This window comes from Sorex fumeus, unplaced genomic scaffold, assembly GCF_029834395.1.
Source record: "Sorex fumeus unplaced genomic scaffold, SorFum_2.1 ptg000044l, whole genome shotgun sequence".
Classification (NCBI taxonomy): domain Eukaryota; kingdom Metazoa; phylum Chordata; class Mammalia; order Eulipotyphla; family Soricidae; genus Sorex; species Sorex fumeus.
The window spans coordinates 51,859,301-52,003,479 of record NW_026606101.1 but is presented as its reverse complement, the minus strand read 5'-3'; the positions used below and the strand labels follow the sequence as shown (position 1 = coordinate 52,003,479).

The 144,179-nt window shown below is 45.1% G+C and overlaps 1 protein-coding gene across 1 annotated transcript; it reads left to right on the top strand.

Annotated features, from left to right (window-relative positions):
- The first annotated feature begins 32,975 nt into the window (after nucleotides 1-32,975).
- On the top strand, nucleotides 32,976-105,354 carry ETV5 (ETS variant transcription factor 5). The gene is made up of 13 exons (XM_056121453.1): nucleotides 32,976-33,159; nucleotides 36,301-36,419; nucleotides 36,527-36,614; nucleotides 36,728-36,775; nucleotides 36,874-36,924; nucleotides 67,582-67,711; nucleotides 68,629-68,916; nucleotides 82,677-82,936; nucleotides 84,870-84,929; nucleotides 90,352-90,420; nucleotides 90,607-90,776; nucleotides 96,709-96,810; nucleotides 102,774-105,354. Exons 2-13 carry the CDS (start codon nucleotides 36,375-36,377, stop codon nucleotides 102,993-102,995), a joined length of 1,533 nt encoding a protein of 510 aa, XP_055977428.1. The 5' UTR covers nucleotides 32,976-33,159; nucleotides 36,301-36,374; the 3' UTR covers nucleotides 102,996-105,354.
- The last annotated feature ends 38,825 nt before the right edge of the window (nucleotides 105,355-144,179 follow it).

The window sequence follows — 144,179 nt, the reverse complement described above, 5'->3', positions numbered from 1 at the left end:
ACTGGGACCCAATGGCAATAACTCAGTGGTCAGAGGGTTCATACTTTACTGACTTTAAACCCACACCCACACCCATACCAGTGTAGCCCCAGTGGTCCTGGCAGAGACCCAGCATCCCACCTCCTCAGTGCCTTACATTGGCATGCCCTGTCTTATTGAGCAAGTATCATCAGGTGTGGCTCCCAGACCCTCATAAGCACTGCTTTGGAACCCCCATTCACAACATTTTTTTAATGGTCTTTTTCTCTCCTTTTTTTTTTCTTTTTGGGTCACACCCAGCGATGCTCAGGGATTACACCTGACTCTGCGCTCAAGAATTACTCCTGGCAGTGCTTGGGGGACCATATGGGGATTGAACCCGGGGGTCAGCCACATGTAAGGCAAACATCCTACCCGCTGTACTATCGCTCCAGCCCCCCAACAATTTTTTTAACCTGAACAAGAATAATATGTCCTTATATTTGAAATAAGAATTGTGTGAAGCTTTGGTGACTACAAAAAGGTTGAGCACAATTTAGTTTTGGACAGGTAAAACATTGCAGGGTCATCCATCCATACAAAAACAGACTATTGACCCACCTCATGAAGTCCAGGAAGCTCACAGTGGGAGGGATCATCTGCAGAGACCTAAGGCAGATCCTGCCCACCCCCACCCTTCCCTGAACTGAAAGTGCTTCAGCCCCTGAGAGTGTGTGCAGGAAGCTTGGTGGGAAGGCAGCATCTTACTTGAGTGGGGTATGATGGCGAATTCTGCAGGCGAAGAGTATTAGAAAGCGGCAATGGTGCCACTTGCTCTGTGTGGAGCTGGGGTCTGCTGGGCAGACTGCAGAGGCTCTGGACAAGCCGGTGGGTCTGCCGGTGGGTTGGTTGGCTTGTGAAAGCCTGCCAGGGTTTTGTTTTGTGTTTTTTGGGTTTTTTTTTTTTTTTTTTTTTGGTTTTTGGGTCACACCCGGCGATGCTCAGGGGTTACTCCTGGCTTTGCATTCAGGAATTACTCCTGGCGGTGCTCAGGGGACCATATGGGATGCTGGGAATCGAACCCGGGTCGGCCACATGCAAGGCAAACGCCCTACCCGCTCTGCTATCACTCCAGCCCCAGCCTGCCAGCTTTGATGCTCCCAAACAGAAGAGAAGCAGATGTGAAGTGAGTGGCAGCAGGTACCAGAATATTCAGCCTGACTATTCGGTTCATAAATGAATCAAGTTTCCTATTTAAGAACAGCCTCAGTTGGCAGCAAGCACCGAAGGAGAAGGTCTCATTCCCTGTGGGTGACTTGGGGACCTAACTTAGCACCCACACTGCCTTCCCCACATCATGGGACAAGCTTTATCCTCTGGGTTCCCAGTGTACCTCTAAGTGCCTTTGACTTGTGGAAGGCCTTTCCCATCCCTTCTCCCTTCCCCTCCATACTAGGCTCATCAAATCAGCATCACTTTCTCCTTTCCTGGCGTGGCCTCCACAAGACCTGCCAGTTGATGGTGCCTGTCTGGGAGATGGAAGTTGTTTTCATCATCGCCGAGAGCAGGAACATGTTTTCTTTCCAGAGCACCCCCTCCTTGGAAGAACACAATATCTTCTGAGCTCCCTCCTCCAGCCTCACCCCTGGCCCTGAAGCCCAGGAGCTGCTGCTGATCGCATGAAAACACATGAGCTCACTGGAGCTTATATAAGAGCTCTTGGCAGGCCTTCCTGGGAGACGGATGGCGGCCCGGGTCTCTGCACACTCACACTGGTGATGTCTAAGCAACGTGATGTTTCTTTTCTCTATCTCCTCTGAACACAGGGGCCTATTCCTCCTGCTGTTCGTGGCTCGTTTCGTAGCAGAGAGACAGTGACCCAATGTTCCCTGCTAAAACCCAGTGATTAAACCTGGCACAGTTCCCTAAAGTGGGAGAACAAATATTCAGAAGACCAGGCGCTCTTGTGTGTGGTAAACACCTTTCAGGGGCACTGCGCCTTTTCTCGGCTCTTTTCCATGAGAAGGCGTGTGTCCTGGACCCCTGTAAAGGACCGAAGGCAAGTAAAAAGCAGCCTTGGCATCTCAGAGGACCCCAGCTCGTGCCTTCAGTGATGTTTGTAAGCATTTTTGAAGGAGGGATAGAGAAAAAAAATAGATGGAATTTCCCATTTCCCCCCCTTAAAGGAAATTAAGGACATTTAGGGAGATCCATCAGAGGTCCCCAAAATCAGGTGACAGGCTGGAAATTAATCCTGTCTTCAATGGGTGAGAAGTCATCTTCCAGACTCTAGTTGAGGGAGAAAGGAACTTTTGGGGAATTGCATTCAGGAAGCTCAAACAGAAGCAGGGGAGGGCGTGAGGTCAGCCCCAAAAGGCCAGACAGAGCTCAACGGACTGAGCTCATGCTTTGCATGCAAGAAGCCTGGGTTCTATTTCCAGTACCCCGTGGTTCTCCAAGCACCACCAGGAGAGACCCCCCCCCCCCCAAGCATAAAGCCAGGAGTCACCCTGGGTACCATGTGGTATGGCCACCAAACCAAACAAGAACAAAAAAAGCAACCCAAAATTTCTGTGGATATTTTACATAGCTTCCAAAAAGAGAAGGAGGGATATCGGTTGGGATGTTCTCATCTTTCCTTTGAGGAAAGGAAAGAGAAAAGGAGTGTTTGGGAAGCTCTTGCAGCAAAGTGTCCCTTTTCATTCTGGGTCTTCAGATCCCAAACCTATGCATGTACATTTCTTCTCCACAAGAGCATTGGGGTGGGGGAGGGTTCGGGGACATAGTCACCTCCGCTGCTTGGCACTCAGAGATCTATCTCTACCTTCCACCTTCTATCCTGACACCAATGAACCACAAGGATGTGTGCAAGTCACACTGTGTTTTGTTTCCCCACTTCAAATGGGACTGGAGAGCATGAATTTTTTTATTTAATTAATTTATTTTTTACTGAATCACCATGAGATATAGTTTCATGATTGAAACTTTCATGATTGAGTTTCTGTCATAAAATGATCGAACACCCATCTTTCCACCAGTGTACATTTTCCACCACCAATGTCCCCAGTATCCTTCCTACCACCCCCACCCAACTCCACTCCTGCCTCTGGCAGACAATTTCCTTTTTAATCTCTCTCTACTTATGGGCATTATGGTCTGCAGTACAGATACTGAGAGGCCATTATGTCTGGTCCTTAGTCTACTTTCAGCACACACCTCCCATCCTCAGTGATCCCTCCAGCCCTCATTGACTTAGTGATCCCTTCTCTATCCCAGCTGCCTTCTCCTCCAACTAATGAGGCAAGCTTCCAACCATGGAGCAATCTTCCTGGCCCTTGGCTCTGTTGTCCTTGGGTGTTAATCTCACATTATGTTATTTTATATTACTCAAATCAGTGCAGTCATTCTATGTCTGTTCCTTTCTTTCTGACTCATTTCACTTAGCATGATACTCTCCATGTCCATCCACTTGTAAGCAAATTTCATGACTTCATCTTTCTATCAGCTGCATAGTATTCCATTATGTAGATGTACCAGCATTTCTTTAACCAGTTGTCTATTCTCAGGCACTTCGGTGGTTTCCAGAATCTGGCTATTGCGAACAGTGCTGCAATGAACATACAGGTGCAGATGTCATTTTCACAGTTGGAGAACATGTTTGAGGCATATCTTCATTTATTTATCGCCAAATATTTTTCCATTTGATCATTTTCCCAGCCTCAGACCTCTTTTAAACTTTTATGTAGTTTTCTTGCTTTTTCTTATCACCTTCTGCTTTTCTTAACCCCCCTCCCGACCTTGTGTCTGATTCTCCTACTTTTTCTTCTTTTCTCCTCCCGTGATTCTAGTTTTAGATAGAGCTCATCCATAAATCAGAGGATCAGAGGGTCTACAGAAGATATCTGCACACTTTATCTTCAAGCAAATCTGTGCTTAACAGGTCCAGGAAAGATCAAAGAACATACCTCAGAGCCTAATTTCAGGATGCCTCTGAAAATCTTACAACTTCTCTCCTCAATAAAAATTATTCTCAGTGTCTAACTAAAATCTCTCTCTTTACTACTACTCTCCCTTTTCCACTTTCCCTTTTGAATCACATGTCAAAGAGAAAGAGTGCCTTTCCAGGTATCAAACTATCAGGAAGCTTAATCCAAAATAATGTTGAACATCCCAGGCCAAAACGATATTAGCTGCAGTATGAGAACAGCTCCATCAAGAATAATGCAGGGGACTAGAAGCCACGTCAGTTAAAAGGACTTGGCTTTGTCAAACTAACAAAACAGAACAAAGCAAAAACCCACCAGCATAAGTAGACTGGAGTTAAGATTTCCCATACACTATTTCGATCAGCAAGAAAACCCGTTCCATAGGAGTGCTGGGATCAGCCTCTTATTCCAAAAGCCTTTCTTTAGTCTCTATGGATCTAATCTTGGATGCTGAATTGTTAACCAGCCCAGCATAATATTTGTACTCTGGTCATTATCGTTGAATTATGAATGGTGTCCATTCAACTTGGTGCATTTGCCACTATAGACAGAATTCCTCCCCTAAACCATTGTCCCTAAGCAAGAGGCATGCGGGGTCTCACCTGAACGGGAACTGACACTCCCAGCATTGTCCCCATTGAGTGGTATGAACCTGTCTAGGTGTCTTGGGGTGTTAGCAGAGACAGCGCTGGCCCTGTGTAGTTCTCCCAACCAGAAGGCAGAGTCTAAAACCTGCTGCCTTTTCGTTCTTTCTTTCTTCTCCAGCTGGCAAGAGGCAGGAAGCCCAAATCAAAGGAAGAGGGGCCGATGGCCGGTTGCTGATTCAGCTTAGGGTTCAGCTGCCCTGTTTCTAGAATGAGAAGATGAACCCATCTGTGCCTCTCTGTACATCATCATCCTCAACACTAGGTGGGTAGCTCAGAGAGAGGGCTATTGATAGCAGGTCACTATTTTCCCAGGCTGTTCCTGTGGAAGAGATTCTTATGGCTGCTCTCCGCTCTCTGCAGAAAACCAGTAAGACTTTCCATCCTGGTGACACCTGGCAGGAGTTTCCCCAGAGGCTGCCGTGCAAGGGAGCCGTTCCATGCCCTGTAATGGTAGGAGGGCTGAAAGCTGCCTAGAAAACAAGAGCAACGTGGGGAGTGAGCCACAGTCCTGCTCAGCCTCACGGCCTTTGACCTCTCTTTCCCGTCTCTCAAACAAGGGGGCTTGAAGGGGGACTTTCCTCTGCAACAATCTGGCTTTCCCTGGGCCAATGCTTGGCCATAGGAGCAAGGCCAGGATACTGTTGCCATGGGTCTTCCTTCGGGATCCCCCAGGCTTTCCTCAGTCCCACTATCCCAGAGGCTACCTCTAGTCCCTCCGCAAAGAATATACCTTCTTTCCCTCATAAGGATTACTCTTGCTCAGAAATCAACTGGGCTGGGGGTGGGGGGGAAGAGGAGGGCCACTGGAAGGGAGAACAATGAAAAAATTAAATTACAGAAACTCATTGATATGCCCACCACCTTGGTACACACTCATGCACACACAGACGCACAAACTCCATCCCCAACATGTAAGTATTTCTCTTCTTGTATTAAACCTATTCCCCTCTTTCCAACTGCCAGTGGGCTGAGGAGAGACTTGAACCCCATCATGGGACTTAGCTAAACCTCAGTGTTGGTGGGGGTGAAGCTGAGAGGACCCTGAGCATAGGTTGAAGGTTAAAGCTCTTAAACACGTGCAGTCCATGAAGTCAGACACTCCCAGTCAAGATTAATGTGGGATCTACTCAGCACAATGCGGGGGTCCAGACGCCGTTCCCATCATGCTCCTCCTCCAGAGTTGTGTGTGGGTTTGTGACAGCAGTTGTCTGCGCCCGCCTGCCTGTCTGCCTGCATCATGCACTGTGACCTCGTTCCGTGATGTCCTGTGTCTGTGTACCTCCTGACACTGTGGTTTGCTGCAAATAAAAATGGCAATTACATGGCGGATCTCTGACTCCTGGTGGTTTCTTTCCCTGCCATTGTTTGAAAAATGAGAATTGTTGGGGCTGGAGCAATAGCACAGTGGGTAAGGTGTTTGCCTTGCACACTGCCGACCCAGGTTAAATTCCTAGCATTCTATATGGTCCCTTTGAACACTGCCAGGAGTAATTCCTGAGTGCAGAGCCAGGAGTAACACCTGTGCAACACCAGGTGTGACCCAAAAAGCAAAATAACAAAAAGAATTGTCTGAGCTGCCTCAAAACACAATGATGGGAACCCAGGGCCTCAGACTCTCTACCACATAGCCCCTTTTACATTATTTGCTTGACTTTCCACTAGTGTGTTCTGACAGGGAGTATGACTGAGACATCCAGGAAAAACTAAAACTGCCTGCTGCCACTTGCCTGGTGTGGTGAGAAGAGGCAAGAAAGCCCTAAAACCGTTGGGAAGAAGCCCTTGAAGAAGCACCTGATTGAAATCTGGAAACTCCCCTGTGAAGTGATTAGCATTTTATTGATAAAGAAATGGAGGTAATTAGCTGACTTAGGAACCACAGTTCTGTCTCTCTCATGTCTCAAATTCAAGCCTCTTCCTTTCAAGTTGTGTTTCTCCCCATGTGGCTTGTGCACCGCTGACCTCAGAAACTATCAGAGAGTCCTGACTCTTGTCCCTCGTCTCCGGCCCCCTGCCCAGACCTCCTGATTCATGTTCTCTTAAGAATAGGGCCCTGAATTCTGATCTTTCATAAGCGAGGGCTACAGATAGTCTTGTGCCAAGGGACTTACCATCCCACGCGCTGCTGAGAGGCGGGGACCCTTGGGATGAGAGTCACAGAGCAGCTCACTGCTGGAGGACACTCCAGAAACTGGAGCCTTAGGAACCGCTCGGACGAAGGGGCCCACATTAGTCAGCCTGGGATGGGGAACAAGGCCACAAACGGATTTCAGCGTGAAGTTGGCCGCCCGCCTCCTTATCGCTTGTACCTCAAGAACAAGCCTGCCTGCTCGCTGGTCTCTTGGCTGAAGCTGTCCGGAGTGGAGGGCTCAAGATCACAGCCAGCCATCCGGGAAGTCAGGGTTCAGCCTTAAGGCTGAGGCCTGCAAGGTGACATGAGCCTTTAAGAAGAGGCTTTGAACTTGAGCTATTTGAGGACTCCTGACTCTGTGTTGGTTCCCCACCTTGCTGGCCAGGCTCGGGTGCCTGGACAGTGCCTGGGATTTGGACAGTGCCTGGGATTTGACAAGGCCTCTTCAGGCTCTCCCTGTCACAACAGGGTTTCCAAAACTCATGAACTCACACCCTAAAAGTCTTCTCCGAGTCCTTGTCACCCTCAGGGCGGGGACATGACTACAGCCTCCAGGAGCCTCATGAAAACGTTAGTCACTCCTAACCGTTCTTCTCCTCCACCTGGGATCTGCCAAGTGCTATTTATGCCTCGAGTCTAGATGGCGGCTTCTAGAGTGATGATGGGTGGGTGTGTTTGAGGTGGGGCCCTGTGGGACAGATACATAATTGCTACTTAAGAAGAAAATGCTAGAAATAGCTCACTGCCCATTGACTGGGGAGGTTCAGCTCTCCTCCCCCTTTACCAGCTGTGACAACACTAAGTGTGCGTGAAAAATATTTTCCTCAAGAAAATGGCTTTTATGGAGTCAGGAAGTCAAGAAACAGCCTCCTGTGCAGAATCTGATAGAACCGAATCAGCAAAACACTTTGAGGAAAGTAGTTTACGATACAGTCCCTTATGCTGCAACAGGAGAATTTTCTTGAGTCTCTATTGGAAACTGAAGCTTTGGGTAAACAGGGCAAGTGCTGGTCCATCCCAGAACAAAGACCTTTGCCATTGTGTTTGCATTTTAAACAACGGTGAAAAATATGTCTCTTACTATAGCATTTACAAACTCTTCTAATAGGGAGGCCTGTGTTGCTTCCTGCTTAGCAGGTAACTGTGTGCCCTGAGTAGTAACAAAACGGCCTTTGTTTATAAATGTTCTTCCCACCTACTTCTCCTTAAACCTGACTATCAAAACTTATGAAATATTTCTGAATGGAAAATACTAAAGCCACTTACAAAGGAATCAGTTGAAGACACCCAAAATGACGAGGGAAGTAGGGAAGTAGGAAAGAAAGAAAGAAAGAAAGAAAGAAAGAAAGAAAGAAAGAAAGAAAGAAAGAAAGAAAGATCAGAGAGGGGCCGGAGTGATAGCACAGCAGGTAGGGTGTTTGTTTTGCATGCGACTGATCCGAGTTCGATTTCCAGCATGCCATCTGGTCCCCCCGAGCACCTCCAGAAGTAATTCCTGAATGCAGAGCCAGGAGTAACCCCTGAGCATAGCTGGGTATGAGCCAAAAAGAAAAAAGAAAGAAAGGAAGGAAGGAAGGAAGGAAGGAAGGAAGGAAGGAAGGAAGGAAGGGAAGGGAAGGAAGGAAGGAAGGAAGGAAGGAAGGAAGGAAGGAAGGAAGGAAGGAAGGAAAGTAGGAAAGAAAGAAGAAAAAAAGGAAGATCAGAGAGATAATTGCGGTCCCAAGATGGGAGCCTTGGGTGGTGGAAAGTTCTTGGCCTGAACTCCAACTAGAGCAAAATGCTCCCAACACAATACCTGCCCCCATCAGAGCCATCCCTGTCTGCTATGGGCTGCCCACCAGCATCCGGGGAAGTCTGCTGGGAGCAGTTCTCGGAGTTTTGTCTTGGATCCTATTGCTCCCAATAAATCCCATCATTCCATCCTGCCTTGGTCCATAGCGAATGCAAAATAAATCTCACCTCTCTCCTGCAGGGAAGCTTTCAGATATTTGGAAACTGCTACCTTGCCCTAGCTAAGTTGTGTTGGTTTTTTTTTCCCCCGTCCAGACTAAACATCCTCTAAATCCTTAAATCATCCCTTACATGTCACAGCTCTGAGAGCCTTAGCTATTCTTGCAACTTTCTCTGGAACAACAACAGTTTGCCAAGGGCCCTCTTCAATTGCAATTCGCAAAACTGAACACAGCACAGTGCCCCAGAAGCAGACAAGTGCCCCGCCACCTCCCTCACTCTGGGTTGTCTTTCTTTGGCAATGGTCTCTCCCTGCTAACACACCCTGGTTTCACAGCTGACAAAGTCTTCTCACCTCTAGTGAAAGCTAGTAACTGCCTAATAATCACTAGTATGGTGTTTCACCAATCACAAAGCCCTCCCAGAAACATGGTCTATTTACTCCTCAACACAACTCAACGAGTTGATGAAAGATGAGGAAACCAAGGGTCAGAACAGTAGTACAGCAGTCGGGCATTTTCCTTGCACACAGCCAACCCAGGTTCAATTCCCATACCTCAGTTGGTCCCCTAAGTACTTCCAGGAGTGATCCCTGAGCTCAGAGCCAGGAATTAAGTCCTAAGCACCTCCAGGTGTGGCCTAAAAACTGAAAAGATAATAATGGGATGTTGAGACATGGATTTTTCCAAAGCCTCCTGCCTTGGCCTCCAACCTGAGTCTATGATTCCTAACTCAAGCTCCTTCACACCTACCCATGTTGTCTTTTCCCTTGAACCTCTATCAAAGTCAGAACGTCCCAGGGGCTATAGCGATAGCACAGGGGGTAGGGTGTTTGCCTTCACTCGGCCAACCCGGGTTCAATTCCCAGCATCCCATATGGTCCCCTGAGGACCACCAGAAGTAATTCCTGAGTGCAGAACCAGGATTAACCCCTGTGCACTGCCGGGTGTGAGTCCCCACCAAAAAAAAAAAAAAAGACAAAAAAACAAAAAGGAAGTCAGAACATTCCACAGCTTCATCCCTTTATATCTGTTCAAAATCTTTTTTTCTGTTCTGTTTTATCTTGCTAACTTCTATCCATCATCTAGTTTGTGTCATCTGTTTTTGATTTCCATTTCTGCTGCCTGTCAATAAAAAGAAAGACACTGGGTCCAAGGGAGAAGGCAGCAGAAGAGAATTAGGCCCCACATGGGAGCAACCTTTCAGAGGGGGATGCGAGGAAAAGCAGACCTCAGAATAGAAAGGGCACTGTGGAGGGACATGAGTGTGGAAAGGGGACTGGGAGACAGGCTCTCACGACTCATCCCCTAGGCGGACCCCCAAAGTCTCACTCTGTCACAGTGGGACTTCAGTTCCCAAGACCTCCCTGAGTTTCATGGCTCTAGTCAAGTGAAAATGACCTTCCTGGTGCTGCAAGGGCTCCTCTTCATTTTGAACCCAGGGAAGAGGCTAAATATCATTTAGCCTGACTTCCTCTTGCTAAGATCAAGAACAGCCCAGAGCACCAACATTTACTTTATCTGATTACCAGGCCTGGGCTTGTGTTTTTTTCTGATCATGGGGGTGGGGGAAGTTGGGGAGGGGGTCACACCAGATAATGCTTGGATGACTGAATGGTTGGGGCCTTGAGGAATGCAGTATTGCTGGGGCCCTGTGGTGCTCCTAGGAGCACCATGGGCCTAGGCTGTAGGGGATGAAGCGGGAGCTTCCAGGGACTCTGATGACAGCAGGAGGCCTGGGGACCATGTGGTAGTCAACTCAGATTGGGTGCATGGAAGTATGTACCTCTTCACCTCTGTGCTATCTCTCTGTGCTCCTCACCATATGGATGCCAGGAATCAAACCCAGGTTGACCACATGCAAGGCAAGCTCCCTACCTGCTGTACTATCTCTCCAGCCCCAGAGAAGGTCCACTTGTTAAAAATCTCTTGCATGACATCCTCGAGAGGTGACAGGCTATGATTTTGTGGCTCTTTGTGTTATAATAAGAATTATCAACCTATGCTTTCATTGTTCTCAAGCAGAGCTATTCAATAGAAATATAATGTGAGTCAGTTATGTGAGTTTAAGTTTTCTAGTTGCTACATGGAAAGGAATAAGAAGAACAGGAGAAACTGATTTTAATAAAATGCTTCATTTAAGGGTCCAAGAGACAGGTCCAGATTAGACTCTTATCTTGCATGCAATCAACCCAGGTTCCAATCCTTAGCACTGCATTTGGTCCCCCAAGCACCACCAGGGGTTATCCCTGACGAAGAGTTCCTGAGAACTGCCAAGACACAAAACAAAACACCTATACTCAACATTTCCTAAATGCTGTCATTTCTGCACGTAAACATTAGAAAAATTACGACGGAGATACTTAACATCGTGTTTTTGAGCTAACCCTGTAGAGTGTAGAATTGGTCTCCATGACTGCCCTCACCTGGGGTTAGGTGCTCCTATCTGATGCTCCCCACCTCACAGAGCTTCTCAACCCTCATCAGAATAGTTCACTTCATGCCAGCATTTTCACATTAGACTGCTTCTCTGGGAGGGCTGGGGCTGTAGCTTTAACATGTTCCCAGTGCCGAGTTTGACAAGAATATAATAGGCCCTTGATAGACGTTTGACAAGGAAACAGGAATAGAGAAATACCTAACTAGTACAGGAAAGAACTTGGGTTTCAATTTGTCTGACAAGAAAGTGTATCATATTCCACTGTCTCATGTTGCCTTTTATATTTCACAAAAAGAACCTCTAGTGCCAAGAGAGTTGGGTTCAATTTTCACCTAGGTGACCAGTGACGGACAACTCAACACAGAGGATTTCGGAGTTTGCCCCACAACTTACCTTCTGCTCTCAGCCTTGACTTCCTCATCCATAACACAGGCTTGATAACATTTACCTCTCAGGTAACAATGAAGATGATATGCATTTGCAAACATTCATTTCTGTAAAAGGTTAGTTTCCTTTCCTTGTCTAATAAAATAAAACTAAATCATGCTTATCTGGCCCCGTTTCAGTCATGCAACACCTTTGACCCTATACCTTCAGGGGGAAGGGAGCCAACTCTTACCATCTGTCTCCCTATTTGTTCTTGAAAAAACTCCACACAGATTGGAGAGACAGTACAAAGGGTAAGGTGTTTGGCTTGCATGCGACTGTGTCCACCACAAGCCAGGTTCGAAGCCCAGTATCATGTATGGTCCTCTGAGTGCTGCTAGGAGTGATCCATGAGCACACAGCCAGGCATGGCCCTTGACCACCACTGGATGTGGCCCCCTTAAAAAATAAACAAACAAACAAATAAATAAATAAATAAATAAACAAACCACAGCCTTCCCAAAGTGCAGATCTGGCCAACGCAGCCCAGAAGTGGCAAGGAAGAAAGTGCTTCCAATGTTTGGCCAGCAGGCAGCTGTTGTTCCATTTGCTCGAGTGGGCACCAGTAATGTCTCCATTGTGAGACTTATTATTGTTTTTGGCATATAGAATGCAGCATGGGGAGCTTGCCACGCTCTGCTGGGTGGGCGGAATACTCTTTGTAGCTTGCCGGGCTCTCCGAGAGGGATCTCTCTCACATTAGCTTCAGAAATTCTAATGTGTAAGCCTTCACCTCATATTCAAGCACAATGGAATCTTTTGCTATTCTGAGAGCAGAGAAGGTTATTTCCTCAGGGACCAGAGAGATGGTTCAGTGGAGAGGGCTTCTGCCCTGCACATTACTGACCCAGGTTTGATCCCCATGTATGTTCCCTTGGACCCCACCAGGAGTGCCCTCTGACCTCAGAGCCCAGAATAAACCATGAACAGTCAGATGTGACCCCCAAACCAAACCAAACAAAAATCATTTCTGGTGCAGTAACCCAGGTGGGTATTAGGACTGAATTGTGGGGGTTAAGGACCAGTCCTAATACCCAATATCTCACAGATTTAAACATCAAAGAAGGAAATCTTCCTTCCTTCCTTCTTTCTTTTCTTACTCGCTTTCTTTCTTTCGTTTTTGGCCCACATCCAGGGATGCTCAGGGCTTACTCCTGTCTCTGCACTCAGGCATTATTCCTGATGGGCTCAGGGGACCATATGGGATGCCAGGAATTGAACCAGGGTTGGCCAGGCAAATGTCCTACCCCTAGGTACTATCGCTTCAGCCCCCCAAAAGGAAATATTTCTTTTAACCCAAGATCTTGCAAGATTCTAGAAGTACCTTAGGGAGTACCACTGTGTTTCTCTTCATCGGAAAGTATTTTATCAAAATTAAGCTCTACCTCCTCGTTTACTTCCTACCTCACCATCTCCCTTAGAGATTTCTAATTTCCTTGGCTTTGCCAGCCACAGGGCCCTCCTCCACATCTGTCTCCTCCCCATCTTCTTGCCATAGACCTTCCCTTTCAATTCTTTCACCACCTTGACTAAAATATACACATATGGTACATGTAAAACCACATATAGATAACACATACAAACACATGCGTATGGACACACCATCAAACATACGTATCCCACCAATACTATTCTGAACCATCTTTTTTTGTTTTCCTTTTTGAGTCACACTCTGCAATGCACAGGGGTTACTCCTGGCTTTTGCGCTCAGGAACTACTTCTGGAGGTGCTCGGGGGACCGTATGGGATACTGGGAATTGAACCCGGGTTGACCGCGTGCAAGGCAAACGCCCTACCCTCTGTACTACCACTCCAGACCCCTGAACCATCTTTCTTTGCATGTCATTCCTACCTCCTATCAGCACCATGCTTGATACACACATCATGTACTCACAATACACAAACACAACACTACTCCAGCAAGTTTAAGCACATCATCACTCACTTCATACATGTATGCTGGCTTCATTCACAGACACAACACACCCCACACTACATAACCCTTGCACACAAACCACTTACACGTGCCGTACCCACAAATATTTCTGACCATCCCCTACATCCTCCGTAGAACCATCCACCCTTTTATACACACACCCAACACAATCAAAATAATTACCCACTTCAGAACATTTGATCTCCCTGAGTACTATGGACTTATCTTTTTCACTTGGATCAGCGTCATTCCTATACAAACATTCCTTATCTCCCTACTTGATTCTGAGCCCCTGAAGGATAGAATCTCTTTCTCTTTTTATTTCTATCAGCTGCACAGTGCTTGGGACCAGGTTAAAAATTCAAAAACACTTTCTGAAGGAAAAAATAAAAGGCTCCACTGGGCCCATCCATATGGGCCTAGAGGGCTCAAATGAGGCGACAGGGTGAGCCCTTCCGAGGGCCTGAGCCAGCCTGACCTTGGAGGGTCAAGGGGGGACCGTCGCTGGTGGCTGCTCCGGCCTGATCCTGCTCCACTGCCTCGGTCTCGTTCCAAGGGAAATATTTGTTCTGTGAGCAAATAAAATGTGAATATGTTCTAATCTGTTGCAAAGATACACAGTGCTGCCTTCCATGCTTAGATCTGAGGGCACTTCAAAGAAGCCACGGGGAGAAAATGTCCACTCCATGGTGGGGGCGGGAAAAGGGTTAACTCTTTGCCTCCCAGGGAGCAGGGCAAGTGGAGACAGACAGCAAATCTCCTGAGGATGTTTCTAAAGTAAATTGCCTGTGGGGCTGGCAGGGGCTATGAAGGTGGGGTATCCCCCTCTCCCGGCCCCCTCTGTCCTGTCCTTCTGCAGATTCACAAGTGACACCATGATGGTGTCACCCAGGAAGCCTTTCCTTGATGCCCAGGGTCAGCAAATGGCCAAGTCTCCCTCCTCGGAGGGGGGAGGGGAGTGGCCTCCTGCCAGGCTGGCTGCCCACTCCACTCATCCCCTGGTCTTGAAACTGTGTAGCCTCCACTTCAACAAACATGCGGTGCAGCTGGACAAGTCAGGGAGAAAAACAATTCCTGGTGGCAAAGAGCTAGGAAGAGATCTTCGTATTTTTGTTTGTTTCCTACCAAGGAATTCTTAGAAGTTCAGGACCTTCCCTAACGAGCTGTCATCGGATACAGTTGTTTCCGAATACAGCCTGGAGTTTGATTGCAGGGTTTTTCAGGCGTCTGACTGAGGAATGCAATGTTTGAGCTTTCTTGCCCTCGGCCCAGCCCTGGCCCTCCTCACAGGCCAAGGGAAAAACAAAACAAAACAGAGCATGGGCCCAGGGATGATAAAGCTTCAGTGTGTGCAGATGGTGCAGGGAGATGGTTGAAGATCCCTGCAAAAGATTCGGGAACCCCAGCCTGGGTCTCCCTTGCAGTTCCCTGTTCTGCAGGCCAGTCTTCTGGCTTGAGCCATTTGGAGATAAGACACACTTGGTGGGAACTGGAATCAAAACGAAGGTTCCAACACTTGGTGTCTTTGCCTCCATTTACCGGAGCACAGCTGTTAGGGCGTTTGCCGTGCACTCAGTCGATGCGGGTTTGCTTCCTTCATCCCTCTTGGAGAGCCCAGCAAGCTACCAAGAGTATCCCTCCCGCAAGGGAGAGCCTAGCAAACACCCGGTGGTGGATTCCATATGCCAAAAATAGTAACAACAAGTCTCACAATGGAGACATTACTGCTGCCCGCTCAAGCAAATCGATGAACAACGGGAGGACAGTCCTACAGTGCTATCTGGTGTCTGAATTCTCCCAACAAACTGTAAGTTACAACATAACAGCATCATCCTCGGCCTCATTTTGTAAGTGTGACAACTGAGGATCAGAGAGGCCAAACAATTTGTACACAATAGCGCAGCTAGAGGCGAGGTTCTGATTTGATGATCCAAGTTTTCCCACCTCTGCAAAGCCTGGGTAAGGATATCAACCTACTGAGAAACCAAAGTCTGCTCATTCTTACCACTTTATTATTCAAAGTAACTACTCTCTGCACCTTTAGGTATCCTTTTGAGGGGGGAGGAGGGAGTCTTGAGTTGAACCAGGTGGTATTTACTTCCGGCTCCGCACTCAGGGATCATACATGGTGGTTCTCAGGGAAATGCAAGAGGTGCCTGGGATCGAACTAGGGTTGACCACGTGCAAGGCAAGTGCCCTACCTGTGCTACTATCACTCCTGTCTGAGCCTCTAATTTTCCCACACATGTAATTTAACTTAAAAGCCACACCGGGGGCTAGAGCAATAGCACAGCAGCTAGGGCGTTTGCCTTGCATGCAGTGGAACTGGATTCGATTCCCAGTATCCCATATGATCCCCTGAGCACCGCCAGGAGTATTCCTGAGTGCAGAGCCAGGAGTAATCCCTGTGCATCACCGGGTGTGACCCAAAAAGAAAAAAAAAGCCATACCATGCTAAAAAGTCAACCGATTCAAGAGACCTTCTGGACACTTCTGTATTTCTTTGGAAAATGAATTTTCTTTTTAATGTTTCCCTCAGTTGCAAAGAGAAATTGCAAGACTTCTCTGTTGGGAAAATTCCTCTGCACTCTTAGGGTCTTCCCTCACCGAAGCCAAATAAATGGATGATTCCTTTGGGTGCAGCTCTTCCTTTGCTGGGCCACACTAGACAGTGCTCAGGATTTACTCTTGGCTCTGCACTCAGGGATCACTCCTGGCAGGCTCGAAGGATGCAGGGATCAAACCGGGTCAGCCGCATGCAAAGCACCAGCCCTCCAGCCCCAGGTGCAGCTCTTCCTCTGACGGATCTTTGTCATTCGCAAAGCTGAAAAGGACAGCCAAGCAGGTTCTGGAACAGGCCACAAACCCAGACTAAATCCCCAACAGTTGTCCTATACCAAAACACACACATGCGCGCATACTTACACATACGCACACCAAGATGCTCATGTGAAGCGCTGCTTTTATTTACTTTTTATTTATTTATTTATTTATTTTGCTTTTTGGTCACACCTGGCAATGCACAGGGGTTACTCCTGGCTCTGCACTCAGGAATTATCCCTGGTGGTGCTCAGGGGATCATATGGGATGCTGGGAATCGAACCTGGGTCGGCCGTGTGCAAGGCAAACGCCCTACCCGCTGTGCTATTGCTCCAGCCCCGAAGCACTGCTTTTAACCTCTCCCCAAAATTTAGCAATAATCTAATATCCAACAGAAGGAAAACAATTAAGAAAATGATATTTAGGCCTAAGAAGGCATATTAGACATTAAACTCAGGATAGAGTTTATCAAGAATACCCAGTGCCCTGGGAACAGGCCTATGATATAATGCAAGGCAAAATGCAAAGATACATTAAAAAAAAAACACATCTCCATTATGTAAAACAGCAAAGAAAAAAGACAGGCAAAAATGTGTTTAAATGTTAACAGTATTCATTTCTGGAATTGTGGGTGCCTGTTAGCTTACTTTCAATCTTTTTATATATATTTCCTAATTATACACAATGGATATATAATGATTTTGTCATTTGAAATGTTTTTAAATTTTTTTCGAAGACCAAATTCCAAGGTTTGGTGATTTAAGAAGACAGATTTTTAAAAATTGGATAAAATACAAATAATTTTTAGGGAAACTATATTTTAAAGATGACTATTAAATATCTGGGATTGAAATTAGGACATAATATTTTTTAAGTCATAATAGATATGTGTGCCTGCCAGTTGAAAGAACAATTTCTACTTCCCACCCTACTCCCTTAGTAAGAATGAACCAAGTCTTAGCAAATAACAAATGTAACAGCCCACAGGATTCTGTTACTTGTCCGAGCTGGACTTGGGCTCAGCATGGTTTGGATTGACCGCCACCATTCTTGGTCAGGCTCTTGGAAGAGAGCCCTGGTGAGGTTTGGGAAGGGAGACAGAGAGAGGAGGATGAGCAAATATGAACCTCCTCCCAAGCGAGGCGGGTGTGAGCTTAGTCACTCACTAGAGGAATGTAGAACCCTGTTCTTGAGCCTCAGTGCAGACTAGTAGCAGCAACCGCAGCAGTGGAAGGCCAGGCTGGGCTGACTCCAACTCTTCTGGGACATTCGGAATCCCAGTGGTCCATCGGACGGCTCTCCGTTCCCGCTCAGTCCTGTTCATTTGGTACCCTGGGATATTACGGGCCAGGAGGGGGAGGTATCTTAGAAATGCTTTTAGTGATCTCTCCCTCACTTCATCCAGAATCAGCACTACTTTTTTTTTTTCCTCTTCCCTTTCATGTCGGAGCCATCCTTCACACCCATGAGGTTGTCTTTCCCAAACTTCCCCTTCGCCCTTGACTCTCCCTCACACCAGAGCTTCCCTTGGATACTATTGCTCAGGGCATTTGATGCAGACTCCTCCAAAACACAGTCCCTACCCTCTTCCCTCTGCCCTCCAGCCCTCACACTCCCCCACCACACCCCGAGCCCAGCATCCAGCCCAGCTCTCTAGCCTGCACACGATTTCAGTGGCCCTCTGAATTACCATCTGTTGGAAGGAAATGATCCTCCACCAAAGTAGAATAATGGAGTCCTGTCCAAATTATGCTCAAAGATACAATTTTGTCGATGTGAAGTTTTCTCCCATCAACTTTCTTTAAACCTTTGGCACCAGCAACTCTGCCTATCTCAACTGAGAGCCCACAGATGGCAAAGCAGAAAAAAAACAAGTCCCTGGTGAAAAATCATGGAGAAGCCTCAGGAACAGCCCATCACGTGTCTTTGACAGCTTGTTTATTTCACAGACATGTGCTCCTGGTAATCTTATATCAGACACATAAAATAAATCCATTTTTTACTAATAAAATTGTTCTGTATAGAATGATATGCCATATGCTTTTCTGACAGTCTTTTTAAAAATTGGGGATCTACTGAGAGAATTGAGACTGCTCTGAAATCTCGGTGACTTTGCAAACCTTTGCTTCAGACACATGACTCGCCTCTCCCACACGCATGTCACAGGAGTCCTGAACATTCATCTTGCTGACCTGCCTATGATCACCATTGCCCCCTTTGGCAATGAATAGCCTGGTATTTAGCAAGTTTCCATTCAAATAGCATATTCTCCGTGAAAGCTTTCTGCCCTCAGTCCTTCGATCCAACAGAAAACCTGGAGTTTCTTCAGAAGTCAGTGGTGGAGCGGCTGAAATGATAGTACAATGGGAAAGATGTTTGTCTTGCATGCAGCTGACCTGGGTTCGATCCTCAACATCTCATATGGTGCCTCCTCCTCCCCCAAAACCCCATCTGGTGCCAAGAGCCTACCAGGTGTGATTCCTGAGCTCAGAGCCAGGAATAAACCCTGACCACCACCAGCTGTGGCCTGAAAACAAGTAAACAAAATGTTTTTTAAAAGAAGTCAACTGAGAGGATAAAGATAAACACCAAGACAACAGAGAAAAAGAATTAAGCAGCTCAATGAAATTGGTAAGAGAGGAGAAGCAAGACACTCAGGACTCTTTAATTTAACCCAGATAAGCAGAAAAAAGTGAACAGAAGTCAGAAAGGGAGTTACACAATGAGGGGAAGGAGGAGGGAGTATTATGTTCCTGCTCTAGGCTATAGACTTGCTAGCTGTTTCTTTCTGTTTACTCTTTCTTAGAAATGTAAAGAGTATCATTATCTCTATTTTACAAACATAGAGTTTAAATTTACTCAAATTCAGCCAGTTAACAAGGGGCAGAGCCCTGATAAAGACCTAGTTCCACTTCTCTCACTGTTGTCAAAGGACCCATTTCACAGCTAGGAGACTGAAGTGCAGAGTTGGTGGCCTCTCTCCCTGTCCACACAGTAGGGTGGAGCTCTCCAGTCGTCTTTCTTTTACCACACTGGAGGAGAGAGGGTGTAACCATAACTCAATCCTTTGGAGAGAAGGCACCGCAGGGCGGGAGAGATAGTACCGTGGGTATTGTTGGCCCTCCCCCCCATATGATCCCCTAACCCGCCCCAGGAGTAATCCCTGAGTTCTGAGCCAGGGGTAAACCCTGAGTGTGCTGGATAAAAAGAAGGCAGTGAGTCTGGGAATGCAGGGAAGGAAGTAGTGTAACCCACTGAAGAGCTCTGATAAATAAAAAACTTCTTCCAGGCCTGAGTCTGTCGAGCTATTACCATATTTCATATGGATTACCTTGCTACCATTTCCATTTGCAAGGCATACACAGAGTTGTAAATGAGCCTTACCTCTTGACCACTTCCGCTTGCAAAGCATACACAGAGTTGTAAATGAACCTACCTGCATTCCAGACAGGAGCGTGTGGGTTGGGAAGGGCAAAATGTAGACCCTGTAGTGAAAAAATTACATCGAGTCTTTGAGGGATGTTTAACACAGAGAGAGGAAGAGGAAGACCATATTTAGCTTGCTGATTCTCTCTAAGCTTAGACGACCCTGTCAGAACAGGCTCTGAGGTCAGTTTTTAATGTTCAAGATGAACATTCCTGAGGGGAAAGGTCCAGATGAAACCCAGATAAGGCACAAAACAATTAGGTGATGGAGAAATGAGCACCAAGAGTGAGGAAAGATTTCACAGGGCATGTGAAATTCTACCAAGAGGCTACGTGTGTGTGTGTGTGTGTGTGTGTGTGTGTGTGTGTGTGTGTGTGTGGTGTGTGTGTGGAGGGGGCAGGGTGGAGACATCTTGGGGAGATGTGGGTAATTCTCAGTGGTCAGGCAGAAAGGAAAGCTTTAAAATGCTGAGCTTGGGCTGGAGCTATAACACAGCGGGTAGGGCGTTTGCCTTTCACGTGACCAACCCGGTTTGATTCCCAGCATCCCTTATGGTCCCCTGAGCACAACCAGAAGTAATTCCTGAGTGCAAAGCCAGGAATAACCCCTCTGCATCGCCGGGTGTGACCCAAAAAGCAAAAACAAATAAATAAATAAATAAATAAATAAAATGCAGAGCTTTCTCAGCTGCCTGACTCTCAGGTGTCCTGGAGTACTGGGGCCTATCCCAGAAATATGGCCATTAATTTTGCTGGGGGGGCAAGCACGCTCTGAGAAGAAATGGAAATTGGTTCTTCCAGCCTCTGATGACCTAGCCCCAGAGGATAAAGAACCTCTGAAAAGAGGCTGAAAGAAAAGTTGGCTAAAAGAGCCAGTGAGGAGGACAAGTTCCTCTTTGGGGAGTTTTATTTTTCTGTTTTGTTTTGTTTTGTTTTTTGATCATGCCTGGTGGTAGTCAAGGGTTATTCCTGGCTCTGCACTCAGGAATTACTCCTGGTAGTGCTGGGGGGACCATATGGGATGCCGGGGATGGAACCCAGGTTGGCCGCGTATAAGGCCCTCCCTGCTGTGCTATCTCTCAGACTCAGAGTCCCTCTTTTTGAACAAGGCCAGGATTTCAAAGGTGGAAAGGGAGGATGTGCCCACAAAGTGAATTCCACTGGTTGCAAAGGGCTCAGATGAAGTGATAGGTTCCCGCCAAGGTCTATGGCATCCAAAATCCTGTTTAAGTGAAGACTTGGTGATCCAGGATTCAGGTACTGCTACTGTGAAGTGAACACATCCATCAGCCTTCCCTCAGCATGCACGTAGTCCGAGCTACACAAAGACCCGGTTGCCAGCCCCTCATTCCTCTCCCACCATGTGGGCAGACAGGGCTACTGGATGTGCAGAAACATAATTCCACCAAGAGAAGCTCTCCTGACATTTCCTTTTAAAGCACAGTGCTGCACTGGTCAGTAAAAATCACTTGTTTATTCATATTCATTCATTCTTTAGGGACCACCTGCAGTGTGCGAGGGGAGGTGTTTGAGGGTCTGGGCAATTGGAAGAGATTGTCTCACGGACAACACAGTTACCTAAACAATATACTTTCACCAAGGGCACCATAGAGGATATGGTATGAAAAAATGTTCTTTTGTTGATGAGTTTAAGCATATCATCACTATATGCACTGTAGCACTGCACTGTCCTCCCGTTGTTCATCGATTTGCTCGAGCGGGCCCACTAACATCTCCATCATGAGACTTGTTGTTACTGTGTTTGGCATATCGAATACATCACGGGGAGCTTGCCAGGCTCTGCCGTGCGGGCGAGATACTCTCGGTAGCTTGCTGGGCTCTCCGAAAGAGGCGGAGGAATAGAACCCGGCTCAGCCAGGCTGGCTGTGCGCAAGGCAAATGCCCTACTGCTGTGCTATCGCTCCACCCCGCTATATGCAATAATTCTAAATATGGTGAATGGGGGCCAGGAGAGATAGTACAGGGGTTAAGGCACTTGCCTTGCACACAGCCAAACCAGAATGGATACCTGACACCCCATAGGTCCCCTGAGCCCAGCCAAGAGTTATCTCTGAGCTCAGAGCCAGGAGTAAGTCCTGAACACTGCCAGGTGTGGTTCAAAAACAACTCCTCCATTCCCCAAAAGTGAAGGATTACTCTTCTACTTATTCTCGAAAGCCCCTGGCTGTGTATCCCCCAACGACACCTTCTAGCACCTTCTCCATTCTGTCTCTTCCTGGCCTTACTGTCCTCTGTTTTAGATGCAAGTGAGCCCACCATGTGTGCGCTGATCCCTCTGCCTGGAAGCTCCTTCCCCTTTTGTCTGCCCAGCAAAGCACTAGCGACTCATTTCAGGGCTGGCCCAAACGTCACCTCTTTCTGGTGCCTGCCTTGACCCTAACAGGAAGTACTCTCTGCTCCTTCACTTGTACTCCCAGAACCCATTTACAGGCTCTATTACAACACCTGTAAACACTGTAGAAGAACTCTTTGTTCCTGTGCTTTTCCGCCCACCTCTCACCAACCTGGGAGCTCTTCTGAACCAGCCCCGAATGCAGGACATCAGCCACTAATCGAAGCTTATGGAAGTAGAGCTGGGATTTACTGCTCTGTAAACTCCCGCATGTCTTATTTAAATCAGGGCCTATGAAAGGTGACAGCCCAGCCTCATCTGATGAGAGGGAAGGGTCATTCACCTTCCTGAGCCTCTCATTCACTTTCTGCTGGGACTCTACAGGGTGCGAGGTGGGGTATAAAATACACAGTATTATCAAATCTAAAGGCTTAAAAATACACTTGAGGGGCTGGGACAATAGCACAGTGGGTAGGGCGTTTGCCTTGTATGCGGCCAACCCGAGTTCGATTCCCAGCATCCCATATGGTCCCCTGAGCACCGCCAGGGGTAATTCCTGAGCACAGAGCCAGGAGTATCCCTGTACATCGCCGGGTGTGACCCAAAAAGAAAAAAAATACAGTTGAATAAAATCTGATTTGTGGTTTTCTTTTTTGGGGGGGGTCACACCTGGCAATGCACAGGGGTTACTCCTGGCTCATGCACTCAGAAATTACTCCTGGTGGTGCTCGGGGGACCATATGGGATGCTGGGAATCGAACCTGGGTTGGCCACTTGCAAGGCAAACGCCCTACCCGCTGTGCTATCACTCCAGCCCATGATTTATGGTTTTCTTAAAAGCTATCATATATATATTTAAATTCTAGCTTCTAGACAATAGAGACTATAATGATTCACAAATTTACTGGTCAAGATTCTGTAGAATGGGTACAGGATAGTAAGTGATGCAGGAGCTTTTATTTTCCATTCTGCACCTTTCTGTCAGGTTTGTGAGGTTGAGATTTTTGTCACGAGTCTCCTTCATTTTACAAAGGAATAGAACATTAAAATTCATCCTGTGACTCCCATTTTGAATGAATCAATTAAAATTAGATTGATGTTTACCAAAAGGCATATACTGGAGTCTCCCTGGAATGTTCAGAACTGACTAATTAGGAATAACAGACACTGGAAACTGCCCAAATAGCCACTAACAGCAGAATGGATTCATCCCTATAATAAGCTTATACACTGACACCCTATACAGAGAGCAAAGAGAAGCAAAAAATGCAATGGCACAGGGCAGGAGATATAGTACAGTGCTTACCTTGTATATGGCCTCTCGAAGTTCAATCCCCAGCATTCCCTATGGCCTCCTGAGCACCACCAGAAATGATCCCTATGCAGAGTCAGGAGTAAACCCTGATCACAGCCAGATATCACCCCAAAACAATGAAAAAGAAAGAAATGCAATTACACAGGGCAACGGGAAGGAGTTTTCCAAACATCTCATTGAAGAGGTCAGATGTGGCAGAAGATGGACCATAGATTCTATTGCACAAAGCAGAGAAAGCATCCATGATGCTTGGGGCCAGGAGGGCAGCAGCCCTTGCAGGGGACGTGATGGGAGTGAGTGACAAGTGCCGAGAGGAGGTCATGGGGCTGCACCCAACAGGGCTCTGATCCTAGGCTCGCTTTGTGAAAGTTCAGGTTAACCCTGGGAACTTGGGTACTTCCCTTGATGAATGTTGCCCTCCAATGAAACTAGACGAAGAAGCCACAGCCGAAATGCTGGACTTTTGCTCCCTCAGACCCTCTTTGGAGGCTGATGCTGACATTGGAGGCTCTGAGAGGGCCAGAGAGGGACAGTGAGCTGGACGCTGATCTGTGGTCCCCAGTGCTTTTCTGGGTCCCCGTGTGTGTTGGGTTCAAGCCCAGGGCTCACTGCAGGAAGGAACAAAGAGCAAAGGATAAAGAACTGCGCTTCCTCCCGATGTAGCCAATTCGGGGAAGAGATGCAGGGCTCATTCTTGGCCATTTCATACCTGGGGTTTGATGGCTCAGTGGGAGGGACACTAAGAATGAGGAGAGATTTTTCTCATGGGCCTTGAGAGTGTATTCTCAATGCATACACTCTACCTGGTTTAAATGGCAGCTGCTTTAGACCCCAAAAGTAACAGAAGCAGCAAAGGACTTTGAGCAAGAATCATAGTGTGTGTGCGTGCGTGCGTGCGTGCGAGCGTGCGTGCGTGCGTGCGTGCGTGCGTGTGTGTGTGTGTGTGTGTGTGTGTACAGGGGTGGAGGATAGGGGACAGAAGGGGATATCATTGTAATTATTTCCTTAGTTTTGATGGGTTTTTTGGTTTGTTTTGAGGCAGAGCTCAGGGCTTACCGTGTGCAGGGATCCTGCCTCTGTTCTCAGAGATCACTCCTGGGAGTGCTCAGGAGAACCTATGCCAACCAGGATTGAACCAGGGTGAGCTGAGTATAAGGCCGTCCAACACCGCCCCTTCCATATTATTTCTTTGATCCATTTGCTTTTTGATTGGGTGGTGGGGTAGTAGGGACAGTGGAGGTGGTGGGGTGGTGGGGATTAAACCTGGATTCCACACATGCAAGGGATACACTCTACCACTGAACTCTAGGCCCCTTCTACATGTGTTTAAACAACTCTGTCTTCAAGTGCTTCAAGGTGAAAAGATAGACGCAGGCTGGACGCTCCCTTTGAAGCCAAATGATGGACTACCCTGACGGGGCATTTCCAGGGGAGACTCTGTTCCCAACTTTGTTCATGGTTGATTTCCCCTTCGTCCAACTCAAAATAAAGACAGACTCCCTCCATCACTGACAGACATGAGCACTACAGAGCAAGCCAAGGGTTGAAAGAACACCCCACTGCCCACCTCTCTCCAGCTGCTGTGAAGTAGGCATGGGAACGAATCCTCATTTTAGCCCTTCTAACCCTTTCGCCTCTTCCTCCAGAGAGGCTGTGGGGAGAAGCTAAGGCGAGGGCTTTTAACTGGATCCGGCCAGCTGGGGGGATCCTTCTCCTCAGACTCTGAGGACTAGATTCTGGGATGTCACATTACGCTGGTTCTCTGAAACTTTCCACTAAGAGCATAAAAGGAAGCAAAAAGAGAACTTTACTTGGTCAAAATAGATTTTTGCCAAGTCTACACATTCAAATTCACCCACTTCCTCATGGAAGGGGACCCTTTAGGGCTCCCTCAGAATCCAGATTTCTCTACGCCCATGACAAAGTCACTTGATTTGCTGCTTTCTAAGGCTATGGTGAATCAGAAGGAGAAAACTGAATTGGACATCACGGGCTGCTGGAGAAGCATGCACCTCTTTATGTATGTACTTAACCTGGGCCAGATCTAAAAGTGCCAAGGGCCTGAGGACCCTCTAGGCAAAGTTCAGGGACACCGGAGCTATCCCAGTGGAACCTGAGGAACCATGTGGTCCCAGGAATTGGGCCAGGCATGTGCTCTAACACAGGAGCTCTCTGCCTAGCCCAAGAAGCTCATCTTAATGCCTTGAGTCCGGATTAAAACCCTAGCATGAAAAGGAGACAGGGAATCTCCCAAGATCAGACCAAATATTTTGACCAAGTGAAGTTCTCTTTTTGCTTCCTTTTATGCTCTCTCTCTCTCTCTCTCTCTCTCTCTCTCTCACACACACACACACACACACACACACACACACACACACACACACAGTCCTCCCGTTGTTCATCGATTTGTTCCAGCGGGCCCAGTAATGTCTCCATTGTGAGACTTGTTGTTACTGTGTTTGGCATATCGAATATGTCACAGGGAGCTTGCCAGGCTTTGCCTTGCGGGCAGAATACTCTCGGTAGCTTGCCGGGCTCTCTGAGAGGGACTGAGGAATCGAACCCAGGTCGGCCGGACCGGCAGTGCACAAGGCAAACACCCTACCGCTGTGCTATTGCTCCTTGGGTCTTCAAATTATCTAGTCATTGGAGGCTTTTTCAGAGGGATCAGGAAACTTCCATGGGCCCTAGAGGTGGAACAGTGTGCTTGCTTGAGACGGAGCTGGTGAACGGGCAGTTCTGTGTGGCATGAGTTGCCTGAAGAACTCAGAAGGCTTCAGGGAGAAACTGGGGCTCTAGGCCCAGGAACAGTCCCACTGTGATTAGGACCTCTCAACGCAATGGAAGCCATGAAGAGTTCTTAAAGTTTCTTATTCCTATTGATAATACAAAGCTTTTGGAACCAAGGAAGAAATAAGGAATCTGACTTTGACATATTTATTAGGATAGTGGTGTTTGTAGAAGGAGACAGGGGCTGGAGAGACAATACACATGGTTGAACACAGGCTTTACTATTAGGAGGCCCGGAGTTCCAACCCCCACACCATGTGGTACCCAAGCATGGCTGGGAGCAACTTCTGAGCACAGAGCTGGGGTATAGATTCCAGCACAGCTGGATGTGGGACCCCAAAAAGCAAAAAGAAGAGTGTCTTCAAGCTCAAGAAATGAGGCAGGGGGGCTGGAGCAATAGCACAGCGGGTAGGGCATTTGCCTTGCATGTGGCTGACCCAGGTTTGATTCCCAGCATCCGATATGGTCCCCTTAGCACCGCCAGGAGTAATTCCTGAGTGCATGAGCCAGGAATAATCCTTGTGTATCACTCAAAAAGCCCCCCCCCCAAAAAAAAAGAAAAACAAATGAGGCAGGAACAGAACTTACTCTGCTCCCCACTAGGTCAATTGGTAAGAAGGTCGGGAACATGCATTTGAGGATCAGGGAGGTAGCTCAACAGGCGAAGACCAGGAGGTATGCCATATGCACAAGAAGACTCCAAATTCAAGGATCCACATGGTGTCCTAAGCACCTCTGGGGGCCCTCCTTTTCCTCCTGAGTAGTACCAAATCTAGTCAGAGCACTAGACCATCAGCCCATAGCAAAAGTGCTGCTGGGTATGGTACCTAGGCTAATTGTGAAGCCTCAGATGTGGTTTTGTGTTATTGTTATTGTTTGTTTGGGATATGCTAAAGATGGACCGTGGCCTCATCTAAGTGAGGCATGTGCCCTACCTCTAAATAACATCTCTGGACCCTCGGACGTGATTTCTTGATCCGTCATTTCCACCCTTAGTTTTCACATCTGTAGACTGAATTGTTGCTACTTCTGAGAAAGTTTGGAGGTGTCACATAAGACAACGCATGTGACAGGTTGAGAATGTGGTTGAGTGGTGAAGCACAAGGCCAAGCATTGTGCTTTGCATAGTGACCTGGGAGCAATCCCCAGCACTGAGGGGTTGAAGGGGGAAGGAAGATAAAATATGTGAGTGAAGTGACTAATCCAGACCTGGCATATCAGATGTGATCAGCAAATACAGTTTCCATTCTCTTTCTAAAGTGTTTTTAATGAAGACTGATGTAATGCTGGCCCAGGATAATAATTCAGAATTCTGGCTGGAGCTTCCAGAATAATTCCCCAGAAAGCACAGCGCCTCTCCTTGGGAATAGCAAGTAGACAACCAGAGCCCCAAAGGCAAGACGAGCGGAGTGGAGGGGATGGGGGCCGTGGTGTTTCTGAACAAGCTCTGCTCATTCAGCCCCAACTCCAACTCTCACAAGCTCCGTGATTCTGACAAATTACTTAACCTTCCTGGGCCTCAGTTTCCTCATCTGTCAAAGAGAGCCTGTGTTGTTGCCATCACAGGCTTGTTGGGACCACGGAGAGGGTTGACTTCAGCAAATTCTCTGAGCTTCTGGAAAGTCAAGTGCTCTGTGTGGCAACTGTCATTAAACACACGTGCCTTCCCCGGGGCTGAAGGAGGCCAGCCCAGTAGATGTGAGCAGGAGAGCACCCCCACTGGATACTCTCTCCCTATTCCCATGTGGTGGCCATTTGACCCGGAGCAAACAATTTATGTAACCTTTCTGTACCTAAGTCCTCAACTGTGAAAAGTGGAGACGATAATAATAGTACCTCCCCCGGAGAGCTGTTGTTGGGACTGAATGTGCTAATACATGTGAAGTGTTTGGGCAAGTGTCTGGCTCATAGTAAGCAGGCAGTAAATGTCAGCTATTATTATTCCTGCCTATAAGGGATTCAGAAGACAATATGGCCCCTATTTGTTTAAAGAGACATGGAATCGAAAAGATTTTTCTTTTTCTCTCTTCAGGCTTCACAGTATTTATGGTTGAATTTTAGCAAGGGTGTCAGCCAAATCAAATTCTTTTTTTCTCCCTTGAAGATGAAGAAAACATTTTAGAATCTTTTTTCTTTTTGCTTTTTGGGTCACACCTGGCGATGCACAGAGGTTATTCCTGGCTCACGCACTCAGGAGTCACTCCTGGCGCTGCTTGGGGGATCATATGGGATGCTGGGGATCGAACCCGGGTTAGCCATGTGCAAGGCAAATGCCCTACCCCCTATGCTATTGCTCCAGCCCCATGTAGAATATTTTTGACACTGTACTCAAGCTTCTTCTTCCAGCTCTATCAGACTGGGAAGAGTCCTCAAGGGCACTGGAACTCGCACTCCAGCCTTCAGAGAAGGCCCACCCTTGTCTCCCTCTGAAAATTTTGTTTCTTTGTTTTTTGACTGTATCCACTTGTGCTCAGGAATCACTCCTAGCTATGCTCCAGGGACCATATGTGGCACTGGGGATTGAACCTTGGTCAGCTGTGTGTAAGGCAAGCATCTTACCTACTTTACTAGCTCTCAAATCCTCCCCTCAAGAATTTCTAATCAGGGAGGGGGCCAGAGTGATAGAGCAGGTAGGGCATTTGCCTTGCACGCGGCCGACCCCCGGGTTCAATCCCCAGCATTCTATCCCCAAGCACCGCCAGGAGTAATTCCTGAGTGCAGAGCCAGGAGTAACCCCTGAGCATTGCTGGGTGTGACCCAAAAAGCAAAAGCGAAAAAAAAAAAAAAAAGAATTTCTAATCAGGGAAAAAGAGGCATGAGATGGTGAGGCTGCCCCATCTCATACCATCTTGGCAGTCTGCTCTAGCAAGATGATCTGCCTTACACTTTAACTTGTTTTGGATATTTAGTGAAGAGATTTTAAAAGTGGTCCTCTAAAGCTGTGTTTCTCAGCCTTTTCCTGACTGTATCCCCTATGAACTTGTACCTTCCTATGGCCCTCTTGTTCTACCAAATGGCCCCCTAATATTGTGCCATGGTTCTCCATTACATAATTTTCACCTGAGACCCCCTTGGAATATCCTGTAATCCTGGAAGGATGTCATATTCTACCCAGTTGAGAAGTGCTGCTTGAGAGGAAAACAATGTTTCAGGCTAAGGCAGGGAACTCATTTTTCTGTCCTTCAGAATTGTTTGCTGAAGACACGCTGCAAGTCTCAAAATGATGATGGGCTCTTTATGTATTGTGACAAAGTGAGTTTTGCTACCACCAGCAAACAAAGGCTAGGTGGGCACTAGATGAATCTTCCAGAGGGCTGGTCTCTGATTTTGTCACCTTTTCTCTCTCTTTTGGAAGAGAAAAAAAGTTACACTACAATACAAGCGGAACCAGATCTCTGACATAGAAGATGCAGAGTACTGGTTACAGATCTTTAACTCTTTTTTTGTTTATTCTATTATGTTTTATGGAGAGGCTTACTCCTGGCTCTGTGCTCAGGGATCACTTCCTGGTGGGGCTCAGGGGTTGGACGGGGTTGACCACATATAGGGTAAGTCCTTTACCATCTCTCTGGGCCCATGACCCCTAACTCTTCTGCCAGTTCTGTCCTTGACCTGAGTCCTGTGCTCAAACAATATCTCCTGACAGGCTGTGGAGGTTGCCAGAGGGGCACAGGCTTAACCTCCTACAGATGAGCTCAGGAACGTGCTTTCATTTCATCCAAGTTCAACAACCTATTAGCTCTTTGAGCATTGGTAAGTCACTTCAGCACACTGAGCAGCCGCTCCCCTTGCTATAAAGTACAGATAGTACAGCGGATAAGGCTCTTAGCTTGCATGCAGACCATGCCGGTTTGAGCTTCAGCACCATGTATGATTCCCGCTGAACACAGAGTCAGGGGTGGCCCTTGAGTACCACAGGGTGTGGCCTGATGCCCCCATAGAAAGTAAACATAAAATGCATATATAAATCTCAGTGCTATGAAGACCAAATAAGTTAATGCTGTATATGGCATAAACATATATGCACAGCCAACTTCACTGGCTGAAATTATCGAACAGTCTGAGGACTCCTCTAAGACAAAGACTAGATCTTATTTATCTATACATTTTTTTTTTTTTTTGCCTTGCACAGGATCTGGTTCCAAAAAAAAAAAAAAAGTTTAGAGAATGACTACATAATTCATTGACTATAACTGTCTGTTGGCATGAATTCCTATCCAGGATCAAGTATTTGGGGGGCCAGAGTGATAGTACAGTGGGTAGGGCATTTGCTTTGCATGCCGCTGATCTGAACTTGATCTCAGACACCCCACATGGTCCCCTGACCCCTCAGGAGTGCTCCCTCAGCACACAGCTCAAAGTAAACCCTGTGCACCATCTAGTGTACCTCCCAAATAAACAATAAAAATAAAAAACATTTGTGACAACTTTCTTAGAGAAATCCATCCCCAACTCCTTCCGTGTCTCTAATTTAACAGTTATTTAACCCAGAAGCTTCTCTTTCAAAGTGGAAATGGGTCACTTGAGGCATGGGTCACTGGAGTCACACTAGAGGTATGGCTTCCCACCCTGCAGGGGTGGTCACTGTCACAGGAGCATTCTACATTGTTTTTCTAGCCAGGTGAAAAAAAAAAGTATGAGGGAATCACTCCTAGCTAGGTTAGCTGGGGAAGGGGAGAAAAACTGATGTATGTCTGATATACTCCGACTTATCCATGAGGAACCTATCCTGTGGGCTACAGGCATTTCTAAATGCTGGAGCCTGAGGCAGTCGCAAGGAAGGAGGAGTAAGAAAGCATCTCTGGAGAAACTAGAGAACAAGATGAGATGGGATGAAAGGAAGCTAAGTGGGGATCCACCAGAGGAAGATGGAGACGGGATGGATATAGGACCCTACCCATGGTGGGGAGTAACTGTGCTAGGGCAAAGCCTCTAGACACGAAATAGAAAGGGCGCTACCTGGGAAATGAAGAGTGGATCTGATCTATTTCACTTAATCACTTAACTTCCCGTTAGTCGTCGATTTGCTCGAGCGGGCGCCAGTAACGTCTCCATTTGTCCCTGTCGCGTGCTAGTGTAGCCCAATGGCATCTCTTCGCTCCGGGAACATGGAGGGCCTCAAACCGATCGTTCATGATCTATTTAATATTGCATTAAATGAAAACGGGGGTTGGGTGAGGGAATGAGGTTACATTTTAGCTGGAGATGTTTTCTCTAAAAAATCCACATTGTGGGGCTGGAGTGATAGCACAGCTGGTAGGGCGTTTGCCTTGCACGCGGCCAACCTGGGTTCGATTCCCAGTATCTCATAGGGTCCCCTGAGCACCGCCAGGAGTAATTTCTGAGTGCAGAGCCAGGAGTAACCCCTGTGCATTGCCGGGTGTGACCCAAAAAGCAAAATAAATAAATAAATAAATAAAAATCCACATTGCATGCCATACGGTGAGGGTGGGGTGCAACCCTAGAGTGAACTGTCTTGAACCCCCTTAACTCAGGGGTTCTCTCCACATTGGGCTGCTTAAGGAAAGCACCCACCGCTGGCCACACAGCATGAGAGGTAGAGCCAGCTTGCTTCTTGCAAGTCCAGGGCTTGCAGAGGGAGGGTGGAGAGTCGCCTCAAGGCCTTCACAAGACCTCGGGAGCCCCCCCTCTGCCCTCCGGGGCAGATAGCTGATTTATTTGCTTCCGGGAACGTCCTGAGACGAAGCTCAGCAATTGCAGTGAGTGCCCGATCTCTTGGCAAGCGGAGCAGCTCCTCCGCGTTCCCAGCTGCACGGTATCTAATTCACAAACGCACCATCTTGCATGGAAACACTTCTACGGAAAACAAGCCGCTCGGGGAGCGAGGCAGGCGAGCTAAACACCATTCCAAGGGATTTGTTTCTAGGTCGCTGGGTTGGCGTCTTTCCCCCTGCCCGCCCCCTTCCCACAGGGATTTCTTTGGGAGCCCACGGCCCGTCTCCCATCTCCAGAACCCACTCTGAAAAGAGGTGAGAAACGGCAAGTCAAGCAACGGGCACAAAACGGGATTTGGCTGGACGCTGGCCTCTGCCAGGACAAAGTAGTCACTACAGTCCGTTTCTGGGCTCAGATTTTAGAGGGATCCTGCCTCCCCCCTGGAAACCTGGTTAAAGGAAATTAAGGCCTCTCTGAAAGGTAGCTAAGATTAGAGGCCTGGGTTTCCGTTTTCTGTGTTGCTGTGGGCCGAACGCCCAGGTCGGTCAGCGAGTTTCTCTCTGGGTGGAATGACGAATTCTTCTCTCCTGGATTCTAAAATGATAACTTTGCTTGGTGCTGCAGCTGCGAACGTCTGGCGCCCAGCGGCCCACTCCTGGAGGTGGCACGACGGGGGTGGGGAGAGACGGGGGTTGGGTAGGGAAGGGGAAAGAGCCGTGCCTCAATTGAAAAAAAAGAGAAAAGTTGAGCGCGGCGACAAGTAACGGCGGCTTCTCGAGGCTTCGGCCCCTTTAAGTGCTTCACTGACTCAGCTAAGCTTCCCCCTCAGGTCGCGTTTTTTATGAATGAAAAACGTCCTTACATTCATTATATAAACAAGCTCGTGCTGATTGGCCGCCGGCCCCCGGTGCATAAATTATGTAAAACAGACCCCTGAGAAGGCGGGGCGGGACACGCCGCGGACCAATGACGGCCGGAGTTGACGGGGCGGCTTGGCTGGATTTGCACGCAGACAGGGTAAACAAGAGGTGATCGACAGCCGCGGGAGCGGTCTCGGGCCAATAGGAGCCAGACGGGGCCAGGGCCGTGGGCCAATAGCAGCGGGCGGAGCTGCAGGCCGCTGGGGGCCGGGCCAGCGCTCCAGCCTGGTTGGCAGCTGCGGCGCAGAGTCCAGCCGCTGGTGCGCGGAGCGGTTCAGCGTCCTCGGAGCGGTTCGGTCCAGCCATTCGCTCAGGCTCCCGGGCCCGGTGCGCGCGTGCGTGAGCGCGCCTGCGCCTCGGGGCTGCTGCAGGGAGAGGAGAGCGGCCAGGTGAGGGGGCGTCGAGGGCCTGGGGCCGAGCGGGGGAGACGGGGGAGCTGTTCGAGGGACCGATCGGGAGGGCCCAGGTAGCGGGGAGTTCACGGGCGGATTCAGGATCTGCATAGTTGGGGTGCACTTTCTGTCTAAACTGCGCCCCCGCCCCCGCCCCGGGGGGTGGGGGCTGAGTGTCGTCTCCGACCGCGGCCCGGCCCGGTCCGGTTCGGTTCTTGCGAGACGTCGGGCGGGGGCGGCTAACGGTTCCGGAGCGCGCGGAGAGCGGGTTTCCGTACGGCTCGAGGGAGGCGCGCGGGAGCGCGAGGTGCGGGGGCTCCCGGCTGCGAAGGGGTGGGGGGTGCGGAGTTGAGGGCTTTCCGGGCCCCGGAGACCCGAGACCCACGAGAGGGGCTTGGGGGTGGCCGAGAAGAGAGCGGCGCTTTGCAGTTCCCTCCGGGAGAGGGAGGAGAAGCAGCTTGGGGGGGGGGGGAATGCAGGGGAGGGGGCACCTTACTTCCCCCCCCCTCCCCGCCCAACCCGAGCCTGCAGGGGTGAAGTGACAGAGGCATGTGCAGCCAGTGGGCTTGGGGGTCGTTTAAGAACTTTGGGAGGCCTTGCAAGTTTAAGGTCGTGGAAAGTGGACACCCAAGCCCCCCAAGCAGCCCCTCCCCCGACGCCCCGGGAGAGTGAGGCTTCAAGGCTGCATAGCGATGCTCGAAAAATCTGGGAGTATCTGGATGGCGGCGCGGGGGTGGGGTGGGGGGCAGGGAAGAAAGAAGGTACCGAGTGCGGGCGGGGGGGGGGGGAATGGAAAGATGCTGGAGCTTCGCGCTGGATTCGGGGTCTGACCGCATTTTCGGAGGGGAACGGACCTCGGAGGGGAATCGAACTCCTGGTTGCTGAGGGCTGCCAAGGAGCGATCTGGGGGTGTGGGATGGGGGGAAGGAGAGCGAGCGAGCGAGGGAGCAGAAACTGGGAGCAGTTGGTAGCGCCGGGCGCCTCAGCTCCTTTTTTATGAATGTGGGTGACTTTATGAATGAAGCGGGTTTCTTTCGTTGGCTCGCTGCTCTCTCTGCGGCTTTTTTTTTTCCTCCCCCTGTGCTTTTTTTTTTTTTTGTGAATGAAGCTTTGAGCTTCCTTCCAAAAACGCCGGGGTGAGGGGGCCTGCGTCGGAGGCTGGGCGTGCACTGGGAGTGGGGGCGGGGGCGCATCTGAAGGAGTTTTCATGAATGGGGAAGGCTGGGAATCGGGTGGAAGTGTGTCTTGTTTTGTGAATGGGGCCCAGCGCGAGGGATCCAGTTACAGCCTGTACCTGATGGGGCGGCCGCGGCTCGCTCTCCCATTCATAAAACCAGGCCCGCTGCGCGCCGCGGGGGAGGGGCCTGGATCGCGCCGCCGCGCCGCGTTAAAGTTTTCCTGGGGGCACGGGGAAAAGGGGCGGGGGGGTGCACAAAGGAAGTGGTTTAAACTCCTGGATGAACTCGAGCTTTCCCCTGCAGGCTTAAAAAAAATTATACTCTGAACTGGGTTTTTCTAGCCCTTGAACTCCGAGGGCTGCATTAAAGATCCTCAATTTTTTTTGTTCGTGTTTTTTTTTTAATTAAAAAAAATCTTTCTCCCTCTTCTTGGCGATCTCTTTTGCAGCGTATTAACTCGCGAGACTGGAGATAGATCTCTCCGATCTTTCTCCCTCTTGTTCCTTTCCTCCAGTAGATACTTACATGATTTCTAAGGTCACGATTTAATCCGATTTTTGAAGGCGTCAGAGAACTCGTTTTTATTTCCCCGCTCCCAGCTCTCTGCTGAGACTCTTGTATGTGGTTTGAGAAAGACTCTTTACTGTGAACTTTTTTGGCGCTGCCAGTCTAGTCCGGGGATTTTTCTAGGAAGCTCTGAACTGTGCATTTTTGCTCTTCTCCCCTTTTTTTCTCTTTGACTTTGAAACTGTTTCTTTGGGCCAGCGTGCTGAGAGAAGCCTGGCCTTTAGGCGTTTCCTTGTATCTTGTTGACTTCGAAAACTTGGTTTGTTCCACACAGCGTGAAAAACAAATTGGATGGAACTGCCCACTAAGGAGAATTCCCCTATTTTAACAAAAGAATTGTCCTTGAGCATTTTGCATTGTTTGGAGCTGGGTTTAGTGTAACTGTTTTCTCCATTTTTCCGACTTAAGTGCGGTTTCATTTCTAGAATAAAAATATGTACTGGAAGATGGTAGCAAACTAAAATTGGCACTTGTTTTTTTTGCCCCAAGTCAGAAAATGTTCCCTCCTATTCACTTTGACGCTACCCCCCCCCACCCCCAGCCCCTATCTCTCATCCGAGAACCGATTGTGCTGAAACAAGTTTTGTTATTACTGCCTGTTGGAGAGAAATTGACTTCACTATAAGAAATACTTTTCTTTGCATGGGTTTTTGCTTTTAAATACTTGTATTTTTCTAAGCTACTCCGCAGGCATCCATTTAAAATAGGTGCAGTGAAATTTAATCTCTTTCATCCATTACTCTTAATAGCTATTTTATTTTCTTAGAAATGAGTGAGATCATAGATAATCTGTTAAGTTGCCATAGAGATATGTATGACATTCTAGGTACTCCACCTTACTGAATAGGTTTAGATTTTAATTTTAATAAAGGGCTTTTTTTTATAAGACAAGTACACCTCTGATCTGTTATTCCTGAAACTATATATAGCATTTTAACACTGACCTACAAATACTTTTAGAAACATTATGTATGTCAGATTCTTAATTGCCAGTAATTTGGGATGCAAAAACCCAGTTTCTCTACTAACTTACTTTTTACCCAAAATTAAGTTATCTAAAAAAAAAAAACCCAAAAAACCTCCAATGCTACAAGTTCCCCTGAGAATCTTTTATTGGAGAGTATCTTGAAGTCACCCTTTTGTAATGACAGTAATGTCTTGAAAAGAACACTAAGATGACTGAGTAAGTGGCTGTGTCCCTAAGTACATCACAAAGTGTTGATTCCCTGAGTCAATTCTGGTGTCCTGAGTCAGTGAAGCCCACATGCCCGTGGCCTTAAAAAATGTCAGAGAAAGTAAATTTGTACAGGCCCAAGAGAAAGAACAGTGTAAAATTACTTCATTTCTCTTTTTCCCCTCCCGTTGGTTAAAAACTCCCAAATTCCTGTTACAGGAGGACCCCTATCCCCCCAGAAATTACTCAATGCTGAAACCTTTCAAAGTGATCTTAGAGACGTTGGAAGCACCATGGATGGGTTTTATGATCAGCAAGTTCCTTTCATGGTCCCAGGGGTAAGTTTGTGCGGCTTTTGATTTGTTCTATCTCCCAGTCCTGCCACCAGCCCCTCCCAGCCTCCATTCCTACTCTTAGGTCTTCACACTTTTTTGGCCTCTTGCAGAAATCCCGATCAGAGGAATGCAGAGGGCGGCCTGTGATTGATAGAAAGAGGAAGTTTTTGGACACAGATCTGGCTCATGATTCGGAAGGTAGTGAAGGGCTCTGCCTGGTTCTTCAGATGGCGCCCAGGGAAGGGAGCATGTGGGCACTGGCCCCCTGGCAGAGGAATTCTTACCCTGCTGTCTTCTGTTTTTAATTCCAGAGTTGTTTCAGGATCTCAGTCAACTTCAAGAGGCTTGGTTAGCTGAAGGCAAGTTTCTTGGCCGCCCTATTTTCCATATAAAACATTTTACTTTGCTTTTTAATAAAACTTCAAGTTCTAAATTCTATTCTTAATCTCTTTTCCAGCACAAGTTCCTGATGATGAACAGTTTGTCCCAGATTTTCAGTCTGATAACTGTAAGTACCTTTCTCGTGTTGGCCTGAAATTGTTTGCTCTTTGATCATCGGTGTCTAGAAGACTCTTTCCAGCTGTAGCCAGTATATGTAGACAGTGGAATCCATTTTGTTGCTTTTTAATTCAAAACCCTTTTGATTTTATGGTCATGAGAACGTGTTTCATTCCTAATTGAAATTATTTCTTGAGTGTTCTTATTCTGTTACAGGTAAAATTTACTGAAGACTTAATTCCATCTTTTTTTTTTTTTTTGGCTTTAGAGTATTGTAAGACTTCAAACTCAAAATTATAAATTCAGTGACATTAAATGCAAGAGGTTGGTTGGATCCCAGACTTCCCTGATCTTACACTGTTTTTTGGTTTGCTTTTACAAATTGAGTATTTGAGGGAATCTGAATCTGACACTTCCTTTCTTTTAAAGGTGCAGAATATAGATCATGGAAGCTTCCTATTACTGGTGGTTTCATCATGTCCATTCTGTCTCTGTTATAAACTCACATGGGTTGGTCACCCAGCCACCCTGTTTGTACTGTATTTTTCATGTCATTAAGGGCTTTTGATAATAAGTGCAGCGTGGAACTCACAAGATGGCTTTCAGTGCTATCAGGGGCCTGGTGCGCTTTGCACTGATATTTGGGGGCTGTTCTCAGCAGGTTCGGGAGCTTTTATGGTCCAGGCAGAGCTATCAAGGACAAAGCTGGCTGATGAAATTTGAGCAGCACAGGGCAGCTCTAGAGAGCATTAGTCACTGGCGAATGAGCAGGTTTAAGAGAGGCCTGGAGAAAATACTGCCTCTCTTGAGAGTTGCATCATAGAGAAATTCATGTCTTAGTCATAGTTTATAATAGCAAGCACCTGAGCCAGGCAGGGATTTGATTTCGTGTTTTGCACCAACAAAATCTTCAGCTTTGTTGGAGCTTTCCTATTCTGTGTGTGTGTGTGTGTGTGTGTGTGTGTGTGCGCGTTTGTGTACGCGTGTGCGCGCGTGTGCATGTGTGCATGCATGCATGTGTGTGCATGCAAGCCCCATTGGGTGCGAGGGTATCGTTAGTTCCCAGGTAAAGCTGGGTGTTCTAAATTATTAAACGGAAGAACAGAGGTTCCAGCTAACCATTCTGTAATGATAGGCCTTAAACCCAAGGCACAATGCCATGAAACTTTAAAAGGGTCTAAGCTCTAACTCACAGATGCATCAGTTACCTTAGCTTTGTTGCAGCTTGCTGTGGATGTTTTCTATAGGAGAGTAAATGCATGTTAATTATTTCCCTTTGATTGCTTTCAAGTGATTGGGAAACTTGCCACCGAAAGGCTAAAGATAACCCAAATTCGGGGGAGGGGGTGGGGTGGGGGGGAGAGAGAGAGAGCGCGCGCACACACACACACACACACACATACACACGTTTGTGCGCCCACTCGCATGATAAAAGACAGGATTTGTAATCCCACTTTATTGTGTGTTGACAATTTGGCCAGGCCTTTCCAGTTCTTGCTCAGAGCAGCATAAATTGCAGGCGGTTTGGGAGGTGGCTTTCTTGGCAGAAGTTCTTTGAAATGCTTTTATGACACTTTTGTTTGTTTCTCTGTAACCCAAAAAAGAGATAAAGGGGAGGTGAGATCAGTGTATTCAAATAGATTTCATGTGCTAAAGCAAAGGTATGTTCTCTAAAGAAAGATGAAGGGGATTTATAGTGAGAGAGCTGTTTATCTGCAGGAATAGACTAAAGTGAAGAAATCAATAAGTGTGTTTTGGCTCCTTAGAAGTAATCCTGCCCAGCGACTAGAATGTGCTATGGTCTTTCATTAAAATGCCATCCCCAGCACGGAGGTGCTTTGGGAAATGCTCCTGCTACTCAGTGTCACATGTTTCATTTGCCTTTTGCTCTGCCTGTCTTTTGAGGATCAAACAGATGGTTGTGTAGTCCAAGTCCTTTACTAATTCTCCCCTTAACCTCCCCTTCCCCCTCTGATTCTTACTTCTGAATTTGGAGTTTCAAGAAGGATAGATTCAAATATATAAACTGGCCTTGGTGGTTAGAGAGAAATGCAAATGTGACATAGAGTGTCCTGAAGCCATGCTTTCTTTTCATTTTATTGTTTTTGGTTTTTGGGTCACACCTGGCGTCACTCAGGGGTTACTCCTGGCTCTGCACTCAGAAATTACTGAAGGGGGGTGCTCGGGGGACTATACGGGATGCCGGGGATTGAACCTGGGTTGGCCATGTACAAGGCAGACACCCTCCCCACTGTATTATTATCACTCCAGCCCAAACCCTGTGTTCTTCCTGTGTATGAGATGGGTTCGCTGACATTGTAGGGCAGGAGCCGGGCAGGCTTCTTGCTCTTTAGGTACGCCTCATAGCCTTGAGGAGTCCAGCTCCTCTTTGGTACCTTTCTGTAAGAGCCCATTATCAATGGTGGGGAGTGGGGAATGAAAAAAATTCATGCCAATTTAATTAAATCTTAAATTGTTTGTTTGAATTACCCAGTCAGTGATCTATAAATGAAACTTGTACTCGCTCAGGGAAGCAATGGTTTCCCTATACTAGCAGGAACATTTATCACTTGTTCTTCTCTGGCCTGCCACGGGCGGTAATCTGCTGCTAATGATTTGATTAATTTTGCACATTAATTTTCTGTGATTTATGCATGTGAGAAAAGAGTGGAAAAATACTAATGTGGTTAATTGTTTTTATTTTAGAATGTCTGTTTTGAAGATTATGGCTCGCTGTTTTTTTTTTTGGTAAAGTCTAATAAGCTAAACTTCTAAAAAAGATTATTTTATAAAATTTCCGGAAGTGAGTTATAGTCAGCCAGCCATAGGTATGATTTAAAGACAACAACAAAAATATAGTTTTTATAAGATTTAAGAGATACGTGAAGTTAACCTCTGACTGTGCGGTTTTCACCTTACCTCACAAAAAGACATTAGTCAAGAATCTCAAGTCTGGAAACTCTTAAAGGTCAAATCCAGGGGAGTAGAAATTGTAGATCTTGGAGGTTATGCCAGTTCAGTTCATTTCCCCTTTGGTCCTGAAAAGTAGCCAGGATGATACCAGATTGTTTGGGCCAGAAATCCCTCTTAGAGTCTTTTCCAACCATTCATTTCCCTGCGGGGATGATAGAAGGTTTAGATACCTGGAGACTTTCGTGGTTTAGGGTAAATGAGAGGGGTTAGGTGGAAAAAAAGAAGGGAAAAAATTATAAAACAATATTGTTAAGGAAAATTCTCATAAAGTTGCAAAGTCAGAGGATACTGCTGTGTTTAAGGGTGCCCAGGGCCTTCCCTTATTTATTTCAAATAACTAGACAGCCTCAGCAGTCTGCCGCCAGCACGCCTAGTGTTGGAGTCTTCCTCACTCTCGGATTTGAGAAACTTACTAAGGATCTTGGTGCTTGGAGTTTATTTCATCCAGGATTTGGGGAGAGAGAAATTCCAAATTTACAAAACAGAAAAATTGCAAAACTACGTCTGAGTACAGATACAACTGCTTTTATAGATATACATGGCATATTTTAAATAAATGCATGAAAACGGCTTTATCTCTGTAAGGGTGTGTGTGTGTGTGTGTGGTCAAATACATATCTTTAACACATACAGCTATCAAGGCAAGGAACTGGGACGAAGAGAAAGATTTGTATGTCTCTTTACTAGGTATTTTCAAGAATGAACCACAAATCAAAACCTTTGAGAAAAATTGGAAGTTCTGCACTGACTGGGTGCTAAAGATTGTTACTAGATTTAGTGTATCTAAGGAGTGGTTTTTAAACACATTTCAATTCTGAGTTTTTTCAATCTCTTTCATTGCAGTTATGATACTATAAATAATTACCTGTCAGCATCTTGAATAACCAGAGCCTTTTTATGGTCGTGGGAGAGGCATGATAAAATCTCGTTTTAAGCCCTGACCCCCATACCAGATATAATTTAGGCAATTGTTCTAAAATCCACATGACCTTATGTTCCCCTTGAAGTGTTCCTTTTAGATCTGTGGTTCAAAAAGAATAGACCAACGGGGGGAAGTAAGAGTAATTTCCTAAGGACTGGCTAATTAACTGATAAAATCGACTTTTTCATAACTACAGTGCAATACAAGGACTGCGGAAATAGGATTAACTGTTAGGACAACCCTTAAGCCTAAAGCACATCGATCTTAATTCTGTATCAATATGGGATTATTCAACTGGCCTCTTTTTTTCTCTTTTTTTTTTTAACTTTACAGATGAGGTTGGTATCAGACAGCACACTCCTTTCAGGGGAGGGCCCGTCCTTTCAGAGCTTGGTGGCGCCTGTTTCTATTTGAAAAAGTTGTCAGAGAAAGTAAAAAAGAAGAAGAGTAGGGATTTTGAAAAGAAGAGGCTTGAGGGAATCAAGGCTAGCAGTTTCTGCTTTCCAGAGCCAGTTGGAAGGAAGGAGGTGCAGAGCTGAGAGGTTCGAAGGCAGATTTTATAGGGAAACTTGGGAGTCTTCAGTAGGCAGCTAGCTTTCCTCGGCCAGAGTGCTCAGTGACTTGAAATCCCTTTCTGATTTGGTGGCCTCTGATCCTTAGACTTACTGACCCAGCTCCTGGATTCCCCATTCATCGAAAAGCTTGACACCAGCTCTGCTCTCATCTAACTTGGATTCATTCAGCTCTGTCTAGTTGAGAAACAGGATTGTGTTCTTCCTTGTCTGTCATTTGGCACATGGACCCCCAGGAGAACCCAGTAGCTTTTCCTGCCCTTTGTATTTGCTGAGAGAGACTTGGGCTCAGGAATCACATCTGGGCCATACCGGGCAGATCGACTTTGGAGCTTGCAGGCGTAAGATGCTGGCACCCACCAAGCAAAAATTGCTGCATCTCCCCACTTTCAGACATTCTTTGCTGTGAGAAGATTATGACATAGGTAGCTGGAGAAAGCTGTGAACTTGCATTATCTGCCATTTCTAGATAGTGTTGTTTTAATTTCAGTCCAACTGAAGTTGTTCTTCAGTCAAGAACAACTTGACTGGTCATAGGTTGGGTGGGATGTGTAATCCCCTACCAGGAGACAGTTTCCCCCAAACATGTTTTCTCGGGTTTGAGTAGTGGTAGCGGCTGACAGCGCCCCCTGGGGTGGATGGAGGCCCCGGAGGCAGCTTGTTCCCCATCTGTGCCCTGGCACAATGCACTCCTCCACTTGGAATCCAAGGAGCTCAGGGTCTTGTCATGCTGCAGCTCTGAGCTCTTGGACTAGTGCCAGGCACGCTGATGCCAGTCCCGGATTAGGTTGCTTTTTTAAAAATTCATTTTGTGAACTCATCAAGCTCATTTCACATCAGCGTTGGTCTTCAGTTTCTCTCATTGTCCCACCCCTCAAAGAGGTCTGGCTTGCAGGAGGGGCAGGATGCTTGTCCCTAGTTATTATGTGTTGGTGCTTGTGGCAGTGTGTGGGTATAAGGACACTCTTGCACTTGGCAGGTGCTGTCGACTAGCAACTCGCATCGCTTTAGATTTCAGGGCTACACCTGACGGGACTTAGGGGCTGAGGGACTGGGCAGTCTCCAGGCTCAAACTTGGCAGTTTGAGCTCCTCCTGCTTGTGACCTTGAATACCAAGCACATCTTTAAGGGACATCTGTGGACGGACCCTGCAGAGCAAATCAAAGAGATGCTTCTGCTTAGAAGCATTGAAAGGAGTAAAATAAGATCAGGAAGTCATTTTTAAAATAACCAAACACTTGATGAAAGGGGCAGGAGAGACAGTACTCTCAGAGTAGGGTGCTTGCCAGGGATGCAGCCCACCCAGGTTCTATCCTTGGCATCCTGGGCCACCCTGAGCACGACCCAGGAGTAATGCAGAGCCAGGAGTTACCCCTGAGCACTGCACGGTGTGGCCCCAAAGCAAACATAATGAGAAACTGATCAAAGAAACTTTATTCTTCTGGATGTAATTTTTATAAAGGGGTTATGCTTTAGAAACGACAAAACAGGAGTAGAGCAATAGAACAGGTAGGGGCTTGCGTTGCAGGTGGTGGCCGACCAGGGTTCGATCCCTGGCATCACATAAGGTCTCCCGCAGACCACTAGGAGTAAATGCAGGAGTAACCCCTGAGCATCGCGGGGGGTGTGGCCTCAAAACAAAACCCTACTGGTCTCCCCAAAACAAACACAAGGCACTGGACCCAAGAAATCTGAGAAGTCTGGACTGTGACTATTGCCGGGTGGGGGAGTCGCTGTTAAACCATAGCAGTTTTTAGCCCTGCATGTTGTAATTGTCAAGGGCCTAGATTTCACCTTTGCAAACCTGAGTGGCCACTCTCTTCCCCTTTGAAATTTCATAGGTATGGGAGTTGGGTGGGGGGTGGGGGGGTTGCCTATTGACCTCTCAGGCCGGAAGAGGAGTTGAAACCAGGAAAAGCTGTTCCTAATGGGTAGCCTGCCCCCTTCCCTCAGCAGCCAGTCAGTCTAGTGGGTGTCTCCGGAGACCCGCTCCCTTGGGCGGGCAGCCAGTGGCTCCCAATATAGCTGTTGGAATGAATGGGAAGGTGAAGCGCCTGGAAGGGCCCCTTCTAGGGAGAGCTGTCCCATAATGCAGACCAGCTCCTTGCCCCCACCCCCGCCCCCACTCCCACCCCCACCCCCACCCCCAGCCCTCTTAGCTGCAGATTCTGAGCTGGATTGCACCAGAGTTTGCCTTTAGCCTGAGGGAACTTGCCAGCCAGCCTCCCCAGGGGCTGACTTGCACCCCCTTGCCCATTGCAGCCCGGGGGGGGGGGGGGGGGGGTGTGTCTCGGCCATCTGAGCCGCGGGGAGGGGGAGGGGCGGCCAGGCGCCTGCCTGGGCTGAGTTTCTTACATAAACGCGGCTCGCGTCCCTTGCAGCGACAGCTGCCCCCCCCCCCACCCGCGAGTCCCCCTCTGCCCGAATGGAGCATTCCAAATTGGTTGTGAATGGAGGGCGGGGCTCCCTTGCAGACTTTTTCAATGAATAACCAGACCCCATTGTGCAGCCGGTGGAAAAACAACCAACTCGAACAACACGGGGACTGTTAGAAATATGCTGCTGATTGGCAGCTTGGAGCACCTCCAAAATTAGTTTCCTTTGGCTTCCCTGCTGTTCCCTGTTCTCCGAGGCTGGGCTTTAATGGGGTTCTGAGTTCTCAAGTGCTGGCTTTAACCCTTCCGTTGCCGTTGCCGGGCCGGGGTTCACGGGGTGAAGGGCCACCCCTGACCGCCGAGGGGGTGCATCTCTCTCCCCATCCCCCCTTATTCTTTGTCTCCCCTTTCAAACTGTAGCTGTCCAGAGAGTGATAATAGGGGAGCGCGGTTCCGTTTCCCTTGCAGAGAGAGCTGTTGAGACTTGATCTGAGGCTATTACCCTTTTATCTATCTCCTGCTTCCCATGGGCTGTGGCTTTCGCTCCCCATTGAAGATTCCTGCGTGCGCTCCTCTGCCAAGCCCCGATCCTTACTTCAGCTTTGCAAGAACAGTGCCTGCACCAGGAGGATCTTTCTTGTTGAGGCTGACATGGGAACCTGGAGTGGGGGGTGTGTGTGGGGGGCAAAGCTGTCATTTCTCCACTCCTCTGCTTTCCCCTTAAATTGCCCAGTGTGGGGGTTGGAGTGATAGCACAGCAGGTAGGGCGTTTGCCTTGCACGTGGCCGACCCAGGTTCAATTCCCAGCATCCCATATGGTCCCCTGAGCACCGCCCGGAGTAATTCCTGAGTGCAGAGCCAGGAGGAACCCCTGTGCATCGCCGGGCATGATCCCTCCCTCCCCAGAAAAAAATGTGCCCAGTGGGTTGGATCTGTGTCAATGTCAGGACCACCTTCCCAGAGGGACTTCTCTGGGGGGGGTGGGGCTTACCCAGCCGGCAGGCTGCCCTTCCTCCCGACCTGGTGTGGATGCTTTGCCCTCTTCTTCCACCCCCATCCCAGGAAATGCCAGAAAGGAGTCAGAAAGCAGAACCAGAGTGACCTCCTCACCCCAGAACCAGCCAGGTTCCTAGGGCTTCATTTGCCTCGCCCCAAATAGCCACCAGCCTCTTAGCTCACAGCTCACCGACAACCCCCGCAGGGCTGCTTGAACTCCACCCGGCTGCTGGGTGAGCATAAAAAGGACAACGGGTTAGAAAGCAAAACAACACTTAGCAGTAATCCGGTGCAATTTCCTAGCATTTCAAAGCGCTCTTGCTCCTCATCCTCACTGCTGTAATGGGCTTGTGTGTATTTGTGTTGTGCCGGGAGGGTCCCCCTCCCCCCCAAAAAAAACATTTCCCTTGCTGTAAATTGGTCTTGCAGGAACATTTTCAAGGCTTTCCTAGATTGTCACTTCTGTGAGGGCTTAGAAGCCACAGCTCAGAGGTCACCCTGGTTATCAGCTGTGAGGGAGGACTCCGGGATTCGCGCTCTCTCAGCTGGGAAGGATTTGGGCTTACATAAATGCTTTTCTGCCAAGTGCCTGGGGATGCTTTGTGATCGCCTTAAAAGAGCACTTAATGAGGGGCTTTTCCTCCTCTCCTTCCTCTCCCCCCCCCATAAGCGGAGGGAATATGTCTCTTCCATGGTCGCCCTTGGTGCAGACCAGACCCTAGAATGCCGCTCCCTGACTTCCCAGTTGGATTTTTCATGAGGAGTACCTCAGCAGTGCTCGCTGCTCAGGGACCCACTCCAGCCCCCCCCTAACTCCCTTTTGACATATTTCCCATTTTATTCCTCCCGTGGAATTTTCTCTCCAGAAATCTCAGAAGACCACAGCATACGGGTCCGAATGTAGTCTCTATTTCGAAGACCATTTAGCATAGTCACTGCTTCCCCCGTTGCCTTGCCTGTTAAGAACAGGAAACAGTTCCTCGTTGCTACTAAGATTGATACTAAGAAGTCTTTCAGGGAGCTGAGAAGACCCTCTTCCTACTTTGTTTGGGCTTCACCGCCCCCAACCCCCACAACCTGGCTATGCGCAGGGCTCACTCCTGACTTGGTTCTGCACCCAGGGATCACTCCCGCTGGGGGTGGGGGTTTCTGCAGTGCCAGGGATGGAACCAGGGTCTGCCTCATGCAAAGGCAGCTCCTTACCAATTGTATTATCTCTCCTCCTCCTCCTCATGCTGCTTTATACCTGCCTTGGCACCAACATCTGCTCTGCACACACTCAGTGCCTGGGAACATTTGCACAGCACCACACCTTTTGGAACGTTCTCTGCCCACCCTGTCTTTCAGCAGCCTCCAATATCAGCCTCTGGGGGGCAGCAGACGAGTTGGGGGGGACGTCCTCAGGGAGGGGTTTCAAAGGCTGAATCCTTGAGTCCTTGGAGTGACCTAAGAGATAACTAGAGATAAAGGAGTTACGGTGCGATTTGCATCTTCTGAGTGTGCCTTTGGGGGGGCTGGGCTGGGTCTTCTGAGGTTGTGCTGAGACTTTGCAGCTGACACTGGGTGGTCTGTGCAGACACTGTCCCATTTGAGGCCCTCCTGACGCACTTGCTGTGTTTCTGCTTTTAGGAGGAGCCGGCTATAGATAGAAGAGAAGGCTTCTGGGGTGGGGGGGAGGGCAGAGCTGATTTCCCTCGGGTTTGGATTCCTGTCAGATTTTAAGGGTGAATTTTAAACTTGAAGTCGAAGATAAAATTTTCCACAGCGCTCGAATCCTACTTCAAGTCTGGTTAACACTTCTCCTTGATGCCAGTTTAGATGAGGATTATATAAATTGGAAATCGATTCTGGAAGGGCTGTTTAAAAAAGAAACATTTTGGGGCCAGAGCGATAGTACAGAGGGTAGGGCACTTGTCTTGCATGTGACCAACCTGGGTTCGATTCCTGGCACCCTATATGGTCTCCCGAGCATCTCAAGGATTGATCCCTGAGCCAGGAGTCTGCCCTGAACACTGTCAGGTGTGGCCCCCAAATAGAGAACAACAGCCATTTTGTTTTGCATTTTTTCTTCCCCATTCAAGAAAAAAGCCCCATTTCCCCTTTCCTAGTGGTGTTTTCACTGGAAGCAGCACTTTCTGGTCACTTCGCCCAGCTGGTTGACGTAAGGAGCTTTCCTGTCATTGCTCGCAAAACTCCGAGGGGGACTGCAAGACTCTTAAATTTTTTCCTTAGTCACAAAAATGAAATAGTGTTTGTCCTGTGAACAGTTGCCCTAGGATAACAGTTGGTGGCACAATCCTCAGATCTGTCCCCTGCTGTCTTTGTACCTCTTGGTCACTCTTCTCTCCACTGCTCAGGTAGGAGCGAGCGCTGAACTGTAGGTTGACAAAGGCCCACTAAGGTGATCGAAGGGAGGGTTGAGACTTTGTGTGTGTGTATGTTTGTGTGTTTGGGTCACACCAAGCACAGGGGTTGGTTAATTGTGGCTTTTCACTCAGGAATTACTCCTGGCGGTGCTCAGGGGACCATTTGGGATGCTGGAAATCAAACTCGGGTCGGCTGCATGCAAGGCAAACGCCCGACACACTGTACTATCGCTCCAGCCCTGGAATGATACTGTGGAAGCCAGAGGAGCACCTTACTTTATTCTGACACTCTTTGGAGTTCCCTCTGTGTCCCCCCTGCTTTGGGTTTTGGGGTCACACCTGGTGATGCTCAGGTCTTACTCCTGACTCTGCAGTCAGGAATTACTCCTGGCAGTGCTCAACTGGATTTGGGCACATTCTTTCCTGAGTGCCTGCTTCTCCCTTAAGTTTGAGACTTCCGAAATCAAAGCTTCTGGGTTTTCATTTCAGAATCCTCCTTTATCTTATTTTATTTTACTTTGTTTTTTTCTTTTGGGCCATGCCCAGCTGCCAGGGATCACTCCTGGTGGTGCTCAGGGGACCATATGCAGTTCTGGTTACCAATGTTACCCCGGTTACCAATGTGCAAGGCAAGTGCCTTACCCACTCACTGCTGCCCACCCCGTTTCAGAATTCTAAGTGAATAATCCTAAATTGTTCGAATGAGTGAGCCCCTTGATGACAAGGAACTGCACAAATTGAAACTATCTGAAGAATAATTCTGAGCTGTGAACTTAAAGTATTCTGAAACTAGTATATCTGGGTCAAAAAACAACAAACAGCCCTTATCTCGCTAATAACTGAAGTTTCTGTTTGGAAATGATGGTTTGAAAGATGGAGTTTAGCACCAAGTATGAGTCATGTGTCTCCCCTCCCCCAACAATTGTTGTCTTATATTTTACTTCTATTTATTTATTTTTGGTTTGAGGTGTTATACTCAGATGTGCTCAAGGCTTACTCCTGGCTCTGGGCTCAAGAGATCATTCCTGGTGGGGTTTGGGATACCATGGCGGGGGGGGGGGGGCAGGACTCAAATCTGGGGTGGCTGCATATCAGGCAAGCCCCCAACCCACTGTCCTATCACTCTAGCCTGAGCACCCCCCACCCCCAGTCTTGACTCAGCGCTTATACCTGAGGTGGGTCCCTGTCTTTGAGGTGACCCCCTCTTAGGGGTGGAAAGGAGAAGGAACAATTACGTAAATTATCCTTTTCCTTCCATTTTGGCCAAACTTAGAGTAGAAACCTTAAAAATTACCTCTGTCATTATTGGTAGACTGAGGTGAAGAAAAGACAAGACCAGTCTCCCAAATTCCTTTTTTTTTTTTTTTTTTTGCTTTTTGGGTCACACCTGGCAATGCACAGGGGTTACTCCTGGCTCTGCACTCAGGAGTTAGCCCCGGCGGTGCTCAGGGGACCATATGGGATGCTGGGAATCGAACCTGGGTTGGCTGCATGCAAGGCAAACACCCTACCCACTGTGCTATTGCTCCAGCCCCCAGTCTCCCAAATTCCATTTCCCGACTTATTCTACTCGTTGATTTCCCAGGCCATGACATTCTGTTTTCGTCTCTTTGAATCGTAGCCACTGTGATTTATAATACTGTCTATGATGTCAAATGAAGGTTTCGTGTGTAGAACATTCCAAGACCCCGCACCGGGTCCCTCCTTTACCCCCCCCCCCCTCCGCCCCCCATCTCCTCAGCATGGTAAGCCCAGTTCTACAGGCCAGTTCTATTACTTTGGGCTTTGCTCTTCTCTTGCTATCAAGCCAGCATCTTTAAGTCATCATCCTTGTCCCCTGAACGATAGACTGCCCCAAGTGCTCTCCTCCCTTCTCATCTCTATCCGCCCCCCCATATTTTTAGGACACACCCATAAGCAGTGCTCAGGGCTATTTCTTGCTCTACGCTCAGAGACCACTTACGGCGATGCTCAGGTGACCATCTGGGGACCCAATCCAAGTTGGCCATGTGCAAGGCACCCTACCTGCTGTACTGTTGTTTCAGTCCCATGTCCCTGAGCGTTCTTTCATTGCTGAGGTTTCTGTCACACCTGCTTTGTCATTACTCTGAGCTTTCCCTTGTCCTTGCAGCTCTAGAGAGCAGGAGGCGCTCTGGGCCCTTGTCACTGGGGAGCAAATGACCTTGGGCACTTTGTGCTGTCCTAGCCAGAGCCTGCCTCCCTCCATCTGTCTCACTACCTGTCTAGCACCCGGTGTCCTTCTTGCTTTAGATACTGTTGAAAGAGCTAAGGACATCTTGAACATCCCCCAACCCCACACTTTGACTGACTGATACTAATCTCTTCTTTTGACTTGCAGTTACTCATCTTGCAGAAACAGCCCAAATTCACACCAGGGTCAAAGTGTAGTTTTTTGTGTTCTGACCAGTTATGTTTCTTTTGGTTCATGATTTCATTTTGACCATGTGCTGGTGTCTCTGTTTCTGGAAGAAACAATGGAATAGGAAGGAGGAGAGGAAAGAAAAATTGTGTGGATATTTTCACCATTGAGCTGGCTTAGCACCCCTCTGGCCTGTCCTAGGAAGCTCTAGATAATTTAAGCGTTTTGTTCAACTGTGAATTCTCCCAGTAAAACCCCTCCCTCTCGGATATGCCCGGGGGTCATGTAATTCTCTCTTTCCCACCAGAACATTTCTTTCTTTTTTTTTCTTTTGGGTCACACCTGTCAATGTACAGGGGTTACTCCTGACTTTGCACTCAGGAATTACTCCTGGCGGTCCTCAGGGAACCATGTGGGATGCTGGGGATCAAATCCGGGTAGGCAGGGCAGCGTGCAAGGCAAATGCCCGCAAGATGCTGTAGTATCACTCCAGCCCCACCCACAGCAAATTTTAAAAAAATCCCTTTATGAGTATAAAACCATCATTTTTGTCTTGGGATTTTTTTTTTTTTTTGGTAACTTGGGCTACACCCAGCCATACTCAATGGTTAGTCATCATGGTTCTCAGGGGACAGGATAGAACCTGGGTGGGATGTGTGCAAGGCAAGTGCCTTACACTCTATACTGTCTGGTTCTTCATCTCTGTATCTGTTTGCTGTCTGTCTCTTTCTTCAACATGATCGCCTTTTAAGCTAGGACTGCTGATGTACTTTGACATCTTTCTTTTCTTTTCTTTTCTTTTCTTTTCTTTTCTTTTCTTTTCTTTTCTTTTCTCTTCTTTCTGCTTTTTGTGTCATACCCAGCCGATGCTCAGGGGTTACTCCTGGCTCTGCACTCAGGAGTTACTCCTGGCGGTGCTTGGGGGACCACGTGGGATGCTGGGAATCGAACCCGGGTCGGCCGTGTGCAAGGCAAACGCCCTACCCTCTGCTATTGCTCCAGCCCCACGTTGGCTCTTTAAAAGTTGATTTTTCTGTTGACACTTTGTGTATGTGTTTGTGTGTGGGGGGGGGGGGGGATTGGGGAGGTGAATGGAGGATGTGTAGGAAATGGGGTCCCCCAACCTGGGTTCCCTGAACCTGGGCCACTCCCAGCCATACATTGACCAGTTGCTCAGGGCTGAGCAGACCAGGCAATACTGGGAGCCACCCGGTCCTCTCTTGTATTTGGGGGCAGCCAGAGCCATACACGGTGGTGCTCGGTGAGCATCAGGTACTGGGGGTTTAACTAGAGACCCAGTGCCTGCAGGCCCTTTGAGCGAGGGTCCCAGCTCTCCGTTGGTTTTTTCTTTGTTTTTGGTTTTGGGTCACATCCAGCAATGCACAGAGGTTACTCCTGGCTCTGCACTCAGCAATTATTCCTGGCAGTGCTCAGGGGACCATGGGATGGCGGGGATCAAACCCGGGTCAAATACATGCGAGCAGGCACCTTACCCACTGTATTATCTTTTCAGTTCCATTTTTATTTTTAATTCAAATTTTATTTACTTTCCATTTGGTTCACAGTACTCTAGAATTTCAGCGACACACCTTTATACGTATAAGCCTCTGTTACCCACCGTTGAAGTTATCGTTATTCCACTAGCAAAATGATCCTTCTCTCCATTCCTTCCTCTCACCCCATCCTTCCCCTTTCCCATCGAAAAGTTAAGTTTCGTTTTTGTCATTTGAAAATGAACAAAATGAACAGTTGTGTGAGTTCATTTTCTTTTTTTTTTCTTTTTTTTTTTTTTTGCTTTTTGGGTCATACCTTGCAATGCACAGGGGTTATTCCTGGCTCTGCACTCAGGAGTTACTCCTGGCGGTGCTCAGGGGACCATATGGGATGCTGGGAATCAAACCCAGGTCAGCCGTGTGCAAGGCAAACGCCCTACCTGCTGTGCTATCTCTCCAGCCCCCGAGTTCATTTTCTTTGACTGTTTTTATTCCACACGTGAGTGAAATGATTGGTAAATCTTAGACTTCCTAATGTATTTCACTTAGCACCATCTCCTAGCTATCTTGTCTTGAAAGGCATCATTTTATTTGTCCAGCTGAGTAGTCCAGCGAGTATTCTGTATACCACCCAGGGGTTGTGGGGGCCACACTACATCTTGCAGTGCTGGGGCCAGTCCAGTTCAATACCGAGAGGACCACGTGGTTCAGGAATTGAACTTGGGCGCAGCCTATTGAGTTATCTCTCTGGCCCCATCATTTTTCCTTTCACTCAACTTTTTAACTGAGGTATCATGGTTTACAGTTGTATTATTGTTCTGTGCTTCCAGTACTGCTATGCCACGCCTATCACCGGTGCTGTGTTCTTTCAGCCACTGTACCTAGATCCTTGCATGATCTCCCCTCCCTCCGCACACACACCTTTGTCATACTTGGTTCTCAGTTCTTTTGTCCCCCAAACTTCTTTGTGCTGTCTATCTACCAGTGGATAAATAGGTTGGTGCCATGAGTTCATGTCTTAGCTATTGTGAGTAATGCTGGAGTGAACATAGAGGTGCAAATATATTTCCTTTTGAAGTCATGCTTTGAATTGATTTTTGATAGTTGGTAAATAAATATTAATGCTTAATCAAGCATAGGTAGGATTAACGTATCATGCGGTTTTTGATTTTTTTAAGGAATCTGTACCATTTTCTGTAGTGTACAAAGATTTCTGTATGTCATTGCTCTCACCACTGTTACCGCCTGTCTTTTTATGTGGTTATACTCACTGGTGTTAGATGATATCTCAATTGTAGTTCTGATCTGCATTTCCTAATTATGAGATGTTGAGCATTTTTCATGTGTCTGTGGATCATTTTTTTTTACACATTTTGGCTGTGTAAAGTTTGATTTCATATAGTATCATTTGTTTATTTTGTCTTTGTTTCCCTTGCCTTTGGAGTTATGTCTCCAAAAAACATCACTGATATCACAGTCCAAGATTGTATCACCTACAATTTCTTCTATGTATCTTACAGTTTTTAATCTTAACAACATCTTCCATTCATTTTTTGTGTGTAGTGTTACATGATTCTCTGTTTTATGTTTTTGCATGTGACTGTTCGATTTTCCCAGCACCATTTGTTGAAGAAGTGACTTTTTCTTCTCTATTAGGTGGGCTTGTGTCCTTTGTTCTAGATTAAGTAGCCATATATGTGTAGCTTCTTTCTGGGCTCCATACTATTTTATTGGTATGAGTGCCTGGTTTTTTTTAATTTTTTTTTATTTTCCAGTAACATTTTGATTACTACTGCTTGGCATATAGTTTCAAGCCTGAATGTGATGCCAATTTTTCTTTTTTCTCAAGATGACTTTCACTATTTGGGACCTTTGGTGATTCTATACAAATTTTAGAATTGTTTGTTCTGTTTCCTTGGAAAATGATGTTGGGATTCATCATCATGAAAGCTGTCCTCATGTATTCCACATTCCAGGGAGCAGTAAGGAATGAAATACCCTGACACCAATCCTGTACAGACAGTTTCACAATGTTGCCTCCATAATAATACAATTATTTTAAATGTGAAATGATTAGACTAAAACGGGAAAATGTTCTTAAAGCCAGCCTGAACTCTTCTTCTATGAAGCCTGCATTTTCCCAGAAAGCAGTGCTCTGTAAATCCAATACATTCTCTGTGGCACAACCTTGGTGCATGGTGCTTTCAGTCCATGGCAGAGATTCAGGATTATCAGAGGTAAACAGAAAATGGAATGGAAACTTACAGAGCAGAGTGGTTTAAAGCTATTATGGGGTTATACCTCTTGTCTAATTTAAACCTAGATGGGAGAAACTCTATTAGTAACCTTAATGCTTATAACCTGAAGAAATTCTACTGCCTTTGCTGGTCATAGAGATGCTTCAAATACCACTCTCTACCAGTAATCTTTATATTAGAATATATATTTTCAAAACTGTGCCAGTTATTTTCTAAGCTGCTTTTCCTTTCTTTAACTTCTAACTCTTGTATTAAAGTCACTGTATTTCCACTTTCAGCATAGTAAAGTAATTGAAAAGTGATGTCTTTACATGGAAATGATTTTTCTGCCTACCTAATTGTAAATTGGGAGCAGGATTTTTGGAGACTTAGATTCCAGTCTTTCAAGTAAATTCCCGTTGTTGTTTTTCTTTTTGTTTTTGGTGGGGGGAGAATGAGGGGCACACCTGGTGGCATTATGACTCCATCCTGGATCTGCGTTCAGGGATTACTCCTGAGCCTGTTCAAAGGACTATATGCAGTACCTGAGATTGAATGAGTCAGCTGTGTGCAAGGCAGGGCAAAGACCCTACTTACTGTACTATGTCTGACCCCTTATGTCTATCTTTTTTTGGGGGGAGGGGGGTTTGGGTCACACCTGGCGATGCCCAGAGGTTACTCCTGGCTCATGCACTCAGGACTTATTCCTGGCAGTGCTCAGGGGACCATATGGGATGCTAGGAGTTGAACCCAGGTGGGTCACGTGCAAGGCAAACGCCCTACCCCCTGGGCTATCACTCCAGCCCCATGTCTAGGATTTTCAATAGATGTTTACCATTAGTATTCCTGGCCTTGGATCCACAAAAGGACTCATTTCTTCATTTTCATATTTGATATGACCTGTTACCGTTTGAAAGGTTATCTATCCACACTGTACCAAAACTTGACTCATTTTATGGGTATAATTTCACTCTAGTGTTCCCCATTTTCTTTCTTTTTTTTTTCTTTTTTGGGTCACACCCAGCGATGCACAGGGGTTACTCCTGGCTCTGAACTCAGGAGCCACTCCTGGAGGTGTTCAGGGGACCACATGGAATGCTGGGAATCGAACCTGGGTCAGCCACGTGCAAGGCAAATGCCCTACCCTCTGTGCTATCTCTCTAGCCTGTATTCCCCATTTTCATACAGGATCATCAAGACTTGAATCTTGGGACAAGGAATGGTATAGTGGGTAGGGTGCTTGCATACTGTTTTATGAGCATTGCCAGGAATGATCTCAGAGTGTAGAGCCAGGAGTTAGCTATGAGCACTGCAGGAGGTGTTCCCTACCCATCCCCAAAAGACTTTCAGTCCTTGGATGGTCTATTTCCTATATCAGTGTAACCCAAAACCCTATTTGTAAGGCTCTATCTTTTCCATACTCATGGCTTGATGATCAATTCAAATACTATACCATGAGCTGATTATGTTGCTCCAGGCTTTAAATCATGAAAATAGATTTTTTTTTTCTATACACACCAATTTGTGAAGCTGCTTTACTGCTGACTGTAAGTTTTTTCCTACTGCATAGGAGAAATCTGATTCCTGGAGCCAGATGTTCCAGGAACTAGCTCTCTCAGTTCCTATTTTGGTTCCCGTGTTCTTTATTGTTCAGATTGTATTAGCCACATAGGAAGGGCTTCTGTAATTGTCAGTTGATGAATTGTCCTACTTCACAGTCAATCTACACCCTGGGGAACTCAAATTTACCACCAGGGTGATACTCAGTTCTTTGGGTAGAGCTAACTTTTTCATATTGAGAATGAGTGCTTTTGAAGTTCTTAGCACATCTACCTTTGACCCCTTCATCAATCCTAAAGTAAAGGAATTTGTTTTCTCTAAGTATCTTTGAGGAATGGGATATTGTGTCTCTTTTATTAATTTATCTTTAAAATGCTCTTTTTTTTTTTTTTTTGCTTTTTTTAACCCCGCGATGCACAGGGGTTACTCCTGGCTCATGCACTCAGGAATTAACTCCTGGCAGTGCTTGAGGGACCATATGGGATGCTGGGAATCGAACCCGGGTCGGCCATGTGCAAAGCAAATGCCTTACCCATTGTACTATCGCTCCAGCTCCAATCTATCTTTAAAATGTATTGCTACTTTTGCTTCATTTCTCTGTGTATACATGTTTTCCCTCTCTGACTCATTCAAAAGCAGGCTGTATATTTTATGACGTTTTACCCCTCTCAACACTTTGGTATTCCTCTCCAAAGGTTAAGGACATGCATCTACATAACCTTTGTCTGGTTTGGGGCCAGACCTGGCAGCGCTCAGGGGCTATTCTTGGCTATGTGCTCATGGATCTCCTAGGGGAATGATCTGTGGTGCTGGGCATTGAACTGGGCTTGGCTGCATGCAAGGCAAGTACCTTAGCCTGTATGCTGTCTCTCTGGCCCAGCAAATGAACTGGTCCTCAGTAATATTCAGGATTAGTCCCCTGTATTCACTCAGTTGTCTTTCATAACTGATACAGGTAGCATTTTCTTCTATATTTTTAAAATCCAATCACCAGGAGATAAAGAGTTACAAAGTTGTTCATGATTAAGTTTTAGTCATACAGTGTTCCAATACCCTTCCCTTCACCAGTGCACATCCCCCCTTCCCCGTCCCTACCCCCCCCCCCCCCACATTTCCCACCACCAATGCCTGCAGTTTCCTTTCCACTCAGCCACCCTGCCTCCACCCCTCCAGCCTGCCTCTGTGGCGCTTTCTTTCTTTCTCTCTCTTTTCTTTTTTTCTTTTTAGGTACTATGGCTTGCAGTACTGTTTCTGAAGGGTATTGTGCATATCCCCTAATCCTTTTTCAGCACTCTGTTTTTGTCCAGAGTGATCATTTCCAGCTGTTTGTTATAACTTCTCTGTCCTAACTGCACTTCCCCTCCCCTTTGAGGCAGCTGTCTAACCTGGACCTTGTTTCTACGGTCTGTGTGTATAATTCAATATTATGTGGATTTTTTTAATATCCCACCAATGAGTGGTATCATTTGATCTTTATCCCTCTCCCTCTGACTGATTTCACTAAGCATGGTACTGTCCCTGTAGAAGCAAATGTCATTACCTTATTTTTCCTAACAACTGCGTAGTGTTCCATTGTTTAAATGTGCCATAGTTGCTTTATCCACTCACTTGTTCTTGGGTACTTGAGTTGTTTCTAGATCCTGGCTATTGTGAATAGTGGTGCAACGAACACACAAGTGTAGATAGCTTTTTTGCATTGTGTTTTTGGGTCACTGGAGCATATTCCCAGGGATGGCATCGTTGGATTATATGGAAGCTCAGTTTCTAGTTTTTTGAGGAATCTCGATATTGTTCTCCAGAAAGGCTGAACCAGTCAGCATTCCCGCCAGCAGTGAAGGAGAGTCCCTTTTCTCTCTGCATCCATGCAAGCACTACTTTTTCTTTTTGATGTGATAGATACCATTTTTGATTTTGAATTCAGCCAAGACACTTGGCATTTATTTATGTTTTTTTTAATTAATTTTTGAAATAAATAGATTTTACTTGGAGGATTTTTAAGGTGTGGAGGGCGAGAGAGTGAGAGAGTACTCGGGAGAACAGGGGTGCTTCTCCAAGGGCGGAGAGAGCCCCTTCACACATCCTAGCATTAGACACAAAAGAAATGAAAGTACACATCTCAAGAGGGAGATGCGGTGACACATGTGCTCAGCCCACATGTGCTCGGCCACGCGGGGCGCAAGTAGCACATGAGCTCAGGCAGCATATGTGCCTATTATGTTTATTTTTAAAGTTGTATTCAGTTTACAACAGTATGCCTATCTGTCCCCTAAGTCCTCCATTACATTGGCTTTTTTTAAGAAAAAATTTCTTCTGGCCAATTTATTCTGTAGCAGCTTATTTATTTTGAGTGGAGGTTTATTGGCTTAGGGCCAACTCCACGCTACTCAGGGCTTACTCCTGGCTTTGTGCTCAGGGATTACTCCTGGCGAGGCTTGGAGGACCATATAGGTGCTTCAATATATAGAGTGCTGGAAATCAAACCTGGGTGGGTCATGTGCAAGGGAAGTGCCCTACCTGCTGGACTGTCTCTCTGGCTCCGAGGGACTCTCTTGTGGGGATTTGTATGAGTATAAAACGGGCTAGAGAAATGCTGACTTTGGACCCCAAATTTGTTCGGTCTGTTCTCTCACTCCTCATCCACTTTACTGTGTTGACCTTGGTGGTAAAAGAGTTTGATAGAGGGCTGTGAGTCAGCCACTGTAGGTGCAGTTTGAAGAAAAAACTCTGGAGGGCACATTATAATTTCTTAGCACTGCTTACTAAATTGTTGATTTTATTATTGATGGGTGATTTTTCTACCATATTCAATTTTCCCCAGTATTCAACTTTTGCTTACAAATGTTAATTTATGTCAGGCATTAAAGAATGTTGGTGCATTCCCCTAGATTTCTCCAATTTGGTCTTAAATACTGGTGCCCCACCCTCAAATAAATTTGATAGCATTTCAATTTTTTATTTTTGGAAACTGTTGCCAGGCAGAATTCCTGCTAACCCTTTGAACAAGTTTGATCATGTCTTCTTTCTTGGTTTGTAAATCCAGAAGGCACCTTCTTTTCCAGATACTCATTTCTGGGTGCCAGAACCTCTCCACTTACTTTATCTCCCGGAGCCTCATGAGGCCCCAGAACAGGGTATATTATCTCTTGTCCTTGTCATTCACTAGTGCTGCCAGAGCAATTACGGAGAACACTGAGATACTAGGAATGTGGTTTGTGCTTAAAGAGAATGTCTCATCCTCTCAGCCTAAAATGAAGAAATATTTCTGACCCCTTTAGTAATATGATAAAATTTTAAAGGTGAACATTGTTTCTGCCACTCGCTTCTTTCCTACCTTTGAGTGGTGTCTCATACTTTGCCCCACCCCCGAATAAAAAAACCAAAAAACCAAACCAAAAACAGAGCTTAAAAAAAAGTGGGCAGAATTATGTTGGAAAGTAAAACTTTGGGTTCAGTGGTGGATCTCAAGCGTGGCAAGTCCTCTGGTCTCGGCCAGTGGGGTCATCTGGAAAGGTACAGTAATTCGGGGGGCGGTTTCTGGGGAAGATGTGCCTTCTCTTCCCTTCCGTTCTCTTTTGTCAGAGCCATGTTAATATTAACGTGTCTTCCTGTTTGTTAGTCTTTACTCATGCTCCACTCACTGGGAGGGATGGGAGGGGGCACATGGTTCCGGCTGAGACCCTGATGTCCCCATTGTTGAACTAGATCCCATACCTAATCTTTCCACTGGAGCGAAATGAAAGGGAATGGTGGTGGTGTAAGAGCTAGTTTTAAAAACTGTGGGTCAGAACAGTTAAGAGTGTGTGTGTGTGTGTGTGTGTGTGTGTGTGTGTGTGTGTGTGTGTGAGAGAGAGAGAGAGAGAGAGAGGGTCACCAAAAAATGGTGACAGTAAAAAGTATCAGAATAAACATTGACTGAAACTCAGTTCAAATTTAACTACAGAATAAGACTCAAATATTTCTGGCACCATTCGACCTGTTTCATTTCTCGGGTGAAAAAACTTCCCGGTCTGAAACATAGGATGATCTCACTTATTAGGTTATGTAGAAGAACTTGGCTGAGGGAGTGCTGTGTTTCAAGGGGAGATGTCTTGATGACCTTTGACCCCAGAGTATAGGGCGAAGTAGGGCAGAGATGGAAAAATAATAAGGGGGGAAGAAGAGATAGATGGGAAGCGACAGGGAGCAGGGGCCATGGGGATCCGAGGACATTGCAGGTACAAAGAAGAGGTACAGCTGAATATCCAGACCACAGGGACCACATAAGAGATCCACACTTCAACAACCAGATTTTAAAAGGTGCCTGTGAAGGTGGCAGGGGGCGGTGAGTGGAGGGTGGAACCAGGTAGCCCTGTTGGAGAGAAGAAGAAAGACACGGTGGTAGGATCAGTGCTGGAACATAATATGGTGGGTTTTTTTTTTAACTTCTTTTTGGGTCACACCCAGCGATGCACAGGGGATACTCCTGGTTCTGCATTTAGGAATCACTCCTAGCTGTGCTCGGGGGACCATATGGGATGCTGGGAATTGAACCCGGATTGGCCACGTGCAAGGCAAACGCCCTACCTATTGTACCATTACTCCAACCCCATAATATGTTTAAAACCCAAATATTAGTAACTTTGTGAATTGTTGTGCCTTAATTTAAAAAATGCAAAAAATAAAAATAAAAAAGCAGCCCTGGCCTAGGAGATGTGTGGTACCTGAGGTTGGTGGGGGGGGAAGTAGTAAGCTGAGGAATTAGAACGTCACTTTAATTTTTTTTTTCTTTTTTTGGGTCATGCCCAGCGATGCACAGGGGTTACTCCTGGCTTTGCACTCAGGAGTTACTCCTGGCGGTGCTCAGGGGACCACATGGGATACTGGGGATCGAACCCGGGTCAGCCGTGTGCAAAGCAAACGCCCTACCCGCTGTGCTATCTCTCCAGCCCCACATCACTTTAATTTTTAAATTTTATTTTTATAAAGTTGTTCACACTAATTTATTACATTGACTATCCAACACCAATCCCATAACCATTATACATTCCTACCACCATAGTTTGAATTTTTCACCACAACCCGCAAAGTGTACCCCAAAGCAGGACCTAATAATTTTATTTTGTATTGCTTATTATGAGTAATCTGTTCAAATCGATCCAAAATAATTTTCTTAGAGAAAAGTCTGAAGATTGTTGTATTTCATCCTGGAGCCATTAAGCCCTGGTATAAGAGATTACTAACATGTTGTTAAAGGTTGAGCTTTGCATGCTTTTTATACATATATTTAATTAAATTTATTTTTTTGAGATTGGCTGCCTTTTACTTTACACCCCATAGGATGTGGTGTGCTACTCCTTGAGGCTGTCACTGTTAAAATTGCAGATCCAGAATCCTGAATCTCTGGCCCCATGTGCATGTGTTAGCGTCACACATCTAGAAGGTGTGAGGGCCCTGGAGGTGAAGGCTGGCCTGGCAGACCTGAGACATAGCCTCAGGGACATGTCATTTAGTGGCAAGTATTGGTGTGTCAGTCAGCTTCTATCATGAGACACATCTTCTTGTGTCAAGTAAGATCATAGCTATTGTGTGTAACGAAACAAGGCTCTCCCCAGAGTACGTTACAAAAGGGAAGAATGTCCCTAAATAAGGTGATGGAACTGAAGGAAGGAGGAGAAAAATCCCCATACACAGCTGCCCAGTGGTCACTGGTGGGTGGCAGCAGAAACTCTGTGTGGAGTGGAAGAAAGATGGACGAGTTTAGATTTCCCTCACTCAGATCAGTATACCGGGTAATCAGTCACTTTAACATGCTGCACCTACGTACATATCAGCAAAAGTCTGGCAAGTTGAAACCTTGATGGTTCTAAAACCCAAAAGGAAAAGCTTATTAATAAAACCAGGTAATTTTTGTCCTTTGAAGAAATCCTTTTGAATCAAGCTGCCATTCATCATAACGTTCAACAAAAATGTTTTTCTTTGTTTTCCTTCTTAGTGCCGTAATAGTGAAGTTTGCTGCCAGCGCTGGCACCGGGTAGCCGCCTTGGAAAGGGTTCACAGGCCTCTACTTGTGGGCAGGAAACAGATTTTGTCAGCAGCAGAGGGAATTCTTATCTTGAATGGGCTAATATGTCTTTTTTTTTTTTAATCCTTAAAACAGTTTGGTTATTTCTTTGGAAGATTATTTCCACACCAGTCGTAGAAGAAGGATTTTCCAAAATTTGGAAATCTTAGTGTAAGTCGAGTGGTTGGAGAGGTAGATCAGTGGGTAGTGCATTTGCCTTGCACAAGACCAGCCTGGGTTTGATTCCGGCACCTCATATAGTCCCTGGAGTCCAGCCATGAGTGATCCCTGAGCTCAGAACCAAAAAAAATGGGGGTGGGAGGGGCCCTGGCTTGGTATGACAGCAAGTGTTTGTATGATGCTATTTAACCAGTATAGGGCTGCTTTTTTTGAAAACAAACTAAGACCAGAAACTAAACTAGAAAATTGAAACACAAGGAGGTTCCTTTGACCCCAAAAGGGATTTATCTTTGGATTCAAGAGGAGTTTCCATCTTGACTTTAAAAGACCTTTGATTAATTTTGTCTTTTCCAACATTGCAGAAGTAAACTCGTATGATGGTGCCTTTTTTTTAATCTGTCAGCTTTTGTTCAACATATTTGTGAGATCCACACAATCTCAAAGTGTAGTTTAAATTTCTTAATTGTCTCTTTTTGTACAGTGCTATATAGTGTGGAATAGCATAGATATTTCAATTAGAACTTTGGGGGAAAATTGATATCTTTCTAATATCACAGACATGATATAATTCTCCATTTATGGAGAGTTCTTTGTGCTTCATGATTTTTCAGTTTGAGCATCTTAAATATCTTTTATTTGATGTATTGCTAGGTATTTGATTTTGTTACTTATTGGAATTGGACTTTTGTTGTTGCCATTGGGAATTTTTAAATTTTGTGTTAAAACATAATACCTGTTACTGTGTATGGAATTGGTTATTTTACACATTGTTTTTTGTGTTTCTTTTCATGTTCTCTCTTGAAAGTAAATTTTACCCCCTCACACTTCTTGAGTAAGCATCTTTCAATAAAAACTATTTTGCTGGGGCTGGAGGAATAGCCTTGCACGCAGCCATCCCGGGTTTGATTCCCAGCATCCCATATGTTCCCCTGAGCACCGCCAGGAGTAATTCCTGAGTGCAGGGTGCTTCACCCCCAAATTTCCATGTACCCAATCAAAGCATCTATAAATAATCATTGTTTCCTTTTTGCCTTTTATTTTTTTCATGACTTTCTTCATTGACTAGGATTTTTTGTTTTTTTTTTTTAATTTTTTTTTTCTTTTTGAGTCATACCTGGCAATCCACAGAGGTTACTCCTGGCTCATGTACTCAGGAATTACTTCTGGCGGTGCTTGGGGGACTGTATGGGATGCTTGGAATCAAACCTGGGTTGGCTGCGTGCAAGGCAAGAGCCCTACCTGCTGTGCTATCACTCCAGACCCTGTTCTGAATTTTTTAGAGGCACTGGTTAGATAGAAAACTTCAGGATTCCTAGTAAGAAGAGCAACTTATAATTAAATTGGATGACTTGTGAACATCATATACCAACATTATGGTGTTCTGGTGGTCTACAAACAATGCAGTATGTATTTGTAGTACATACCCACAAATATGGGCTGAATTAAATATTGTCAGCCGCCACCCTTATTTTCTCCACTCTTGACAAACAAAAACATATTTATGTTTGTGCACCCATCCGTGTAGGGTTTTAAGTCACATAGGCCTCCAGACAGCTTACTCAAAAAGTTCTTACAATAGAAGAAGTATTAAGAGAAAAATATCTAGCTTCAGTATCAGAAAAAGCAGAACATTTAGGGAGAAAGATGGTATCCATGGCGACAGTGTGGTTTCTGGCTAGTGAGTATGAGATTCACCCACACTGGAAGATGCCACGTCTTCCCAAGTGCTTGCAGCCTCCTCCTTGAGCACATGATTTTGGTAAGCTGGAGTATGTAAGAGTGAGTTCTTTTGGTTGACATTTGTTGTTGATGGTGTCGTTTTTGCTTTCTTTCGTTTTGGAGCCATACCCTGGGTTACTTAGGGGTTACTCCTGGCTCTGCACTTGGGGATCATTCTTGATGGTGTTTGGTAGCCCATATGGGATGCTGGGAATATGACCCAGGTTGACGGTGTGCAGGGCAAGTGCCCTACCCATTGTACTATCTCTCCAGGCTCAAGAGTGAATTCTTTTGGGCGGAGCACTAGAATGGGAAGCAGATATTACAAGTAAAGGGTATTGGAGTCAGATATTGTTGCCCATAGTGTGGGAAGACTTTTGGAAAAGTATTTTGGTGGTCCAGGGATAAGGAAGGTGGAAGTCTTGGAGTGGATTTGGCTATCTGTGTTTTCTTGGTCGAGTTGCCCTTTTTTCTCAAAGTATACGTTTTTATCATCCATTTTCCTTTTGTTATAGAGCACTTCCTCTTAACCAGTTTAAAGTGTATTTCTGTTCTATTAAATTGAGAAAATGTTTATATCTTCTACCTTTAAGATACAAAATGAGTAAAATGTCCGCATTTCTCTGTGTGATTAATTACCAAGTGATGATAAAGAGCTCTTCCTTTCTCTAACAATCGCTATACTAAGACCTTGAGCGTTTTCTTAACTCCTTTTGATGTCAAGGTCCTTAGCCATAAAAGTAAGGACCTGAGTTAAGTGGACTTGGGCACTAACTTTGTCTGGAAGAGTATGCTAAAAGTCAAATCCCTTACCCAAGATGCATGCCTTGATAAAAGGGACCGTTTCTATTACGCTTTTACCGTCTGATCCTCAGCACCTCCAAGCCCATAGAAAATGCTCAGGGAAGGAACGAGTGAAAGAGTGACATCTTTGGAACAAGTGGCCCATACTAACCATAGTTTGTGTCAGGCTCATTGGCTTTGTGCACCCATAAATTCTATAAATCTATGCTTAAACTCAGAGTTTCTAAATATGGGAGATGTTTATCAAATAGTCTTTTCTTCGTTTCCTTTTTGGCATTACTCTTCAGACATCCTCAGGAGTTCATGATCCTTTTTCAATTTTGTTTCATTGCCACATTTTGTAGTTCTAGGTCTCTGTCATCATTTAGTAAGTCGACTGTGTGAAGGTAAATACTCTATTTTTGAAAGCTCGGTGTATAATTACACAGCAGCATAGCACCATCTGCGAGGTGCTGTGCCATTTTCCTCATTTCTTAAGACAGCGTCACATATCTCATTTTACAAATGAGAGAATTGGCTGAAAGAAAGGAGCCTTTCTCGAGCTTCTGAGTTTCTGTCTTGAGCGCATCACGACCTCTGACTCACGCACGCGCTCATGCTTCTCACGTACCCCTCTGACCCGGCAGTAGCGTTGGGTGGAGGGCTGTGCCTTCTTCCCCTAATTGCTTCGGCAGCTTTTGGTTCTCCTTACTGCTACGATCCTTTCTCTTTCTCTCTCCTTCATAGTTTCTGAGGGGGGGAAAATACTGATGTGGTCCCTGCCTTCACAGTGAAGAATACATTGGAAATAAAATCCATCCAATTCCTCATTGTCTTAGCTCCTTTTGGGATTGCTGTAACAGAGTACCACAGACCGGTGTGCTTAGAAACAACAAAAATTTATTTCTCACCTTTCTGGTGGTCCTGGAACATGGTACTGGCATGATACCTAACGTCTCTCTTCAGGGTCACAGACTTCTTCCTATGTCTTCACCTGGTAGAACAGATGGAGGAAGCATTAGTCTGGTTTATAAAGTCTGACCTCATGACCTAATCATATTCCAAAGGCCATCGCATTGAGCATAAAGATTTTAATATATTGATTTGGGGTGGGAACAGAACACAAATATTCAGACCACAGTACTAACCAATTTTTTTTCAAAGTCCTTTTTTTAAAATTTTTAAAAATTTTTTGCCTTTTGGGTCACACACATCGATGCTCAGGGGTCACTCCTGGCTCTGCACTCAGCAATCACTCCTGGCGGCACTAGGGGGACCATGTGGGATGCTGGGGATCGAACCCGGGTCCGCCGCGTGCAAGGCAAATGTCCTACCCGCTATGCTATCGCTCCGGCCCCTCAAAGTCTTCCTTTAAGAAAGCCATAGGGAATAAAAAATGCCAGATAAACAGATACAGGTGGGAGGGAGGGGCCAATGAGTAGTAAAATTTATAATAGATGGTCAGCACAGTGTAGTATGTTAAAAGTGCTCTGTAGATTTGAAAAAATCAAGACATCAGAGTTAGCTGGAAGTTTAGGTTTTGTTTCAAAATGAGTATGTGATTCCTGAGGCCGTGATAAGTCTTTCCTCTGTGAGCAACTTTGTTTTTAACCTGTGATGGTAGTCTTGTCATCAGAACTATTAACTTCAATTACAATATTGTGAAAATGTCAAAACATTTCTAAAACCTGAAATAAGAAAATGGAATAATGTTATATCTGCTTACATTCAAACTTAGATATAACAGTGAACAAATAAAGGAAGAAAAGCAGACTTTGCAAGGATGTGTAACTTCTCTTTCAATTGACGTCGTCCTTTTTCTCCATAATTTTCCAAGACTTTCATTTTAGAAGATGGTAAGATGCAGGGCCATGAACGAAAACAGGGCTGAGCCACTCTTTCGTGGTGGAAAAATTGCTTTCCAGTTCCCATGTGAGTTGGCTGACCTGCCTTCTTTCACATTTAACTAACAATGGTGTAGCAACAGGCTTGACTGTTACTTGGGCCTGAATGCCTGAAAACATTTGATAACAATAGAGGGTTGCTTGCCATGATGTCATCATCAAAAAATCACAAGAGAGACTCTAATGGCTTCTAAATATAATCTGCTGGTTCTGAACTTAGTTCATGTGTTCAGAAAAAGCAGTTGGCATTGTGTAGGAAAGCAGTTAAGAAAAACTGTCCTTTCTAGTCATCACTGGTAGAACTTTGCTTTATACATTTGTCATCTCTAATGTAGTCATCGTCTGCAATTTGTAGACTCAGAAATAGACCTTGGAGGAGGCCTCTGGGAAACCAGTTGGCCAGATTATTGTTCAGACTTATTAGACAGAAATGGGATGCTCAGTTAGCTACTTTGACCTGGTATAATCCCAAAGAGTTAACCAAACTTCTTAAAGTGTTTTAGGAGTAATTACTGAGTCAAACAAAATTGTAGTGGGTTGCCAGCGCACTGACTGTGGTTAGCTTTTTAACGAGACCTTTGATACGTAGAAAGTGACTGCCTCTGAAGCTTCACTCAACTCTTCCCCGCCCTCTAAGATAGCTGGCGGAAAATAGCAGTTCTAACTGGAAGACAGTCCTGAAATGCCTTCTCTAAAATGAATTTACTTCTAGGTAAAACAGGAGCGGCAAAGCCTTGTCTGGCTTGATGTGGCTTCTGTATGGAAGTAAATGATTTGGAAAAACTCATTGCTTAGCCCTCTCTGAATCATGTAGGGAATATTTGGGGGCGGGGGTCCGAGCAATTGTACAGTGGGTGGGGTATTTGCCTTGCATGTTGAGGTCCTGGGTTTGATCCCTGGCATCCCATATGGTCCCTCGAACACCACCAGGAGTAATTCCTGAGTGTAAAGCCAGGAGTAACCCCTGAGCATTGCTGGGTCTGACATCACTCTCCCCCTCCCCATTGGAAAAAAAAAGAGGACTGTTCAGTTGGCTTTGAAATATACAGGAAAAGCAATAGCTCTGCATACTGTCTCATGAATTCATGAATGGGTGTTATCTAAGAGGATGATTTCTGAAAACTACTCTTCCTGATGGGTCATTGGGTATAGTAGATGTGATAAGTACAAAGATTGCTAGCATTTTGACTGAGATCAGCCTTTCCTCATTTGTGGTTTAGTCTGTTAATATTCCTTTGCTTTAAAATTCTTTTAAATACCCAGAAATTGAATATTTCTTTTTCATTTTTTAAATTTTTTTCTTTTTGGGTCACACCCAGCGATGCACAGGGGTTACTCCTGACTCTGCACTCAGGAATTACTCCTGGCAGTGCTCAGGGGACCATATGGGATGCTGGGAATCGAATTCGGGCCAGCTGCGTGCAAGGCAAACACTCTACCTGCTGTGCTATTTGCTCCAGCTCCAAAATTGAATATTTCTAACCCAGAACTGAAAGACCAGAGCTGCTGGAAGCAGAACTTTAAAAAGTCACATTTATTTTGTAAGCATGCCTCTGGCTGCTCTATTTGCTGCAACGGTTTTGAGTTTTTGGGTAACCCAATGTCAATCGATATGTTTTTGAGTCCCTTGTGTCCTTTTTGGAAGAAAAATTCTTCATATCTGCATCCCTTGGCATGCCGTCATCACATCTGTCTCAAAGTGCCATCACTTGGCCTGATCTTCTTTTTATTGGGGCCTCACCTGGCGATGCTCAGGGGTTACTCCTGACTCTGTACTCAGGAATTACTCCTGATGGTACTCAGGGGACCATATGGGATGCCGTGGATCGAACCCGAGTCAGCCTTGTGCAAGACAAACACCCTCCCCGCTGTGCTATTGCTTTGGCCCCTTTCCTGATTTTCAAGCGTCTCAGAACCATTGGGATACAGCCCCTACACCAAAGAAATTGAGGACGGGTAGGAAGAGACTTGACTAAAGTGTCTGGGGATGATTTCTGACTTGGTAGAACTTTTCATTCGTTTCAGATGGAAGGCTTGAAAGGTTTGACTCACTGGCGTGATTTGCCATGTGTTCCCTCATCAGTGGGTGAGCTGGGGGTGCAGGAAGACCCATGGAGCTCTTTGTTGACTTTGCTCTCTCTGTTCCTCCCTTCTCCCTCTTTTCCAGTGGTGCTTCATGCCCCACCGCCAACCAAGATCAAACGGGAGCTGCATAGCCCCTCCTCCGAGCTGTCGTCCTGCAGCCACGAGCAAGCTCTTGGTGCTAACTATGGAGAAAAGTGCCTCTACAACTATTGGTAAGTGGGACCCCGGAAAGACTGGCCCAAGAGTAGCCATCCGGTCTATTTCAGGTACATGCCGCTGCCCACCCTGGCAATGTGATCCTGGCAATGTGTCTGGGTCCGTGCCTTGCGTGCACACATAAAACCAGGAAAACAGCTCAGCAGGAACTGATTCCCCGGGGCTGGACCCTTCCTCAGGGGAAGGACCTTGAATACTGACTGTTTGATCTTCGGCTTCGAGGGAGGGAATATATACCTCTTCATGTCTATCATATGTTAATGTGAACTTTAAGCACCAAAGAAGTAATCTTCAAATCAGAATATATGAAAAAGTCCCAATGCCTGTTGCCCTTTACTTAAGACTAGATCCAAGCCCCGGGCTTGAAGCTTTAATTTTAAATCATTCTTTGCTCTAGAAGATAAACATAGCACTGCCCAAAAAGCGGGGAGGAGAAGAGTTGTTAATTCAAGCAATGTTACCAGCAGAAATTTATCTGCAACAAAGATTCTGGCTGATTCCTAGCAACCCTGGGATACTTGGGTGAGAAGGCCCCCATTTCCACCCCACCAGAGCTTTTACACACACACACACACACACACACACACACACACACACACACACTCGCTCACACACGTATGTGGAGAATTCTTTTAGAAAGGGGAGTTGGGGGGGAGGGGGAAGAAACCGGAAGCAGTGGCTAAAATTATCTTTGAGAAGAATCACTCGAAGTGTTAAACAAGTCCCTGTGACGCAGTGTGTTTGTCACTTCTCAGAGGTACAAATATTCCCTCAGGGCTGCCAGCACTTTAACTATGTTAATGCTGTCATTTCCTGGCAACCTGGGCTGCAGCCTGGAGTGCCACAGGCCCCTGGTGCCCAGGCTAATGGCTTCCTTGCAGCTTAATGGTTCCTTCTCTTTTTCTGTTTGCAGTGCCTACGATAGGAAGCCTCCCTCTGGGTTCAAGCCATTAACCCCACCCACCACCCCCCTGTCCCCCACCCACCAGAACTCCCTGTTTCCCCCACCTCAGGCCACTCTGCCCACCTCAGCACATGCCCCTGCAGCTGGCCCAGGCCAAGGTGTGGGCCCCGCCCCTACCCCTCATTCACTTCCAGAACCTGGACCACAGCAGCAAACCTTCGCGGTCCCTCGGCCACCACATCAGCCCCTGCAGATGCCAAAGATGATGCCTGAAAACCAGTATCCAACAGAACAGAGGTGGGTACTGCTCAGGGCTGCCCAGGTCACCTTCTGCCTGCGACTTTGTGCCCCATTAGTCATGTTCAGTGTGCACCTAAGTTTCCATTCCACTGAGGTCTCTTGGAAGGTAAGACTAGATAACAAAAATGTACGAGACCTGTTTCTACATCATCCTGGTACTGAGGTGCTCAGAGTCACTTGTAACTGTCCTGATAACCTTCTGAAGTAGGGAACGTGCTGTTCCCTTCCTTCCATAACTAGAGGAAGAGCGACTTGCCTAGGATGCACTCAGTGCCTACTGGCCCCAGAAGATGGGCAGGTTGTCTGCCTCCTCACTGGGTACTGCCTACTGAAAATGAAACTTGATTCGCATTCCTCCTCCATCACTTTATTATCTTCTTACTTAAGAACTAGGAAGATAGCTGAGCTACAGTTAGTATTATTACTCATCTGATTTTAACACAGCGTAACTGTAGGAGATTAGCTCCCAACCTGATTTCTAGATCTTCCCTTTTGAGATCAAAGTTGGTTGGCTCTACGTTCCCAATAAGAAAATTCAGGCTGCAGGAATAACTTGTCTAGAGCCATGCATTCATCAGACAAACTGAGGCATAAAGGGAACTTCTATGGCAAATACCAAACTTAACTTCTTAGTTCCTGCACTCAGAGTCCACAAACTGCGAAGTTAGGTTGCTGCAGTGATTTTCGGCCTGCCTCTCTATAGAATGTGCTGGGTACTGTCCTGCTTATTTCTAGGGGTTGAGGAGGTAACTCAGGGTTAGTACCAGAGACTGCAAGGTGGTTGGTTGGTGACTGTTGTATTTTTTTACTGTTGGTCGTGCTCTACACACCAGGTGAGTGGGGATTGAGGGCAGTAGAAACGGGAAGTTGTAAGTAATATGACTATACCTTCCTCACGCCTGGGCCAACTCAGATACCTCTGGGATTTATTGAGAGATCAGTTTCTTTATTTGTAAATGAAATGCAGAAAAACAAAAACCCAGTTGGTCTGGTTCTAGTCTTTTCCCGGCCCCTGTCCCCCTTGCTGAGAAGGTCACTGCCCTTCTCGGGAGTGACAGCATGCAGCTGATTTATTCCCCTGGTGAGGTCAAGGGCTATGCACACGGATGACATGGGGACCCAGTGGGGATTAGGGACGATTCCAGAGGTGGCTGCTATTTATTTGTACAGGCACCTCATCTGAAGGACACCACCGAGCATTTGCCAATGATTACCTTGTACTAGCAGGCTTACACCTCTTCAAGAATGTTTGGAAACTTGGGTTCTTGTGTAAGAATTTTTGACTTGAGGTTTATTTTTGCGTTTTGTAAGTTGACCACTAGTTCAAGTGAAAACAAAAGCAATTTTCATGGATTTTAAGAAAACCACTCTGAACTAAAGAGGTAATACAGCGGGTAGGGCACTTGCTTTGTAGGCTGTTGGCCAGATTCTCTCCCTGGCACCATATATGACCAGAGCACTGCCAGGAGTGATCCTGGTGCAAGAACTGGGCACTGCTGGTGTGGTCTAAAAAACAAAATTATATATAAAAAAAAAAAAGGAAATTCTTCTGGGTAAAGTCACCCTGTAAGTCTGTCATTTTGTGAAGGTGAGCCTAGGTGCCATTTTTGTTTTCGTAGATTTTTAAATTTTGTATTTTTCAGTTTTGTTTTTGTTTGGGGGCCTTCCAGGCAGTACTTGGGGAACCCTGACTCACTCATTACAAGTCTCTGCCCATGAGGCTGCAGGTTCAGTGCAGAGACCCAGAGGTAGGGTGCTACTCGGACCTGTGATTCCAGGCTCCAGGCCACACCTGGAATGTTCAGGAGGCCGTGTCTGCTAAGGATCCAACCTGGGCATAGTAGCATGCGCCCTAACCACTGTGCTAACTAACCCTGATTTCATGATTTTTAATAACCTGTCTTGGGAGGGATTATTCATTGAGAATGAGGGGTGTGGAGGTTCTAAATTTGTATTTTAAAATACTTAGCAGAATTTCTATATGCTGTACACGCGTAAAGAAAAGTTATTTCCTGTTATGTTGCTTTTGTTCCGGTTTCCCTCAAAAACCTTGTTTCTGATCCAGAGGGGCTTCTGGAAACAGATTGGCAGTGGTGAACAGAGAGAAATAACCCCTCATCCTCCCCTCCCACTGTCCAGCCGCCTCCTTGGAGGGGAGAGGTTTGATCCCTGAGACAAATGTCTGACCTCCGATATCCAAAGGGGGCAAGGCAAGGACCAGAAAGTATTTCTTTCTAATGGAGTGTGTGTGTGTGTGTGGGGGGGCGGGGCCTTTTCCCCTGAAATCTGCCTGTATCTTGGATTTACTTCCCTTACATTCTGCTTTTAGGAATGATGGGACTGAAATAAAGACAGAAACCAGTCAGGATGGGAGAAGTGTGCAGAAAGTAGATAAAGGACCAAACATGATAACCTCTCAGTGTCTATATTGCAAACCATAATGCCCCAAAGTAGAGAGTATGGGGAATATTGTCTGCCATGGAGGCAGGGGGAGGGTGGGAAAGGTGTGGTATACCGGGGATATTGATGGTGGGGAATGTGCACTGGTGGAGGGCTGGGTGTTCGATCATTGTGTGATTGTAACCCAAACATGAAAGCTTGTAACTATCTCACGGTGATTCAATAAAATTAAAAAAATAAATAAAGACAGCTGGAGAGATAGTACAGAGGGTAAAATGCTTGCCTTGCACTCAGCTAACCAGGATTTGATCCCCCCTGCCCCCCCCCCCCCACACACACATACAATGGTTCCTGAGCACTGCCAGGAGTGATTCCTGAGCACAGAGCCAGAAGTAAGCCCTGAGCACTACTGGGTGCGACCCCAAACCCCAAAACAAATAAAGAAGACCTCCTGTGTTCTAGAGTACCTCAGAGTTTGCAAAATTCTCCAGAGAGAATTGGGGTGAAGTCTTCCATTGACTCCTGATTTAAGGAAATAAAAAAAACAGTTGGAGTTTACAGTAAGAATACTGTCATCTCAGCATTGGGCGTGCACAGAACCCCCTAGGGAGTGGGTATTAAAAATACAGACTCCGGGCCAGAGAGAGAGTGCAGCAGGAAGGCTGACCTGGTTTGATCCCCAGCATCTCAAATGATTCCCCCAAGCACTGTCAGGACTAATTCCTGAGTACAGAGCCAGGAGTAAACCTTGAGGTTCGCCAGGTGTGGCCCCAAAACAAAATAAAACAAAACAAATAAGATAAATAAAATAAAAATGCAGGCTCCTTGTTCCTCCACAGAGTTTGTGTATGTGTGTCTGGGATAGGACCTGGATATTTCCAGGCTTTGAGAAATGATCCAGTGCCCTCTTCTAGCAAGCCTGACTCCCACACACCTGTTTGGCAAAGCACCAGGTTTGATTCCTGGTGTCTTGGTCTCTTATTGTTGAAGATAATCCCTACGATGTCTATGATACAAAATATATCAAAACCATGACAATTGAGTTTGCCTGTAGGTATTGGATAGCACACAAAAAAATGAAACCAGCTGAAATCCTGATCTGATTTTCTGAAGGCAATAATAATTTGTCATGTATAATTAGCTTAATAATCAGAGAGTCTTTATGCCTCTTCAAAGAGGTAGGGTTGATTACTTTGGGTAGTAGCTAGTTGATTCTTTACACATAGCTCCATGTTAAAACTAGAGGACTATTACTATTAAACTAATCTTTTGACAGAAATACTAGGTACTTTGCAAGATGGAAGGAAATACTGACTTATTTGGGCCTATAAGCAGCTCTTTGACCAAAGCAAAGTTAAAAAAAAAGGGGGGGGGGCTATTTCACAAATAAGAAAATCAGACCAAAAAGTTACCTAAGGATCACATTGCCAAACACAGGATTCTCCAGTAGAAATCCAAACATTTAACTTGTTAACACCATTTGATTTGGTTATTCTTGAGGGGTAAGAGGTTTCCAAACATTGCATAATATCTACCTAATATCCCTAATCTCAGTGGCACTAAGATTTCGACCTTGGATTTTTTTCTTCTCTATGTCAAACTACCAGAACTTTATCCATCCCTTACACTGCAAAACCCCTGCATTCCTGTATTACTTACTTAACCCAGGCTGCAGTTTATCTTTTTGTTTTTCTCTGTGTGCCTTATCTCTTCAGCTAAGTAAACCCTTGGGGGTTTAAGAAACCACAATTTGGACACCTTCCTTTCGACCACAGTTAGCCCCAATGACTGACTTGTCTTCAGTACATTTGCTGATAGTGGTCATGGTTGTAGGATTCTACTGAAATAAAGTCAAAACTGTGCTTTTAGTGTTTTATATAACCTTGGTAAATAACTCTTCGAAACTCGGGACTTATTTTTAGAAGATAAATACTGTTTGAAAGCCATGATTTATATTCAAGATTTCCTTCTCACAAGGAGGAGAGGGAAAAAACCCATATAATTTGGCCTGTTCAGACACGTCCCATTCATCCTTCAGACCAGCTGCTCCTTGAAGAGGATTGCTTTTCATTCAGCCAGCCCCAGCTCCAAGTTTTTCCACCGTGCTGTTTATGATGTTTCCATGTGCTGGGTGAAGCAACTTAGAAAACATTCCTCTTTTAGACCCATACACTGACCTGTTTTGGTCTTTTACTAATGCCATTTTTCACTGCATTTCAAGTTGAAGGAGTTCCCAACAACTCAACTGAAGTAGCTGCACTAAGAACTTTTTCATTGGAATTTTGGAGTTCCAAAATCTCTCTCACACAATACATCAAGGCATAAATGCAGACAAAGGATTTTTTTTTAATGGCAATTAAAAAAAAAAAACAACCTTCCAGCAAGTGGAAAAATCCTCTTCTTAATGCTCCCTAAGGGCATTAGTACGCATTAGTACTGTGCCATGCTGTAAACCTGAATGCTTCAGTCTCCAGAAAGGATCCCTTAGGCAGGCATCTTTCAGAAGAATGAATCACCTTCTTTGGTTTTTGGGGGCTGCACCTGGCAGTGCTCTGGGGTTACTCCTGGCTCTGCACTCAGGAATTACTTCTGGTGGACTTGGGGGACCATATGGGATGCAGGGGATCGAACCCAGGTGAACTGCATGCAAGGTGAGCACCGTACCCACTGCATAATCTCTCTGGCTCCCAATTTTTTTCTTGGGTTTTTTTGCAAGATGAAGGGAGTGTATACCCAGTGATGCTCAGGACTTTTTTTTTTTTTTTTTTTTTTTTTTGCTTTTTGGGTCATACTCAGCAATGCACAGGGGTTACTCCTGGCTCTGCGCTCAGGAATTACCCCTGGCGGTGCTCAGGGGACCATATGGGATGCTGGGAATAGAACCTGGGTTTGCCGCGTGCAAGGCAAACGCCCTACCCCTGTGCTATTGCTCTAACCCTCAGGACTTTTAAGTGTGCTCAGGGATCACTTCTGGAGGGCTTGAGGGACCATAGTGGGTGCCAAGGATCCAACCCAGGTCGGCCACGTGCAAAGCAAGTGCCCTACCCTCAGTGCAATCTATGGCTCATCCCCTATTACTTCGAGAATAGTCTTGCCATCAGTGGGTATGAACAAAACTTAAAGGGACAAGCTCATGTTTTCTAGAATTGTGATTTAATAGAAAATTACCCATTCCCTGAAGAGGTTAGATAAAAGAGATTTAATAAACTCCAGGTTTTTTGCTTATTCCCACTTCCTCTCGTAAAAGTCCATCCCCAGTACGTTGCTGTTAATTTTTTGTCTCCAGATTTTTTTTATTTTGGGGAGAGAGAAGAACTCGTCTGTGACTCACATTTGTAGCCTGGCCTGGAATGAAGTGTATGTGGGTGACGCATCCCGTTCCTCGCACTCCTGTTAATAGCATGTTCTCTACGGCAGCATCGAGTCACTTTGGGATCCAAAGCTGGATTTCTTAGATGCTTAATGGAACCTTCTTTGACAGACTGAATAATGTACTTTTACTGTGAGGGTTTTTTTTTTTTTTTTTAGTTCTGAATCCTAAGAGGACTTGTTTTTATCCTTTCTACCCTTACTACTTTTGTTCAAGCTGAAAAAGGGAAATTTCCTTTCATCCCTTTGTTTACTGAGAGTTTTAATATGAACATATATTGAATGTTACCAAATACTTTTCGAGGACCAGGGCCATGGTTCAAGTGGTGGAATACATGTGAGGCCTTGGGTTCCGTTCCTGGCAGTATTTAAAACATACAAACACAAACACAATTTTTCTATTCTACCTCTGTTGAAGTAAAAAAATTCTCCTTTAATTTATGTCAGGTGTTACCATTTATACATATATATCACTGTCACTTTCCTCCCGTTGTTCATCGATTTGCTCGAGCGGGCCCAGTAATGTCTCCATTGTGACAATTGTTACTGTGTTTGACATATTGAATATGTCACGGGGAGCTTGCCAAACTTTGCCATGCGGGCGAGATACTCTCCATAGCTTGCCGGGCTCTCCAAAAGGGGCAGAGGAAGCACATACACATATATAATATATACAAATACACATCTATGTAAAACCAACTGTGTGACAGCCTCCAAGATACGTATTATCTCTTGTACATTGCTGAACTCTTTTTCAATATATATCTTGTGTGAAATGTATATTGAATATATTTATATATTTAATTAAAAATAGATATAGTTCATGTGAAATTGAATTTGTTTATTCCTTGAAATTTGGGAAGTAGTCACCAAGATGAAGTAAAAGCATTTGGGCATGATATTTTCTTTGTGGAGATGCCGTTTTTTTTTTTAATTTCTGAGTCAACAATTTTTTCCTTATGTACTATATTGCTCTAGATTTTTATGTATTTGAAAATATTTTTTTCTACGAGTTTCTTCACTTTGTGACAGTTTGAAAATTAGTTGACATATACTCATAATATCCTCAACAGAACCTCTATAGCATCTGTAGTAATTCCCTTTTTGTGGTTGATAATAATTTATCTAGACCTTATTTTTCTTGGCATGCAATGTCATTGCCTTTTCAGTGAATCAATTTTGACTTTGTTCATCTTCTCTACTGGGTTTTTTCCTGTCACTGCTTTTTGCTCTTACTCAAGTATTTTGGTCTGTTTTCTCTGTTTCTTCAGTTCTTTTTATAACTTCTGGATATTAGCTCATTAATTTCTAGCATTTTTCCTTTACAGTATAAACATAGGACCAAATGAAATCTTTCCTGGGGCTGAGACAGTCAGATCTGTTTTGCCCAAGGTTATTTATTGTTTATGCAATTTTTATGCCTTGTCTGGGATTAATTGTTGTTATCGTCCCCTTGGTTATTTGATCTTCCTGTCCAAGGCCTCCTTAGCTCCATCCTCTATGTTCTGATTTGTGTTATTTTTAAAATTCAGTTCCATGTGTTTTCTATTATTCCTTTTAATCGTGTAGTTCTTTAAAAATACATATTTCATGATTTCTAAGCATATGGGATTTTCTAGCTGCTTGGTCTATATGATTTTTACTTCAGTGTCATCAGGAGAGTGTTTTAAAACAATTATAGAAGCAGCTATAAAAACAGCATAGGCCTGTGGCTCTGGTGTTTGACAGACTAACTGGCCTGGGATGGAGTCCCAGCTCTGCCACTTCCTATCTGTGTGACCGCGGGCAGGCACTTAAGTGCTCTAAACAGCGCTTTTTTCATCTGAAAATGGGTGAATGTTCAATACCACAAAGAACCATCGGGTGGGATAAATGAAACCATGTGGCCACAGAAAAGACGCTCAGTAAATGTTAGCATCTATGACAGTTTTACTTCTCTAAAAATCATTTTTCTTTTCCCTTTAAAAAACTGAAAAAGCCTACATGAGAGGAATCTAAGTGATATGTGATACACACTTTGGAAGCTTCAATTGTTTCATTGTTTAATATAAAGTTTGTTTTTTGCTTTGGTTTTTTTGTTTTTGTTTTTGTTTTTTGGGCCACACCCGGCAGTGCTCAGGGATTACTCCTGTATCTGCACTCAGGAATCACTCGTGATGGACTTAGGGACCATGTGATGGGCTTAGGGGACCATATGGGATGCTGATAGAACCCCGGGTTGGCTGCATGCAAGGCAAGCTGCCCTACCCACTGTACTATCGCTAATTTTTTTTCTTAACTTTTTTTTTCAAATCCTTAATATTTTTTTCTCTGTCTTCAGGTTTATTAATGTTAAAGGTATAAAACCATCTGGTATCATGGAAACATCTCTGTTCACATCACCTCCTTTCACAGTTAATGCTGGCAAGTCAAATAAACATCTAGGCTGTTAAAGGATCTCTGTGTGTTCACAGTTTTTCTGACATTTTGCCACAGTTTTAGGTCCATTGTCTTGAGCCTCGACAACCTTAGTGCTATTGGGGATTCTTTGATCTGCTTCTAGCGACAGGACTTGAGTTTTAGTGTTCAACAGTGTCCTACTCTTGGTGTGTGGCTAGAAAAGGGCATATCAATGTGAAGCTGAATGGGTGGGATAGGGTGAAATCCAATTCTCTTTCCATGTCCAGGAGAATGGATGTAGTGGAACCTTCAGTTTTATTTTGTGTGGTTTCCGTGTGTGAGTGCTACTTTCCTTCAGACCGCTCGGCTTCTGAATTTAGCTAGTTGATGGTAGTGTTTGGGGGTGGAGCAGATGGGGGGGTGTCACGTAAATTGAGCACTTTATAGTGGGTCGAGGCCCTGTTTCAGACCTAGCTTATATAATTGTTCCCTAAGGGATTTGGGGACAGGTAGCCTTCTGTCCTCATAGATCTACTGATGAAACCAAGACTCAGAACAATTGTGTAATTCACCCAAGGTTACAGGGTAGTAAGTGGGAAGGATTGGATGTCAGCCCAGGATGTTCTGACTTCACAGCCAGGCCTCTTACCCAGCCCTGCTGCTTCTCTAGTTTCTGTCTTCTCTTAGACTTCACAGAAATGTTAAGTATGTATTATTGATTTCTGGGCCAGCTTGCTGTATCTTCACCTCCAAGCTGGCCTCTGCACTGGTCTGACACCTGGCATCCAGAGCCACTGCGTAGCTTTTGTCCAATCCACACTTTTTCTCCCCCCCTCCCCCCACACACACATTGTGTTTACTCTGTGTGTTGGCAGCAGAAACCAAAAAGGAAATGCAGAAAAAGCATCTAACGGTTTTCATAACGTAAACCAAATGTTAGTAGCGTGGGTGAGCTCTTGGGAGGAGAGGCGCTATATAAATCTGACAAATAAATAAATAACTGGATTCTTTAAATAAACTGGCACGGAGAAAGCCTAAATCTGTAACCTATTGAATTTAGACTCAGTAGTCAGAAGTCTCCTTTTGCACCCCAACTGTGAGCTCACTAGGCCCAGGTTCTGTTGGGGTAACTAATGGGTGGAGGTGGAGGGAGTCGAGGGGGTGGGGCCAGATTAGGAACTAAGCTTCTCCGTTGGGAATGATTGCCCACCTCTGTAAACAAAGGTCTTTGTCATCGCTGTATTATGTATACAGCATGTCCTTAGATACTTCAAAAGGCTTATAGAAAGGGGGACAGGGTTCAAATGAAGGTGAATGAGTAAAGTTCACAGAACATGTTGGGGAAGATAAGAACTGAATTACTTTACTAATCTCTGCAAATAAAAGCCAGTCTTGGGAGCAGGCTCTTAGAGTATCTTCCAAATATGTTGGTTTTGTGGCCTTCCCTTAGACTCAGCTCCTCCCATTATGGGCCTTCAAAACAAACCATGACCGAATGGTCCTAGTTTTTAGGGTGTTCTGCAGATCCGGGGTCTTCTCAGCTTTGGGACCTTAACTTTCCATTACGGGGATGGAGTGGGGGCTGTTGACGGGGGCCCATATGGAAAGACCTTTCCAGAGGAGGTTGTCCCAGGCCGACTCGAGTTTGATTCTGGAAGGCGAGATGAGCGGAAGCGGAATGATTGGGTCCGCCAGCTGCAGGGACTCTGGTTACAGAGCTGGTGGCTCATGGCCATCATGGAGCCATCAAAGGAACCGACTGGAGATCACCTTTAAAGGGGCTGAGATAGACACTGAGGGGAAAGGAGAACATGAAGGTGAGGTGTCCTTGTGACTGTCTCTTACTGCTTGCATAGAAGGTTTGGGTACTTGACCAGCATAAGGCTGTGATAGTAGGTCCATCTTTCTTTCCTGCCCACCTTTTCAGCATTTTCTTCAAAAATTCAGGTTGAGGGAAAGGAAGAGAGAGACTAGAAGTGACCCAAGGAAGTGATAGAGGGTCTTGATGCATTTAATGGTGGTGAAGGTGCAGTATCCGAGCCATAAACATTAACACCATAGTGACCATGTTACCTAAATCTACAATAAAAATTAACTCTCTTTGGAAAAAGAAACTCAAACGCTTCTTCTCATTCCCCCCCCCCAAAAAAAACCCATGAAAAACAAATCTGGTACCTGCACTTTAAATGTCAAGCTTAAACCCAAACTTCAAATGTGCACTTCTTCAAAAATCATTGAAGGATTTTCCTAAATAACAGCGACCTTGAAAATGTCTTTTTGTGGTGAAGTTTCCTGTAATGCATTCAGCATCCTAAGGAAACTTGGCTGCTTTATAAGATTCTGCTGCTCTGGGATAGGAGAGCCTCATGAAAACTTCTCAAGTCATCTTTATGACATAAAATGATCTCCTGGTGCTGCTAAGGCAGTTACAGACACAGGATCAGGCCAGCCCCTGATTTAAACAGTGTTATCTGCACTCAAATCTTTTCTGTCCAAGATTTGACGTCTTGATTTTCTAGAAATTTGTTGGCCACCTGTTGACACAGGTCAAGTCAGATTAAATTCAGATTACTTGATAGAGCTATGAATAGGATTCAAGCTAGAAGGGGCAGTAAGACCTTGATGTTACAGGAATGTATCGTTGATTTGTAAAAACTCACTGAAATATGTAGTTCTGGATCCTTCTCTGATTGTTGGCTTCTACTTTCTACAAGGGGGCATGTATTCACAAATGTGTACAGATGAGTACAGATTTCTGTGTACACATTTTGGTGTACATTTCTGTGTAGAGATGAGTGTACAGATGAGTATTCTGTGTACAGATGAGTATCTTCTGCATATTTCATAATGAGGTCTCACATTCAGGGTTCCCAGCTTCACCCCTACATTTCTGAAGGTAGGCCCCGAGGTGACAGCCAAAGCAGAAGACATGCTTGGTAGATCCGATTGGGTTTTATTATTCAACTAACCTGGTGGATAGACATCTCCATGATACAGATGAGGAAACAGTAGTCAAGAAAATTTGCTTTCATCATTGAGGATCTCAGGTGTGCCCTGTGGAGGCTCCCTTTGAAGGTCCTATGTAAAGCCCTCCCGGCACACCAAAGGTACTTACACATAACTGGATTCCTCTGGCAGCTCAAGGATGTTAATGATTGTCACCGATAAATAACCAAAAAAGGATTTGTTTGAGCTTATCAAATAGTATGATTAATTACCAAGCCATAGATGAGTAAATAACACCAAATTCACCTAACATCAAATTTGCCCTAATATTTTTATTTTTTATTTTTTGCTTTTTGGGTCACGCCCAGAGATGCACAGGGGTTACTCCTGGCTCTGCACTCAGGAATTAACCCTGGCCATGCTCAGGGGACCATATGGGATGCTGGGAGTTGAACCTGGGTCGGCCGCGTACAAGGCAAATGCCCTACCCGCTGTACTATTGCTCCAGCCCCTGCCCTAATATTTTTAATGCCATTTAGTTTATAGCTTTCGAAGATTTTATGTGACCATCTTTTCTGATTTTTGCAAAAAAGAACAATTTTTGTGCTGTTTCACAACATGCCTATTCTATAAAAACAGATATCTTCCTGGGTTCTTAAATGTTTGTGTATTATTTGATACTTGGTTCTAATTTAATGGCTCCATTACAATGTACTTAGCTGGTCTTGTTGGACATTTAAAATGGGGAGCTTCTTTGTAACTATCTTAACTAGGATTTCTTTCTATATGCTAGAATTATTAGGATCTTGCTCCTCCTCCAATTAATCAGGAAAAACAACTTCTCTTAGTTCTTGTGTTTTAATTACTAGTGAAGGTAAACTATAACAATTAGTATCTCTTTATTGGTGACTATTTTACTTAATATTCTTTCCCATTGTTTCTATTGGAGTATTCATCTTACTGATTTTTTGAAAGCTCTTTGCCGACAGTACTATTATTGCTGTATAAACTAGAGATTTTTCTCCACTTTGCTTTAGTTTTGTTTTTTTCTGACTGTTAGATAATTTTTCCTTTTGGGTTTTGTTCTGATTTTCTTTTGACTTACAGAAATTTACACCATGAAGCATATTCCTATTTATTGTCATGGTTTTTGCTGCCGGAATGATGTGTGGAAAAACTTATTTTTCTCTAATTGCAGTATTGTACAAGTTTATACATATATTTCCCACCTCAATATTGCATTGGAATTTTTGATCCAGATGAAATTAATTTTGGCCTCTGTTATAATTCCCCCCATTATATTGGAATGCCAACTATTGAATAAGTAACTTTTCTCAAGAATACACATTAGATTTTGCCTGCCTTTTTTGTATAGTTTTGATTTCTGGTTTGTTTGGAGTTGTTTTCTTTCTTCTTCTTTTTTTTTGGCCACACCTTCCATAGTTTAGGGCTTACCCCAAGCTCTGTGCTCAGGATTACTCCAGGTGAGCCTTGGGGTACCATATGCAGTACCTGGGGCCAAATTCATGTTTATGTGTACAAGACATTCACGCTTTAACCCCTGTAGTATCTCTCTAGTACCTTGCCTTCCTGTTTAATTAGTTTGCTATGTCTATCTTTCATTCTCTGTATTACTACATTGACTGTTGGAGCTTTAAATATTTGCCTATATTTAATAGATCATTTCTTGTCAAGATAAAATCTTTTGTGTGTGTATTTTTTAATCAAACCCAGCTGTGCTCAGAGCTTACTTGCAGGCTCTGTGCTCGGGATCATATGCAATGTCAACGATCAAACCCAAGTTGGCTGTGTGCAAGGCAAGGACCTCTCTCACTGTACTCCAGGGCCCAAATTCAATATTTTAAATAAAACTAAGAATTATTTGCCTCATTGGTTGGAAAGATACTACTTTCATAGAAAATAAAGCAGCACGGCTACCAAGTCCTAAATACTTTCTCTTTAATTAGATCTTCCTTTTCCTTAGAAAATAGTTCTAGGATTTTGTTTTTGTATGACCTTCACATTACTTGATTATTAAGACTTTGGGGCTTTACTGCTATCATATATGGGATTTTCTTAGTAGATTTTCTGATTTATGCATACCCTTTAGTCTATAAAAGTAAGGACTTCACCAGGAGGTCACTTAACTTACATTCTACTGACCAGAGTTTGAATCCCAGTACCATTTATGTTCCCCTACGCCCTGCCAGGAGTAAGTCCTGAACACATCTGGGTGTAACCCAAAAGGAAAAAAAGTACAGGTGAGAAAAATAAATTAGTTAATATCTACACACACACACACACACACACACACACACACAACCACATCACATATATATCGCTCATAGATATATAGATATATATCACTACTACTTGTGATACATGATTGACCCAATGATACATATAGACTGTGCGTGCAATAAACATTCCTAGAAAATACAAGGTTACCATGCTATTGCTCTGGGTGTCTTTTGCCACTCCTTTACTCAGGAGGTTGAAATGTGCAATATAATTTCAGGACGAGGGTAAAATAGCCAGAAATAAGCATTAATAAGTACTTTGCAAATAACTCCCTTAACCTCAACTCCTAACCCTCAGTACTTAATTCTAGTCGGTATTTATCACGTTCTTCGCTAAACAGTGTACCTTCTTTCCTCTCACAGATTTCAGAGACAGCTGTCTGAACCCTGCCACCCCTTCCCTGCTCAGTCAGGAGTTCCTGGAGATAATCGCCCCAATTACCACCGGCAAATGTCAGAGCCCATTGTCCCTGCAGCCCCCCCACCCCCTCAGGGATTCAAACAAGAGTACCACGACCCACTCTATGAACACGGGGTCCCAGGCATGCCCGGCCCCCCAGCGCATGGATTCCAGTCACCAATGGGAATCAAGCAGGAGCCTCGAGACTACTGCGTTGATTCAGGTTAGCGTGGACATCATGCCCTTTGTTCTTCCTTCCACCTTGTCTGATTCTTGTGTGTTTCTGTGTGTAGGACTTTGGGGAATACTTTCACAGAAGTTCCCTTCAAAGTGCATAGGAGCTAGCAATGCAGAAAGTACGCCACAAAATGGCAAAGTTGATGAAAATGGCAGGAACGTTAGGCATTGTGACAAGGGGCAGGGCGCACCTTCAGGAACAAGCCTGGAGCTTGCTGCAATCCAGTGTTACGGATGCCCTTGGCCAGACTTCTTGTCCTTCTGGACAGATGTGATATTATCCATACATTTCAGCCCTACCACTGCTTCTGTGACTTTGTTTTTAATTGCAGCAGATCCATTAAACTCCTCATACGGGTATAAGGAAGAGAGAAGAGCTTCCTTCTGTTTTTCAGTTGCATGGTGCAAGCACCTGGTATGTCACGTCTGTGTCAGGTGCTGGGTGGCCATAGTCGGGCTGCTTGTTGGGGGCTTTGTGAGATTCCAGTTCTGTAGCAGTGTTTTCATTTGATAAATTTCCTGTGTCCATTGTCATCTGTGGCAGACACAGGGAGAGGTCCATACATGTCTGGGTGCCTGTTGTTTGCGTCCCATGTTACTTTGTCTAGATTCTTAAATATACCAAGAAGTTTAATCAGAACTTTGGGGATCCTCCCAAGACCCTCACACACTCACCCCAAATCTTACGAACCAGCCTTATTAAACAAGATTATTAGGGGAAACTCGAAATTTTGCAGCTTGCATATTGAAAAATTCCATCTTTCATCCCCTTTTCCTAAATTGACAAACTTCTTCACCCCTTCTTTGCTGTGGATATTAAAGACATGGTAAGGCGAGGTTTTTAGCCTCTCCCTTGGTACTTCCATGATGGGTAGAGGAATTATGAAATTCAGTACTTTTGAAAATAGAACACAGAATTTGCTTTTGGCCTTCTGTCAGATAGATTGCTCAGTTCAGGCAGAAATTAGTTATGAAAAGGGCTGAAGGTTGGCAGAAGGCAGAAATCTCTTGTTTAAAAATGGACAGATTCCCCAAGTGACAGATATTGATAGCCCAAAAATTGCCACTGACGTTCCTCCTGAAGGAATTGATGTATTTTTCTCAGACATAGGGATGACCAGCAACATTATTCCACTGGGATTGACATTTTAATCTGTCCTGGTGTATTAGTGCCCCCCCCACCCTATTCCCTTAGAAACAGGCACCCAGAAGATTTTTTTTTAATCATATCTGTGATCTGAGCAGTGGTCATGGGGCAAAGTATCCTTCCCACTATGGACAACTCAATCTGTCTTCCCTCTGAATGAACACCTGAACAGTGAATGGTTGAAGTCGCTTGAGTATGGGTTTCAGTTTAACATTCCAACATGGTAATAATGTATTTGCCAAACTTTAGTCCCCCCAACTCTGCCAGTTCTTCTTCTAGATTAATAACTTTAAATCCCCTAATCTCTTTAACCTAAAAATACTCCCGCCTCTTGGAGCAGAATTGGATGTGACCAACCTCTGTGAAGGAGAATAAATTGAGAAAGATGGAAAGTGATCCTTCTTCCGATCCAAGCCCCAACACCCCTGAGTCAGTACAGGCAGAAGGCCAAGCTTGACTTTTTTGAAAGCCAGTTTCTTTTTCTGTTATTAACTCTCCCCAGATTCGGTGTTAAATGATTCCTAAAATTGAGCAAGTTACAGGAGTGAGGGATCATGTTTTCCTCCCATGATCTTAACTGGGAGCCAGAAGTTCTACTGTCTTATGTTGCCCATAGGGATGGTACCCTCTTCTCCAGGATAAGACCAAAAGGACTTGACCTTGAAGCCAGAAAGGTTTAGGGGCTTTGCTGCAGAGGGGCAGCTCAAGCGATGTGCCACGTCAACTACAGAAACTGCTCATGAGGGCGTGTGTGTCTGTGCTTGTCTTTCAGAAGTGCCTAACTGCCAGTCGTCCTACATGAGAGGAGGGTATTTCTCCAGCAGCCATGAAGGTAAATATTTTCCTTCTCCCCTCTACTTCTTCCTTTTTCCATTCCTCACCCCCCCCCTTTCTTTTCTCTATCTCTCTCTCTTAATAATATTCAAGGGATTTGGAAATCATTCAATTCCCAGGCTAGAATTTGAGATCATAGGTTAAACCTTCCTTAGCTCAAGGCTAATTAACATTTTGCACACAGCAGGCACCCTTTTGAACACTCTGAGGGCTAGAGTCATTTTCAGTAGCAGTGACTCTACCTTTTAAGCTTCATGGGATAATATAAAGAAGAATGAACCAACTTGACTTGGACTTTTCCATCGCTACATTTTGACACTAGTCAGCCTAAGCTAGCACTTAAGAACTTGCAGATTGAGATGCTAGATTAAAGAGCTTTTGGGGCAAGAGCAGTAATACAGTGGCTTATACTCTGCCAACCCAGGTTTGATCCCTGACACCACACACCACACATGGCCCCTCCGCCCGACCCCTCCGGGAGCCATCTCTGAGCACAGAGCCAGGAGTGAGTCCTGAGTACCGCTGGGTATGGCCCCAACCCCCCACCACCCCCTGCTCCAAAAGACTTCCCATTTGAGCACTGAAAGAGGGAGGATTTTTTTTTCTTAGAGCAGGTTCCCTGTATATATGGAGGGTGGGGGAGCATATAAATATCTAAAGGTAGGCTAGTGTCCAAACACCTGGTGGCAGCCTTATTTGTGACGTTCAAAATGCAGACTTTTCTCATCCAATTTAGATCTGCTGAACCAGAAACTCCAGGGGTGGTGCCCAGCAATGTGTTTTAACAAGCCCTCTGGGAGATCCCAGCATTCTCAGCTAGTGATTCTCAGCTAAGCCTACTCTTGGTCCCACCTGAAGAGCTTTTGAATTTTGGTGGTGGGGTTCAAGCCTAGATCTCCTCCCCATAAAACATGCACTTACCACTGAGTTGGGCTGGAGCGATAGCACAGTGGCATGCAGCCCACCCGGCCAACCCAGGTTCAATTCTTCCACCCCTCTCAGAGAGCCCGGCAAGCTACCGAGAGTATCTCGCCCGCATGGCAAAGCCTGGCAAGCTACCCATGAAGTATTTGGTACACCAAACACAGTAACAACAAGTCTCACAATGGAGACGTTACTGGGCCCGCTTGAGCAAATTGATGAACAACCGGAGGACAGTGCTACAGTGCTACCCCTGGGTCACATCTTCAGCCCCTAGGGGTAGCTTTTTTGTGTTGTGTGTGTCACAACTGGAGATGCTCAGGGGTTACTCCTGTCCTGGTTCTGCACTTAGGAATCACTCCTGGCGGTGCTTAGGGGACATATGGGATGCTGGGAATCGAACCCGGGTTGGCCGTGTGCAAGCCTTATCCGCTGTGCTATCGCTCCAGCCCCAGGGTTGGCTTTTAGGGTTTCTGGTGTCCCGCTTCTCCCAAACTGCTTTTAAATCAGCAGTTTGGGGATGGGACCCCGACTTTAGTTTTCAAGCCTGCCCAGGTGATTCCAGTGTTCATCTACAGTTGTCGGCCCCTGTTCTCGAGAGCTTTAGAGGACAGTGCCAAGAACACTCTGAAGCATCGAATGGTTTTCACCCACCACTTCTTCTAGGAGTGGTTTCTCTGTCAGCTGCGACCCCCCTCCCTGAGTTGCAGTTGACCACGTGCTCTCTGGACTGTGCACTGGTGACGTCTCAGCGAGTCTAGCCCTGGGGGTGAAAGCTGTCTACTGGACCTCAGATCAGCCTGCACAGCTGTGTGGGGCTGGCTTCCAGGACCTCCAGTGTTTCCAGGCAGCCATTGATGCCTGCAGCCTGCAAACGAGGAGGGAGAGGGGAAAGAGAGGAAGACACAAACGTTTTTGCATAATCACAACATTTGGGAAAGGAACACACTCCTAAGGGAAATATTTGTAGTCAGGCGCAGGCCTGCTTACTACACACATATCTGGCAGGTTTGCATGATTTCCGCCCCCCAGACCAACTCCTTCCCATCCCTCTCTCTGACCCCGCACACCCCAGAGAATTTTCATTTCAAATAGACCAGCATGCGTAATTGCTGCCAATTACCCTGACACAGTTTTTCTATCCTTGTAAGGCTTGACCACAGATGCCGGTGAAACAGTAAGACAAACATATCTGATTGGCATCTGTGATTACCAGGACAGCCGTCCTGCCTCGTGCCTTGGAATCTTTGCACACTGTTCCGAATCCTTCATTTCCTACGTTGCTCCTCAGACAGGTTCTTCCTTCCTGCCACCTTTCTGTGAGGGATTAGCTGGTTGTGGCTGCAACCGATGAAACTCCTGGTGCAGATTCAAACTGACTTAAATCTCACTTAAGCCCACAGCATCTTCCAGATGTTTCAGAGAACCACATGTGGTAATGACGAGAAACCACAAGATACACCAGAACGATACTCACAGCCAGCCCTTCCTCTGATGACTCAGAAAGCTAAAATTCAAGTGTAATTTAGGTTTCCACGGTTTTTCCTTATGTACTATGTCTTATCTTGAGCTTAGAAAAACTCTAAAATGAACATAGCAAGTTGGACAGGTATATAATTCTGAGGTAGTTCCCTTTTAATGACCTTACAATAAAAGTAAAACAACATTAGATTATCCAAATCCATATGGTAAGTCAGAACATGAACTGTTTCCTGCTGGCCAGAGCCAAAAGCATAAAGCCTAGTGGACTCATGAATTCTTAATGATAATAAAATATAACAATTTGTCATTAAAATTTCCTTTTTTTTTTTTTTTGCTTTTTGGGTCACACCTGGCAATGCACAGGGGTTACTCCTGGCTCTGCACTCAGGAATTACCCCTGGCGGTGCTCAGGGGACCATATGGGATGCTGGGAATCGAATCCGGGTCGGCCGCATGCAAGGCAAACGTCCTACCTGCTGTGGTATTGCTCCAGTCCCTAAAATTAAAATTTCTTAATAACAAATTGGAACCCATTTATCACAGGAGTCACTGAATCCCTGACTGAAAAATTAACATTGGGTTCTTCATGTTTTGGGTTTTATTTTGTTTGGGTGGAGGCTGTACCTGACAGTGCTCAGGGTTTATTCCTCCTGGCTCTGTGCTCTGTGCTCATTCCTGGCTGTGCTCAGGAAACCATATTGTGATGCCAGGATCAAACCTGGGTCAGCCACAAGCAAAGCAAGAACCGTACCCAGTGTAATATCTCTTGGGTATTGGATTCTTCATATTAAAATAAATACTGAGCATTTATTATACATCAAATGTTATAAGGATATTAAGGTTTTTCAGGGCATGGGTCTTATTCTCAAGGAATTTGAAATTCATGATAAAAACTATAAAGGTCTCATGTTATCCATTAAATTCCTCATTTTATTTTTATTTTTTATTTGTGGTGCTCTGGGACTGTGCAGTGCTGAGGATTGATTCTGGGCCTCCAGCATGCAAAGTACACACTTAAACCCATTGAGTACTTTGATAGTTCTTCTTAAGAAATTAACTGGACTGTTCCAGTTAATTTCTCAAAAGCACTTAAAAACACAGTGTGCAGTAACTAACTTCACGTTTAAACTCTCTTTTATTGTACCAGGAGCTATTCCTGGCACTTCACTGTAAAAATAATAGGCCAGTGAAGTAATATGTGAAATTCTTGTAGTAACCCTCCAAAGTCGGAATTAACCGCCCTAGTTTTTTAGAGGAGGAACCTGGAGCACAGAGAGGTTAATGAACTTGTTCAAGGTCCAGAGCTGCTTGGGGGCCCATCACTCCAGCTCTGGAGCTGCACTCTCTGTTACAAGGTGCTCCGTGTCTTGTTCGTTATTTGACCTACTTTATACCGTCTATCTTCACTAGCTGGGATGCATTCTCCTTAAAAGCAGGGACCAAGTCTATTTTTGTTACCTACACCCTTTTAGCACAGTGTCTGGCATAAATATGTATTGGATTAAATTTAAATCAGTACCAATAAAAAAAAAAAGATTTCCCTTGGATGTAGTTATGCGATAGAGAACTAATGCTTGGGGTAGATAAAAGAAAAACGAAACCTCAAAACCACCTCATGTTCCTCTGGGCTGAGCGATATTTCCCCAGTCCCAGGCCTCTTTAACGTTATGCTTGTCTTGGGGCTGGAGAGAGAGAGAGAGAGAGAGAGAGAGAGAGAGAGAGAGAGAGAGAGAGAGAGAGAGAGAGAGAGAGAGAAAGTGAGTCCTGGGCTGAAGGTGCTGCCTTCCCCTTGGCTGATACGGGTTTGATCTCCAGTACCACCTATGGTCCTGGTCCCCTGAGTACCGCCAGGGGTGATGGCTGAGCACAGCCGAGCGTGGCCCCAGAACAAACCCGAAGATGCTTGTACCACCAAAATGCTGCTTGTTTAGGACGAAGAGCAAAGACAGAAATCAGCGCATCATTCCTTAGCCGCTTAAATCCGAAGACCCTGTCCATACGCGAATGATCGCCCTTTCCTGCCCACCTTTTCCCCTGCACGTGCTCAACGCACTCGCCCTTGCCATACAGCCCTCTGAATCAGCCAGAGAGCTGAGAGTCAGGGCAGCACTGGTCACTCAGTTTCCTGGTGCTTTCTCCTGAGACACACAGTCGGAGATGCTCATATCCACGTGCGCTCATACCCCTGCCAGAGTCCAGACATGGACGGTCGTGGGCTCCTTCACGCCTGACTTGAGCGGCTGACTTTGTCTTGGCACTGGGTGGCTCTGGACAGGGCCAGGTCACCCTTTCTTCTCCTTCACCCCATTTTACCATCTTGCTTTACTTTCTTTCCCACTTCGGATGTGTCGTGGGGCCACTCACACTCCTTTGTGGATCTCGGGTCTTATCACCTATACGATGAGTTCATTTCATTGCTGGAAAGTCTTGTCAGATTCCTCCCACTGGGTCAGATGATAATGCCTTCCGTTTACTTTTAAATTATCGCTCATTGCAGTCGTGCACAGACCTAAGTCCTTGCTGGCTTGGGCAATATTCTAAACTCTCCAGGCTGTTGGCATAATTAAACCAGGGGAGTGGGCAAGCTGGGAACCAATTGTAGGAAGAGTTAAAATTCAATGTTTGCTAACAGGAAAATAGCAACTGTGTACAGACCACCACTTCCAGCCAGCGAGGTCTGCTGAAGAAGATGAGATGTATTCTCAGATAGACAGGCTTAGTCACTGCAGCCCCCACAGCATTCAAGGCAAGACTTGAAGGAACTCAGTGATGACCTAGTGCCTCCCGACAGTCTGAGCTCTCGGAGGGAGATAGATATAACTCTGGCTGGCGATTGCTTCCAGACATGAACACCTAAGTCCCTTTGACGCTCTCCCAGACAGAGTCTGCATAGACCCAGCAGAGAACGGGACTTTGCAGCGGAATTGCTAGAATCCCCTTTCAGCCCTTAAATCCAGACTTGCAGTGAAAGATAGAATTTGCTAAGCCACATTCTCTCTTTTTAAATCCCCCTTCAGGTTTTCCCTATGAAAAAGATCCCCGGTTGTATTTTGATGACACCTGTGTTGTTCCTGAGAGACTAGAGGGTAAGTGAGCCCCACCCCGACCCCGCCTGCCCAAGGGTTTTGTGGTCAGCTAGAGGGTTGGAAGAATCCAATAACCTTGGTCAGTATTGGCATAACAACTTACTGCCCTTCCCTCCCCCCAAAATCACTTGAGAAATGTAAGACTGAATTCTAAATTGTTCCTCACATGGATCTTGTTCCCAACAGGCAAAGTAAAACAAGAGCCAACAATGTACCGGGAGGGTCCCCCATACCAGAGGAGAGGTTCTCTGCAGCTGTGGCAGTTCCTGGTTACCCTCTTGGATGATCCAGCCAACGCCCACTTCATTGCCTGGACAGGCCGAGGCATGGAGTTCAAGCTGATAGAACCAGAGGAGGTAAGACTGGATGTCAGATTCAGATGAGTTTTATTTGTTTTGGTCTTCAGCCCACGGCACCGCTTAATCAGGGCTTACTCCTGGCCCTATGCTCAGAGATCACTCCGAGCTTAGGGGGTTGATATGTGGTACCAGGAATTGCACCAGGGAGTGAACTGGGGTTGTCCACATGCAGGGTAAGCATCTTAACCCCCGTACTATCTCTCTGGTTCTCTCAGATGAGGTTTTATTTTTGTTTTTTGTCTTTTTGGGTCACACCCAGCAATGCTCAGAGCCTACTCCTGCCTCTACACCCAGGAATTACTCCTGGCGGTGCTCAGGGGAGCACGTGGGGTGCTGGGGATTGAACCCGGGTCGGCTCCATGCACAGAAAACGCCCTTCCCGCTGTACTATCGCTCCGGCCCCTAAGAAGAGTCTTGACTTGTGATGAAGTTTGTTCTTACTTAGATTTCCATTGAGGTTTTTTGCTTTGTTACATATGTTCCTCTTTCTCATTCACATCCAGCTTGACCACTGAAACTTGGTAATGCCCTTCCTGTTTACTGGGGCTGTTTAAAATTCAGAGAAAGGCAGAGTTCTCCATGTAGACTTTCCAGAAAGTAACAGTGACACTTCTCAAAATCTGAGGCATGAGGAGCTTGAGACCTACATTCAAAGGGGGTCTGTTTTCCCTCGGGAACAGTGGTTTTTTTGTTTGTTTGTTTGTTTTTTACCTTTTTTTATTAAAAATTTTTTTAATAGTGAGACATCCTGAGGTACAGTTGCAGACTTACACATTTTTGTGCTCGGGTTTCAGTTATACAATGATCAAATACCCATCCCTCCACCAGTGCCCGTTTCCCACCACCACGGATCCCAGTATCCCTCCCACCCCCACCCCGTCCCCCCCATCTCACCCTGTCTCTGTGGCAGGGCATTCCCCTCTGTTCTCTCTCTTCTTTTGGGTGTTGTGGTTTGCAAAAGAGACATTGAGTGGCAATCACGTTTGGTCTATAGTCTACTTTCAGCATGCTTCTCCCATCCTGGGAGGATCCTCCTGGGAACAGTGTGTTTTAAGGGTCGTTTCAGTGACACCCAACTTGTTTTGATGTCAGCCCTCGTGTTATCACATAGCATGTATCTGATGTGATGTGAGTATGTTGTATGTAAGTTCGTTATTACTGCAGGGAGCTACTGTCCCTCTGAATATTGCAAATTGCTTTAATTTTTAAAAAATGATCATAAGGATCATTTTTATGAGCATAGTTTTTTTTTAAGTGTATCATGGCATCAAGGTTGTTGAGAGTGACATGCCCACTTACTACTTTGTAATAGAAAAGAAACGTTATGGTTATTTGCCTCGCACCCTTCATAGAAATGAAGGGCAGACGGAATTCATACTGAATGAGAATTCAGTCTGGAATATACATCCAAGAATCCCTTTCCACATGTCACATAATAAATTTAAGTCAGGCTCTTGATTTAGCATAGGAATCAGGGCTGATTTTTTTAAAAAAATTCTGTTTGACTTGGAATCTAGCAAGAGTGCACACAGAAGCTCTGAAAGTAGGCCCTGAAAATCTAGAACATAGGCTTCTTTGGCTAATGTGTGATTTACGCCATGTGCAGTAAGCCAGCAAAGCGAAAGGGGTCTTTAGGTTGGTGTCATTGACGTGAGAACCGTGTGCTTGGAAGGTGTCTTTGGGTGTCATCGAAACGGAAACACTGGCTTGCACGCTGTTTGTTTTAGATGTTATTCTATGAGCGCTGCAACCCAACTTAGCACACCAAGGAGGATTTTTTTTGGAGGTGCAGGGATTAGCAGTAGGGGAGGTCACCACCTGGCTTTCAGTTTGGAAGGAGAAAATGGTCTGAAAGTTGATATGAAGAGGGAGAGCGGGTGCATTGGAAATGCAGGAAGACTTCTGATGGGGAGAAAATTCAGACAGTTAGGGAGGAACATGGGCTAAGGACCTCCCTGGCCTTGCTCCCCGTCACATAGGAAAGTGGCCGTGGGTACACAGAGCCTTCTGTCACCGGTGTCTGCCAGGGACACGTACCTTCAGAGCCAGGCCTTTATGCTGCTGTGTCTCGGACAGAATGGAACCATATTTTACCCCTGGGGAGCCACCTACCCCACGTTCATTTCCTCACTGCATTCCTCGTAATGTGGCTGGGTTTCCATACGTCTCGAGGAGGAGGAAAACCGTGTTCCCTCAATTCACTGAGGCCTCCTGAAAGTCAATCTGTCATGTGGGCAGCCCTTATTGAGTTACCTCATTTCACAAACAGGAGCTTTTATTACTTTATTGCCACTGCCCCAGGCGTGAGCACAGGCTGTACGACGGCAGGTAAACCTGGTTCTGACCCTTCGGTGGAGTCGTTATTGAATCTTCCGCTCTCCTACTATGGAGAAGAAAATGATGAACAGATGGCAAAGGGCCCTTGCGCTCCTCCTCGGATGAGTCCAGAATGCTCCTCCCCGCCCAGCAGCCAAGTCACGGGAGTGGCCTGTGTGCCCTGAAGCCTCTCCCAGCTGTTCGGCAGCTTGGTTTCTTCAGGAAGTGCATCCTTCCACCCCAGCTAGAAATCCCCAGGACTTTCCAGAAAGCCCCAGAGTTCCCTTTGTCCTCGTCAGGGACTGGTTCTCTTTGACGTGTAAACTCAGGCCTTGGGACCCACAACAACACGGGGGAAAGTTTCCCCCCATCAAGTTTCTCTGTGTAACGTAGTGGGTCCTGCTCACACTCCTGTCAGGAGCTTACCAACTCCTTGAAAAAGCTATAAGACGTTGTCATGGTGGTGTTGGCTGGTGGGGGGTAGCGTGAAGGGTGAAGCGGAGGAGGAAGCTGTTTGGGACGTAATTGTAGGCAGCTGTGTGGCTGAGTAGTGCACTCTGGGTAATTATCCATAATATCCATTACACTGTGCATGGAAATTGTGGTTTTAGAACTGCGTTTTGGCAGGCCCCCTAATCAAATGTCTTTTGATAGTCATCCAGCTTAGCACCCTCTCAATTATGACTGACTCGGCTTTAATCTGGAGCCATTTTAACTATGAATCTGCATTAATGAATATTTTGGGGGGTAGGGTTGTTTGTTGAACATGTGGCAGATAACTGATGCCATGGGGAGGTTTCAAAGGATGGGCCGCTGGAAAGAGCCACTCCCTATACCCAGGCTGTTCTCTCTCTCTCTCTCTCTCTCTCTCTCTCTCTCTCTCTCTCTCTCTCAGAGGTATGCAAATCCTTTAACTCCTTCAGCCCTAGGCTTCCAGGATGTGTGCACTGGGTAGGAGAAATGAAAGGAGCAGGTGGGAGAACAAGCTCTTGCATGCTCCCCTCACCCCAGAAATGGGGCAGCTGCCTGATTCCAGGCGGCACTGAAGTTGTGCAGCCTCATGCTTTGCTGAAGTCGGAGCTGCCCGGCTGGCAGCTACTGAATCACAGGGCCCTGGCCCAGGAAGATGAGTCAGTAACTATGGCTACCAGCGCTGCTCAGAAACCTGTGCGTGGACCATAACCTCTCCTCAGCGAGCTCCTGCGAATGCAGGGGACGTCAGAGAGGTGCCCTCTGGCAGTTGAAGACTATCCCTGGTTTGTTTTCTGCTTCTGAACATTGGCTAAAATGATCGTCAGGGCTGCTTTAGAAGTTCCTGTATCACTGGTGGCTGACAGCAGTTGAAGTCTCCTTTCTCAGTGTCATTTATTTTGAACGGGGCAAAGGATGTATATGGATGGATTTATTTAGTTTCTTCCCTCAGCAAATTTTCCACTGTCCACTGGCTTAAAATATTTGTCTCTTTTTTTTTGGTGTGTTTTGGGTCACACCCAGCTATCCACAGGGGTTACTCCTAGCTTTGCACTCAGAAATTACTCCTGGCGGTGCTCAGGGGACCATATGGGATGCTGGGAATTGAATCCGGGTTGGTTGTGTGCAAGGCAAACACCCTACCTGCTGTGCTATCGCTCCAGCCCCCTATTTGTCTTTTCTAACCAGAGGTGTAGTTTGGGGTTAGTAATTCTGCCTTTGGAGCTCTGTCAGAGGTGCAGGGGAATGAGAGCACTCTTGAGAAAGGCAGAGGTCCGGGTACAGGGGGTAGGCTGCAGGGCATGGAGAAGTGAGTGGAAAATCTCACTGGCACTGTTTTCTCACTGTGCCTTAGTGAAATTCTAACTATTGATTTATCCTAATGTGATTAGATGGATGCCATCTTCCTTATCAGATCATTTCTGGTGTTTATAAAAGGTCGTTTAAGAATCTTGAATTCAAAAGATTTTATTTGGACCAAAATTCTTGAAGAAAAAACTTGAAGTGAAAATGCTGTTTCATGATTTACTTTTTTTCTATTTGCAGTCTCGCTATTTACATTCCGAAGTATCTGATGTTTTCCATCCCTCCCCACCATAGGGGTCTCATCCAGTTCTTGAGGAACCTGGGGGTCATTCCCTCTGATGAACAGGACTCTACCCCACAGTGCTTGGGGGAGGAGGAGGGAGTGTCATGCAGTGCTGGGGTCAAACTGAGGGGCCTCTCACATGCCAGGCATGTACTCTAATTTTGGCGTTATTTCCCGTTATTTAAAGGCCAACCGAGTATTATCCTTTGTTCTTTTTAATTTTTTGGTATGAATTCTTTTACTTAAAGAACTGTGATTTACAAAGTTATTCATAGTTGAGTTGTAGTCATAGAATATTTCAGCACCAATCTGATCACCAGTGTCAGCCTCCTTCCAACAGTGCTCCCAGACTCCCTTCCTACCCCCACCCTCTACCTGTCAAGTTGATAGGCACATTACAAAGTTCCAGTGGTTGGGGCTTTTGCTTTCTTTAAAAGTATTTTGCTTTCTTTAAAAAAGTGATTTCCAAAACTGACCAAAAAATGTTAAAAAGATGACATGTTGTTTGCAAACATTTAAAATACCACTGAGAAGGTCCACATATCCGAAGGTATTCTTCTACCACCTCAGCCACTCTCCTAGTATTTCGGATGTTGAGATAGTCAAAGACAGAAATTGCTTAGCTGTGGGGGCTGGAGCCACAGTACAGCGGGTAGGGTGTTTGCCTTGCAGATAGCCAACCTGGGTTCAATCCCTGGCATCCCATGTGGTCCCCCTGAGAACCTCCGGGATGATTCCTGAGAGCAGAGTCAGGAGTAACCCCTGAGCATCACTGGGTATTGCCCCAAAGCTAAAAAAGGATATTGCTTAGTTGCTCTGATAATTGTAAGTTTTCTTGCTATAAGGCTTCTTTATCCAGAGCTCCAATTCTTTCACCCTTTCACAGCACCTCAGGTGGACTGGGCTGGGTATCATGCGCTTCAGCACAGTTTGGGAAGCCCTGTTAATTTTTCATTAAGTGGATAATGATGCTGCATGTTTTAATGTCCATTCTGCTAGTCTGCTGGGAGCGAAGGATTGAATGGTAGCGGGCTGAAATGATCTGATTCCCTCTTACTCCCACAAGCTGCAATAAGTAAACAACTCCCAGCCCCTCTCCAATCTTATTAGAATTGAACTTTTGCTCTGCTCACCCATTAGCAACTCACTAGTGTGTTTCTAATGTTTCAGGAATGACCATTCTAATTATCCCTTATTGACTGCTACAGAAACCATAGCACTTAATGGCAGCATGTTAATGGTCGATGGGTATTGGTCAATAATTCATACGTGGAGAAACGGTAGAGCGCCTGCTTCCTCTGGGACCTTCGCCAAGCCCACTGTAATCTTGCAGCGCTAAAATTCTTCCACCTCTAGGTCTCACCTCTTAGCAATTGTGACTGAGTCATCACCTTGCTGGAATGTTTGGTCTTGAAGGCATGAAAGGCTTTTTCTGCCAGGTCAGGGAAATGGATCATTGATCAAAGCCGTCAGGTGACAGCTGATTTTTCTGGCCTGGGGAGCAAAGCACCAGATCCCCAGGATTGAGTTTCCATTGTTTTCCTGTCTCTTCAGGTTGCTCGGCGCTGGGGTATCCAGAAGAACCGGCCTGCCATGAACTATGACAAGCTCAGCCGCTCTCTCCGCTATTACTACGAAAAGGGCATTATGCAGAAGGTGAGCACTGAGACGGGGTTTTGAGACCTGTCAAAGAGAGTGGTTAGGGATTCTCCACAAAGACTGTCCGCCTCATTCGTGACTCTCTGGTAGGAAAAGGTTTGGAAAGAGCCAACCTAAGCGTCAAATAAGATCTAAAGTGCACCTTTCAAGCTCGTGGTTGCAGGATAACCAGAGTTAGTGTGGAGGACACACTAACTAGGACACACAGGAAACTTAGGCTCCTCTGCTTTGGTTAAACTTCTGAAAGATGTCCGGAAGTTTAGGTAACTTTTGTGGAACCGAAATAGGAAGTGTGGGGCTGGAGCGATAGCACAGCGGGAAGGACGTTCTCCTAGCACGCAGCTGACCCGGCTGACCCAAGTTCGATTCCTCCGCCCCTCTTGGAGCGCCTGTCAAGCTACCGAGAGTATCTTGCTGTGCGGATGGCAAAGCCTGGCAAGCTTCCCATGATGTATTTGATATGCCAAACACAGTAACAACAAGCCTCACAATTTGTTGTGAGATGTTACTGGGCCCGCTCGAGCAAATCGATGAACAGGAGATAGGGCTACAAACAGTACAGTGCTAGAACCTATAGAAACTGAAGCGTTACAAATCCAAGGTTTATAAAATGACAAGAGAAGTACCTGGCTATGGGTTGCTCTTTGTAGTATAAAGGATGAAGCGTCTTTTGAGGAAGCTGGTTACCAAACCTGTCGTGGGATAGGTAGTGGAGGACCAGAACCCTGAAAATCCTTGGATCAGCAGAAGCTACGAATGGCAGTTTGTGCTTGGTAGACTTTCTTAGCCACTAGCTTGATACAGTGCTGTTCTATAGACCCTAGCCTGGGCTGGGGGGTGGGGGAGGGGGCATTAACAAGGTGTGGTAGGCAGAAACATGGATTGTTGTTCCCAAGAACGTGCCTAGACTGAAGCCAGGTTTATCGTTCTCACTGGCGGGCAGTAATGTGAACCCTCACTCCCCTCACCACTTCCAAAAAAAAAAAAAAGAAATATTAGTAGCTTTCCATGCATGGTCTTCTGGATATTTTGACCTTTTTTTATTATTATTTATTTACTTGCTTTTTGGGTCTGGGTTTACTCCTGGCTTTGCACTCAGGAATCACTCCTGGCGGTGCTTGGGGGACCATATGGGATGCTGGAAATCTCAGAGAATGCACAGGGTTTACTCCTGGTTTTGCACTCAGGAATCACTCCTGGCAGTGCTCGGGGGACCAGATGGGATGCTGGGAATCGAACCCAGTCGACTGTGTGCAAGGCAAACGCCCTCCCCTCTGTGCTATGGTTTTAGCCCCTATTTCGACTTTTCAGTGCATTGTAGTGCTCTAAAACTGCCCCATATGGACAGCTTCTAGCTCCCATTTTCTAGCTCATCCTTGACTGTTTCACTCGTGTGATCAGCCTTCTTTTAATAAAGATGGTATTTGCAAGTATGACTTGCAAGATGTATCACTTGCAAGTCAGCAATCCAGGGTACCGCCCAGTGGAGACATCTACTAGGCCTGTGACCCAGCTCAGCAGTAAGAGCACTTGCCTTGTAATATGTGAGACCCTGAGTTTACTCTACAACAGCAATTCCCCCCCACCCGCCACACACACACCCACACACACACACACACGCACACATGCACGCACGTATGCACACACGCATGCACGCACGCATGTGACTATTAAAGTACCAAAGAACCAGAACATCCCTAATGCTTTCATTACCTACCAAGCCCCTACTTGTTTTCTGTCTCAATAATTCCCTTCTCGTGCCAAGAATCTGAAGTCCTCAGACTGAGTTACTTGGTTACCATTGCTGCTTATCCTTGCCCCTGTGTTCTTCTCTGTCACTGTTCTTCTCTTGATACTGCAAATCATTCATTACCTGCAGAATCCCCCCGCCACCGTAGTAAGTTTCTCGGGAGCAGTACTGAGAATTTGACCTGAGCTTGGCATAGAGTTACTTAGAGACTCTGCCTCTGCCTCCTTTTTTTTTTTTTAGAGTCAAGTCACTGGTGTTTAGTGCTTTCACAGAACTGTGCAGCTATTTAGAACATTCTACTGACCCAAATAGACAACTCATACCCCATTCATAGTTATGTCCATTTCCCCCAAATATTCCTACCTCCCTCCACCTCCCCAACTTAACTTTCTCCTCAGTGGTGTTGTCAGGTTAAGCTCTAAATTCACACAGAGCCGTTATTCCTTTGCTATGTCCAACTCCATATCCAGTCTGAGGGAATGTAACCAAGACACAGTGTTTGAACTAATGGCAGTGAATTGTCCCTCTGACTGGTCCCTGAATTTTCAAGGGAAGTAAAGGAGAACGTTATTTCTTAGAATGATACAAGCAAAGAAAAGTCATTTAGCCTCCCAGAACCTTTCTTTTCAACAACAGCAAAGAAATCATGAGGATTCTAATCGCTGTTCCAAGCTCATCATGTAAAGGAGGTTCCAGAAATGATCACAGTGAAAGAGGTGACCATTCTCTCTATTGTGTGGTGCCTGAGTAAAAGAGAACCACAGAAAAGGTCAATGAGGGCTGGAGAGAGAGCACAGTGGGGATGGCGTTTGCCTTGCACGCGGCCAACTGGGGTTTGATTCCCAGCATCCCAAATGGTCCCCCAGCACCTCCAGGAGTAATTCCTGAGTGCAGGGCCAGGAGTCACCCCTCTGTATCTCTGGGTGTGACCCAGAAAACAAAAAGAACAAAGAAAAGGTGAATGAGACTGAAAGTCTGGGAAAGGGCCTAGAAAAGATGTAGACTTACAGCCATCCAGTTCTGAAAGGAAAAATGGGTCCATTGAGGTTCACGGAGGTGTTCAGACTGGTGTGTGGTGAATCGGGATTGGGCACCCTCTAGCCCTGGCTTCTGACCTAGCTAGGTCAGTGATCTCCTGCCCTCGTGCCTCCACACTGAGGACTTGACTCTTTGGGTGAGGAACCAGACTGAACATAGGATTGTGACTTACAAAAATGGGACAAGAATAATTGCCGGCCACACTTGGTACTTGCTTTGATGAAGATACTGAATCAACTCGTTGTAAGCACACAGATCCCATCCACCCGCCCCCAGCTCCTAGTGTTGGGTTCTAAGAAGCGTTAGTGCAGACACCCATGTTCTTGTGACCAGACATCTAAGTGTCGCCATAAAATCAGGTTGTTGTGTTTTTTTATTGAGTCACCATGAGCTACACAGTTACAAAGGTGTTTGTGATTGAGTTGGAACATACAATGTTCCAACATCTGTCCCACCACCAATGTCCCCAGTGTTTCTCCCGCCACCCATAACTCCCCTCCAGCCTGCCTCTATAGTAAGCACTTTTCTTCTTTCTTTTCTTCTTTCTCTCTTCTCTCCTCCCTCCTCCATCTCTCTCTCCCTCCCCTTGCCCCTCCCCCTGCCCCATCTCCCTCCTTCTGGGCATTATGGTTTGCAATACAGATACTGAGAGGCATCATATTTGGTCCCTTAACCCACTTTCAGTATGCATCTCCCTTCCAAGTGATTACTTCCAGCCATCATTGTCATAGTGGTCCCTTCTTATAAAATCAGGTTTTTTTCCCCTTAAATTTTTATTAGTGAAACACCATGAGGTACAGTTGTAGACTTACAAATGTTTGTGCTTGAGTTTCAGTTATACAATGATTGAATACCCATCCCTCAACCAGTGCCCATTCTCCACCACCACTGATCCCAGTATCCCTCCCACCCTAATCCCCCCCATCCCACCCTGCCTCTGTGGCAGGGCATTCCCTTTTGTTATCTCTCCCTTTGGGTGTTGTGGTTTGCAAAAGAGGCATTGAGTGGCAATCATGTTCGGTCCATAGTCTACTCTCATCACACATCTTCCATCCTGAGAGGAACCTCTCAACACCCTTTATCGTAAAATCAGTTTTAAGGCTAGGGATAACCATTGTAAGCAAAACTTATCTTTTTGTATATATATATATTTTTTTTATTGAGTCACCGTGAAATGCTGTTACAAAGCTCATCATGGTCCGGTTTCAGTCATACAGTGTTCCAACACTCATCCCTCGACCATTGTACATTTCCCACCACCATGTAATAAAACTTCTTAAACTCAAGAGTCAGAGAAGCAAAGCCATAGTTCTTAGTTAAAGACATTTGACATTCACAACAGAAGAATATGAAGGGCAAGATACAACCTACCATTTCAAAACTGTTATCAGTAGTGTTAGCCACTCTGCCTTACCTACATTCTCAAGCAAAGCCAGTTACGAGGTTTGATTATCAGATTTGATTGATCACTGGGTTTCATCCTCTTGTACTGCTCCTCACACAAGTAGCAGAGAAGGTAGTTGACCTTGGTGGCTTACCAGTTAAATCCTGAAGTCTATGAATGATTAAGATCTTTGGTTTCTATAATACAGTATAAAATTCCTATAAAGGTAGTTGTCAATTTCTTTAATGTAGCCTCCGCTACTCATGGAATGAGTAATTCAAAACTGCCAGGAAGCCAAAAAGCAATTCCATTTGTCTTTGGAACAACTTAAAATTTCCATATGAGCTCTCAGATCAAGCTCTTAGCGTTTCAAAATAATAAAGCCAAATTGTGAATATAGCAAGCTTTGGAAGTAACTGAAATGTGGGCTGACTTTTGGACTGTAACTTTTCCCCCTCCCCACTCTTCTCCTGCTCTCTTATCTTTTCTTCTTCTTTCCTTTTTTTAATGAGACATGAACCATTGTCATGTGTTCCCTCACCACCACCACTTTAAAGTCTTTTGTATAACACCTCTAGCGTTATGTTTTTTCTTATCTGGGAATCCAAGATTTTTTTTCTTTTAAAAGAATAGTTCTAGGGACCCCAGAGATAATACAGGGGCTAATGCATAATCCACCCTGATTCAACTCTTGCCACCACCTGGTCCCCACACGGCATCACTGGGTGCAGCCCTGAAAGCTCCCACCAGATGTGGCTCTAGGGGTCCCTGATGCCACAGAGTTCTAACATTAAACTCCTGACTTGGGTGGCTGAGAATTGTCAGGAGTGACCCCCTGCGCACCAGTTGGGGGTGCTTCCTCAAACTTATCAAGGGACCTTGGGGATAACTCAAGTGACAAAAGCTACCTGCCTTGTGATTATGAGGACAGTATTTCAGCCCCTAATACTGACCCATATGTCAGCACCAGATCCCAGTACCACGATTGTATATGATATGCACACCACAGCTAAAGTGTGTGAGCATGGCAACTGAGAGTGTATAACCTCTGGTCATCACAGCTAAGGGATAGAGAGGAAATTTCCTTATTTCTTAGGAAATTTAAGTATCTTTTAAAAAATCTTTTGAGCCAGGGCTGGAGCGATAGCACAGTGGGTAGGCGTTTGTCTTGCACACGGCCAACCCGGGTTCGATTCCCAGCATCCCATATGGTCCCCCGAGCACCACCAGGAGTAATTCCTGAGTGCAGAGCCAGGAGTAACCCCTGTGCATTGCCAGGTGTGACCCAAAAAGCAAAAAAAAAAAAAAAAAAAAAATCCTTTGAGCCAAAGAAATAGTACAGCGAAGGTGCTTGGACCCAAAAAGGAAAAAAAAAAATCCTTTGAGCCAAAGAAATAGTACAGCAAAGGTGCTTGTCTTACATGCACTGACCTGGGTTCAGTCTACACCACCTGAGTCTCCCAGCAGTGATCTATGAGCACTGAGCTAGGAGTAAATACCTGAGCTCTGTTGAATGTGCCCTTCCTTTTTTTTTTTTTTAAATAAACGAAAGAACCTATCTAGTGTGAATTTGAAATTTAAATGCCTTTTTCAATTGCTGAGCTGTGAGGTCAGTCGTAACAGGTTCTCAAACTCTGACACAAAAAAATCCGTGATGATTTGGATTATTAGCCACTAAAGAACTTCCTTGCTTCTGTGGCATCCTAGCATGGTATTTCTCGTTCCCTTGGTCCCCGGGCCCTGTGCCCTAATCCGGCTCAACCTCACCCATCGTGTTTCTCGTCACAGGTCGCTGGGGAGCGATACGTCTACAAGTTTGTTTGCGACCCAGACGCCCTCTTCTCCATGGCCTTCCCCGACAACCAGCGTCCGTTCCTGAAGGCGGAGTCCGAGTGCCACCTCAACGAGGAGGAAACCCTGCCTCTGACCCACTTTGAAGACAATCCCGCTTACCTCCTTGACATGGATCGCTGTGGCAGCCTCCCCTACGCCGAGGGCTTCGCTTATTAAGTTCCCGAGTGGCCGAGCAGCCAAACCCTAGAGCTAGCAGTTCCCATTCAGGCAAATGAGGGCAGTGGTTTTGTTCGTGTTTCTGGCTGTTCCTAACGCTTGCCCTTTGAGTGTGAGGTGGAGAGCCCAAGCTGTCTCTAGTGGCACCCAGACAGACCGATGACCTTGGCCGGGGAGTGGGAACAGGGAGGCCCAGTTCTGATCCTTACAAGGTCTCTGGGAAGAGCTTGACCTGGAACCTCCTTCCCATGGACAATATATGCAAAGCAATACCTTGTTCAGGTTAGTCGCCCACCCACGGGCAAAGAGTGCGTGACAATCTGCATTTGATCATGGACTACTAAATGCCTTTACACGGAAGGGCTCGGATTTTGCACAATTGAAGAAGAAATCACACTTCCCCCTGCCCCCGGTCCCCCAGAACCATAGGTAGGCTCAGTAGGGGAAGTCCCAACGAGGAAGGGTTCAAAAGGTATCTTAAAATGTGGAGAACTTTTCTGTCTCGAATAGAGAAATGCTTTCCCTCGGTCTTGAAAGGAAGGTGGGGTCATCTAAACAGCTGTCCTCCGCGCCTTGGTTCAGCGATAAACCCTTGCTATTCTCGTGTGGGAATCTGGCCAGGCTTAAGCCCCCTTTCTCTTCCCGGTATCAGGGCTCCATGTGAACGCTTTAAGCCTAGAAGGGTGAGGAACACTTCTGACAGTATTTTGTTTTGCTTTGATTCAGGGGATTGTTTTGTTTTGGTGGTTGTTTAGGGGGGGATAAACAGTTTATAAACTGATTTTTGTAGTTTTGGTATTTAAAGCAAAAAAGTATCACACACACACACACACACACACACACACACACACACACACACCTTTTGGTAACTGCACTGCATCCTTTAGACAGGGCAGTGCTGACTTACGAAGACACTGCAGCTTGCAAGGGGCTTTGCTGGGGGCTGCCCCTGGGCCATGAACAAGCCCACTTCATTGCTTGCTTCGTGCTTTCTGCACCAGACAGCCTGATGGCACATTTGCACCTGAGTTGTACATTTTTTAGGTGTGCCGGAGGCCTCCTGGGCACACCACTTAGATTCTATATGTATAGTTTCCCCTCGTTCATTAACATGCCCTCTCTGGAAAGCATATGTACATAATACATGCCATGTCCATTTGCAACCTGTTAACCTGGTGGAACCCTTCGGGATTCCTTCCTGGGCATGATGGATGACAATTTCCATTTCATCCAGTTTGTTTCGTTTTCCTCCTTTTCTTTAATCCTTGGACTTTAAACCCTGCATATGATTCAATAGGGTTTGAGACTTTACATGTGACACTGACTGATAAAACAGTGCTAGCGTTTTAGTTTCCTGCCACCTTTTGAAAAAAAACAAAAAAAGTTTTGTTGATTACTGTATTATATTGGGAACATTCTTGAAACAACCAAGCTAAAGCTACATGAAAGTTGAGCTCCAAGTAGAGAGGGTGTTGGAACCTTGTCCTGCTCTGCTGATAGAATCCCGAGCACAGCCGCTTTTAGCACGGGTTTGAAAGGCTGTGCTAGTCTTCAGCACCCAAGGCCAGAGCTGACGAGGGGAGGTTATGTGTAAGTCAGTGCTCTGAATTTTCTTGCTATTAATGGAGCACTCCGTAATCTCCAATGGCCCCCCTCAGAACCAGCAGCACATTTGCAAAGACGTCAACAGAGATAAGGGGTGCGTGTTTTTTTTGTTTTTTTGGTTTTTTATAGCTGTGGAAACATAAGGTTTTCCTCTTGGTCGCTAATTAGCCCACAAAGGTATTGAGCCTAAAGCTTGGGCCTTAATTAGCATTGTACTCTAATCAAAGGACTCTTTCCAAACTGCATTTATAGCTTCCTAAACTACGCATAGTCTATACATAGATGCATATTTTACCCCCAGCTGGCTCGAGATTTATTTGTTGTAAATGCTGTATAGGATTTTTTTTCCCCCTTTCTTATACCGGTTTGGGGTTTTGTTTTTTTGGTTGGTTGGTGGTTTTGTTGTTGTTTTGATGGGTTTATGCTGTTTTAGAGAATATGGAAATAATCCCGTAGCCTGCGCCCTCCTTCCCCCACTGGAACCCTGTGGCCCACAGGGCATCACGGGACACTAGACAGTGGCATCACCGTTGCATTCCCATTGGACTCACACACCTCCTGGATGGTTTGGGGGTTGGGTTTGGGTTTGGGTTTTGCTTCTTTTCCAGAGTGTGGAAAGTCTACAGTGCTGAAGGGCTTTTAACCTGCCAGTTGATTTGAAGTACTTTCCCCTGCGCAGGGCTGTATGCATCCTGCCAAGCTGCGTTATATTCTGTACTGTGTACAATAAAGAAGTTTGCTTTCAGTTTAATAAGGGTCTGGACCCCGCCTCTTTCTTGCTCTTTGTGGGCTGCTTGTAAACCGTGCAGAAGCCACCTGACGTGGGTGTCTCCTTTCTTCCTCTGTGTCTCTGTCTTCTCTGTGGGAACACTTTTCTGGAAGAAGTAGCCTAGCTGCTCTTTGGCTTCATCTAGAAACCTTTAAAAAGAATTATTGCTCATTTTGGGGTTGGAGATACAGTCCAGAGGGTAAATTCCTTGCATACTGCTGACCCAGGTTCAACCCCCAGCATCCCATATGGTCCCCTGAGCACCAAGAGCCAGAAGTTTATCCTGATTATCAACATGTGGCCACAAAACAAAATTATAACTTACTTTAGAGGATGAATTTTGTGAAAGATTATTAATTAGACTAGACATGGAGATCAAGAATGCCGATCAGCCTCTTAGCTGGGAACTTTGGAAAAAAAACTGAAAAATGTGAAAGGATTTATTTCCTCCCTTCCAGGGTTTGATCCAAACATTTTCCTAGTTGTTGGCCCCTCAAAAAGCAACCACATCCTGACCTGAGCACAAAGCCAGGAGTAAGCCCTGCTCACCACCGGGCGTGGTCCCCCCCAAACAAAAAAGCAGCCACGTAGCAACCTCTTGCCTGCTGTTCTTCAGCATGCATCAGTAAAAGCCCTGCTTCCAAGTGTATCCCTTCCTCCTGGATGTGTGTCACTGGGGAAAATCATGGAAGGAAAAGGTTGGCAGGGCTTTGTGCAGTAGGAAACCTCTTGTGTTCCTGCTTCACCCTTTGTACCTTTCATTTGGGCCTTTCAAGACTCCTATTACAGTGGAGGAATTAATACACAGCCGTTTCCAAGCCTATAACAGAAGACTTTCTGTAAGTTTATCTCCTATCTTCCTCACACTGTTTTACAAGCCCTTAAGTATAAGAACATCTGAGACGGGATTCGTGCACAGCCATTGAATGAGAGCTCTGAGCAATGAATGGCCACCACCGAAACCCATTAACTGGCGGCAGATTAAGAAAAGATGCCTGGGCACGAGGCAGAGGGCTGAGGACAAAGACGGCTCTGCCTTTCAGCTTCGCCAAGATAAGGCTCTGACAGTCGGCTCCTTATCCCCGGACTCAACTCCAGCCTGGCCCGGATCCAGCTCCTTAGCCTGTTCTAGGAGGTCATCAAACACGGGGCAGCCCTTCTCACATTGGGCGCTAGGCTAGGAAACCTAGAAAATGTGAAGTTTACTCTTCATCAAGATCCCTTCCCAAGTGCCAAGCCAGGGAAACAATGCTTATTCAGTCATCAGATGACAAAGAGGTAGTGTGAGGGCAGAGGAATGTGGTTTGGAGAGCCAGAGTATGTGCAGAATCTAAATGTGAATGCAGCTGGGACAAATGTAAACTAATGTGCAAGAAAAACTCATGTTCCCAGACGGTTGGAAACCCCGGAGAGATGGCCCCATTGTCCAGCGATGCAGGTGGCTGCGCTCAGCCTGGGGCCCCAGAACCCAAGCAAAAGGGGAAAACCGTCAAGAACTCATCCGTCTAACATAAGCTTTGATTTTATTTGGCGCTCGAGTATCATACTTCAAGGGCGAGGATGGAAGGAGGGGCGCAGAGACAAGCCACTGTGACCGTCAGGTCCCTGTATATACACTGCTCCAGACTAAAGGGGCTCCCTGAGGGGACTGTCCTCACCTTGTTCAGCACAGACACTGGGTTTGTTGACTTTGGCAGTGCAACTTTGATCGCTAACCTTAGGCGAGCACTTTACGGTTTACAGAGCACTTTTCATCCCCATTATCTTTTTGGCAGGCTTTCTGCAGTGGGGTTGAAATTGAATCAGAAAATACTCACGGTTGATAGCCTCCAAAATTACTCTCTTGGAATGTTCACAGGGTTACTGTGGAAAAGGGACAGCAGACTGGGAAGTGGGACTTCGGGTTTCTGTACCTGATGAGATTTTCCTGAATCATCTCAGTGGGCTGAGCTGGACTAACCTCTCGCACCGCAACGTTGAGGGCACTAATGGACAGCTGTGCCCACAACTTTCAGGAAATAGAGGAGAAAGAAACTTCCTTGGAAAGTCGAGGGTGTGTGTGTGTGTGTGTGTGTGTGTGTGTGTGTGTAAGACCATAAATTCTCAAATCACCATTTTAAAGCAAGTTTTCAAGATTTTCTAACTCCACTATTACAAGAATACATTTTTTCACTTCCCAATCATCCACTAACCACCTATTAGATGCCAAATTCTGCCAGATGCCAAAAGTAAATGGTTTAAGATGACCTCTTCAAATCCCATGTAATGTTGTGGTCTTATGTGTGAGGGCCTCTTTGACTTGTAAAAACTACTCAGCAGCTCAGAGCACCTCATACTAAACACTGCTAACACCATCTTGTTCAGGCAGCATTGACCAGAGACTGAGGAGGCTGGGGTATTCATCTCTCCACTCCACCCCTGTTGATGGTGGGAATATTCTTGAACACGTTGAAACTGGCCTACAATCGATGTTAATTAAACCACATTAAAGTATGAGCCAGTGGATGATACTCACTGGGGTCAACATGTTAATGTATTTGCCACCAGAACCAGAAGAGGGCAGATGCAGGATCAGTGCCCCGGGATCTGTTGGCAGGTCAGCAGCAGGTGGGTTGAGGGGACCTGGCACAGATACCAGTATTTGTTACACCTGTCTTCAGCATGAGTAAGCTCTCCCAGACCACCTTGATTTCTTAATACAAACTTAATTGGGTGAGTTTTTGCTTTCACCATGCTATGAATAACTATATAATATAGCTATATATAATATACACCTATATAATGTATATTACATACTATTATAAATATATAATATATATTATCAGGGTCAAAGAGATAGCTTAATGGGCTAAGCATAAACTTTGCATTCAGGAGACCCGGATTTGATTCCTGGCACCATGTGATCCTTGAGCCTGCTGGGTGTGGCCAAAAACCAAACATACATATGTGAAACATCTGTTGTATGGAAAACCCTGTGATAGGCATTGGAAAGTGGCAGCTGCATACAACGAAACCAACCTTTTCCTTAAACTGTTCATAAGCTGATGAGGGAAACGTTTTATTTATGTGCTAGGTGAGGATGTGGTTCAATGGCAGAGCACATACTTCACATGTGTGCGGTTCTGAGTTCCCAGCCTCAAATTATGACATTTGACTACATGAAACCAGAATGCAGTTTATAATATACTGAATATTATTTGTCCAATAAAGTATATCTATTTCTTGTATGCTAGACACTGCCTTAGGGTTAGTGGAGAGAATAAAATAGACACTTATCTATGCTCTCAGGGATCTAACATTGGGGGAAGTGAGCAAAATTAAGTGAAACAAACGAGATAGAATCCATTAAGTAGTATTAAGTAGAATGGAGAAAAGTAAATCAAGGAAAGGAAGTAATGCATGGGGCGGGGAGGGGCTGTAATTTTAAAAAGGAAGATCAGAGAAGACCTGATAGTGGAGCTAAGTCTTGAAAAAACAAATGGGTGTCTTAAGGACACAGTTGAAGTAGAGGACATAGCAAGTCTGAAAACACTGAACATACTTAGAATATTTAGGGACTAGCAAGTCTAGAACCTGAATCAGGAAGGGAGGGGGTTCAGAAAAAGAAAGTTTCAAGAAATGAGCAGTTGTTTCATCTGAGGATGTGGAGGCAGTTTAGGATCATGGCATTCATTTGGGGTGCCAGGGATTGAACCTGGGTAGGCCTGGGTATGTTTTTAGGGTAGAGCCGGTAGGTTTTAGATGTGTAGCCTGAGAGAAAGGAGTCAGTTAAAGCTTTGGGGTTTTTTGGCTGAATACAACAAAGTGTGAAGTTGTCAATTACTGAGACAAAGAAAGGCGGGGTGGGGGGGGTGGAACCCCAGCTACAACCAAACACTATGAAAGGAAAAGCTGGGGTAGAAATGGAGGCAGAAGAAGTTGCTGCATCGCACATCTTAACTTTGTGATGCCCTATTTCTTCTTTCTTTCTTTCTTTCTTTCTTTCTTTCTTTCTTTCTTTCTTTCTTCCTTCCTTCCTTCCTTCCTCCCTCCCTCCCTCCCTCCCTCCCTCCCTCCCTCCCTCCCTCCCTCTTTCTTTCTTTCTTTCTTTCTTTCTTTCTTTCTTTCTTTCTTTCTTTCTTTTTTCTTCTTAGGTCACACCCAGCGACGCTCAGGGGTTACTCCAGGCTTCGCATTCAGGAATTACTCCTGGTGGTGCTTGGGAGACCATATGGGATGCCGGGGATGGAACCCGGGTCAGCCGCATGCAAGGCAAACGCCCTACCCATTGTACTATCGCTCCAGCCCCTTCTTTTTTCTTTTGGGCACACCCTGCTATGCTCAGAGCTTACTCCTGGCTCTGCGTACAGAGCTCAAGGGACCATATGGGGTGCCAGGAATTGAACCCAGGTGGGGTCTCTCTGGCCTCTGCAATGACCTATTACAGGTACAAATGGGAGTGTTAATTTCAGGTTTGAGACCCAGGCGGGATGTAGGAATTTAAAGTCACCCGTGTATATGAGGGTATTACATATTGAAAGGAGATGAGAAAACTAATCAGTAAATCTACATGAGAAAATTGAAAGCTCTGAGCCCTGAGACAGGAAGAAATGAAATGAAGAAGAAATGAAGATGAACCATTCAAGACTGATAAAGAAGGGCTGGAATAGGGATAACCAGGCGGTTTTACCAAGAGAAGGGAGATGTCAGCTAAGGCAGATGTTTCTCAAGTGTCCAGTAGGGTGAGGAGAAGAACCAAATTAACCATGAAGCTCATCGATTACTTGCACAAGTCGCTTCCACTGATTAGGAAAGATAACACGATCGTCAATACTGGAACCAAAAGAAGGTTCAAGGTTTATTGTCTGTTAGGAGCAGTGGTCAGAAAAGGCTCACTGGATGCCCAAGTCCTAGATTTGAGTTCAGCTCAGGTTCTCTCATTCCATTTCTGTTCACAGACTTCAAATCTGAAAGAGGCCTCAAGTTCCCCACCAGGCATCCTGCCTAGAAGGAGGGTGGGAAAAAGCCATTCAAGGTTACACGAGAAGAGACTTAGGTGCTGTTCCCACCACCTTCCTCATCCCAAACAGCCTCTATACTTGTTTTGTGCTCTTAAGATATGTTTCCTTTGTGAAATGTTAAGTGTCTTTTTTAATAAATTTTTTTCATATTGCACAATTTGCATATGTTCTTCATAGGAAAAATAAAAAATATAGCCTAAGTTCAGAACTATTTAAAGCTTAACCTAGAGATTCCAGTTAACACCTTACTATACATCATTCCAGATGGCTTATTTCTGTCCTGTTATTTAAACATAAAAACAAGGTCATGCCAAACTTTATACATAGCTTTGTAACTTATTTTTAAAGCAATATATTTGGCCATCTTTCAATATCAAGAAATAAGCCTATTACAAGTGTTACAGTGCCATTTTAGTGACTTCATGCTATTCCGTGTATATATGTAATGTGATACATTTATGCAATCCTCTTTGCTAGAAATTAAGGTACCCCAAATATATATATATATATGCAAAACCAAACCAAATGATCTTTAGCCTCTCAAATAAAATACAAAATATCTATTTGAATTTTTTACTGTTACCAACTCCTATTAAATTTTTTCTTTTGCCAGGTGTTATGAGGAGACTATTTTGTGTGATGGAACCTCAGTTCAATCTGTGGCATCACATTGCCCTCTCAAGGGCTACTGGATCTGGCCTATGAGGCTCCTGAGCATCGCCGGGGTAGCCCCATGGCCCAATGTGAGCAGGGCTGCATCCTCACACCCTATCCATGACTTGTCCAGCTTGTTTGGTGGAGTGTCCTTGGGAGTGGCCCTTGGGGCCTCTGAGCACTGTTTGAGAGGCCTCAGTTTCCCAATTTTTTTTAAGGAAACAAGGAAGTTTAAATGAAACTTATTTAGAAAGATGTGAGGGGAGAGAAAGTGCATGTTTAAGAGCAAATGCAGGCTGATCCAGAATTAAAATAAGCCAGCAAAGAAACACAGAAACAAGCGAGAGAGATGTGTTCAAGGGAGAACCTGGGCTTGAAGAGCAAGCGCCCAGCTTTCTGGTTTTTTGTTTTAATTTTAAAAGCCTAAGTATCTCTCAAATACATCTTGATTGTCACTACCATAACATAACCTGCCATAATTTCTCACCTGGACAACTTCAGTCTCCACCTGACATCTTTCTCTATAATGTTGTTGGGAGATACTTTCATATGGGCCACTCCCAAAGGTACTCAAGTCCTAGGGTCACTTCTTACTATTCTCTGAGGGCCACGCAGGACCAGGAATCAAGATCGGGACTTCACAAATGCCAAGTGTATGCTCTATCACAAGCTCTCTCCCTGCTCTATGGTTGATGGAAAAGTAGCAGGTTTTTTTTTTAAGTCCAAGTTATTCTCTTGCTTACCTTTTCAATAATACCTACTGGAACATCTAAAATTTAAAACAAACTAACACCATCAAATGTTGGTGAGGATGAAGGACTAGGGAAGTGTGGAATGATACACTACTTTGGAAAACTACTCGACAGTCTCTTAAAGGGCAGTGAAATATCTGCTTTGTGACTCAGCAGTTCAATCTTACGTATTTACAGAAGAAAGACTTGAATATCTATTAACAGAAAAACTTCTGCAAGAAAGTTTGTGGATTAGTTCACAAGAGCCACCATAAGCAAACCAAATGCTCATTAGAAGATCAGATAATTGTTATATACGTACAAGAGAATACTAGCTTGCAATAAAAAAAAACCTCTTTTTTATATATGTATGTATATTTAATAGGACAAGATAGTCATGTTTAGCATAAAATGTTCATTAATGTAAAATTGATACATATGAATCAAAGATATAGCCATTTATCCTTAATAAAAAGATAACCAAATAAAATTCAGTACAAGGAAAACATAGTAACTACAAGTCGCAAAATGGAGACATCACAGGGTCCGCTAGAGCAAATCGATGAACAAGGGGAGGACAGTGCTACAGTGCTACAAGGAAAACATACTGTAAACAATTTCAGATTTTCTAGGAATCTTGGATATAATTTAAATTTTAAAAAATCTATTAATCTATCAAAAAAAACTCTTTTGAAAAAATGAACTACCTTTTACCATAGATGAATCTCAAAAACATGATATTAGGCCAATATTTAATTAGTAACACAAACAAATATACACTATATCATCCTACTTAAAATTCTAGAATTGTCAAAACTTATCTATGGTGACAAAATTCAGTGATGGGATGGGTGAACAGGAATTGGTAAAGAGAACATTTTGAAGTGATGGAAATGTTCTCTAGCTGGTTTGGTGATAGTTATGTGTAACGTTTGTCAAGCATTGTCAAATTGAGCACCTGCTGTCTTTTATTTTGTGTTAATCCCCCCAAAACATTTATGTCAGTTCCCAGAATAAAGCCCAATCTTTAACTTGGCCTGACAAGGTGATCCTCACTCTTTCTTCAGTCTCTCACGTGGCTCTCTCTGTAGATAACCTGCTTCCAAGGTTTTAGTCTTCTGGTGTCTAGATGGTCCTTGGTCCCTCTACTCCAGACTTGACACAAAATATTCTCTACACATGAAGTGTTATGTGGCTTCCAGATTCAAACCCTAACCTCCAACCAACTTAACCTCCTCATATAAATTAATCTCAGATAATCCTGCCGTTACCCAGGGGAAAACAGTGAACTACTTTTCCAGGCAAGGAAATAGTTTCAATTTTCTGGATTTCCTAGGTATGTTTTTATCTCCCATGTGTGTTTTTTCAGCACCTTCTATCTCTTTTTTCTTTTGTTTTTCTTTTTGGTTTTTGTAGCACACATGGCTGCGCTTAGGGACCACTCCTGGTGGGGCTTGTGGGTCCATCGGTGGTGATGGAGATCAAATTCAGGTTCTTGTGGCCCATAGGTGGTGATGGGGCTCAAACTCAGGTTGGCTATGTTCAAGGCAAGAGAGCTATCTTTTCTTCAAGACACTTTTCCTAATTCTTTCTTTCTTTCTCTTTCCTTCCTTCCTCCCTTTGACTTAACCCACATTTTATATAGGCAAAAGAGGAGCTCTATCATTGAGCTACTTTGGTGTTTTCCCAATTCTTAATTACATAAAGTGAGCCTTGATGCTTTATTTTGCCAACTACTTTATCTCACGGCAGATTAGGTGATTAAGGAGCCTTTATTGAGGGGCGAGAGCAATAGTACAGCACTGGGTAGGGCGTTTGCCTTGCACTAAGCTGGCCCAGGTTTAATCACCAGCATCCCCTGTGGTCCTCTGAGCCATGCCAGGAATGATCCCTGAGCACACAGCCGTGAGTAAGCCCTGAGCACTGCTACGTGTGTGTGATCTGTAATCAAACTAACAAAATCTACTGAGGGGCCAGAGACAATACAAGGCACTTGCCCTGCATACAAATGACCCCAGTTCAATCCTTGTCACCACATATGGTCCCAAGCACTGACATGTATGATCCCTGAGCACAGAGTCAAGGGTAAGCTCTGAGCATTTTTAGGTCTGGTCCTCAAAGCATATATATATATATATATATATATATATATATATATATACACATATATCTTCGATAGATTGGCCTTCAGGTCTTCTCACAGACCTCCCTCCCTTCCAGAGAGGCCCAATAGCAGACACACCCGATCTCCTATATCGAGATAGCCCAGCTCCACAGCTCCTGGTCACACAGCTTCTTATGTGCAAGCCCCTCCATATTTCACAGGATTAGCAGCCCAGTAGTACAGCAAATTTGATGGAAAAGTTGCTCAAAGTTCACCAAGCTCAATGAGCTAAGATAGGAACACAAAAGGCTCAACCAGCACCAACCAACTCAGTAAATTCTCACACAATGACTTTAGTAACAGCACTGTGTGGCATAAGCATTATCACAAATTGACCTTAATTGATCTATTTTCTGATAATTCGTTTTGCTATTTTGTGGTAAAAAGTAATATGAGTACCCTGAACACTGTCAGGATCCTGAGTTAAGAGCGAGGAGTGGGCCCAGAGCATCACAACATCACAGGGTGTGCCTCCCCAGGAGGTTTACTCCATGGGTTGGAGGCCAGCCGCACATGCTAGGGGAAAAGGCAGCTCAGATAGATAAGGGAGCACCAAATAAAGGGTGTTGGGAGGATCCTCCCAGGATAGGAGATGCATACTGAAAGTAGACTCTAGACCGACCGAACATGATTGCCACTCAATTCCTCTTTTGCAAACCACAGCACCCAAAAGGAGAGAGAGAACAAAAGGGGTGCCACAGAGGCGGGGTGGGATGGGGGGTGGGATAGGGGGGAGGGATGCTGGGATCAGTGGTGGTGGAGAGTGGGCACTGGTGGAGGGATGGGTACTCGATCATTGTATAGCTGAAACCCAAGCACAAAAATTGTAAGTCTACAACTGTACCTCATGGTGTTTCACTAATAAAAAAAAAAAAGGAAAACACCAAGCAGTACGAAGTAATTTCGTTCATAGTTACTTCTATGAAGGGGCAGGCTTAGGGGTGGGGATGAGGAAACCAGGAACATTGGTGGAGGGAAGGTCACACCGGTGGTGGGATTGGTATTGGAACATTGAATGCCCAAATGCCTGAAACAATTATATTATGATCAACTTAGTAAATCACAATGTTTAAACTTTTTTAAAGAAAGGAAAGAAAGGGGCTGGAGCAATAGTACAGCGGGTATGGCGTTTGCCTTGCACGCAGCCGACCCGGGTTGATTCTCAGCATCCCATATGGTCCCCTGAGCACTGCCAGGAGGAATTCTGAGTGCAGAGCCAGGAGTAACACCTGTGCATTGCTGGGTGTGACCCAAAAAAGCCAAAAAAAAAAAAAAGGAAAGAAAGAAAATAACATATATTGATCTTTTTGTAATTATGCTAAGTAAAATAAGCAAGGAGTGGGGGAAACATTACAGGATAATTTTACTCATATGTGGAATATGATTTATCTGTCACTGTCACTGTCCTCCCATTGTTCATCAATTTGCTCGAGCGGGCCCAGTAACGTCTCCATTTTTGAGACTTGCTGTTACTGTGTTTGGCATATCGAGTACGTCACGGGTAGCTAAGCAAACATAATGGCAAGACAAAACTCCTAGGCTGAGGGACAATCATCACAGTTACCAGGAGGAAAGGGGAGGTGAAAGGGAGGAGCAGAGATGGGTCTTTTGGTGGTGTCATGTCAGTAAAACTTTTGGGTGTGGTAACAATTACAAGAGGCATGTAATTTCATTATATTGTAAACCTATGGAAAGTTAATATAACATCAGAAAAAAGTACTATTATTTTTATTTTTTGTTTCCACAAAAGTTTTCTTACCATCTAAAAGAATCTTGGTGGTTTTGTTTTGTTGTCTAGGGGCCAGGGGTGGCAATAGCACCCCTGACCCTGTTAAAGGGATATTCTTGATTTGTGCTCAGGATTGACCCCCCAGTGAAGAGTCAAGCCAAAGTCCCAGCCTCATGCAAGCTAGTAGTTTGTTTATCTCTTATACTATCTCACTGAAACCCTTCTCCAAAAGAATTTTGAAAATCTAGGTACACTTTAATGCAATAAATTCATGTTTAATATTTTCTTTCATGGGACCAGAGAAAGAGTACAAGAAGTAAAACACTTGCCTTGATGCCTTGAGACACCACAGATAGTTACCTGAATAGCTCCAGGGTCACCCCTGAGCACAGAACCAGAAATAGCCCCTGAGGACTTCTTGGTATGACTCAAAAACAAACAATTTTTTTTCTTGCATATAAATTTAAAAAGATATTGTCATTGTCACTGTCACTGTCACTGTCCTCCCATTGTTCATCGATTTGCTCGAGCGGGCCCAGTAACATTGTGAAACTTGTTTTTATTGTGTTTGCATATCGAATATGTCACGGGTAGCTTGCCAGGCTTTGTCATATGGGCAAAATACTCTCGGTAGCTTGCTGGGCTCTCCGAGGGGGGTGGAGGAATTGAACTATAAGACCAAGATGACTGCCCTCTGACATCCTGATGGGTCTATCACATCTTCCAGAAGGGCAATGGAGAAGATTATCCCTGACTTCTACTCAGATCTCTTGGATAGCCAAGTCCACCTGCCCATATATCAAATTCTGCAGGATGGATATGTCGTTCCCAACATTTTCCCTTCTGAAATCTGACAGGCCATTTTGTTGGTAAAGTAATGAACAGCACCTGGCCCAGACAAGGTCAGACCTGAACACCTGAAGAACCTGCCATCAGTACTCACCAATACGCTGGCTCAGCTCTTCATGCACTACCTGTCTGAATGCAAGATTCCATCCCAGTGGAAAACCAGCAGGACTGTACTACTGTACAAGAAGGGAGACATCCATAACATTGGCAACTATTGCCTGATCTGCCTACTGTCTGTCATCTACAAGCTGTTCACTCGAGTCATCCTGAATAGGATTGGCAGAACACTAGATAAAGGACAACCATGAGAGCAAGCCAGGTTCTACAAAGGATTCAGCACGATCGACAATATCCACACGATAACCAAGCTCATCGAAGTTTCTCGGGAGTTCAAGATGCTGCTCTGTCTAACATTCATTGATTTAAAGAAAGCCTTTGATTCTGTTGAGACGTAAGTGGTCATCGAAGCCCTAGCAAATCAGGGCATTCATACTCAATACATCAGGATCCTCCATGAACTGTATTACGGATTCACTACCAGGATCTCACTATTCTACAAAGAAATGATCATCGATGTCAAGAGAGGGCTTTGGCAGGGTGATACCATTTCACGGAAACTCTTCAGTGCCACCCTCAAAAACATCATGTGACAACTGGAATGGGAAGGAATGAGAGTGAAGATAGACAGTTGGCAACTACACCACCTCCGCCTTGCTGATGACATCGTTCTAATAAGACCAAACATTAGCCAAGCGGCACAAATGCTGGCCGACTTCGACCATGAATGTGGAAAGGTCGAACTCCAGCTGAATCTCACGAAGACAATGTTTATGAGAAACAGTCTCATTCCTGACGTTCCATTTGCTCTCAACAGAATGACCACTTTCGAATGCAATAGTTATGTGTACCTAGGTCAAGAAATCAACATGACGAATGACCTGGCACCTGAGTTGCGCAGGAGGAAGAGAGCAACTTGGAACGCCTTCAAGAGCATCAGAGAAATAGCTAAGAGGACAAAGAACCTCCAGTTCCAGGCACATCTCTTCGATTCCACTGTTCTTCCTGCATTAACATATGCCTCAGAGACCTGTGCCCTACGAAAACAGGATCAGAACTCTATTCACGTCTCCCAAAGAGGAACCGAAAGAGCTATGCTTGGAGTATCACATTTCACTGAAATGAGAGAACGAATCCAGAGTTTTGACCTCTGTCGACGGTCAAGAATTAGGGATGCTGTCTCGTTTGCCAAGGTGGCAAAAATCAGATGGGCTGGACACATGAGATTTGAACACGACTACTGGACTAGAGACTTTACCGACTAGATTCCATGGGACGTCAAAAGACTGCATGGCCGCCCACCTACAAGATGGTCAGACTTCTTCATCAAGACCCTGAATGATTGGTTTGAAGCTCTTCGTGTTCCTAGAATGAACAGACGCCATTGGGCTACATTAACATGCGACAGGGATGAATGGAGACATTACTGGCACCTGCTTGAGCAAATTGAAGATTAACAGGAAGTTAAGTGATTAAACTTGCTGGGCTCTCCGAGAGGGATGGAGGAATTGAACTCCAGTTGGTCCAGCCCGGTTGGCTGCATGCAAGGCAAATGCACTACCCACTGTGCTATCGCCCCAGCCCTCTGTCATTGCAAATATCACGATCACAATCATCCTGTTGTTTGTCGATTGCCTCAAGCAGGCACCAGTAACGTATCCTTCTTCCTAGCCCTGAGATTTTAAAAGAGCCATATTCAATGCTATTTCAGGGCTAGGAGAATGAGACCTATCATTGTTACTGGTATTTGGCATATTGAGTACGACACGGGAAGTTTGCCAGACTCTGCCATGCGGGCAGGATACTTTAGGTAGCCTGCCAGGTTCTCCAAAGGAAGAATGAGTTAAGATGTCTTCCGGGAGCTGGGTTCTATAGTCTCTGCGTCTTGGCCGTTGATGGGACCAACCTGGCACTGGCGGCAACTGGTGGGTGTGATGTCTACCTACTGGAAGATGGGGGATCTGGGTGGAGAAGGCCCAGTCCCAATCTGAGTAGGCTTGGAGATCTCAGCACCAGGACCCACATGCCTGGGTTCCTCTGCCAGGTTCCTTCATGCATGAGGCTTGTCTGGACGTGTGGAGAGTGGTCTCAGCATGGCTGTGGCTGGTTCTGGAGGTCTTCGGCTGCCAGGGCTCTGCTCGGGGCAGAGAGGAAAACTCAACCCGCCCCCCTCCAAGGGGCCCCGGTGAGAACAATCAGGCGCGGGGGCAGGAGACTCTGTAAATATAGTTATTCTAATTTAACAATTAGTCTGTATACAATAGAATTATAATTCCAATCAAGAAATAATTACAATGATCACCAAAGTGCACAGTTTATTGGCCAGGTAGATAGTAAGGTACTTACCTTGCACACAGGTCAACCGTGATCCCTACTACCCCATATGGTCCCCTAAACACCAGCAGGAGTGATTGCCGAGCACAGAACCAGAGTAAGCCCTTGATGTGACCCAAAACACTGAACTAAAATACACAGTCTTCTTAAACAGAGTTTTAGGTCAGTCCTTTTTAATCCTTGAATCCATAGTTCTGTGTATATACTTAAAGAATTTAATTATATCATCCTAATGAATGTAATTATCTTAATACAATATATTTTTATGATTCAGAGTCTTTATTCTATTTCTTTGAGTGGGTGGGGGGCCACGAGAGAGGCCTTCCAAGTCATGCTTAAGAGAACCAAGGGTCACTTTTGACAATACTCAGTCAACTTGGCAGGACTGTACAATGTCAGGACCCAAGCATGTGCTGCTGTTGAGGGTTGAGGGTCTCAGGAGGACCCAAGATGCTACCCATCAGTGCTCAGGGGTCTCCAGGCTAAGCCCAGCAATGTGTGCAGGTCATGTGGTACCAATATCGGATGCGTGCGTGCAGGCCATGCTCCCTAAACACTATACTACCTCCCTAGGCTTTACCTCAGTTTTATTCCCACCCCCATCCAACTTGTAAACTTACCCTATCACACCTGTACACAACAAATGACTTTAAATAAGTTTCTTTTGGGTTTTTTTAAGGGTTTTGTTGTTGTTGTTGTTGTTGTTGTTGACTTATTTGTGGTATGTTAGAGTAAAACTCAGGGCCTCAAAAATGCAAAGCTTATATGTGCTCTATTGCATAGTCACATCCCTGGCCCTAAATATTTTCCTTTGCTGATCAGGCCTTCAATTTGCTCGAGCCGGCCCAGTAACGTCTCCATTGTGATACTTGTTGTTACTGTGTTTGGCATATCGAATACATCACGGTATATTGAATACATCACGTGAGGGCGAGATACTCTCAGCAGCTTGCTGGGCTCCCCGAGAAGGGCAGAGGGAGCAATAGCACAGTGGGTAGGGCTTTTGCTTTGCTCGCAGCCAGCCTGGCCGAGCCAGGTTCGATTCCTCTGCCCCTCTCAGAGAGCCCGGCAAGCTACTGAGAGTATCTCGCCTGCACGGCAAAGCCTGGCAAGCTACCCATGACGTGTTGAATATGTCAAAAACAGTAACAACAAGTCTCAAAATGGAAACGTTACTGGGCCCGCTCGAGCAAATCGATGAACAACAGGAGGACAATGGCAGTGACAATGACAGTGATCAGGCCTTACACATTGAAACTTATTCTATATTGAGTGACCATTATCATTGTTAGTTTCACACTGATCACTTGTATCACTTCACTTGTCGTCCCGTTGTTCATCGATTTGCTCGAGGGATACCAGTAACATCTCCATTCGTCTCTGTCATATGCTAGCGTAGCCCAATGGTATATTGGGGCCTCTTTCAGGGTCAGGGGAATGAGACCCACTACTGTAACTGTTTTTGGCATATTGATTATGTCATGGGTAGCTTTCCAGGCTCTGCCGTGTGGGCGGGATACTCTCGTAGCTTGCCTGGCTCTCCGAGAGGGAGAAACTGCATTGCTCTCTTTCAGGACCTTTGTTTTATAGTCTCTGGGTCTTGGCCATTGGAAAGATTACATGGCACTAAGGGCAGTTTGTGGGTGTGACTGCTAAGCTACTGGAAAATGGGGGATCTGGGTGGAGGAGGCCCAGTCCCAATCCCAGAAGTCTTGGAGATCTCAGCCTCTGGTCCCGCATACCTGGATTCCTCTGCTAGTTCCTTCGTGTGGAGATAAAAAACAACATAGTTAACCAAATCTAATATAGTTTTCGAGCATGGAAAGTGAAAAATCACAAAAATGAATTCATAGTCTCCATGGAACGGGAGTATTTTTCCATTAGTTCACTGCAGACATCAGAGAGGATTGAGCATCAGTTCTATTTCTAATTTTCGATTTTAAGTAAGTGCTAAGAAATACCACGTGACAGAGTGCTAGCTGTTCTCCCTCAACAAAAAGATTGTAGCCAGACATGTGGCCACGGCATTATGTTTCCCAGCATCCTTGCGGTATGTCTGTGACGGTTGCCAATATAGTGCCTCTCAGCTCAAATTCATCCTTTCTGTTTGCTGTTTGAAATGTATCTGGGCCCTTGAAACGTTTTTCCTTTGCAAGCCCTCACTGAAGCAAGAGTGACATTGAAGAAGAGTTTTATGGAGTCAGAGAGAGAACAGTGAGTGAAGTGCTGCTGGCTTATATGCAGACCATCTGGGTTCAATTCCCAGCACAGCAGATGATCCCCTGAACACCACCAAGAGTGATCCCTGAGCATAGAGCACAGAGCCAGAAGACTTGAGCACAACCAGGTGTGACTGTACCCCCTCACGCTGCCCCCACCCCTTCTCCCACCCACCCTCAGCCCCATCCCCTGACACACATACACACACACACACACACACACACACACACACACACACACACAAAGAGTTTTTCAATCTAGTTCTTCTGGGCAGGCTTCTGAAGTGATCACAGCTTCTCCAGTGCCCAGATGCTGCAGTGCACAGCAGCCAGTTCCCAGGAATCTCTGTCACTGCCTCGGGTAGTTCTGAAGTCGAGAGCTCCAGTTTGTGCAGTATCCTCCAGTGCCCGTGCGGAGTCCTGCAGGCCAGTCAGGAGCAGCTTCTCCTAACTCCACACTATACTCTGTTTTATCAGAAAGCTTCGAGTAGCTTTTTCTGGTGCCCAAGGGGGTGGCACTTCTCTGCCTTTCAGTGAATTATAGCCATGCCCTTTAACACAGTAAATAATTAACTTAGCAGACTTGCATAGTCCAAATCCCACATGTAATAATTAAAAAAAAATTTGTCCTATGCCAGGCTTCTTGGAGATAACCCCTAGAAATTGGGATAGTCTACCTAAATATGTGATATATATATATATATATATATATATATATACATACACACACATATATATATATCTGACTTCTGGTAATGCCAGACAGTCTATATTACCAACAGGATTTATGGTGTAGGGCCTTGGACCACACAGACTCAATTGACCTCAGGAGGAGTTTGAAACTGAATAACCTATAATAATAAAGGTCAGCTATCTGGGCAGTATGCCAGGTCTATATGATCAACCCCAGTAGAACTCTTGGGCATGAAGGTTTAGATGTGCTTCCCTTCCTTGTCAATACTTCATGAATATCTTTACACATCATTTCTGGGAGAATTGGGTGTCGCCCCTATGATCCTACAGGAGAGGTCAAATCAACTAGAAATATGTGCCTGAGGTCTCTCTTAGGCATTGCCCTATTCTATCTTTTGCCTTTGCTGATGATAAGCTTTTTGTTTTAATCTAGTTAATTTCCTCTGTAATAAACCACAACCCCAAGTATAATAACAGTTTTGCTGAACCTGAGTCTTCGTAGGTCATTGAATACCAGTGTTGTTTGTTGTTTAATGACTTGTGGGACCCTCAAATACATCTTTCCACCAAAGTTAGAATCTCAACCCAAAGGAGAGAAGAGAAAATAAGGACTCTTCCCTTCTGCACTTGGTCCCAGGGCAAAAACTATTCTTTATGCCTGCGTTTTGTTCTGACTCTCTAGCTCTTGTTTTTCCAAACTCTTGTCAGTTAATAATTCTTCCCATTAATAATTTCCCCCATTAAACTTTCCCTGTTCAAATTACTTTATGGCTTCTTTCTCCTGAATGAACTCAGATAGAAACAATGTTAATGCTGCTTAATTTTCTCTGAGCAAAAATACTGGGAGCTATTTCTGAGTTAGGAAAGGAAACAAAGCAAAGGAAAGGGAAACAAATGTAGCATTACTCCGATAATTTATAGGGAAAAAGGAAGGAAGAGAGGAAGGAAGGAAAGGATGGATGGAGGGAGGGAGGGAGGGAGGAAAGGAGGGAGAGAGGGAGGGAGGGAGGGAGAAAGGAAGGAAGGAAGGAGGGAAGGAAGGAAGGAAGGAAGGAAGGAAGGAAGGAAGGAAGGAAAGAAGGAAAGAAGGAAAGAAGGAAAGAAGGAAAAGGAAATGGGAGGAATGGAGGAAGTACAAGGATTAAGGCAATTGCTTTGCATGTCTTAGTCCTTGATTCCCAACACCATGTGGTACACGAGCATCATTGGGTATATTCCTGAAAGTCCCAGGTATCTAGACATCACCACATCCTAGAGTTCTTCCTTTGAACCACCAGCCATGTTGGTCAAAAATCATCAGGAGGGGTCACCAGGGCTCCTAAGCACCTCTTGAGAATACCTCCATCCCCCCCCAAAAAAAAACAGAAATAAGGAAAAGGAGAAAAATATTATGTTTGATCCCTATTGGGGTCTATTCGTAAGAATCCTCTAACCTGTAATCCTAACCTATTTTATCTATACCTTGTTCACTAAAAGAGTACTTACGACATGAAGGATTTGTTTGTGTCCACATATGGGTGTGTGTTTCTGTGCATTTAACAGAAATGCCACTCTGTTCTTTGGAAGCCCTTCCAAGTTATATGCTGAAACTCACAAACTGATCTTTCATTAGAAACTGATCTGACTCACTTATAAATCAATAGCCGTTAAATCCTCCTTCAATTTTATTGACAGTAAAGAACTAGAAACACATTAATTTATAAATGTGATAGATATTGGTTACCATAATCTAATCATGTTCGAAACTTGAGTAGCATATCAAAAAGATTTAATCAAGACTTTGCTACCAAATATCTTTATTAGTGGTTCTGAAAGAGTTAATGGCCCAAGCTGCATCTGAATCATCCATTAACTTGTCTTTTTTTTTGAAGGGGTGGGGGGGGGGGGTTGATCACACGTGGCAATGCTTAGGGGTTATTCCTGGCTCTGCATTCAGGGATTACTCCTGGCAGTGCTTGGGGAGATGCATGGGAGATGCCAGGGAGTGAACCCAGGACGGCTGCTTGCAAGGCAAATGCCCTACCCACTGTACTATTGCTCTGGCATTCATGCATTAAACTTATTCACTTAATCACTTCACTTAACTTCCCGTTAGTCGTCGATTTGCTCGAGCAGGCGCCAGTAACGTCTCCATTTGTCCCTGTCGCGTGCTAGTGTAGCCCAATGGCATCTGTTCGCTCCGGGAACATGAAGGGCCTCAAACCGATCGTTCATGATCTTCACGAAGAAGTCTGACCATCTGGAAGGTAGGCAGCCACGTGGTCTTTTGACATCCCATGGAATCCAGTCGGTAACAGCTCTAGTCCAGCGGTCGTCTTTAAATCTCATTACGTGACCAGCCCATCTGATTTTCGACACCTTGGCAAATGAGATAGCGTCCCTGATTCTTGATCGTAGACGGATGTCAGAACTCCGGATTCTTTCTCTCATTTGAGTGAAACGTGATATTCCAAGCATAGCTCTTTCTATTCTTCTTTGGGAGACCTGAATAGCGTTCTCATCTTGTTTGCGTAGGGCCCAGGTCTCTGAGGCATATGTTAATGCAGGAAGAACAGTGGAATCAAAGAGATGTGCCCGGAGCCGGAGGTTCTTCGTCCTCTTAGCTATTTCTTCGACGTTCTTGAAGGCGTTCCAAGCCGCTCTCTTCCTCCTGCGCAGCTCGGGTGCCAGGTCATTTGTCATGTTGACTTCTCGACCTAGGTACACATAGCTGTTGCATTCGGAGATGGTCGTTCCATTGAGAGCAAATGGGGCATCAGGAACAAGGCTGTTTCTCATAAACATTGTCTTCGTAAGATTCAGCTGTAGTCCTACCTTTCCACACTCACGGTCAAAGTCGGCCAGCATTTGTGCTGCTTGGCTGATGTTTGGTGTTATTAAAACAATGTCATCAGCAAAGCGGAGGTGGTGTAGTTGCCGACCATCTATCTTCACTCCCATTCCTTCCCATTCCGGTCATCGCATGATGTTCTCGAGGGTGGCACTGAAGAGTTTTGGTGAAATGGTATCACCCTGCCGCACCCCTCTCTTGACATCAACGATCACTTCTTTGTAGAATGGTGAGATCCTGGTAGTGAATCCACAATACAGCTCATGGAGGATCCTGATGTATTGGGCTTGAATGCCCTGATTGGCTAGGGCTCCAATGACCGCTTCCGTCTCAACAGAATCAAAGGCCTTCTTTAAATCAATGAACGTTAAACAGAGCGGCATCTTGAACTCCCGAGAAACCTCAATGAGCTTGGTTATTGTGTGGATATGGTCGATGGTGCTGAATCCTTTGCGGAACCCGACTTGCTCGCATGGTTGTCCTTCATCTAGTGTTCTGCCAATCCTATTTAGGATGACTCGAGTGAACAACTTGTAGATGACAGACAATAGGCAGATCGGGAGATAGTTGCCAATGTCATGGATGTCTCCCTTCTTGAACAGTAGTACGGTCCTGCTGGTTTTCCATTGGGACGGAACCTTGCATTCAGACAGGTAGCGAGTGAAGAGCCGAGCCAGTGTATTGATGAGTACTTCAGCTTCTTCAGGTGTTCAGGTCTGACCTTGTCTGGGCCGGGTGCTGTTTGTTTCTTTACCGACGAAATGGCGTGTTGGATTTCGGAAGGGAGAACGTTGGGAACGACATATCCATCCTGTGGAATTTGGTATGTCGGCAAGTGGACATGGCTATCAAAGAGATTTGAGTAGAAGTCATGGATAATCTTCTCCATTGCCGTTCTGCAGGATGTGATGGATCCATCAGGACGTCGGAGGGCAGTCATCTTGGTCTTATAGTTGGCGAAGGACAGGTGAGCGTTACGAATACTTTTCCCAGCTTCTGCCGCATCTACCAGTACTTCTGCTCTTCTCTCTTTGAGGTCTTCCTTGATCGCATCTCTGCACTGCTTTGCAAGCTCGGACGTTAGCTTGCGGTTGCCTGAGGCATGCGCCAAACCACGCTGGCGAATTAGCTCAAGAGTTTTCAAAGATAGGCAATTTTTTGTGGCTATCTCTCTCTTGGCGTTCCTCGCACATTCATGGAGGTGCTGAACCAGTCGATCGTATTCCTCGTCAATGTTGTCAACAATGGCATCTTCCCATGTTGCCGCAATAGTACCAAAGAGTTCCCAGTTGGTGGTCATTCTGGGAGTTCTCTTTTTGAACTTTGCAGCCCTTTCTCCCCGCTCTGTGAAGTAGAATTTTGCACGAAGGAGACGGTGGTCCGATCCCACTCGAAATTTTGGGACAACAGCGACATCAGTCAGGCAAAACCGTCGATTGAATATGATGTGGTCTATTTCGTTGTGGAATCGTCCACCGGGAGACTCCCATGTCCATCGTTTAGATTCTGCCTTCTGGAACTGTGAGTTACCATGTCTTGGTCGACATGATGAACTCAGACAGTCTCTCACCCTGTTCATTCCATTCTAGGCCATGGGTCCCGATGTGAAGTTCTTCAGCTGATCTTCTCGGTCCTATCTTGGCATTAAAATCACCCACAATGATCTTGTGGAAGGTGTGGTCTTCTTTATAGAACTTCTCTAGCTCCATGTAGAACTTCTCGATTTCTCTTTCATCATAATGAGATGTTGGTGCGTAGACAATGAAGATAGAAACTGCAGGCAGTGAGTCACATCTATTCAAATGTAAACGTCCGATTCGGGTTGTTAGGCATTCGAATGAATCAACGCTCTTGGCCAAGTTTGTGTTGACAAGGACACCGACACCTCCAACACCTCTTTTATCGCATGTTCCGAGGAACAATTCTTCTCCAGTGTCGAAAAAGGCATGGTGAGATTCGTGCCTTCTTGTCTCGGTCAGACCAATGATGTCGTACTTATTAGAAATGCAAAATTTCAGGCCCCAGATTTACAGAATCAGAGACTGTGGGGAGGAGCTCAGCAACCCTGTGTTTTACCAACATGGCTCGATGTGCTCTCAGGTCTGCACTTGGTGCTGGTAAATCTTTCCTGCAGGTTTGTATTTAATCTGATAGTTTCCAAAAGGGTTCAAATAAGGACACATTCATTCCAACACATCTTTGCCACTTGTGTTGTTTATTAGCATGTAACAATATTTCCACAAACTTAATGGCCTGGAACTAAGCACAATTTCTGCGCGTCAGCTATTCAGATATGACTTAACTGATTCTTCTTTCAGGCTTTCACAAGTCTACATTCAAGGTGATGGTAGTGAGGGTAACAGATTCACCAGAGGCCTAAGACAAGATCCACACCTGAGGCCAGGGAGATCACTTCCATGGTAAAGCATGTGACTAGCAGGTATGAGGCCCTGAATTATATCCCAGGAAGCACATGGGCCCCAAAGCACTTCCCAGTGTAGCCCTGCTGTGTGGCCCTTATTAAAAAATTTTATATTTGGGGGACCAGAGAGATAGTACAGCAAATAGGGCACTTGCCTTGTACATGCACCTGGGTTCGATGCTTGGTATCTCAATGATGCCTTGAGCACCGTCAGAAGTTCTGAATGTGGGGCTGGAGCGATAGTACAGCAGGTAGGGCGTTTGCCTTGCACACACGGCTGACCCAGGTTCGATTTCCAGCATCCCATATGGTCCCCTGAGCATCACCAGGAGTAATTCCTGAGTGCAGAGCCAGGAATAATCCCTGTGCAATTCTGATGTGATCCCAAAAAACAAAAACAGAAAACAAAACAATAGAAGCCCTGAATGCAGATACAGTAGTAACCCCTGAGCACCACTGGGATTGTGGTGGTTTATTTTGATCCCAAAATAAAAAGAAACTTTCTAAAAAACAAAATTTCACATTTGGAGGGGCTGAAGAGATAGTACAGAGGGTAAGGTGATTGCTTTGCATGCGGCTGACCCACGTTCAAGCCCCACAAGCCCATTTGCTCTCCCAAACCTGCCAGGAGTGATTCCTGAGTGCAAAGCCAGGAATAAGCCCCTAGCACTGCAGGGTATCGTCCAAAACCAAAATATATTCATATTTGTTGGCTATGTTCAGTTCTTTGCTGTTTGTCATTGGTCACATGAGTCTTGCCAACGTGGCCTCTTGTCTCTTCTAAACTAGCAGGAGAGAAATCTCTACCAACACAGCTAAATCCCATCATCTTTGCCACATTGTCTGGGTTTAAAGCAAGTTCTAGCTAGACCCATGTCCTTTCAGGGAAAAGGAATGAATTATACAGAGGCAAGAAAACCAAGAAGCAGAGTTCAGTCGGCTGCCAGTCTCAACTCTATGTTTTGTCTGTTTCATATATTGTTCCTTTATTTCATGTTTTATTTTATTTAAACTTTGGGTCGTTTGATAATTAATGTTCTGAAGAATGTTTTACTAGAACATCTATTGGCAAAGCTGTCTTATGGTCAAGCCAGTTTAGCCAAACTTTCTGCCAGAAAAACATGGCAGAAAGATGTCATTTTTTAATTCAATGTACTCAGCAATTTTTAAGAAGTAATATGAAAAGCTTAAAAATAATACATTTTGTAGCATATCTTAATTATACAAGAAGATTACTAAAAGTAGTTAGGACAAGATCAAACTTATATCATTACTAAAATCATATCTAACAGAATTAATCAAATTTAAGTTGTCAAACCAAGATGAACACAAATATAAAATGATTATTTTATAATCATTCAGTGTGTTGTGTGGCTAAATGATCAATCATTACTAATGTGATGAGCATTATTGAAGGCAAATTACTTTTGCAAATGTGAGTCTATGTGGGTATTGAACTATGGTGGACAGCTTTAGGACATAATATAATAAAATAATGCAGAAAAAAGGTCAAAATAGCTCTACTCCATTAATTTCATTAGATATTATGATTAAATTTCCCATGTATTTAATGAAAAAGAAAGATATATACTGCTTAAACAAATCTGTCCAGCAGCTAGCATATAGTTTTATTTTTTGTGAATAAGAACTGGAAAATCTTATTATAAACTAAAATAAGATGAGTATTGACCACAATATAATGCACATTTTGTAATATGATATGAAAAAAAGAGGTTTGAACTATTTTTATTAAACAATGTACACTACACTTAGAAGCACATTCGCATAGAATATTATTTTGTTTTCTGGTATGAAGAACAGTTTATTTTGTTCATAAATATTTATTTTAGGGCTGGAGTGATAGCACAGCAGGTAGGGCATTTGCCTTGCACGCAGCTGACCTGGGTTCAATTCCTCCGCCCCTCTTGGAGAACCCGGCAAGCTACTGAGTATCTCGCCCACACAGCAAAGCCTGGCAAGCTACCCGTGACATACTCGATATGCCAAAACCAGTAATAGCAAGTCTCACAATTTGTTGTGAGACGTTACTGTTGCCCGCTCGAGCAAATCTATGAACGGGAGGACAGTGCTACGGTGACAGTGCTACAAATATTTATTTTAAATTTTTTAAAAATTGAAGGAATGATAAACTAATGACATTTATTTTAATCCATCTATCCAATATTTTTATAGATTTTTCTTTAAATGAAAAGTGTAGTAAGTTCAAGCTTCTAGTACAAGGACATTCCCCAAGCTAGATGTCTAATACAGTATCTCACAGGATGGATTTGTCCAATACTTTCTCATGACTGGATTCCGTTTAATCATTTTGGGATGGAATAATAGAATGCTGTGAAGTCCTTCCTACCACATCACTTCAAGAAGCACATGAAATCAGTTTGCCACGATATTACTAATGCTAAGTTTGATTATATAACTAATGTGGGGGATAACAGTTATTTTTATTACAAAAGCGTTCTTCCTTATATAATTAATAATGAGCACTTGCCCCCAACAAAATTTTATCCAGTGGTTTTTATTATCCTCCAATGATCTCACCTGAATAAATAGCTACACACCTTGGTATTGACATTTAAATAGCTACACACCTTGGTGGTTACTGAATGTTGATTTTCTGGTCTGTCTAGAAAGATGAGCAGATCCAGACACCGTTGCCAATGCACTTAAGAAAATTATCCTGGGGCCTGTTGCCGGTGGAATACAACCAGGGTCAGTCATTATGGAAAACAGTATGAAGATTCCTCAAAAAGTTCAATGATGCAGCAATCCCACGGTTGGGTATTTATCTAAATTAAGCAAAACACTAACATAAAAAGCTGTCTGGCCTGTGTGTTCACTGTCACCTTGTTTACAATAGTCTAAGTGTCTATGGATGGGTGAAGGAATATAGAAAATGTGATCTGTGGGCTGGAGCAATAATACAGCGAGTAGAGTGCTTGCTGTGCATGACATAGTTAACTCAAATTCTATCCCAAGCTCCCTATATGGTCCTCCAAGGTCATAAGAAAGGATAACTGAACACAGAGCCAGGAGGAAGCCCTGAGTACAGTCAGGTGTGCCCCGCCCCTCCACCAAAAAAGGAAAGTGATAAAAAGTGATTTATAGACATATGGAGCACTATTCAGCCATAAAAGGGAAATTTCATCATTTGCAACAAGGATGGACTTTGAGTTAAAAAAAAAAAAGGGAGGGGAGAAATGCCATATGTTCCATTTACATGTGGAATCTATAAAATGGAAACCTGAGGTCACAGTCAGAGACTGGCTGCCAGAGGTTGGGATGCAGAGTGAGGAATGGGAGTAACGAACAAAGGGAGTCAAAAGGTGCAAACTTCCTGTTGTAAAATAAATAAACCCTAGGATGTAATATACAGTCTGGTAATCTGTAGTATATTGCATGTTTGAGTGTTGCAAAGAAAGCAGATCTTAAAACTTCTAATCAGGGTCTGGAATGATAGTACAGCAGGTAGGGCATTTGCCTTGCACACAGCCACCCGGGTTCGATTTCCAGCATCCCATATGGTCCCATGAACACTACCAAGAGCAATTCCTGAGTGCAAAGCCAGGAGTAACCCCTGTGCATCGCCGGGTGTGACCCAAAAAGCCAAATAAATAAATAAAAATAAAATATGTTAAAAAAAAACCTTCTAATCAGGGACTGGAGAAGTTATAATGGTTTAAACGTTTGCCTTGCATTCAACCAAGGTAGGTCTCCACAGTAATTCAAATCCTGGCACTGCACAGGGTCCCCTAAGCACTGCCAGATGTGGCCCCTGAGCACCACTGCGTAGAAAAAAAACACACAAACAAAAAACCTTAATAAAAAAGTTCTCATCAGAGATATGGTACAAAAATTAAGGTATTTACCTTGCTTGTGGTCAATCTCAGCACTCCATATCGTCTCCCAAGCACCATCAGAAGTGACCACTGATCACTGAGCCAGAAGCAAGCCCTAAATACAACAGGGTGTAGCCCTCCCCCAAAAAGTATCTTACCACAGATCAGGGATATAGTGCTGGATTTAGGGACCCCTGCTCAATTTTTCAGAACCTCATGCCTCCCCTCGTCCCCGCTGCCACCACTCCAAGAATAGCCAGGTGTAGCCCCAGGTACACCCAAGCATCCCCGAGGTGGCACTAATGCTCCCAGCACCTCAAACCCCAATCAGCACCGCATCCTCTGGTCCTAGCATCAAACCACGTTGCCTACTTGGTTAAGTATCCCCAAGGATCACTCCCAGACCCCCGAACACTGATTGGGAGGAATTAGCCCAAGAAAATCCTCATTACAAGAAAAAAGAATTTTTGACTGAAATTCAATCATCAATAACTTTGTAAATCATGGTGTCTTGATTCAACAAAATTTAAAGAAAGAAAAGGGGGAAATTGCAATTATGTGTGGCAATGCACATTTATTTTGGTAATCTTTTCAAAATACAATTGTGAGTCATTTGTATGATTGCTAACAAGCTATTAGTTTGCAACCCTAAAACTAGTATCAATTTTTTCTCAATCTTCTTTTAAAATTTATTTTGGGGGGCCAACATGGTGGTGCTCAAAGCTTCCTCCTGGCTCTGTGCTCAGGGATCACTCCTGGCAAGTCTGGGGGAACACATTGGGTGACGGGATTAAACTCAGGTAGTCCTCATGCAAGGCAAGCACCCTGTCCATGTACCATTTCTCTAGCCCTTACCTCAATCTTCTGGGTTTTTTTTAATTTGTTTGTTTCTTTGTTTGGGCACTACACCTGGCAGTGCCAAGGAGTTACTCCTGGCTTTGCACCAAGAATAACTTCTGCAGGCTCAGGAGACCATATGGAATGCCGAAGATCAAACCTGGGTCCATCGTGTGCAAGGCCCCTACCTCAATCTTCTTGAAGAAAAAAAGTAGACTTCTTTGATAGCAGTAATGCATCTTAGTAACAAAAGTCACCAGATATTTCAGTTAGAAAAAAACATGGTGTTCTGGGTGCTGGAGTAATAATACAGCAGGTAAGGCCAGGAGTAATCCCTGAGCACAGAGCCAGAGGAAGCCCTGAGCACATCCAGGGGTATTCTCCAGACAATTTTTCAGAACATCATGCCCCACCTGGGGGTATTCAGCATCCTAAATGCAGACTGCTTCATTTGTTAGACACGTTACTCTTGCAAGTGGCAGTTCTGAGGGATGAGTGTAGCCAACAGCCAACAATAGCTTCACTTTTAGGTGAGGTCCTCCAGAAGCACATTTGGGGACAGGAATTCCACTCAGCAATTTATTGGGAAGTGTTCTCTGGAGAGGGAAAGTTAAGGCAGTGGGGAAGGACAAGAAACACTAAGGAAGAACACACAGAAACACAAATCTAGTCTTACTTTGAGACAAGAGGATTAGTTTTTAGTTTTTTTTTTAAACCCCTACAATTCAGTCATTGGTAGAGTCTGGAAACTTGCCAGTAAGTTAGAACATACTGGTCAGATAGTTGCTGTTTGGCCAAAAGAATTCTCTGAAAAAGGGACAGATAAGAAAAATCAGAAAACAACCAACACTCAACAGGTACATTCAAATTCAAAATATTTTAAACATTAATCTGACTAAACAAAAACATCTCTAAGAACTAGGTTTCTCTAGCTTACGATCCTTGATGTAGATGTATAGATTAAAAATTATAGGAAGGACTGGAGTGATAGCACAGAGGGTAGGGTGTTTGCCTTGCACACGGCCGACCCAGGTTCCATTCCCAGCATCCCATATGGTCCCCTGAGCACCACCAAGAGTAATTCCTGAGTGGAGAACCAGGAGTAACCCCTGTGCATTGCCGTGTGTGACCCAAAAAAGCAAAATAAAATAAATAAATAAGTAAATAAAAATAAAAATTATAGGAGTCCAAGAAGATAACACAGGGGTTCACATGCTTGCTTTGCATGCATCGAACTCTGGCTCAATCCCCAACACCTAGTGATCTCATGAGCACCACTTAGAGTGATCCCCGAACACAGATCCGAGAGCAAGTCTTGAGCACTGCTGGTCTCTGCATCCAAATTACAAAAAAAAAAAGAGGAATATTTTCATATTAAAATTTATATATGATAAAAACATTATTTTAAGTGTATGGATTTTTTTTTTAAGTTGGAGGTCTTTTGATAAAAAGTGGAGACTACAGACATTGGTTCACATCACTAAAAAGTCCAGGAAAATAGACACCTGGACCAGAGGCTCAGATAATTTTATCAGTACTTAATCTTTTATCATCATACAAGCCTTTTGTTGTATTGGTTATGTCTTGAGCCTAACTTGATAGTTGTCACTGGAAGCCCAGGATTGATTATACTTCTCTAATTTCAAATGCCACAGGAAAAAACTAACTCTACTGAAATAATACCAATGAAAGATTGAATCTTCTTGACTTAATAGTTTAGCTTGGTCATGCTCCTTCCCTAAATCAATGGCTATACCCAGGAAAATGATAATAAGGTTGCTATATATACCCAACATTGGAGCAGGAGTTAGAGCCATATCAAACAAATAAATGGTCTGAGAAGTGGTTTCCTGAGGAAAATGAAGGCGCTGTTATTAAAAAGAAAAGACAAGATATGCTGGGCAGGAGGCAGAAACAGCAAATGTCTCCTTATTCAATAAAGGTGGTTAGACATCTTATAAACCATCTGAGAGACTATGGCTGGGGAGTAGGGAGTGCAGAGAGCTACCAACTCACTTTTTACATCAAAATTAATTCCAGATGATTTAAAAGGGTTTTTTTGGTGTAAAATATAAAACCACAAAAGACCTGAAAGCATGAGTGAATAATTTTAAGTGCTGGAAGTATAGATATCCTCCTTAAGTAAGACACAAAACCATAAAAGATAATATTGATAAAATTTGACCACATAAAACCTTAAAAGCTTTTGTCCATAAAAGCGTCATTCTAAATGAGATAAGGAAGATCTACAGTGAAGACATAATAGTTTTGAAAATCTATATACCAAGTAATGTAACAACAAACATCAAATAGCATAAATTATAAAGGATACTAGAATAAATAGACACAAACACATTAACAGGAGACTTTAATTTCCCACGTTCAGTCTAAGAGGTAAACAATGATAGATAAGTAATGATAGATATGACCTTATATATAATTATAAGTAAGAAAATCCTGATAAAATCTTAACTCAGTATGCTGAAAATATAGACTACACTTCCCTTTGACCCTCACTCCCTAGGGGGCCAAGAAACTTGACTAAATATTAAGTCACAAAAACCTGTTCTCAGAAAATATACAATAAAGCCCATATTAATAAGAAAATCAGAAATTGAAGATACTCTTCTGCCTTGGCACCTAGGATCTTTGGATGATGACTATGTTCTCATTTGAAAAATTGTTTATAGTTACAGTGCAGATCATCTGAATTATTTCATCCAACCCTCCCATCATTACAACTCCAGTTTGGTAAGCAGGAAAAAAAAAAGGAGATTCTGAATATAAATGACTTAGTCCAGCTAAGTAGGTCAGCTAAGTGAAAGCTGAAAGGGAGCCCTGTGTACTGAGGTCAAATATGGAGCTCCTTTCAGATGCACCCTATTTGCTCCAGGGGCAAAGGATGAGTAATAATGTCCCTTCTTTCCCCTCCTCCTCATATCACACTACTCCTTACATTAGGATTAAAACTCACACAAGAGAAGTGCAAATTTGCTCTTAACTTCCTCAACAAACTCACAAGAAGAAAGAATATGTTGCTGCTGAATTTTCCCAGGTAGATGGGTCCTGACTGAAAAACTCTGGAGTCTTTTTGGAATGGGAGTGGGCTTTCTTCCTGAAGGCAGAGAAGCCCCCAACTACACCCAGTACCTTCCACTGAACCTCACCAAGCTGCTAAGCCACCATACTTAAAGAGGATATCTACACTTCCAGCCATACTTAAGGAAGATATCTATACTCCCAGCACTTGTATATAGTCTTCCAGCTCTATACGTCCTGTGGCACATGGCCACAAATGTGGCCACATGACACCTCCAAATTTCACAGTACTGTCAGTGCAGTAGCAGTAGGACTATAGCAAATCTGATAGGAAAGTTGCGTAGAAGACCAACAGGTTCAGTGAGCAAAAACAAAAACACAGAAGGCTCAGCTAGCACCAAACAGCCCCGTAAATCCTCAATGACTTTAATAACACTATGGTGAGATGTAACAATGATCACAAATAGACTTTTATTAATTTATTGTTTAATAATTCTATTTGCCTTTGTGATGTAACAAGCAATATGAAGTAAATTTGTTTGTGCCTGCTAAAGTTGCAGTCTTTGGCGGTGGGTGGGAAACTGAGGACATTGGTGGAGGAAAGGTCATCCTGGTGGTGGGATTGGTGTTGGAATATTGAATGCCTGAAATAACTGTATTATGAACAACCTGGTAAATCATGGTATTATAATCGTCGATTTGCTCGAGCGGGCCCAGTAACGTCTCCATTGGAGACTTTGTTGTTACTGTGTCTGGCATATCGAATACTCTCAGTAGCTTGCCGGGCTCTCCGAGAGGGGCGGAGGAATCGAACTCAGGTCGGCCATGTTGGCCGCTTGTAAGGCCAATGCCCTACCCGCTGTGCTATCGCTCCAGCCCGGCTAAATCCAGACACTCGGCTAAATTTCACTGACCATAATGCAGTCATCACAGATCAGAAACAGAGGTGCAGTCTTTTGAGATAGAAGCACTTGAATAGAGTTAAAAATATATTAAATTCACAATCGATCAAAATACTAAAGGCCCAGAGAATATCTTTGGACTACACTTATTCCATTTCCCTGAACATATATAGGTGGTGTAGGATTCTTTCTAAAGCATTATCTACAGCAACATTTGGGGGCAGAGAGTGGAAAGGCTTGGCCTTGTAGTGAGAAATCTGTATTTCATCTTTTGGCCATAGCAGTATCTAGAGCACAATTCCAGTGGGAATTCTGGAGACTACTGCTTTGCTGAAAATAGAGCAAATAGATCCAGAACGTGTTCATGGAGCAAGTTGGAGTTATGAAGAGTTTAACTGAGAAAAAAAAAAAGGGTTTCTATATAGTAGTAGTAGCCTACAGAATGCTCTCCCTCCCAAATCTTTTAGAAACTCATTCAAGTCTTCTTTTAAGCAACGTAAAAACACTAATAATGTCTTAAAAGACTTAAATTAATTCCTTCTCTTGTACATGTAAAACTTTCAGAAAATTTAGATGCACTAAAAGAAAGAAAGAAATGTGATTGGTCTCTCCATCGTCCCAAATGAGCATTTTATTAGCTCTACTAGATTTTTCCACTTTAATTTTGTTTGTTTTTTAATAATTTAGAATTAAAGTGACATTTTGATCATCAAAGAGATCTTTCTGAGAAGTGTTCCCACTCCACCCTTATAGGTGTCTCTCAGGTGTTCCATTCACTCTAGGGTTTCTTTAATGTAAATACAGGTACCCTCACAAAACCTTATTTCTTCTTTCTCCAAAAAGTAGCATACCACAGATGCTGTATCTACAATTTTTTTTGCAATTGGCAATATATCCTAATTCCAGTGTTTTTATGTTCATGAAAATAAATTTTAATTTTTACAAAAATGGGACCAAACTTAGAGGTCACTTTCAGCAGTACGTGTGTGTGTGTGTGTGTGTGTGTGTGTGTGTGTGTGTGTGTGTGTGTGTAAGGGGGCGATTATTAGGCAGGAAGCATTCAGTAAAGGGATCAAACTAAGATCCTCACTCCATACCCACCCTCACAAACCCTGGCTTAAAAGTTTCACATATACATGTTTGCCTATGGTGCAACAATCTTCCACACAATATGAGCTTGGAAGACTACAAGTTAGGGGAAACCCTGGATTCTAAGGATTAGCTTTCCCCACGATATTGCCAGAAATCAAAGAGAATCCTCTGCACCTAGTGTCAAGCTGCCTGAGTCTGAGCTTGAACTCAGCCAATTACCAACTGTGTGTCTATAGGTACACCTGAGGCTGTGAGTCCCACTATTTACACCTTCCACCCACCTGAGACTCATCTAGGTCCAGTCCAATACTGCAGTGAGGATTAAATGTGACAGGGAACAGAACAACTAACGTTAGACAACAAGGTATAAAATATTTATAAAGCTGTCTCATTCATCCCAGCCCTGAGATTTTAGCAGTCTCTTCTTACTCGTCTTTCCCAATGGTGCCATATTGGAGGCTCTTTCAGGGTCAGGGGAATGAGGCCCGTTATTGTTACTGTTTTTGGCATATCAAATACACCACGGGGAGCTTGCCAGGCTCTGCTGTGCGGGCAGGATACTCTTGGTAGCTTGCCAGGATCTCCGAGAGGGATGGGGAATACAGGCAAGTATGTTAAAACCAAACACATGTGTGCTGCTTTAGGTACATCACTGGGCTAGACTATAATATAATAGACTATTATAGTCTTATAGTCTATATACATTCATACACACATATATATACACACACATATATGATGTGCATACACACACCTATATAATTTATAGGTTGTATGTTATATATCGGGCTGGAGCTATAGCACGGCGGTAGGGCATTTGCCTTGCGCACAGCTGGCCCGGTCGAGCTGGGTTCGATTCCTCCGCCTTCTCGGAGAACCTGGCAAGCTACTGAGAGTATCTTGCCTGCGTGGCAAAGCCTGGCAAGCTACCTGTGATGTATTCAACATGCCAAACACAGTAACAACAAGTCTCACGATGGAGACGTTACTGGGCCCACTCGAGCAAATTGATGAACAACGAGAGGAGAGTGCTACAGTGCTACAATACTATGTTATATATTGTTTTGTATATAATCTATTGTCACTGTCACTGTCACTGTCACTGTCCTCCCGTTGTTCATCGATTTGCTCGAGCAGGCCCAGTAACGTCTCCATTGGAGACTTTGTTGTTACTGTGTTTGGCATATCGAATACATCACGGGTAGCTTGCCAGGCTCTGCCGTGTGGGCGAGATACTCTCGGTAGCTTGCCGGGCTCTCCGAGAGGGGCGGAGGAATCAAACTCGGGTCGGCCATGTTGGCTGCGTGCAAGGCAAACACCTTACCGCTGTGCTATCATACATAATCTATTGAACAATACATTATAAATATATTTTAGCCACAATTTCATTTCATTTCATTTCATCATCCTGTTATTCGTCGATTGGCTCGAGCAGGCCCCAGTAACGTCTCTTTCATCCTAGCCCTGAAATTATATTCAAGGCTCTTTAGGAGAATGAGACCCATCATTGTTACTGGTATTTGGCATATTTGGTGCGCCACGGGGAGTTTGCCAGACTCTGCCCTGTGGGCAGGCTATATTCGATAGCCTGCAAGTTTGTCCAGAGTAGGAATGAGATAATGAGATATCATAAAAAGATGTTCTGATAAGATGTCGCCTGGCCGCAAATGCGGCCGTGCGGTTCCAGGAGCTGCACTTTGTAGTCTCTGAGTCTTGGCCGTTGATGGGATTACACGGCGCCAGGGGGCCAGGTGGTGGGTGTGACCCCCGCCTACTGGAATTTGGAGGATCTAGGTGGAGGATGCTCGACTCCAATTCAAGTAGGCTCGGAGATCTCGGCCCCGGAACCCGCGTGGCTTTGTCCCTCTGCCAGTACCTTCATGTGAGCGGAGAGTGGTCTCAGCATGGTGGTGGCTGGTCCTGGAGGTCTTCGGCTGCCGGAGCCCTGGTCGGGGTGGGGAGGAAAGCTCAACCCGCTCCCCTCCAAGGGACTCCAGCGAGGAGTCAGTCTCCTGCCCCTGCGCCTGGCTGTTCCTCGCCGGAGTCCCTTGGAGGGGAGCGGGTTGAACTTTCCTCCCCACCCCGACCAGGGCTCCGGCAGCCGAAGACCTCCAGGACCAGCCACCACCATGCTGAGACCACTCTCCGCTCACATGAAGGTACTGGCAGAGGGACAAAGCCACGCGGGTTCCGGGGCCGAGATCTCCGAGCCTACTCGAATTGGAGTCGAGCATCCTCCACCCAGATCCTCCAAATTTCAGTAGGCGGGGGTCACACCCACCACCTGGCCCCCTGGCTCCGTGTAATCCCATCAATGGCCAAGACTCAGAGACTACAAAGTGCAGCTCCCGGACGAGATCAGTGCAGTCAGTCTCCTGCCCCTGCGCCTGGCTGTTCCTCGCTGGAGCCACAATATAATCTTTATTATTATTATTATTAAGTAGTTACATAGAATTTTGTTCCATTGATAAATATACCATGCTTTGTCTAAACAATCCTTTTATTGAAAATTTTACTTTTCGGGATTTTTTTTCTTACTGTATATTATGTTATATTAGAACTCTTAATAGCCAGCTCAATACATTGAAGAAATTAATTTATATCAAATATTTGCAAAGCTTCTTTGACTCATTCAGCAACTATCTTTGAGTATGAGTACTTATTTTAGTTTAACATAGTTGCTAGAGCATAGAGATAAATCTGGCCCATGAGCTGTTAATCTAGGAAAGGCTACTGAAAATTCTGTCTTGATATCTGGGACTTGCCAAACTAAGTAGGTTTTTGGTGCGTCTAGCAGGCCCTTTCTCTTGAGTCATACTCACGTAATAACACTCCATTCCCTAACCTGAAACGGCCTTTCTCTGTCTGGCAAACACACTGCCGGGTGTGACCTAAAAACAAACAAACAACAAAATTACTCTATATCACTTATCATCAGGGAAACGCAAATTGAAACAACAATGAGATATCACCTCACACCAGTGAAACTGGCACACAATTCAAAAAAACACTCCCATTCTCTATTGGTGAAAATGTACACTGGTTCAAATTCCTTTGTCATGGGTGGGGAAGCGCCACACCCAGTGATGCTCAGGGCTGCTTTTGGTTCTGCACTCAAAAGTTATTTCTGGTGATGCTCAGGGATTCTGGGGATCAAAACCAGGTCAACCACATGCTAGGCCCAAAGGGACTAGTTTTTTTTTTTTTATTTGTTTTGGGACAGTACCTAATGATGCTTATGGGTTACTCCTGGCTCTTCACTCAGAAATTACTACTGGTGGTGCTTGGGAGGCCATATGGGATGCAAGGGATTGAAACAGGGTCGGCCGAGTCTGCCGCGTGCAAGGCAAACACCCTCCCCGATGTGCTATCGGGTAGGGCATTTGCGTTGCATGCAGCCGACCCGGCCGACCCAGGTTTGGTTCCTCCTCCCCTCTCGGAAAGCCCGGTAAGCTATCAAGAGTATCTCACCCACACGGTAAAAGCCTGGCAAGCTACCCATGACGTATTCGATATGCCAAACACAGTAACAAGAAGTCTCACAATGGAGACGTTACTGGGACCGCTCGAGCAAATTTTCGGGGATGGGGAGAAAATACAACAGATAGAACATATGCCTACTCTATGTATGGTCCTGAGTTCGATCCTTGGCAACATATGCATAGCTCTTGTGGGCCTCCAGAACCATTGGTGAGGTCCATATAAATAATATAAACCTAGGGTCTATATGGATGTAAATGAATGATTGAAGATGTTATGAAAGAAGGAGTGTTCAAGAAAAAGATTTATTTATTTATTTTGGTTTGGGCCACACCTTGCAGTACTCAGGGCTACTTCTGACTCTGCACTCAGGATCACCCCTGATGGAGCTCAGGAGACCATATGTGGTCCTGAGAATCCTGGGATTGAATCTAGGTAGGACACATGCAAGGCAAGTGCCCTGCTGTACTATTGCTCTAGCGCCTTCAAGAAAGATTTTAAATAATGTATGTAGATAGTGTCTTCTCAAAAATAATTACATAGCTTTCCATCCCTCTCTGAGATACACATAGTAATCTTCTCCCAAGAAATACAGTAGAAAAAGGGATGGGAAGTGGTAACTTCCTACTTGGGGGAGAAATCTACAAATATTAAGCCAGGTGATCAAAGTCAGTATCAACATAAGTCACCTTGATAGGAAGTACTTCATGTGACTTAATGAGAATGACATTTTACCTCTTTAGCTTTCCTCCCGGGCTGGAGCGACAGCACAGCGGGTAGGGCGTTTGCCTTGCGCGCAGCCGACTGGGGTTCAATTCGTCCGCCCCTCTTGGAGAGCCTGGCAAGCTACCAAGAGTATCTCGCCCACACAGCAAAGCCTGGCAAGCTCCCCGTGGCATATTCGATATGCCAAACACAGTAACAACAAGTCTCACAATGAAGATGTTACTGGGCCCGCTTGAGCAAATCAATGAACAACGAGAGGACAGTGACAGTGACAGCCTTCCTCCCCCATCATCATAACCCTAGTCTAACCATGAATAAAGCAGAGAAATTACCACACGGAGCTTTCTATGGAAGCTGACCAATATTCATCAACACTGGTCAAAGTCTTCAATCACAAATCACAATCACAAATCATCCTGTTAATCGTCGATTGCCTCAAGCAGGCCCCAGTAACGTCTCCTTCATCCTAGCCCTGAGATTATATTCAAGGCTCTTTAGGAGAATGAGACCCATCATTGTTACTGGTATTTGGCATATTGGGTACGACACAGGGAGTTTGCCAGACTCTGCCATGTGGGCAGGCTACATTCGGTAGCCTGCCAGTTTGTCCAAAGTAGGAATGAGATCATAAGATGTCATAATAGGATGTCACGCGGCTTTTATTGAAAGTCTTCAGTAAAAGGGGAAATTTGAGAAACCAACCAGAACATGACAACTAATGCAATGCCCTGAATGGGGTCTAAGAAGGATGTCAGCCAAAAAATTAAGGAAATCTGACTAAAATATGAATTTCACTTAAATGATTGTGTGTCATTGTAGGCTCGTCAATTGTAATAAATAAAGCTTAGTCTTCCTGGAAGATATTAATAGTTGGAGAAACCCGGTTCAGGGTTTATGGAAACTTTATACAATTGTCACAAAAATTTTTTTTAAAGCTAAAGCTGTTCTAAAACACAAAATCTAATAGAAAAAAATAGCTATGAAGTATTTAATTCTATAATTGCATAATAAATCATTCTTAAGCTATAAAACTTAAATTACTGATGAATGTGTGTTGGAGTTTTATCATGAGAATACTTGTTCTTCGAGACAATTTGCTATATTAGAAGATAATTTCCCTGTTCTTTCATCAGAAACACCAATCTTTATAAGTAAATGAGAGGTTCACATAATTTACCTGAAAGTATATATATTTCAATATTAACAGATAAAAATTATGGTTCAAATGGAGTTAAAGATGGGATCCTTAGCTCTCTGCTCCTCAACTCTCAATTGCATCAAAGGTATTCACTTTCCAGGGCTCTGAGGAGTAAGCTGAATCATTCATTCAGCAAATATTTGCGTTATTAGTGGATATCAAGGTAAAGGAGAAAAGATCTCTGCATTCATTCCTTTAGAGGCGGCCTAAGGGAGTTGAAGAGATAATACAGCAGGCAGGGCATTTGCCTTGCATACAGCTGATCATACTTCAACCCCCAACACCCCATCTGGTCCCCTTGGCCTTGCCAGAAGTGATCTCAAGCACAGAACCAGGAGTAAGTCCTGAGAACTGCCAGGTGTGGCCCAAAACCAAAAACAAATGAAATAAAATAAATAAGAAAACAAACAAAAAAAATAAATACTAGTGCCTGAATCCCCCCAGGCCAATTAAACTAGAATCTTTGAGGTTAGGACACCAGAAAGCTGCGTAATTTAAAAGCTCCGTCAAGAGGCTCTAAAGTGCAGCCTTTTGACTAAATGACAGAAGAGCAATTGCTCTGAAATGGGTATTTGCTGATCTTTGTCATCATGGCAAAGGAGGAGAAAGGGGCTAAAGTCCTGACCCTGGAGAATATCCCCACCCTCTGGGGAGTTCAGAGGAGAAGGAACCGAGGGGACAGAGGTGCCTTCACTGGAGGCAAAGCTGGCTTCAGCAGGGGTGGGGGTGAGGGGCGGGTGCTGAGAACAGGGGTGCAGAGCAACCCACGCATTTGCTCGTTTTAGAACAAATCAGCTCTTCTCAGACATATGTACTGAAGAAGCCTCCTCCTGGAATTTTCCAGACAGAACTAAGGACTACTCACAGCTTTACAAGCCTAAAAACTGCCTATATTGATAGAAAGGATCTCAAGATTAGAAGGCACTTTGAGGGTTCCCAGTCTCAGTCTCTCTCTCTCTCTCTCTCTCTCTCTCTCTCTCTCTCTCTCTCTCTCCCTCTCTCCTTTCTCTCTCCTCTCTCCTCTCTCCTCTCCCGACCCCACCCTGCCCCACCCCAAACATGCATACACCTATAAACACTACCGTATTGCTAGTGTCACATGCTGTCGCATGCTCTATGTCTCAAAGTTCCCATGGAACATCCAAACATATGATGTAGATATTTGATGTGCCTCTTTACAATGGCAAACAAACTCAATTTAAAGAAAATCCTGGAACAAGAGAGATGACTTAAAAGGCTGCAGTGAATGGCTGGGGTTCAATCTCCAATACCACATGGTCCCCCAAGCACTGCCAGGAGTGACCCCCAGGTACCTGCTGGCAGTAGCCCCTGTAAACTGCAGGTTTCCCAAAAATAAATAAATAACACACATACATACAAAATCAATAAAATAGAGTCCTGGAAAAAGTGTGAGGTACAAAGCAAACAACTTTCTACCCCTCTATAAGGGCTGGAGCGATAGGACAGCGGGTAGGGCATTCGCCTTGCACGCCACCGACCCAGGTTCCATGCAGGAAGCCTGGGTCCCATTCCCAGCACTACATGGTCCCCTGAGCATGGCCAGGAGCAACTCGGAGTAGGAAGGGGGTAGGCGCTCCTGGGCCCAAACCACCACCCCCTCAAGCCAAAACAAAATAAAACAAGCCCCCAAGTTAGACCCCCTAGCTCCACGTGCCCCCACTAATCACACCAGGTGTGACCCTGGTGATCCCCTCCACTCCTAAGCCGCTAAACAACACCTCTACAGGCTGACGACTTCGTCCATCATGCTGGCACTGCTGGACAAGTACCAACCTGAACGGCCCCGCAGGCTCCTGAGCTGCTGGGGTGAACCATATTTTTAAAAGGAAGCCAGAAATCTTGCTGAGGGTTGCTTAGCCAGCCCAGGACATAGCTGGGATTTGCATCCTCTGTGTGATAGCTCTGTACTCTCTCTCCCAGGGAGCACTGTGGCTGCTCCCCCCGCCCCCACCAGGAATGGTTCTGGAGCGCTCTCT

What these genes read in the sequence shown, in the direction of transcription:
- ETV5 (XM_056121453.1), top strand. Translation starts at nt 36,375, where the DNA reads ATGGATGGGTTTTATGATCAGCAAGTTCCTTTCATGGTCCCAGGG. An exon ending in TTCCTTTCATGGTCCCAGGG is followed by an intron (nt 36,420 to 36,526) that starts GTAAGTTTGTGC and finishes GGCCTCTTGCAG; the next exon opens with AAATCCCGATCAGAGGAATG. An exon ending in AGACTACTGCGTTGATTCAG is followed by an intron (nt 82,937 to 84,869) that starts GTTAGCGTGGAC and finishes CTTGTCTTTCAG; the next exon opens with AAGTGCCTAACTGCCAGTCG.